The 127,743-nt window shown below is 41.5% G+C and overlaps 1 protein-coding gene across 2 annotated transcripts; it reads right to left on the reverse strand.

Annotated features, from left to right (window-relative positions):
- Positions 1 to 16,440: 16,440 nt before the first annotated feature.
- DCTN1 (dynactin subunit 1) lies at positions 16,441 to 66,972 on the reverse strand. Of its 2 annotated transcripts, XM_075855480.1 has the most exons (27): positions 66,552 to 66,972; positions 60,549 to 60,569; positions 56,722 to 56,907; positions 56,441 to 56,638; positions 56,164 to 56,368; positions 54,015 to 54,093; positions 53,779 to 53,938; positions 53,543 to 53,647; positions 51,373 to 51,564; positions 51,177 to 51,293; positions 50,945 to 51,097; positions 50,553 to 50,713; positions 43,475 to 43,643; positions 43,048 to 43,116; positions 35,070 to 35,132; positions 32,597 to 32,746; positions 23,229 to 23,390; positions 23,002 to 23,133; positions 22,803 to 22,931; positions 22,111 to 22,253; positions 21,806 to 21,972; positions 21,662 to 21,676; positions 20,556 to 20,689; positions 19,164 to 19,347; positions 19,012 to 19,085; positions 18,157 to 18,246; positions 16,441 to 17,933 (listed from the first exon to the last, which is right to left on the reverse strand). In XM_075855480.1, the coding sequence occupies exons 1-27, from the start codon at positions 66,576 to 66,578 to the stop codon at positions 17,796 to 17,798; spliced, it is 3,423 nt and encodes a 1,140-aa protein (XP_075711595.1). In that variant the 5' UTR covers positions 66,579 to 66,972; the 3' UTR covers positions 16,441 to 17,795. The 2 variants fall into 2 exon arrangements, with proteins under 2 accessions (XP_075711595.1, XP_075711603.1); XM_075855488.1 differs by lacking the exon at positions 21,662 to 21,676.
- Between the last annotated feature and the right edge of the window lie 60,771 nt (positions 66,973 to 127,743).

Genomic DNA, 127,743 nt, shown 5'->3' on the forward strand with positions numbered 1-127,743 from the left:
TTGCAAAAGTACAACTGGGCGTGTTTAAAAGTAAAAGTCCAACTGGGCGTGTATTATGTGCGTACATCGGGGCGTGTTTACTTCTTTTACTAGCTGGGCGTTCTGACGAGAAGTATCATCCACTTCTCTTCACAACGCCCAGCTTCTGGCAGTGCAGACACACAGCGTCACTCACAGGTCCTGCATCGTGTCGGCCACATCGGCACCAGAGGCTACAGTCCATGTAGCTACTTACCTGCAAACGCCGATGCTGCTGCAGAATCAACTGTAGCCTCTGGTGCCGATGTGGCCGACACGATGCAGGACCTGGGGCAGGAAGTGAGTGACGTCACAGCGTGATCTCTCGAGAACACGGCTGTGTCTGCACTGCCAGAAGCTGGGTGTTAACGAACAGAAGTGGATGATGCTGATTCGTCAGCATCATACACTCCCATTCCTAACGCCCAGCTAGTAAAAGAAGTAAAAACGCCCCGATGTACGCACATAATAGACGCCCAGATGTACTTTTACTGTAAACACGCCCACTTGGAGTTTTACTGTAAACACGCCCACTTGGACTTTTGCAAGCCTCATTTGCATAAATACAAAAATGGTCATAACTTGGCCAAAAATGCTTGTTTTTTAAAAATAAGAACGTTACTGTAATCTACATTGCAGCGCCGATCACATGCAATAGCAGATAGGGGTTGCAAAATCTGGTGACAGAGCCTCTTTAAATACTCTGTTCTACGGCAAGAACCTGCTTCTTCCACTATGCAATTCTCAGTCTATAACCCCCATCCACCTATGATCAGCACACTCCTCTCCTGACAAAGTTCTGAAAAACTGAAATACTCTGTGCTGCTGCATCCCCCTCGTGTCTTAGACGTGATGTGACTAATAATTCGCGGTCAGATGTAGTGTGTGGTTTTGATTACTGAGAATAGAACCTTCATTGTTTTCACATAATTACTACATAGAAATATTTTTCTTCCTAAGAAATGTTCACAGTCCAGTAAACAACTTCACGAGCGCAGCAGCCCGGGAAGACCTCGAGTATATCTGACACCTATATAAACTGACCCGTGTACATCTAGACCACCATGAGTGACCACTGAATCACCAGAACTGGCCTGTCTACATCCAGATCACCATGGATGACCACTGAATGACATGAACTGACCCCTGTACATCTAGATGACCATGGATGACGACTGAAACACCAGAATTGACCCGTCTACATCCAGATCACCATGGATGACCACTGAAACACCAGAACAGACCTGTGTAGATCTAGATCACCATGGATGACCACTGAATAACCAGAACTGACCCGTCTACCTCTAGATCAACATGGATGACCACTGAAACACCAGAACTGACCCGTCCACATCTGGATGACCACTGAATGACCAGAACTGACCAGTCTACATCTGGATCACCATGGATGAACACTGAATCACCAGAACTGACCAGTCTACATCTGGATCACCATGGATGACCACTGAATAACCAGAACTGACCCGTCTACATCTGGATCACCATGGATGACCACTGAATCACCAGAACTGACCCGTGTACATCTAGTTCCCCATGGATGACCACTAAATCACCAAAACTGACCCGTCTACATCTAGATCACAATGGATGACCACTGAATAAACAGAACTGACCCGTCCACGTCTAGATCATCATGGATGACCACTGAATGACCAGAACTGACCCGTGTACATCTAGATCACCATGGACGATCACTGAATCACCAGAACTGATCCGTCTACATCCAGATCACCATGGATGACCACTGAAACACCAGAACAGACCTGTGTAGATTTAGATCACCATGTATGACCACTGAATCACCAGAACTGACCCGTCTACATCTAGATCACCATGGATGACCAGTGACTGACTGGAACTGACTTGTCTACATGTGAATCTCTAGAGATCACCACTGAATGACCAGAACTGACCCTTGTACATGTGAATCTCTAGAGATGACCACTGAATTAGCAGAACTGACCCATCTACATCCATATCACCATGGATGACCACTAAATCGCCAGAACTGACCCGTCTACTACCAGATCACCATGGATGACCACTGAATCACCAAAACTGACCCGTCTACATCTGGATCACAATGGATGAGCACTGAATAACCAGAACTGACCCGTCCACGTCTAGATCACCATGGATGACCACTGAATGACCAGAACTGACCAGTCTACATCCAGATCACCATGGATGAACACTGAATCACGAGAACTGACCAGTCTACATCTGGATCACCATGGATGACCACTGAATAACATGAACTGACCCGTCTACATCCAGATCACCATGGATGACCACTGAAACACCAGAACTGACCTGTCTACATCTAGATCACCATGGATGAACACTGAATCACCAGAACTGACCAGTCTACATCTGGATCACCATGGATGACCACTGAATCACCAGAACTGACCCGTCTACATCTGGATCACCATGGATGACCACTGAATAACATGAACTGACCCGTCTACATCCAGATCACCATGGATGACCACTGAAACACCAGAACTGACCTGTCTACATCTGGATCACCATGGATGAACACTGAATCACCAGAACTGACCAGTCTACATCTGGATCACCATGGATGACCACTGAATAACATGAACTGACCCGTCTACATCCAGATCACCATGGATGACCACTGAATCACCAGAGCTGACCCGTCTACATCATCATGGATGACCACTGAATGACCAGAACTGACCCATGTACATGTAGATCACCATGGATGACCACTGAATCACCAGAACTGGCCTGTCTACATCCAGATCACCATGGATGACCACTGAAACACCAGAACTGACCCGTCTACATCCAGATCACCATGGATGACCACTGAAACACCAGAACAGACCTGTGTAGATCTAGATCACCATGGATGACCACCGAATAACCAGAACTGACCCGTCTACCTCTAGATCAGCATGGATGACCACTGAATCACCAGAACTGACCCGTCTACATCTAGATCACCATGGATGACCAGTGACTGACCGGAACTGACTTGTCTACATGTGAATCTCTAGAGATGACCACTGAATGACAAGAACTGACCCTTGTACATGTGAATCTCTAGAGATGACCACTGAATTACCAGAACTGACCCATCTACATCCATATCACCATGGATGACCACTGAATCACCAAAACTGACCCGTCCACATCTGGATCACCATGGATGACCACTGAATAACCAGAACTGACCCGTCCACGTCTAGATCACCAGGGATGACCACTGAATGACCATAACTGACCTGTCTACATCTGGATCACCATGGATGACCACTGAATAACCAGAACTGACCAGTCTACATCTGGATCACCATGGATGACCACTGAATAACCAGAACTGACCCGTCTACATCTGGATCACCATGGATGACCACTGAATCACCAGAACTGACCCGTGTACATCTAGTTCCCCATGGATGACCACTAAATCACCAAAACTGACCCGTCTACATCCAGATCACCATGGATGACCACTGAAACACCAGAACAGACCTGTGTAGATCTAGATCACCATGGATGACCACTGAATAACCAGAACTGACCCGTCGACCTCTAGATCACCATGGATGACCACTGAATAACCAGAACTGACCCATCTACATCCAGATCACCATGGATGACCACTGACTCACCAGAACTGACCCGTCTACATCTAGATCACCATGGATGACCAGTGACTGACTGGAACTGACTTGTCTACATGTGAATCTCTAGAGATCACCACTGAATGACCAGAACTGACCCTTGTACATGTGAATCTCTAGAGATGACCACTAAATAACCAGAACTGACCCGTGTACATCTAGTTCCCCATGGATGACCACTAAATCACCAAAACTGACCTGTCTACATCTAGATCACAATGGATGAGCACTGAATAACCAGAACTGACCCGTCCACGTCTAGATCACCATGGATGACCACTGAAAGGTCAGTTCTGGTCATTCAGTGGTCATCCATGGTGATCTAGACGTGCACGGGTCAGTTCTGGTCAGTCTGCATCTAGATTACTATGGATGACCACTGAATAACCAGAACTGACCCGTCTACATCTAGATCACCATGGATGACCACTGAATAACCAGAACTGACCCGTCTACATCCAGATCACCATGGATGACCACTGAAACACCAGAACGGACCTGTCTGCATCTAGATCACCATGGATGACCACTGAATCACCAGAACTGACCTGTCTACATCTAGATTACCATGGATGACCACTGAATAACCAGAAATGACCCGTCTACATCCGGATCACCATGGATGACCACTGAATCACCAAAACTGAGCCGTCTACATCTGGATCACCATGAATGACCACTGAATAACCAGAACTGACCCGTCTACATCTGGATCACCATGAATGACCACTGAATAACCAGAACTGACCCGTCTACATCTGGATCACCATGGATGACAACTGAATAACCAGAACTGACCAGTGTACATCTGGACCACCATGGATGACCACTGAATCACCAAAACTGACCAGTGTAAATGTGAATCTCTAGAGATGACCATTGAATCACCAGAATTGACCCATCTACATCCATATCACCATGGATGACCACTAAATCGCGAGAACTGACCCATTTACATCCATATCACCATGGATGACCACTAAATCGCCAGAACTGACCCGTCTACATCTAGATCACCATGGATGACCACTGAATCACCAAAACTGACGCGTCTAAATCTGGATTACCATGGCTGACCACTGAATCACCAGAACTGACCCGTCTACATCTGGATCACCATGGATGACCACTGAATAACCAGAACTGACCCGTCCACGTCTAGATCACCATGGATGACCACTGAATCACCAGAACTGACCAGAGTACATCCAGATCATCATGGATGACCACTGAATGACCAGAACTGACCCGTGTACATCTAGATCACCATGGATGAACACTGAATCACCAAAACTGACCAGTCTACATCTAGATCACCATGGATGAACACTGAATGACCAGAACTGACCCGTGTACATCTAGATCACCATGGATGAACACTGAATCACCAGAACTGACTTGTGTACATCTAGATCACCATGGATGACCACTGAATCACCAAAACTGACCCGTCTACATCTAGATCACCATGGATGACCACTGAATGACCAGAACTGACCCGTGTACATCTAGATCACCATGGATGACCACTGAATGACCAGAACGGACCCGTGTACATCTAGATCACCATGGATGAACACTGAATGAACCGAACTGACCAGTTTACATCTAGATCACCATGGATGATCACTGAATAACCAGAACTGACCCGTCTACATCTGGATCACCATGGATGACCACTGAATGACCAGAACTGACCCGTCTACATCTGGATCACCGTGGATGACCACTGATTAACAAGAACTGACCCGTCTACATCCAGATCACCATGGATGACCACTGAATGAACCGAACTGACCATTGTACATCTAGATCACCATGGATGATCACTGAATAACCAGAAATTACCTGTCTACATCTAGATCACCATGGATGACCACTGAATCACCGGAACTGACCCATTTACATCCAGATCACCATGGATGACCACTGAATCACCAAAACTGACCCGTCTACATCTGGATCATCATGGATGACCACTGAATAACCAGAACTGACCAGAGTACATCTAGATCACCATGGATAATCACTGAATCACCAGAACTGACCCGTCTACATCTAGATCACCATGGATGACCACTGAATCACCAGAACTGGCCCGTCTACATCTAGATCACCATGGATGACCACTGAATAACCAGAACTGACTCGTCTACATCTAGATCACCATGGATGACCACTGAATAACCAGAACTGACCTGTCTACATCTAGATCACCATGGATGACCACTGAATCACCAGAACTGGCCTGTCTACATCTAGATCACCATGGACGATCACTGAATCACCAGAACTGACCCATCTACATCCAGATCACCATCTAGATCACCTTTAAATCCTTTACTTTCTTAGTATTTTGCTCTGAGTTACAGCTGAAGATTTACCACAACAGAATCAGGAGCTAATTCTGACCTTAATTTGTAAAATGTTTAGCTTCCCATTGTACCACATCCTCCCCAGTTACATCCAAAGCACCCCCCACCACTAGAGCAGAGATATTATAAGACAATCTGCAGGGACAATATGCTGCTGAGCTGTGTATCTCATCCTATCATGTGTGATACTGTCTGCTGACCCGCTGTATCTAATCCTATCATGTGTGATACGGTCTGCTGAGCCACTGTATCTCATCCTATCATGTGTGATACTGTCTGCTGACCCGCTGTATCTCATCCTATCATGTGTGATACTGTCTGCTGAGCCACTGTATCTCATCCTATCATGTGTGATACTGTCTGCTGAGCTGTGTATCTAATCCTATCATGTGTGATACTGTCTGCTGAGCTGTGTATCTCATCCTATCATGTGTGATACTGTCTGCTGACCCGCTGTATCTAATCCTATCATGTGTGATACGGTCTGCTGAGCCACTGTATCTCATCCTATCATGTGTGATACTGTCTGCTGACCCGCTGTATCTCATCCTATCATGTGTGATACTGTCTGCTGAGCCACTGTATCTCATCCTATCATGTGTGATACTGTCTGCTGACCCGCTGTATCTAATCCTATCATGTGTGATACTGTCTGCTGACCTGCTGTATCTCATCCTATCATGTGTGATACTGTCTGCTGAGCCACTGTATCTAATCCCATTATATGTGATACTGTCTGCTGAGCTGTGTATCTAATCCTATGATGTGTGATACTGTCTGCTGAGCCACTGTATCTAATCCTATCATGTGTGATACTGTCTGCTGAGCTGTGTATCTAATCCTATCCTGTGTGATACTGTCTGCTGAGCTGTGCATCTAATCCTATCATGTGTGATACTGTCTGCTGAGCTGTGTATCTAATCCTACTATGTGTGATACTGTCTGCTGAATCTAATCCTATCATGTGTGATACTGTCTGCTGAGCTGTGTATCTAATCCTACTGTGTGATACTGTCTGCTGAGCTGCTCTATCTAATCCTATCCACTGTGATACTGTCTGCTGAGCTGTGTATCTAATCCTATCATGTGTGATACTGTCTGCTGAGCTGTGTATCTAATCCTATCATGTGTGATACTGTCTGTTGAGCTGTGTATCTAATCCTATCATGTGTGATACTGTCTGCTGAGCTGTGTATCTAATCCTATCATGTGTGATACTGTCTGCTGAGCTGTGTATCTAATCCTACTATGTGTGATACGGTCTGCTGAGCTGCTGTATCTAATCCTATCATGTGTGATACTGTCTGCTGAGCTGTGTATCTAATCCTATCATGTGTGATACTGTCTGCTGAGCTGCTGTATCTAATCCTATCATGTGTGAGACTGTCTGCTGAGCTGTGTATCTAATCCTATCATGTGTGATACTGTCTGCTGAGCTGTGTATCTAATCCTACTGTGTGATACTGTCTGCTGAGCTGCTGTATCTAATCCTATCCTCTGTGATACTGTCTGCTGAGCTGTGTATCTAATCCTATCATGTGTGATTCTGTCTGATAAGCGGTGTATCTAAGCCTATCATGCGTGATACTGTCTGCTGTGCTGTGTATCTAATCCTATCATGTGATATTGTCTGCTGAGCTGTGTATCTAATCCTACCATGTGTGATACTGTCTGCTGAGCTGTGTATCTAATCCTACCATGTGTGATACTGTCTGCTGAGCTGTGAATCTAATCCTATCATGTGTGATACTGTCTGCTGAGCTGTGTATCTAATCCTATCATGTGTGATACTGTCTGCTGAGCTGTGTATCTAATCCTATCATGTGTGATACAGTCTGCTGAGCTGTGTATCTAATCCTATCATGTGTGATACTGTCTGCTGAGCCGCTGTATCTAATGCTATCATGTGTGATACTATCTGCTGAGCCGCTGTATCTAATCCTATCATGTGTGATACTGTCTGCTGAGCTGTGTATCTAATCCTATCGTGTAATACTATCTACTGAGATGTGTATCTAATCCTATCCTGTGTGATACTGTCTGCTGAGCTGTGTATCTAATCCTCTCATGTTTGATACCGTCTGCTTAGCCGTGTATGTAATCCTATCTTGTGTGATACTGTCTGCTGAGCTGCGTATCTAATCCTACTATGTGTGATACTGTCTGCTGAGCTGTGTATCCAATCCTCTCATGTGTGATTGTCTGATAAGCGGTGTATCTAAGCCTATCATGTGTGATACTGTCTGCTGAGCTGTGTATCAAATCCTCTCATGTGTGATAGTCTGCTTAGCTGTGTATCTAATCCTCTCATGTATTATACTGTCTGCTGAGCTGTGTATCTAATCCTACCATGTGTGATACTGTCTACTGAGCTGTGTATCTAATCCTATAATGTATGATACGGTCTGCTGAGCTGAGTTTCTTATCCTATCATGTGTGATAATGTCCGCTGATCCACTGTATCTAATCCTATCCTATGTGATACTGTCTGCTGAGCTACTGTATCTAATCATGTGTGATACTGTCTGCTGAATCTAAGCCGATGATTATGATACTGTTGATCCTGGCTGCTGTATCTAAGCCTTTCGTGTGATACTGTCTGCTGAGCTGTGTATCTAATCCTACCATGTGTGATACTGTCTGCTGAGCTGTGTATCTAATCCTACCATGTGTGATACTGTCTGCATAGCTGTGTATCTAATCCTACCATGTGTGATACTGTCTGCTGAGCTTTGTATCTAATCCTATTATGTGTGATACTGTCTGCTGAGCTGTGTATCTAATCCTACCATGTGTGATACTGTCTACTGAGCTGTGTATCTAATCCTATAATGTATGATACGGTCTGCTGAGCTGAGTTTCTTATCCTATCATGTGTGATAATGTCCGCTGATCCACTGTATCTAATCCTATCCTATGTGATACTGTCTGCTGAGCTACTGTATCTAATCATGTGTGATACTGTCTGCTGAATCTAAGCCGATGATTATGATACTGTTGATCCTGGCTGCTGTATCTAAGCCTTTCGTGTGATACTGTCTGCTGAGCTGTGTATCTAATCCTACCATGTGTGATACTGTCTGCTGAGCTGTGTATCTAATCCTACCATGTGTGATACTGTCTGCATAGCTGTGTATCTAATCCTACCATGTGTGATACTGTCTGCTGAGCTTTGTATCTAATCCTATCATGTGTGATACTGTCTGCTGAGCTTTGTATCTAATCCCACCATGTGTGATACGGTCTGCTGTGTATCTAATCCTATTATGTGTGATACTGTCTGCTGAGCTGTGTATCTAATCCTATCATGTGTGATACTGTCTGCTGAGCTGTGTATCTAATCCTATCATGTGTTATACTGTCTGCTGAGCTGTGTATCTAATCCTATCATGTGTGATACTGTATCTAATCCTATCATGTGTGATACTGTCTGCTGAGCTGTGTATCTAATCCTATCATGTGTTATACTGTCTGCTGAGCTGTGTATCTAATCCTATCATGTGTGATACAGTCTGCTGAGTTGTGTATCTAATCCTATCATGTGTGATACTGTCTGCTGAGCTGTGTATCTAATCCTATCATGTGTTATACGGTCTGCTGAGCTGTGTATCTAAACCTATTATATGTGAGCTTTTCTGCTAATCTGTGTATCTAATCCTATCATGTCAGATTGTCTGCTGAGCTCCAGCACTGGAAAGGGGACAAGTAATTGTGGTACTATCTACAGGGGACATTATCTAAAAGGGGGCTGTGTGGCACTATTTACAGGGTGCACTGAGTGGGGCATTATCTGGAGGGGTCAGTGTGTGGCACTATCTACAGGGGGCAGTGTGTGGCACTATCTACAGGGAGTGGTTATTGGCACTATCTAGAGGGGGCACTATCTAGAGCGGGCAGTGTGTGGCACTATCTACAGGGGGCAATGTGTGGCACTATCTAGAGGGGGCACTATCTACAGGGGGCACTATCTAGTGGAGGCAGTGTGTGGCACTCTACAGGGGCGGTTATTGGCACTATTTCGAGCGGGCAGTGTGTGGCACTATCTACAAGGGGCAATGTGTGGCACTATTTAGAGGGGACAGTGTGTGGCACTCTACAGGGGGCGGTTATTGGCACTATCTAGTGGGGGCACTAACTAGAGGGGGAGGTTATTGGCACTATCTAGTGGGGGCACTAACTAGAGGGGGCAGTGTGTGGCACTATCTAGAGGGGCAGTGTGGCACTATCTAGAGGGGCAGTGTGTGGCACTATCTAGAGGGGGGCACTATCTAGAGGGGGCAGTGTGTGGCACTATCTAGAGGGGGCCACTATCTAGAGGGGGCAGTGTGTGGCACTATCTAGAGGGGGCCACTATCTAGAGGGGGCAGTGTGTGGCACTATGTACAGGGGGCGGTTATTGGCACTATCTAGAGGGGGCAGTGTGTGGCACTATCTACAGGGGGCAGTGTGTGGCACTATCTAGAGGGGGCAGTGTGTGTCACTATCTAGAGGGGGCAGTGTGTGGCACTATCTAGAGGGGCAGTGTGTGGCACTATCTAGAGGGGCAGTGTGTGGCACTATCTACAGGGGGCAGTGTGTGGCATTATCTACAGGGGGCAGTGTGTGGCACTATCTAGAGGGGGCCACTATCTAGAGGGGCAGTGTGTGGCACTATCTACAGGGGGCAGTGTGTGGCACTATCTAGAGGGGGCCACTATCTAGAGGGGGCAGTGTGTGGCACTATCTAGAGGGGGCCACTATCTAGAGGGGGCAGTGTGTGGCACTATCTACATGGGGCAGTGTGTGGCACTATCTACAGGGGGGGCAGTGTGTGGCACTATCTACAGGGGGCGGTTATTGGCGCACTATCTAGTGGGGGCAGTGTGTGGCACTATCTAGTGGGGGCAGTGTGTGGCACTATCTACAGGGGCACTGTGTGGTACTATCTATGCTGCTATTTACGCTACGAGCAGTTATATTAGAGCTTGTAATATAAGGGCTCGGCTGGTGGGCACACACAGACCAATACTCGTAGTGTAAAAACCTGAGGGTTGCGGGAATGAGGCAAAAATAACTTCGTTTTGAATGTCTGCGTATCCTGCGTTCTGCGCTGAGCACAGACTGGATCTATTAGGAGCAGATTGCATCTTGGAATAGATTATCAGGTTACACAGAAGTACAAATGTGTCACTTCCTCTCACAGATACTTGGCTCCGGTTTCAGACCCTGTCCCCTCCCCCCACGTCTTAAAAAAGGAATAAATGAGAAAAAAAGGATGATGTCACATTTACTCCCGCCGTCATTTCTGGACAATTCCCACAAAAAAAAAAAAAAAAACCTCCAGCGTCCTGTCAGCGGAACATAATGCCCACCACAGGGCCCGGCCAGAAGGTGCGCAGAGCTGCTCTCCAGACTCCTCCCTCTTATCCAGACTCCTCCCTCTTATTCAGACTCCTCCCCTCAGTCCATGTCCAGCAGTTCCCAGATCACCTTTTTCGCACTGGGGGTTTTGTTTTTTGTAGTTTATAATCATTCTATGCTTGGTGTAATAGAAATCAGCTCTACATATACTGCCCTCCTGCCGAGCTTGTGCTTCTATACACAGCAGCCAATCAGAGCTGCAGTGTAAAGCATGAGGGCAGCTCAACCGGAGTCACTGTTCATAGCTCTGCCATAAAGGAGCAGAGCTGCCATGTAAAGCATGGAGGAGTAGAGCAGCAGCCTGCCCCTCTAATAAGACAGGAGGAAGATTTCAGACTACCTCTGACTGCAATAGACAATGCAGCTCAACCGCAGTCACTGATCATAGCTGAGCACTAGTGGAGCAGAGCTAAAAAGCAGCCGACAGTGATCGCAATACCCAAAATGTAACGATTGCCCCCATTTACTCCACAGCGCCCCCCTCCCACAGTGCACAGCTAATGATTTACCACCCCCTCATCCTTTTCCTCTTTGTCTTGTGTATAGGCTGAATCTACAAGATTTCTCATATAACCTTCAATACTTTACAGAAGACATTCCTGTGCAGCGGGGGGAGGCCGTCTGTAGGGCAGCGGGGGGAGGCCGTCTGTAGGGCAGCGGGGGGAGGCCGTCTGTAGGGCAGCGGGGGGAGGCCGTCTGTAGGGCAGCGGGGGGAGGCCGTCTGTAGGGCAGCGGGGGGAGGCCGTCTGTAGGGCAGCGGGGGGAGGCCGTCTGTAGGGCAGCGGGGGGAGGCCGTCTGTAGGGCAGCGGGGGGAGGCCGTCTGTAGGGCAGCGGGGGAGGCCGTCTGTAGCGCAGCGGGGGAGGGCGTCTGTAGCGCAGCGGTGGAGGCCCTCTGTAGGGCAGCGGGGGAGGCCCTCTGTAGGGCAGCGGGGGGAGGCCCTCTGTAGGGCAGCGGGGGGAGGCCCCCTGTAGGGCAGCGGGGGGAGGCCCCCTGTAGGGCAGCGGGGGGAGGCCCCCTGTAGGGCAGCGGGGGGAGGCCCCCTGTAGGGCAGCGGGGGGGGGGCCCCTGTAGGGCAGCGGGGGGAGGCCCCCTGTAGGGCAGCGGGGGAGGCCGTCTGTAGGGCAGCGGGGGAGGCCGTCTGTAGCGCAGCGGGGGAGGCCGTCTGTAGCGCAGCGGGGGAGGCCGTCTGTAGCGCAGCGGGGGAGGCCGTCTGTAGCGCAGCGGGGGAGGCCGTCTGTAGCGCAGCGGGGGAGGCCGTCTGTAGCGCAGCGGGGGAGGGCGTCTGTAGCGCAGCGGGGGAGGGCGTCTGTAGCGCAGCGGGGGAGGGCGTCTGTAGCGCAGCGGGGGAGGGCGTCTGTAGGGCAGCGGGGGAGGGCGTCTGTAGCGCAGCGGGGGAGGGCGTCTGTAGCGCAGCGGGGGAGGGCGTCTGTAGGGCAGCGGGGGAGGGCGTCTGTAGGGCAGCGGGGGAGGGCGTCTGTAGGGCAGCGGGGGAGGGCGTCTGTAGGGCAGCGTGGGAGGCCATCTTTAGCGCAGCGGGGGAGGCCGGCTGTAGCGCAGCGGGGGAGGCCGTCTGTAGCGCAGCGGGGGAGGGCGTCTGTAGCGCAGCGGGGGAGGGCGTCTGTAGCGCAGCGGATAGAACTTCCTGTGATGACGTCTGTACATGTAGCTATGTAAATGGTGGTCACCCAGTCAGACTACAGTGATTGCTAAGCAACCGAAACCTCTCCAGAACACAAGCACTGGCGAGGGAGAGGCAGCGTTGTGTATGACGTCACCACAGTGGAGTTATCTCCTCCAGGACAAGCAGTGACATCAGACGTGACCTGTATGATGAATAATTGTGGAGAACGCCCCATTGGCACCTGCCCATTACTGGTGCCCCCACCATGCCAACCCTGTCCATGCCCACCGTCTGGGCCCAGCATACACGCATTCCGAGTAAAACGGATTATGCCCGACACCAGAATAGAGCGCACACCCTATAGAATCCGTCATGTCCCACCCTTAGGCCTCATGCACACGACCGTATTTTTTCCCACCCGTAAATACTGGCGTAAATACGGGTCCGGTGTCACACGTATTCCACCCGTTTTGCACCAGTATTTACGAACCCATGCCCGTAAATATGGGCCCGGTGTCACCCGTATTCCACCCGTATTTACGAGCACGTTTTTGGCGGCAAAATAGCACTGCACTAATCGGCAGCCCCTTCTCTCTATCAGTGCAGGATAGAGAGAAGGGACAGCCTTTTCTGTAATAAAAGATAAAGAAATTCATACTTACCCGGCCGTTGTCTTGGTGACGCGTCCCTCTCTTCACATCCAGCCCGACCTCCCTGGATGACGCGGCAGTCCATGTGACCGCTGCAGCCTGTGATTGACCTGTGATTGGCTGCAGCGGTCACATGGCCTGAAACGTCATCCAGGACGTCGGGCCGGATGTCGAGAGGGACGCGTCACCAAGGCAACGGGCGGGAGACCGGACTGGAGGAAGCAGGAAGTTCTCGGTAAGTATGAACGTCTTTTATTTTTATTTTTTATACTGATCGGTAGTCACTGTCCAGGGTGCTGAGTTACTGCCGATCAGTTAACTCTTTCAGCTCCCTGGACAGTGACTATTTACTGACGTCGCTTAGCAACGCTGCCGTAATGACGGGTGCACACATGTAGCCACCCGTCATTACGAGAGCTCCATAGACTTCTATGGACTGTCCGTGCCGTTATTACGGCCTGAAATAGGACATGTTCTATCTTTTTCAACGGCACGGGCACCTTCCCGTGAGAAAACGGGAAGGCACCCATCGCCAATAGAAGTCTATGAGCCCGTTATTAGACAGAACAGATTTTCCGTGTTCATCTTCCAATAGTCTCTATAAATCCTTTTCATAACTAGTCTCATACTGACCCTGAGTGACATCTTGCCTTAGTCACATCCAGAGCTGCATTCACAATTCTGCAGGAGTAGAAATCTCCTCGGTTGTTCAGTTTACGTACAGAATCTTTACAGCAATGGGGAGGAGCTCGGGTATTCCTGGTGGGTGACAAATTTTATTGGCTACCTGCAGAATTGTGAGTGCAGCAGTGGAGGTGACTGGAGGATATAACCCAGGATCACTACACATGAAGCGGAGCGTCGCGTACAAAATAGTTTACGACTGTTCCCTTTGCGGCTTTGATTGTTGATTATTTTGTGTCTGACTTTAGGCTGCCGGCCCGACTCTGGGGTCATTTATTAAGAGGCGCACACCTCAATGAATGTGGCGCATCTCTGGACGTCCAATTTCTGGCGTAAATTCTAGTAAATACCAGGCCGTTTTTTTTTTTTTTTTAAAAGGTGCCTAAAATTTTTGCGCAAATTGCGACTTTTCTGCGTATTGCCCCCATGATCCTTGAGGTGATGAAACGCGTTGTGCGACTAGTAGACGAGAGATGCCACAAAACTACGGCTCTTCTGGTAACTGGTGAAGACTCGGCACAGTGTACAACATTTCTGTATAAGGCCTCATGGTACGGACGTAAAGCACAAGTCGCGGCCCGACCGCCGGTATAATCCCCAGAAATAGCGCCATAGATCCCGCTCTTAGTTTGGGTCATTAATCGCAGCAGTCGGGCCAGAATTTACAGTATGTGATTTTTTTTAATGTATTTTCTTTTCTCCGCAGCGGCAAAAACCTTCTGAAAATCTGCGCCAAATCAAAGACTATTTTGTGCGGACTTTTGACTGGAAGTCTCTGCGGGATCGGCTTTGCTGCAGTTTCTGCCCGTGTGAACACGCCCTAAGCCGGCTCTTCTCTCCTTGTAAGATTTATATTTCTTCCAAAAAATGTCAGATTATCTGATGGGAAGGAAACCCAACTATTTAAAGGGCCGGCGTCGTCTGTAGTATAAGAAAAAGTTTTTCAGCTTTTAATAAACTTTGTGTTGCAATTTCAATACCTCTCCTTGCGGTCAGTGAATCAAACTATTCATGGTTTAGACCCAGAGGTTGAAAACCGCTCCTGCTCACACAGCTGATGGGTTTGTTCCAATGTAAGGTAAGAGTTGTAAGACTGAATGTTTATTTTGCTGCACAACATTTTTATTTACAACCAGGGGCGGAGAAGCTGTACAGAGCAAATACTGCAATCCCATCCGCAGTTTGTTACAATGTATCAGCGCAGGTAAAATGTATCCGCCTGATTGCTGGTGGACTCGTCTCCGTGTCTGACGTGATTGGCTCTTGTGAGGAGAGGAAACCATTTGCTTCTTTCCTGCGCACAGGTAAATATTTAGTTCTGGAATCTTTCCACCGTCCGCTCCTTCTCAGAGGCGGCTGGCGGAGCTGTCAGGCGCTGGCGGGGATCCTCGCTGGCTGCACATTCTGCTTACTCACACTGAAGAGCATCTCCGCTACAATACACACCTCTCCAGCAGGAGGCGCTACCAACCCAGCTTTACCAGACTCCAGATAGGTATGGGGCGGGGGGGTTATGGAGCTCTACTCCCAAAAAAACATTTATTATGATGTGTGGTAAAGTCGGGTGACCTCCCCCAAAGGCAGTGACATAGGATTTACATGTCGACTATCACTCTGGAAAGCTGGGTGACAACCAGTACGGCTGCTATTACGGCTCCCAATGGGGCTGAAACCCAACTTTCCCAGAATCCTCACCGACAATTTGTTCTAGATATGTAGAGTTAAAGCCCCACATTGCTGTATAACTGCGAAGATTTCACGTTCAGGAGTCTGGGAGAGCTGGGTGACAACCACAACGCCGGCTATTACAGCATCCACAGACGCCGCCACCCAGCTTTCCAAGATGACTGGGAATGAAGAGGAGGTTTATCACTGGTGAGGAGTCTGGGAAAGCTGGGTGGCCGCCCCTGTGGGAGTTGAATCATCACCCAGCTTTCCCAGAAACAGAAATAATTACTGAAGACGCCGCGTGGAGAACTTGGGGAAGCAGAAACGTGACAGGAGGCGCAGTGAGAGCTCATCGTTTATTCACCAGTATAATGGATACAGCGGAGGAGAAGCTTCACCCAGGAAAGCTGCGCCAGTACAAGCAGGGGGCGGGGCACAAGCTGACCCCGCCCTACCGGAAAACACTTGTCATGTGATTGGAGGAGAGCAGTGGTCACATGAGAGAACAGACGTAGAAAGGCACTTTAAGAAGAACCGAAAAATGCAGAATGTTTAAGATGTTTGATACAATTGTTGCAGATAAGGGAACGCTGCATGGAATTAAAAGGGGCACTCCACCTTCAGCTGACTCCGCCCACTAGGTAGAAGCCGAACTCCCCGGTCTCCTGTGGATACGTCCAGACAGCAGAACTCTACTTACAGCATCTGCTCCATCCATGGAGTTTGCCTCCTTCCTTATAGGTGGAGAAGCCCTTTAAGGGGAGTCTCCGGCTAGATACTGAAAATGTCGGTTGGTTGAAGTTTTCCGTGAGCTCCTAAACCCGAAGATCTAATGTGACCATCGGCCGGGAGTCCACGATATAAACCACGCTGCACCCCGCTTCCCCGTGAGCTCTCTGCACTGACAGGAAGTGCTTCTAAGGACTCCTCCCAGCTATGCTGATTGGCTGAGAGAGCTCACATTTTGGCTAACCCTTAAGGAACAGGAAGTGCTACTAATAATTCCTCCGCGCTCTGCTGATTGGCTGAGACTGTTCCTTGCAGGGTGTGGGAGTGTCTTAGCCTATGGGCGGGGCTTCAGTACTTTGTCTAACAGAACGGACTGGTCTCAGATTTGCATATCTTACAATGGAGGACCGGTGAGTTTATATTTGAGGGGTGGGATGTTATTAAAAACACCAACCACAATGGCATATTTTGTATCTGGAGTTCCCCTTTAAGGTCACATAGGTGACCGGGCGGGATCACTGCTATGACGAAGTGCCTACGTGAAGTATAAGTGGCATGGTTACAACAGAGCATGCTGGGAGATCTGTAATCTGAAGCAAGTAACGAGACTCTTTAGTGTTTAACTTCTAGCGCCCCCTTGTGTTTACTTGCACAACTCGGCCATGATGAAGGTCGTACGGGACTGTGTTAATATCCCAAAGAGAAGACAGACGGGAACAGAGAGGCTTGTACATGGAGGGAATAGCGGAAGCCGGGCATCATCCAGCGACTTACCCCCCAGGGCCGCCATACAACGTCCACATAACAGGTTTAGCCACTGGGGGGGGGGACTTAGAATGTTTCGGGGCGCAGTTCTTGAATGTGATGTAAAGCATCCCATAAATAGTAAGTAAATGGAGTGACCGGCACTAGGACGGCGGGAGATGGACACAGGGGACACCGCGGGGGACGCTGACCTCACGACCTCCTCAGCAGATCAGCCGCTCGTGTAGATGGTGCAGCTGCTCGGGGGTTAAGACCAGCCGGTGGATTTGCCCCTGACCCGGCTGGCAGGGGAGGGTCACCTTACCGATGAACACGGTGTCTTCTCTCTTTTCCTCTTTGGCCTGGAGGAAAGAAAACAAAAATATATGTGAACCCTCATGGGGTGTCAATATGACGGGGTCACAGGGCTCCTGATTTATGGGGTGATGGTGCCGAGGGGCTCAGAGCAGCAGTCACATGTCCATGCAGCTCCATGCAACGTGTGCACATATAGTCCTATAGGACATCCAGGGTCAGGATTATTACATAACTGGGGGGACACTGGTCCCTGATCACGCTGCTCACCTTTATGAAGTCTGATGATGGGAACGTAGCAAAATCTGTTGGGACGTTTGCACCGGGGAACTGGGAAACTGTCTCCTTCAAGACTTCATCCTATCAACGAGAGAGAATAAAAAAAAAACTGGTGTGAGCGGTACAGCCACAAATTGTGTCATAGCCACGATGACATCACACTGATGTCATCCAGAGCAGGAGATTCTAGCAGTGTGATGTCATCCAGAGCAGGAGATTCTAGCAGTGTGATGTCATCCAGAGCAGGAGATTCTAGCAGTGTGATGTCATCCAGAGCAGGAGATTCTAGCAGTGTGATGTCATCCAGAGCAGGAGATTATAGCACACTGCTAGAATCTCCTGCTCTGGATGACATCACACTGCTATAGTCTCCTGCTCTGGATGACATCACACTGCTAGAATCTCCTGCTCTGGATGACATCACACTGCTATAGTCTCCTGCTCTGGATGACATCACACTGCTAGAATCTCCTGCTCTGGATGACATCACACTGCTAGAATCTCCTGCTCTGGATGACATCACACTGCTAGAATCTCCTGCTCTGGATGACATCACACTGCTATAGTCTCCTGCTCTGGATGACATCACACTGCTATGGATGACATCACACTGCTAGAATCTCCTGCTATGGATGACATCACACTGCTAGAATCTCCTGCTCTGGATGACATCACACTGCTAGAATCTCCTGCTCTGGATGACATCACACCGCTATAATCTCCTGCTCTGGATGACATCACACTGCTATAATATCCTGCTCTGGATGACATCACACTGCTATTATCTCTTGGTCCAGATGAGATCACACTCAGCAGGATGACATCACATTGATAGTTGACACCCACCTTCAGTTTGTCGATCGTGTCGCTCAGAGACTGTAGTCGGGCGGTCTGCTCCAGGAGCTGGGTGGCTGGGTTACCTGTGTGTGGATATGTAAACACATGGATAGGGCTCTATGACACCCCAGAGAACCTTCCCCTCCCCCAGCAGCACTTACCACCCTTCTTGTGTGTAACGTCCACCACTTTGGAGTTGGCGCTCATCTGTTGCAGGGTGTCCAGCAGCTGACTGGTCTTGCGGTACAGTGTGCCGGACATGGCCTCCTGCCGGTCCTTTGGAAGGGTCAGTTTGGGGATGTTGAGTGGAGGAAGCATAGACAGCTCCTCCTTCATGTGTTTAGCCTGCGGGAGGACACGCAGCAATTATAAAGCTATCACAGGATAATGACATTAATCCAGACTCTTCTGCCCAGTCATACGCTGTCCTATAAAAGGATCCGGGTATCTGGGAAAGCTGGGTGACTATCATTACCGTGGTCATAACGGCTTCCACAAGGGTTGTCACCCAGCTGTCCTTGTCTCCTGAATGACAAGTAGGCGTAATCATGCAGTAACACTTCCCACACACATACCCCAGAAAGCAGGCTTGCCATTCAGGGCTCGAGAAAAGCAGGATAAGCATCCCCTGGGGAGCGTAATGTGTAAAAGTCAATAGTCTGACTGCTGCGTGACATTGTGTAAAGCTACGCTGGAGAAGCCTCTGATGATGCAGAGACGAGCGGCTGATACAGAGACGAGCGGCTGATACAGAGACGAGCGGCTGCCCGGGGCTGGGATCACCGGACCCAGCAGTGATAAGACGACATCCACAGTCAAGAGAATCGGACAAGTCCTGCTTCATGCTGCTGCTTTCTGAGAGATAAGCGGCGCTGGAGAAGTGTCCCACAGCCATCATATATTTGAGGGGCTACTATATGTTCTTTACAGGGTGCCCGAGTTTTGAGGAGTTCTGTAAGATCCAGCAGAGACCTCATCGGGGGGGGGGGGGGGGGGGGCATTCGGTGGAAGCCTTTGAGCGCTGGATCATTGTTTATTCTGTTCTGTCTGCACCCCAACTTGTGGTCCTCTCTGGGGCCCGGACCAAATCTGCCAGTGACACATTGCTAGACTCAGTAATCGCGGGTGGTGGGGGGGTCACTTCATATCTCGGGCGGTGTACCCCCTAGAACCGTGAGAGATCACCAGCTGAAAACAGTCAGGAATGGAAGCTGCATAACATATCCCATCCCCGACTGCGTCTTTTACTGGTGATATCTCCGGCTGCGTCACATATAAAGCTGCGATCCTGGTGCCGTATGAAAGATTAGAATCTCAGCTGTCATGCGGCACCAGAACCAGACATGTGGATACTTGCGGTTCCCCCCTTCCCTCCAGCTTCAGTCCCTCACACGAAGCCGCATTTAGACTCAGCACCCTTGCCTTAGTAACCGTGAGTGCACAAGGAGCCCCCTAGTGGCAGGTTTTCAAACAGGTTTTTTTGAGTGGAAAACACGGTTACGGGAAGGATCCTTGGGACGCCGTGCGTTGCGAGTCACATGCTCCGCTCTCACCTTTAGCCGGTTGTTCTCGTGTTTCAGGTGCTTCATGGAGAGGCGCAGGGTGTCGATCTGCTGGAGCAGCAGGGGGGAATCTTTGACTTGAACTGGGCCGGAGCCATTGAGCAGGGACTGGTTGGCTGGAACACCTGGTACAGGAGAGGAACAGTCAGAGGGTAGGAAGGAAACCATCAGGAGGGGGCAGGGCTGCACATGTTTGACTCCTGGGACCACCCCCGACTGCACAGGATGGATAGACTCTGCAGGGGTGCTGCATGCGGAACACGACGGAATGAACAATAATACACATTATATGGCGCCGCTGCTCGTCAGGTCTACAGAAAACATGGAGAAACTTTACTTAGACAATGTTTTATACTCCAGTCACACCCTATGCTGCACCACATGTAAAATATAGCATCTGCTGCTGCTTGTGAGTTACATTGCTCCAATCACATCCAAAGATGCAATACATTCAAATTACAGTCTTTATATTGATTTTGGGTTATTTTGTTTTTTGCACTCCAGTCACATTCAAAGCTGCAGTACACTTATTCTACACTGATTTTATTACATCAGGTCAAAACAGCAATCACATCCAAAGTTGCAGCACAAACAAAAGACTACTGGTTGCTGCTTTGAATGTGTCTGGAGTTGATGTATATTCCGCAGGCAGTCATGTGATGATTACAGATGATCGCACGCATTAGATATCGGTCAGCTGATCTCACGACAATCCAATGTGTGCGCAGACCCTCCCCCAACACCCTGAGGGGAGACGAGGTCACACGTCTAATATGGTTTAATCGGGGAGATAAGCGGAGCCAGGAGTCAGACAACCGCTTATCTCCATCTTCAGTTGTAATAAGATGCACGGTGCTGATTTGTGAATGTTGCTCTGAATAGAACTGGAGTAGGGGGGGATTAATGCAGCTCTGGATGTGACAGGAGTAAGAGATTTGTAAATGCAGCTGTGGATGTATCTGGAGTATAAGGCACAATGTAAAGTAATCAGTGTATTGGATTTGCTGATGGGAGACCCCTGAACCCTCCTTGATCCGCAGGGGGATGGGATGTGATGATGCATGCAGCCGGGGGGGGCGTTGCGTGCAGTACTATACCTCTCTGCTCTTCCTCTATCGGGTGTACAGAGAAGAGAGAGCGGCGCAGGAAGAGGTCAGCCGGGCGACAGAGGGAGAGAGAGGGCGATCATTAAGAAAATAAATCACCCACCATCCCCTCCCCCACAGCGTATCATCACTTACCTCCAGCAATACCGGACACGATAGACCCCACGCCGGACGATGGGGATCCGCGCAGGCCCTCGATGGTGCGCTTGGATTGGTTGTTCAGCCGCTGGCGGAGCTCCGCCTTCTCCGACTCCAGCTGGTCAATGTCGGCCTGTAGAGCGTCCATCGTCTCCTCAAACTCCCTGTACAGGACATTATGTGTCAGCGGGCAGGAGCACTCCCATCATCCGCAGCTGAAGATACTATTCAGCAACACGGCCGCCAGGCAGCAGTACGGGCGACGTGTCACTGCCGGGTGATGGGGCACTGGTCACACTTACTTCTCCTTCTTCTTCAGCACCGTCTGCGTCTCCTCCTGCTTTGTCTGGATCTTCTCCACTCGGTCGTCGGCTTCTTTTGAGGCGCTGTCCAATTTTTTCTCCAGAAGACTCAGCCGCACGTTGGCTTCACTCAGCTCCTCGCCCTGAGAACGGAAACATGGAAAAGAGAGAACAATTGTGGGAGATGTAGTGTTTCCTGCTGCTGCACAGCATTGTGGGAGATGTAGTGTTTCCTGCTGCTGCACAGCATTGTGGGAGATGTAGTGTTTCCTGCTGCTGCACAGCATTGTGGAAGATGTAGTGTTTCCTGCTGCTGCACAGCATTGTGGGAGATGTAGTGTTTCCTGCTGCTGCGCAGCATTGTGGGAGATGTAGTGTTTCCTGCTGCTGCACAGCATTGTGGGAGATGCAGTGTTTCCTGCTGCTGCACAGCATTGTGGGAGATGTAGTGTTTCCTGCTGCTGCACAGCATTGTGGGAGATGTAGTGTTTCCTGCTGCTGCACAGCATTGTGGGAGATGTAGTGTTTCCTGCTGCTGCATAGCATTGTGGGAGATGTAGCGTTTCCTGCTGCATAGCATTGTGGGAGATGTAGTGTTACCTGGTGCTGCATAGCATTGTGGGAGATGTAGCGTTTCCTGCTGCATAGCATTGTGGGAGATGTAGTGTCACCTGGTGCCGTCCAGCACTCACCTTTATCTTCAGAGACTTCTTCACCTCTTTAATGACCGTCTCCCGGTCTTCTAACTTTAAGCCTAATCCCTCAGCATCGGTAATCTCGTCTCGCAGGGCGGCTGCTCGCTGCTCTACAGGAGGAGGAGACTGGAAAGAGACGGACAGGTTACAGGGAGCCGCCCCCGTGATAAGCCCCTCCCCCTCAGTGACTGCGCACCTTGCTCTGAGGCTTCTCGGCGTCGTATTCGCCTTCCTGCATGGCGGTGGCCATCTTGTTCATGGTGGCGATCAGGATGGCGCAGGACTGGCGGAGGCACTCGTAGGGGTTGCTGCCTTGTGTGCCATAAATCTACAGGACGAGGAAGAAGACATCAGTGTTCTGTACAACAACGCTCAATAAAGTTATTCTTGTTACAACAGTGGTCACCCGGATCTCACCCGCACCTGCTCTGTAGCTTTAAAGGCCACGTCCTCCAGTTTAACAGCCTGCAGCCCTTCATTCTCTCCGAGAGGGGCGATCATCTGCGCCCCTGCGGCCGCCACCTCCTGGAAGACCGCCACCACCCACCGCAGATGCTTACGGCAGTCTAAGAGAGTCTCAGAGACCTGCGAGACATAAAAGAGACCGGAATGATGAGGATCATACTGCGAGACCTACAGAAAGGGTCATCAGTAAGAGCAGTCACACTATGGACCCTCTACTGTAAGAGCAGTCACACTGTGGACCCTCTACTGTAAGAGCAGTCACACTGTGGACCCTCTACTGTAAGAGCAGTCACACTGTGGACCCTCTACTGTAAGAGCAGTCACACTATGGACCCTCTACTGTAAGAGCAGTCACACTATGGACCCTCTACTGTAAGAGCAGTCACACTATGGACCCTCTACTGTAAGAGCAGTCACACTATGGACCCTCTACTGTAAGAGCAGTCACACTATGGACCCTCTACTGTAAGAGCAGTCACACTATGGACCCTCTACTGTAAGAGCAGTCACACTATGGAACCTCTACTGTAAGATCAGTCACACTATGGAACCTCTACTGTAAGAGCAGTCACACTATGGAACCTCTACTGTAAGAGCAGTCACACTATGGACCCTCTACTGTAAGAGCAGTCACACTATGGAACCTCTACTGTAAGAGCAGCCACACTATGGAACCTCTACTGTAAGAGCAGTCACACTATGGAACCTCTACTGTAAGAGCAGTCACACTATGGAGCCTCTACTGTAAGAGCAGTCACACTATGGAACCTCTACTGTAAGAGCAGTCACACTATGGAACCTCTACTGTAAGAGCAGTCACACTATGGAGCCTCTACTGTAAGATCAGTCACACTATGGAACCCTCTACTGTAAGATCAGTCACACTATGGACCCTCTACTGTAAGAGCAGTCACACTATGGAACCTCTACTGTAAGAGCAGTCACACTATGGAACCTCTACTGTAAGAGCAGTCACACTATGGAACCTCTACTGTAAGAGCAGTCACACTATGGAACCTCTACTGTAAGAGCAGTCACACTATGGAGCCTCTACTGTAAGAGCAGTCACACTATGGAGCCTCTACTGTAAGAGCAGTCACACTATGGAGCCTCTACTGTAAGAGCAGTCACACTATGGAGCCTCTACTGTAAGAGCAGTCACACTATGGAGCCTCTACTGTAAGAGCAGTCACACTATGGAGCCTCTACTGTAAGAGCAGTCACACTATGGAACCTCTACTGTAAGAGCAGTCACACTATGGAACCTCTACTGTAAGAGCAGTCACACTATGGAACCTCTACTGTAAGAGCAGGCACACTATGGAACCTCTACTGTAAGAGCAGGCACACTATGGAACCTCTACTGTAAGAGCAGGCACACTATGGAACCTCTACTGTAAGAGCAGGCACACTATGGAGCCACTACTGTAAGAGCAGTCACACTATGGAACCTCTACTGTAAGATCTGTCACACTATGGAGCCTCTACTGTAAGAGCGGTCACACTATGGAGCCTCTACTGTAAGAGCGGTCACACTATGGAACCTCTACTGTAAGATCAGTCAGACTATGGAACCTCTACTGTAAGATCAGCCACACTATGGAGCCTCTACTGTAAGATCAGTCACACTATGGAACCTCTACTGTAAGATCAGTCACACTATGGAGCCTCTACTGTAAGATCAGTCACACTATGGAACCTCTACTGTAAGATCAGTCACACTATGGAGCCTCTACTGTAAGAGCAGCCACACTATGGAACCTCTACTGTAAGAGCAGCCACACTATGGAACCTCTACTGTAAGAGCAGTCACACTATGGAACCTCTACTGTAAGAGCAGTCACACTATGGAGCCTCTACTGTAAGAGCAGCCACACTATGGAACCTCTACTGTAAGAGCAGTCACACTATGGAACCTCTACTGTAAGAGCAGTCACACTATGGACCCTCTACTGTAAGATCAGTCACACTATGGACCCTCTACTGTAAGATCAGTCACACTATGGAGCCTCTACTGTAAGAGCAGTCACACTATGGAACCTCTACTGTAAGAGCAGTCACACTATGGAGTCTCTACTGTAAGAGCAGTCACACTATGGAACCTCTACTGTAAGAGCAGTCACACTATGGAGCCTCTACTGTAAGAGCGGTCACACTATGGAACCTCTACTGTAAGAGCGGTCACACTGTGGACCCACTACTGTAAGAGCAGTCACACTATGGAACCTCTACTGTAAGATCAGTCACACTATGAAGCCTCTACTGTAAGAGCAGTCACACTATAGAACCTCTAATGTAAGAGCAGTCACACTATGGAGCCTCTACTGTAAGAGCAGTCACACTATGGAACCTCTACTGTAAGAGCAGTCACACTATGGAGCCTCTACTGTAAGAGCAGTCACACTATGGAACCTCTACTGTAAGAGCAGTCACACAATGGAACCTCTACTGTAAGAGCAGTCACACAATGGAACCTCTACTGTAAGATCAGTCACACTATGGACCCTCTACTGTAAGATCAGTCACACTATGGAACCTCTACTGTAAGAGCAGCCACACTATGGAACCTCTACTGTAAGAGCAGTCACACTATGGAACCTCTACTGTAAGATCAGTCACACTATGGAGCCACTACTGTAAGAGCAGCCACACTATGGAACCTCTACTGTAAGATCAGTCACACTATGGAACCTCTACTGTAAGATCAGTCACACTATGGAGCCACTACTGTAAGATCAGTCACACTATGGAACCTCTACTGTAAGATCAGTCACACTATGGAGCCTCTACTGTAAGAGCAGTCACACTATGGAACCTCTACTGTAAGAGCAGTCACTCTATGGAACCTCTACTGTAAGAGCAGTCACACTATGGAGCCTCTACTGTAAGATCAGTCACACTATGGAACCTCTACTGTAAGAGCAGTCACACTATGGAACCTCTACTGTAAGAGAAGTCACACTATGGAGCCTCTACTGTAAGAGCAGTCACACTATGGAGCCTCTACTGTAAGAGCAGTCACACTATGGAGCCTCTACTGTAAGAGCAGTCACACTATGGAACCTCTACTGTAAGAGCAGTCACGCTATGGAACCTCTACTGTAAGAGCAGTCACGCTATGGAACCTCTACTGTAAGAGCAGTCACACTATGGAACCTCTACTGTAAGAGCAGTCACACTATGGAACGCTCTACTGTAAGAGCAGTCACACTATGGAACCTCTACTGTAAGAGAAGTCACATTATGGAACCTCTACTGTAAGAGCAGTCACGCTATGGAACCTCTACTGTAAGAGCAGTCACACTATGGAACCCTCTACTGTAAGAGCAGTCACACTATGGAACCTCTACTGTAAGAGCAGTCACACTATGGAACCTCTACTGTAAGATCAGTCACACTATGGAGCCACTACTGTAAGAACAGTCACACTATGGAGCCTCTACTGTAAGAGCAGTCACACTATGGAACCTCTACTGTAAGAACAGTCACACTATGGAACCCTCTACTGTAAGAGCAGTCACACTATGGAACCTCTACTGTAAGAGCAGTCACACTATGGAACCTCTACTGTAAGAGCGGTCACACTATGGAACCTCTACTGTAAGAGCGGTCACACTATGGAACCTCTACTGTAAGAGCAGTCACACTATGGAGCCTCTACTGTAAGATCAGTCACACTATGGACCCTCTACTGTAAGATCGGTCACACTATGGACCCTCTACTGTAAGATCGGTCACACTATGGAACGCTCTACTGTAAGAGCAGTCACACTATGGAACCTCTACTGTAAGAGAAGTCACATTATGGAACCTCTACTGTAAGAGCAGTCACACTATGGAACCCTCTACTGTAAGAGCAGTCACACTATGGACCCTCTACTGTAAGAGAAGTCACACTATGGAACCTCTACTGTAAGATCGGTCACACTATGGAACGCTCTACTGTAAGAGCAGTCACACTATGGAACCTCTACTGTAAGAGCAGTCACGCTATGGAACCTCTACTGTAAGAGCAGTCACACTATGGAACCCTCTACTGTAAGAGCAGTCACACTATGGACCCTCTACTGTAAGAGAAGTCACACTATGGAACCTCTACTGTCAGAGCAGTCACACTATGGAACCTCTACTGTAAGAGCAGTCACACTATGGAACCTCTACTGTAAGATCAGTCACACTATGGAGCCACTACTGTAAGAACAGTCACACTATGGAGCCACTACTGTAAGAACAGTCACACTATGGAGCCTCTACTGTAAGATCAGTCACACTATGGAACCTCTACTGTAAGAGCAGTCACACTATGGAACCTCTACTGTAAGATCAGTCACACTATGGAGCCACTACTGTAAGAACAGTCACACTATGGAGCCACTACTGTAAGAACAGTCACACTATGGAGCCTCTACTGTAAGAGCAGTCACACTATGGAACCCTCTACTGTAAGAGCAGTCACACTATGGAACCTCTACTGTAAGAGCAGTCACACTATGGAACCTCTACTGTAAGAGCGGTCACACTATGGAACCTCTACTGTAAGAGCAGTCACACTATGGAACCTCTACTGTAAGATCAGTCACACTATGGAGCCACTACTGTAAGAACAGTCACACTATGGAACCTCTACTGTAAGAGCAGGCACACTATGGAACCTCTACTGTAAGAGCAGGCACACTATGGAGCCTCTACTGTAAGAGCAGTCACACTATGGAGCCTCTACTGTAAGAGCAGTCACACTATGGAGCCTCTACTGTAAGAGCAGTCACACTATGGAACCTCTACTGTAAGAGCAGTCACACTATGGAACCTCTACTGTAAGAGCAGTCACACTATGGAACCTCTACTGTAAGAGCAGGCACACTATGGAACCTCTACTGTAAGAGCAGGCACACTATGGAACCTCTACTGTAAGAGCAGGCACACTATGGAACCTCTACTGTAAGAGCAGGCACACTATGGAGCCACTACTGTAAGAGCAGTCACACTATGGAACCTCTACTGTAAGATCTGTCACACTATGGAGCCTCTACTGTAAGAGCGGTCACACTATGGAGCCTCTACTGTAAGAGCAGTCACACTATGGAACCTCTACTGTAAGATCAGTCAGACTATGGAACCTCTACTGTAAGATCAGCCACACTATGGAGCCTCTACTGTAAGATCAGTCACACTATGGAACCTCTACTGTAAGATCAGTCACACTATGGAGCCTCTACTGTAAGATCAGTCACACTATGGAACCTCTACTGTAAGATCAGTCACACTATGGAGCCTCTACTGTAAGAGCAGCCACACTATGGAACCTCTACTGTAAGAGCAGCCACACTATGGAACCTCTACTGTAAGAGCAGTCACACTATGGAACCTCTACTGTAAGAGCAGTCACACTATGGAGCCTCTACTGTAAGAGCAGCCACACTATGGAACCTCTACTGTAAGAGCAGTCACACTATGGAACCTCTACTGTAAGAGCAGTCACACTATGGACCCTCTACTGTAAGATCAGTCACACTATGGACCCTCTACTGTAAGATCAGTCACACTATGGAGCCTCTACTGTAAGAGCAGTCACACTATGGAACCTCTACTGTAAGAGCAGTCACACTATGGAGTCTCTACTGTAAGAGCAGTCACACTATGGAACCTCTACTGTAAGAGCAGTCACACTATGGAGCCTCTACTGTAAGAGCGGTCACACTATGGAACCTCTACTGTAAGAGCGGTCACACTGTGGACCCACTACTGTAAGAGCAGTCACACTATGGAACCTCTACTGTAAGATCAGTCACACTATGAAGCCTCTACTGTAAGAGCAGTCACACTATAGAACCTCTAATGTAAGAGCAGTCACACTATGGAGCCTCTACTGTAAGAGCAGTCACACTATGGAACCTCTACTGTAAGAGCAGTCACACTATGGAGCCTCTACTGTAAGAGCAGTCACACTATGGAACCTCTACTGTAAGAGCAGTCACACAATGGAACCTCTACTGTAAGAGCAGTCACACAATGGAACCTCTACTGTAAGATCAGTCACACTATGGACCCTCTACTGTAAGATCAGTCACACTATGGAACCTCTACTGTAAGAGCAGCCACACTATGGAACCTCTACTGTAAGAGCAGTCACACTATGGAACCTCTACTGTAAGATCAGTCACACTATGGAGCCACTACTGTAAGAGCAGCCACACTATGGAACCTCTACTGTAAGATCAGTCACACTATGGAACCTCTACTGTAAGATCAGTCACACTATGGAGCCACTACTGTAAGATCAGTCACACTATGGAACCTCTACTGTAAGATCAGTCACACTATGGAGCCTCTACTGTAAGAGCAGTCACACTATGGAACCTCTACTGTAAGAGCAGTCACTCTATGGAACCTCTACTGTAAGAGCAGTCACACTATGGAGCCTCTACTGTAAGATCAGTCACACTATGGAACCTCTACTGTAAGAGCAGTCACACTATGGAACCTCTACTGTAAGAGAAGTCACACTATGGAGCCTCTACTGTAAGAGCAGTCACACTATGGAGCCTCTACTGTAAGAGCAGTCACACTATGGAGCCTCTACTGTAAGAGCAGTCACACTATGGAACCTCTACTGTAAGAGCAGTCACGCTATGGAACCTCTACTGTAAGAGCAGTCACGCTATGGAACCTCTACTGTAAGAGCAGTCACACTATGGAACCTCTACTGTAAGAGCAGTCACACTATGGAACGCTCTACTGTAAGAGCAGTCACACTATGGAACCTCTACTGTAAGAGAAGTCACATTATGGAACCTCTACTGTAAGAGCAGTCACGCTATGGAACCTCTACTGTAAGAGCAGTCACACTATGGAACCCTCTACTGTAAGAGCAGTCACACTATGGAACCTCTACTGTAAGAGCAGTCACACTATGGAACCTCTACTGTAAGATCAGTCACACTATGGAGCCACTACTGTAAGAACAGTCACACTATGGAGCCTCTACTGTAAGAGCAGTCACACTATGGAACCTCTACTGTAAGAACAGTCACACTATGGAACCCTCTACTGTAAGAGCAGTCACACTATGGAACCTCTACTGTAAGAGCAGTCACACTATGGAACCTCTACTGTAAGAGCGGTCACACTATGGAACCTCTACTGTAAGAGCGGTCACACTATGGAACCTCTACTGTAAGAGCAGTCACACTATGGAGCCTCTACTGTAAGATCAGTCACACTATGGACCCTCTACTGTAAGATCGGTCACACTATGGACCCTCTACTGTAAGATCGGTCACACTATGGAACGCTCTACTGTAAGAGCAGTCACACTATGGAACCTCTACTGTAAGAGAAGTCACATTATGGAACCTCTACTGTAAGAGCAGTCACACTATGGAACCCTCTACTGTAAGAGCAGTCACACTATGGACCCTCTACTGTAAGAGAAGTCACACTATGGAACCTCTACTGTAAGATCGGTCACACTATGGAACGCTCTACTGTAAGAGCAGTCACACTATGGAACCTCTACTGTAAGAGCAGTCACGCTATGGAACCTCTACTGTAAGAGCAGTCACACTATGGAACCCTCTACTGTAAGAGCAGTCACACTATGGACCCTCTACTGTAAGAGAAGTCACACTATGGAACCTCTACTGTCAGAGCAGTCACACTATGGAACCTCTACTGTAAGAGCAGTCACACTATGGAACCTCTACTGTAAGATCAGTCACACTATGGAGCCACTACTGTAAGAACAGTCACACTATGGAGCCACTACTGTAAGAACAGTCACACTATGGAGCCTCTACTGTAAGATCAGTCACACTATGGAACCTCTACTGTAAGAGCAGTCACACTATGGAACCTCTACTGTAAGATCAGTCACACTATGGAGCCACTACTGTAAGAACAGTCACACTATGGAGCCACTACTGTAAGAACAGTCACACTATGGAGCCTCTACTGTAAGAGCAGTCACACTATGGAACCCTCTACTGTAAGAGCAGTCACACTATGGAACCTCTACTGTAAGAGCAGTCACACTATGGAACCTCTACTGTAAGAGCGGTCACACTATGGAACCTCTACTGTAAGAGCAGTCACACTATGGAACCTCTACTGTAAGATCAGTCACACTATGGAGCCACTACTGTAAGAACAGTCACACTATGGAACCTCTACTGTAAGAGCAGGCACACTATGGAACCTCTACTGTAAGAGCAGGCACACTATGGAACCTCTACTGTAAGAGCAGTCACACTATGGAACCTCTACTGTAAGAGAAGTCACACTATGGAGCCACTACTGTAAGAACAGTCACACTATGGAACCCTCTACTGTAAGAGCAGTCACACTATGGAACCTCTACTGTAAGAGCAGTCACACTATGGAACCTCTACTGTAAGAGCGGTCACACTATGGAACCTCTACTGTAAGAGCAGTCACACTATGGAACCTCTACTGTAAGAGCAGTCACACTATGGAACCTCTACTGTAAGAGCGGTCACACTATGGAACCTCTACTGTAAGAGCAGTCACAATATGGACCCTCTACTGTAAGATCAGTCACACTATGGACCCTCTACTGTAAGATCAGTCACACTATGGACCCTCTACTGTAAGATCGGTCACACTATGGAACCTCTACTGTAAGAGCAGTCACACTATGGAGCCTCTACTGTAAGAGCAGTCACACTATGGAACCTCTACTGTAAGTGCAGTCACACTATGGAACCTCTACTGTAAGATCAGTCACACTATGGACCCTCTACTGTAAGATCAGTCACACTATGGAACCTCTACTGTAAGAGCAGTCACACTATGGAACCTCTACTGTAAGAGCAGTCACACTATGGAACCTCTACTGTAAGAGCAGTCACACTATGGAACCTCTACTGTAAGAGCAGTCACACTATGGAACCTCTACTGTAAGAGCAGTCACACTATGGAGCCTCTACTGTAAGATCAGTCACACTATGGAACCTCTACTGTAAGAGCAGTCACACTATGGAATCTCTACTGTAAGAGCAGTCACACTATGGAGCCTCTACTGTAAGATCAGTCACACTATGGAACCTCTACTGTAAGAGCAGTCACACTATGGAACCTCTACTGTAAGAGCAGTCACACTATGGAACCTCTACTGTAAGAGCAGTCACACTATGGAACCTCTACTGTAAGAGCAGTCACACTATGGAACCTCTACTGTAAGAGCAGTCACACTATGGAACCTCTACAGGACTCCTGCACTCCCGCATCTATCGGACATTTAGGTTTTATCCTGTGAATATGACATAAATGTCCATGGTAGGAGAACCCCTTTAACTGACTGTATTCACCTGCTGACCAAAGCTGAGGGCTGCTGGTATCCCGGCCGCCTCCGTGCCAGGCATCCTGCGCCGTATCTTCTTGCAGAACTGGCGGATGTCGCTGCAGGACGTCTCCATGTCCTTCAAGAGGATGGCGAAGTCTGATGCCTCTTGTGCAAGCTGACACATGGGAAACAACAGAAGGAAAGTTAAAGCAAAGTGGTGGTTGTATTGGTGGTGGTAACTAGTGTAGTGGTAATGGTGGCAGTACCAGTGGGTATAGTAGCAGGGGGTATAGTAGTAGCTGTGTAGAGGTAGGTATAATAATAGCAGAAGTTATGGTAAATAGAAGGGTGATGGGAGTAGGGGTGATGGGAGTAGAGGTGATGGGTGGAGTGGCGATGGGTGGAGTGGTGATGGGTGGAGTGGTGATGGGAGGAGTGGTGATGGGAGGAGTGGTGATGGGTGTAGTGATGATGGGTGGAGTGGTGATGGGTGGAGTGGTGATGGGTGGAGTGGTGATGGGTGGAGTGGTGATGGGTGGAGTGGTGATGGGTGGAGTGGTGATGGGTGGAGTGGTGATGGGTGGAGTGGTGATGGGTGGAGTGGTGATGGGTGGAGTGGTGATGGGTGGAGTGGTGATGGGTGGAGTGGTGATGGGTGGAGTGGTGATGGGTGGAGTGGTGATGGGTGGAGTGGTGATGGGAGTAGGGGTGATGGGAGTAGGGGTGATGGGTGCAGTGGTGATGGGTGCAGTGGTGATGGGTGCAGTGGTGATGGGTGTAGTGGTGATGGGTGTAGTGATGATGGGAGTAGTGATGATGGGTGCAGTGGTGATGGGTGCAGTGATGATGGGTGTAGTGGTGATGGTGGTGTCAGTAGTTGTGGTGGCAGCTGTAGTACCAGTGCTGGAGGGTAAGTGGGTGCTGGGTATGGTAATGGGGACATAAGTAATAAAACCTCTTTGGGGTCTTTCTTCTCATTATTTCATTGCCCTGATGTACTTCACAATACTGGACATTATATAGAGGAAAAGGGATGCGGAAAAGAGAAACGCGGGCAAGAAGTGGAGGTACTCGATGTCTATTAATAGATCGGCAGTGGTAATTGTGGGGTACCATAGAGGGATAGGGTGAGCGGTCCCCATTGGAAGGTATACAAAGCTTTATAGAAAATGCCACATGGTGGAGGGGGCGCCGGCAGCGCTCGCTGGAAAACATTCTCTCTCTTTTACATGGAGCTGGAACGTGGCCGTGATTAGTGGCACAGGGACCGGAGAGCCAGCGCTGCTGTATTAGAGCTTCTCCTATTACGTTGTATTCCCAGCAGACCTGTCAGCGTCCGCCCAGATTTCAGGCAATGATCACAGTGAGAAATTATGGAGAAGCAAAGCAGAACTCCAGCAGTGATGAGTCGCTCCCACTCCTGAAGCGCGTCAGGCAGAAATCACAGCATCTCCGCGGTGGTATCGGAGGAGATCGGTTACGTGTTACCGCTCTCTCCCCACACGATCGCTGCGTGCAGATCATCAGCTGCGGTATATGCACCCGGCATACATGGCGCCGGCTTCCACGGAGCAGCGTAACTTCTCACTAGTCTGGTGTGATTACCCCGAGGTGCAAACGCTGAGAATTAAGAACAACTAGGCAAATACAGCCACGAGCGAGTATCACTATCCCTCGATGAGGCTGACCCTGACCCACAGCCCGAATTGTCCCGACGCGCGTTTCGCTGATGTCATCCCCTTTCCCCAATATAATGGGGACAGAAGTAATAGTAGTGGGGGGAATATAGAGGTAATGGTGGCCGCTCGACTAGTACTGGTGGTGGATATAGTGATAATGGTGGTAGTAGTGTACACTATATAATGATGGTGGTAGTAGTGTACACTATATAACGAGGGTGGTAGTAGTAGTAGTGTACACTATATAATGAGGGTGGTAGTAGTAGTGTACACTATATAATGATGGTGGTGGTAGTAGTAGTAGTGTACACTATATAACGAGGGTGGTAGTAGTAGTAGTGTACACTATATAATGAGGGTGGTAGTAGTAGTGTACACTATATAATGATGGTGGTGGTAGTGATGGTAGATATAGTGGTTGTATTGGTGTATATAGTGATGATGGTGGTAGTAGTAGTGTACACTATATAATGATGGTGGTGGTGGTGGTAGTAGTAGTGTACACTATATAATGATGGTGGTGGTAGTGATGGTAGATATAGTGGTTGTATTGATGTATGGAGAGATGGTGGTGGTAGTAGTAGTGTACACTATATAATGAGGGTGGTAGTAGTGATGGTAGATATAGTGGTTGTATTGGTGTATGTAGGGATAGTGGTGGTAGTAGTAGTAGTAGTAATCGACTAGTGGTAACATTAGACCATCAAAGCCGCGTGTCCTGTATTATGACACTAGATGGGAATCCTCTGTGCGCCGGTGATTGTTACTACATAGATTTACTTCCTGTTCTGATTGTTTGGGGGCAGTGGGGTGACTCACATGTAGGAAGGCGCGAAGTCTGCTCACTTCTACCCCCATACAGTCCAGAGCGCTCTGTGTGAACTGCAGGAGAGAAGAGAGAGATTATATCACACCCTGGACCGAGAAGACGTCACCCGGCAGTCATAATATACCACACACACAGGACATCACCCCGCAGTCATAATATACCACACACACAGCACATCACCCCGCAGTCATAATATACCACACACACAGCACATCACCCCGCAGTCATAATATACCACACACAGGACATCACCCGCAGTCATAATATACCACACACACAGGACGTCACCCCGCAGTCATAATATACCACACACAGGACATCACCCGCAGTCATAATATACCACACACACAGGACATCACCCCGCAGTCATAATATACCACACACACAGGACATCACCCGCAGTCATAATATACCACACACACACAGGACGTCACCCCGCAGTCATAATATACCACACACAGGACATCACCCGCAGTCATAATATACCACAGACAGGACATCACCCGCAGTCATAATATACCACACACACAGGACATCACCCGCAGTCATAATATACCACACACACAGGACGTCACCCGCAGTCATAATATACCACACACACAGGACGTCACCCCGCAGTCATAATATACCACACACACAGGACGTCACCCGCAGTCATAATATACCACACACACAGGACGTCACCCCGCAGTCATAATATACCACACACACAGGACGTCACCCGCAGTCATAATATACCACACACAGGACATCACCCGCAGTCATAATATACCACACACACAGGACATCACCCGCAGCCATAATATACCACACACACAGGACATCACCCGCAGCCATAATATACCACACACACAGGACATCACCCGCAGTCATAATATACCACACACACAGGACATCACCCGCAGTCATAATATACCACACACAGGACATCACCCGCAGTCATAATATACCACACACACAGGACATCACCCGCAGTCATAATATACCACACACACAGGACATCACCCCGCAGTCATAATATACCACACACACACAGGACATCACCCGCAGTCATAATATACCACACACAGGACATCACCCGCAGTCATAATATACCACACACACAGGACGTCACCCCGCAGTCATAATATACCACACACACAGGACGTCACCCGCAGTCATAATATACCACACACAGGACATCACCCGCAGTCATAATATACCACACACACAGGACATCACCCGCAGCCATAATATACCACACACACAGGACATCACCCGCAGCCATAATATACCACACACACAGGACATCACCCGCAGTCATAATATACCACACACACAGGACATCACCCGCAGTCATAATATACCACACACAGGACATCACCCGCAGTCATAATATACCACACACACAGGACATCACCCGCAGTCATAATATACCACACACACAGGACATCACCCCGCAGTCATAATATACCACACACACACAGGACATCACCCGCAGTCATAATATACCACACACAGGACATCACCCGCAGTCATAATATACCACACACACAGGACATCACCCCGCAGTCATAATATACCACACACAGGACATCACCCGCAGTCATAATATACCACACACACACAGGACATCACCCGCAGCCATAATATACCACACACACAGGACATCACCCGCAGCCATAATATACCACACACACAGGACATCACCCGCAGCCATAATATACCACACACACAGGACATCACCCGCAGTCATAATATACCACACACACAGGACATCACCCGCAGTCATAATATACCACACACACAGGACATCACCCGCAGTCATAATATACCACACACACACAGGACATCACCCGCAGTCATAATATACCACACACACAGGACATCACCCGCAGTCATAATATACCACACACACAGGACATCACCCGCAGTCATAATATACCACACACACAGGACATCACCCGCAGTCATAATATACCACACACACAGGACATCACCCGCAGTCATAATATACCACACACACAGGACATCACCCCGCAGTCATAATATACCACACACACAGGACATCACCCGCAGTCATAATATACCACACACACAGGACATCACCCGCAGTCATAATATACCACACACACAGGACATCACCCGCAGTCATAATATACCACACACAGGACATCACCCCGCAGTCATAATATACCACACACACAGGACATCACCCGCAGTCATAATATACCACACACAGGACATCACCCGCAGTCATAATATACCACACACACAGGACATCACCCGCAGTCATAATATACCACACACAGGACATCACCCGCAGTCATAATATACCACACACACAGGACATCACCCCGCAGTCATAATATACCACACACACAGGACATCACCCGCAGTCATAATATACCACACACACACAGGACATCACCCGCAGTCATAATATACCACACACACAGGACATCACCCCGCAGTCATAATATACCACACACAGGACATCACCCGCAGTCATAATATACCACACACAGGACATCACCCGCAGTCATAATATACCACACACACACAGGACATCACCCGCAGTCATAATATACCACACACACAGGACATCACCCCGCAGTCATAATATACCACACACACACAGGACATCACCCGCAGTCATAATATACCACACACACACAGGACATCACCCGCAGTCATAATATACCACACACAGGACATCACCCGCAGTCATAATATACCACACACACAGGACATCACCCCGCAGTCATAATATACCACACACAGGACATCACCCGCAGTCATAATATACCACACACAGGACATCACCCGCAGTCATAATATACCACACACACAGGACGTCACCCGGCAGTCATAATATACCACACACACAGGACATCACCCGCAGTCATAATATACCACACACACAGGACATCACCCGCAGTCATAATATACCACACACACAGGACATCACCCGCAGTCATAATATACCACACACACAGGACATCACCCGCAGTCATAATATACCACACACACAGGACATCACCCGCAGTCATAATATACCACACACACAGGACATCACCCGCAGTCATAATATACCACACACAGGACATCACCCCGCAGTCATAATATACCACACACACAGGACATCACCCCGCAGTCATAATATACCACACACACAGGACATCACCCCGCAGTCATAATATACCACACACACAGGACATCACCCGCAGTCATAATATACCACACACACAGGACATCACCCGCAGTCATAATATACCACACACAGGACATCACCCGCAGTCATAATATACCACACACAGGACATCACCCCGCAGTCATAATATACCACACACACAGGACATCACCCGCAGTCATAATATACCACACACACAGGACATCACCCGCAGTCATAATATACCACACACACAGGACATCACCCTGCAGTCATAATATACCACACACAGGACATCACCCCGCAGTCATAATATACCACACACACAGGACATCACCCGCAGTCATAATATACCACACACACAGGACGTCACCCCGCAGTCATAATATACCACACACACAGGACGTCACCCGCAGTCATAATATACCACACACAGGACATCACCCGCAGTCATAATATACCACACACACAGGACGTCACCCGCAGTCATAATATACCACACACACAGGACATCACCCGCAGTCATAATATACCACACACACACAGGACATCACCCGCAGTCATAATATACCACACACACAGGACATCACCCGCAGTCATAATATACCACACACACAGGACATCACCCGCAGTCATAATATACCACACACACAGGACATCACCCCGCAGTCATAATATACCACACACACAGGACATCACCCGCAGTCATAATATACCACACACACAGGACATCACCCGCAGTCATAATATACCACACACACAGGACATCACCCGCAGTCATAATATACCACACACACAGGACATCACCCCGCAGTCATAATATACCACACACACAGGACATCACCCGCAGTCATAATATACCACACACACAGGACATCACCCGCAGTCATAATATACCACACACAGGACATCACCCGCAGTCATAATATACCACACACAGGACATCACCCGCAGTCATAATATACCACACACACAGGACATCACCCGCAGTCATAATATACCACACACACAGGACATCACCCGCAGTCATAATATACCACACACACACAGGACATCACCCGCAGTCATAATATACCACACACACAGGACATCACCCGCAGTCATAATATACCACACACACAGGACGTCACCCCGCAGTCATAATATACCACACACAGGACATCACCCCGCAGTCATAATATACCACACACACAGGACATCACCCGCAGTCATAATATACCACACACAGGACATCACCCCGCAGTCATAATATACCACACACACAGGACATCACCCGCAGTCATAATATACCACACACACAGGACATCACCCGCAGCCATAATATACCACACACACAGGACATCACCCGCAGTCATAATATACCACACACACACAGGACATCACCCGCAGTCATAATATACCACACACACAGGACATCACCCTGCAGTCATAATATACCACACACACAGGACATCACCCGCAGCCATAATATACCACACACACAGGACATCACCCGCAGTCATAATATACCACACACACAGGACATCACCCGCAGTCATAATATACCACACACACACAGGACATCACCCGCAGTCATAATATACCACACACAGGACATCACCCGCAGTCATAATATACCACACACACAGGACATCACCCCGCAGTCATAATATACCACACACAGGACATCACCCGCAGTCATAATATACCACACACACAGGACATCACCCGCAGTCATAATATACCACACACACAGGACATCACCCCGCAGTCATAATATACCACACACACAGGACATCACCCGCAGTCATAATATACCACACACACAGGACATCACCCGCAGTCATAATATACCACACACACAGGACATCACCCGCAGTCATAATATACCACACACACAGGCCATCACCCGCAGTCATAATATACCACACACAGGACATCACCCGCAGTCATAATATACCACACACACAGGACATCACCCGCAGTCATAATATACCACACACACAGGACATCACCCCGCAGTCATAATATACCACACACACAGGACATCACCCGCAGTCATAATATACCACACACACAGGACATCACCCGCAGTCATAATATACCACACACAGGACATCACCCCGCAGTCATAATATACCACACACACAGGACATCACCCGCAGTCATAATATACCACACACACACAGGACATCACCCCGCAGTCATAATATACCACACACACAGGACATCACCCCGCAGCCATAATATACCACACACACAGGACATCACCCGCAGTCATAATATACCACACACACAGGACATCACCCGCAGTCATAATATACCACACACACAGGACATCACCCGCAGTCATAATATACCACACACACACAGGACATCACCCCGCAGTCATAATATACCACACACACAGGACATCACCCGCAGTCATAATATACCACACACACAGGACATCACCCCGCAGTCATAATATACCACACACAGGACATCACCCCGCAGTCATAATATACCACACACACAGGACATCACCCTGCAGTCATAATATACCACACACACAGGACATCACCCGCAGTCATAATATACCACACACAGGACATCACCCGCAGTCATAATATACCACACACAGGACATCACCCGCAGTCATAATATACCACACACAGGACATCACCCGCAGTCATAATATACCACACACACAGGACGTCACCCGCAGTCATAATATACCACACACACAGGACATCACCCGCAGTCATAATATACCACACACACAGGACATCACCCGCAGTCATAATATACCACACACAGGACATCACCCGCAGTCATAATATACCACACACAGGACATCACCCGCAGTCATAATATACCACACACAGGACATCACCCGCAGTCATAATATACCACACACACAGGACATCACCTGCAGTCATAATATACCACACACACAGGACATCACCCGCAGTCATAATATACCACACACACAGGACATCACCCCGCAGTCATAATATACCACACACACAGGACATCACCCCGCAGTCATAATATACCACACACAGGACATCACCCGCAGTCATAATATACCACACACAGGACATCACCCGCAGTCATAATATACCACACACACAGGACATCACCCCGCAGTCATAATATACCACACACACAGGACATCACCCCGCAGTCATAATATACCACACACACAGGACATCACCCGCAGTCATAATATACCACACACAGGACATCACCCCGCAGTCATAATATACCACACACACAGGACATCACCCGCAGTCATAATATACCACACACACAGGACATCACCCGCAGCCATAATATACCACACACACAGGACATCACCCGCAGTCATAATATACCACACACACACAGGACATCACCCGCAGTCATAATATACCACACACACAGGACATCACCCTGCAGTCATAATATACCACACACACAGGACATCACCCTGCAGTCATAATATACCACACACACAGGACATCACCCCGCAGTCATAATATACCACACACACAGGACATCACCCGCAGTCATAATATACCACACACACAGGCCATCACCCGCAGTCATAATATACCACACACACAGGACATCACCCGCAGTCATAATATACCACACACACAGGACATCACCCGCAGTCATAATATACCACACACACAGGACATCACCCGCAGCCATAATATACCACACACACAGGACATCACCCCGCAGTCATAATATACCACACACACAGGACATCACCCCGCAGCCATAATATACCACACACACAGGACATCACCCGCAGCCATAATATACCACACACACAGGACATCACCCCGCAGTCATAATATACCACACACACAGGACATCACCCGCAGTCATAATATACCACACACACACAGGACATCACCCGCAGTCATAATATACCACACACACAGGACATCACCCGCAGCCATAATATACCACACACACAGGACATCACCCGCAGTCATAATATACCACACACACAGGACATCACCCCGCAGTCATAATATACCACACACACAGGACATCACCCGCAGTCATAATATACCACACACACAGGACATCACCCGCAGTCATAATATACCACACAGGACATCACCCGCAGTCATAATATACCACACACACAGGACGTCACCCCGCAGTCATAATATACCACACACAGGACATCACCCGCAGTCATAATATACCACACACACAGGACATCACCCGCAGTCATAATATACCACACACAGGACATCACCCGCAGTCATAATATACCACACACAGGACATCACCCGCAGTCATAATATACCACACACACAGGACATCACCCGCAGTCATAATATACCACACACACAGGACGTCACCCGCAGTCATAATATACCACACACACAGGACATCACCCGCAGTCATAATATACCACACACAGGACATCACCCGCAGTCATAATATACCACACACAGGACATCACCCCGCAGTCATAATATACCACACACACAGGACATCACCCCGCAGTCATAATATACCACACACAGGACATCACCCGCAGTCATAATATACCACACACAGGACATCACCCGCAGTCATAATATACCACACACACAGGACATCACCCGCAGTCATAATATACCACACACACAGGACGTCACCCCGCAGTCATAATATACCACACACACAGGACATCACCCCGCAGTCATAATATACCACACACACAGGACATCACCCGCAGCCATAATATACCACACACAGGACATCACCCCGCAGTCATAATATACCACACACAGGACAGAGGGTGGATTTTATGCTGCGATCCTCAGAATCCCTCAGTTCGGGGCAGATGATGGATGGTTTACCTTGATGTGGTCGGACAGCTGCATGGTGCAGTCCTCGGGCTGGTCAGCCAGGTGTATGCTGTACAAGTGCTGCCAAGAAGAAGAATCATACTAAGAATAAAGAAGCTGCTCAGATGAAGGTCTTCCAGCCCTGCAGGGGAAGGATCTGTCATTACGGGGAGACGCTTTGCTCCAATGCAATCACTAAACAGGCTCAGCTGTCAGGTACGTTAGTAGGGGGGGGGGGCTCTTGCATTACCACATAAGGAATATATTTTGCTCTGACAGTGGTGAAGAGTGGTACTGCAAGTAGCAGACACATTGCTAGTGACTTGTGAGGAAGTTCTTTACTCATCAATAATAAGTCTATAATGTTATATGTACGAGCGTCGCCCGTACAAAATAAATCCCCGCCCTGAACACGACACAGTGTAACGACTCCTCATACCTGGTAATACTTAATGGCCTTGGTCAGGGGCTCCACGTTGACGGTCTCATCCAGCTGATCCTTGTGCAGCAATTCGATGAGGAAGTCCAGGGATCGCTCGTGCACGCTCATCTCCGGGTACAGCATCCCCACCTTCTTGTAAATCTCCACGCTGCATTTATTAAGAGCCCTGGGGACAAAACCCTAATATCAACCAAATGTACCAGCTGCCGAGACTGCACCAAAACCCACGATGACTACGATCGTATGCAACACACGCAGAGCTCAGGAGCAGCTGCTCCAGATCAGCACTAGAGGAGAGACACTACTGGTCCCAGCAATCACCGCCTGCTCCGTGTGGAAACCGTAGGACATCACTCCTGTGCACACTGGAACAGAACTCCAGCACTACATAGAGATTACAGTGAGAAACGACATCCCAAAACTCCACCCCGACACCTAGTGGTAATATATAACGTAGTTTCTAGCTAAGACTGCAGAAAGCAGACTGCGCCCGATAAACTGCGTCTTACTGTACTCAAGAAAATTATAATGCCACTACACCAGGACAAAAACCCAATTGGAGGAAAAGCTCACTGGATCTCACCGTTTGGGCACCATTTTAGAGTTTACATTACATTACTTATCCTGTACTGATCCTGATTTACATCCTGTATTATACTCCAGAGCTGCACTCACTATTCTGCTGGTAGAGTCACTGTGTACATACATTACTTATCCTGTACTGATCCTGAGTTACATCCTGTATTATACTCCAGAGCTGCACTCACTATTCTGCAGGTGGAGTCACTGTGTACATACATTACATTACTTATCCTGTACTGATCCTGAGTTATATCCTGTATTATACTCCAGAGCTGCTCTCACTATTCTGCAGGTGGAGTCACTGTGTACATACATTACATTACTTATCCTGTACTGATCCTGATTTACATCATGTATTATACTCCAGAGCTGCACTCACTATTCTGCTGGTGGAGTCACTGTGTACATACATTACATTACTTATCCTGTACTGATCCTGAGTTATATCCTGTATTATACTCCAGAGCTGCACTCACTATTCTGCTGGTGGAGTCACTGTGTACATACATTACTTATCCTGTACTGATCCTGAGTTACATCCTGTATTATACTCCAGAGCTGCACTCACTATTCTGCTGGTGGAGTCACTGTGTGCATACATTACATTACTTATCCTGTACTGCTCCTGAGTTACATCCTGTATTATACTCCAGAGCTGCACTCACTATTCTGCTGGTGGAGTCACTGTGTACATACATTACATTACTTATCCTGTACTGATCCTGAGTTATATCCTGTATTATACTCCAGAGCTGCACTCACTATTCTGCTGGTGGAGTCACTGTGTACATACATTACATTACTTATCCTGTACTGATCCTGAGTTACATCCTGTATTATACTCCAGAGCTGCACTCACTATTCTGCTGGTGGAGTCACTGTGTACATACATTACATTACTTATCCTGTACTGATCCGGAGTTATATCCTGTATTATACTCCAGAGCTGCACTCACTATTCTGCTGGTGGAGTCACTGTGTACATACATTACATTACTTATCCTGTACTGCTCCTGAGTTACATCCTGTATTATACTCCAGAGCTGCACTCACTATTCTGCTGGTGGAGTCACTGTGTACATACATTACTTATCCTGTACTGCTCCTGAGTTACATCCTGTATTATACTCCAGAGCTGCACTCACTATTCTGCTGGTGGAGTCACTGTGTACATACATTACATTACTTATCCTGTACTGATCCGGAGTTATATCCTGTATTATACTCCAGAGCTGCACTCACTATTCTGCTGGTGGAGTCACTGTGTACATACATTACATTACTTATCCTGTACTGATCCTGAGTTATATCCTGTATTATACTCCAGAGCTGCACTCACTATTCTGCTGGTGGAGTCACTGTGTACATACATTACTTATCCTGTACTGATCCTGCGTTACATCCTATATTATACTCCAGAGCTACACTCACTATTCTGCTGGTGGAGTCACTGTGTACATACATTACTTATCCTGTACTGCTCCTGAGTTACATCCTGTATTATACTCCAGAGCTGCACTCACTATTCTGCTGGTGGAGTCACTGTGTACATACATTACATTACTTATCCTGTACAGATCCTGAGTTACATCCTGAATTATACTCCAGAGCTGCACTCACTATTCTGCTGGTGGGGTCACTGTGTACATACATTACATTACTTATGCTGTACTGATCCTGAGTTATATCCTGTATTATACTCCAGAGCTGCACTCACTATTCTGCTGGTGGAGTCACTGTGTACATACATTACTTATCCTGTACTGATCCTGCGTTACATCCTATATTATACTCCAGAGCTACACTCACTATTCTGCTGGTGGAGTCACTGTGTACATACATTACATTACTTATCCTGTACAGATCCTGAGTTACATCCTGAATTATACTCCAGAGCTGCACTCACTATTCTGCTGGTGGAGTCACTGTGTACATACATTACATTACTTATCCTGTACAGATCCTGAGTTACATCCTGAATTATACTCCAGAGCTGCACTCACTATTCTGCTGGTGGGGTCACTGTGTACATACATTACATTACTTATGCTGTACTCATCCTGAGTTATATCCTGTATTATACTCCGGAGCTGCACTCACTATTATGCTGGTGGAGTCACTGTGTACATACATTACATTACTTATCCTGTACTGATCCGGAGTTATATCCTGTATTATACTCTAGAGCTGCACTCACTATTCTGCTGGTGTAGTCACTGTGTATATACATTACATTACTTATCCTGTACTGATCCGGAGTTATATCCTGTATTATACTCCAGAGCTGCACTCACTATTCTGCTGGTGGAGTCACTGTGTATATACATTACATTACTTATCCTGTACTGATCCGGAGTTACATCCTGAATTATACTCCAGAGCTGCACTCACTATTCTGCTGGTGGGGTCACTGTGTACATACATTACATTACTTATGCTGTACTCATCCTGAGTTATATCCTGTATTATACTCCGGAGCTGCACTCACTATTCTGCTGGTGGAGTCACTGTGTATATACATTACATTACTTATCCTGTACTGATCCGGAGTTATATCCTGTATTATACTCTAGAGCTGCACTCACTATTCTGCTGGTGGAGTCACTGTGTATATACATTACATTACTTATCCTGTACTGATCCGGAGTTATATCCTGTATTATACTCCAGAGCTGCACTCACTATTCTGCTGGTGGAGTCACTGTGTATATACATTACATTACTTATCCTGTACTGATCCGGAGTTATATCCTGTATTATACTCTAGAGCTGCACTCACTATTCTGCTGGTGTAGTCACTGTGTATATACATTACATTACTTATCCTGTACTGATCCGGAGTTATATCCTGTATTATACTCTAGAGCTGCACTCACTATTCTGCTGGTGTAGTCACTGTGTATATACATTACATTACTTATCCTGTACTGATCCGGAGTTATATCCTGTATTATACTCCAGAGCTGCACTCACTATTCTGCTGGTGGAGTCACTGTGTACATACATTACTTATCCTGTACTGATCCCGAGTTATATACTGTATTATACTCCAGAGCTGCACTCATTATTATGCTGGTGGAGTCACTGTATACATACATTACATTACTTATCCTGTACTGATCCTGAGTTACATCCTGTATTATACTCCAGAGCTGCACTCACTATTCTGCTGGTGGGTGGAGTCACTGTGTACATACATTACATTATATACCCTGTACTGATCCTGAGTTACATCCTGTATTATACTCCAGAGCTGCACTCACTATTCTGCTGGTGGAGTCACTGTGTACATACATTACTTTACTTATACTGTACTGATCCTGAGTTACATCCTGTATTATACTCCAGAGCTGCACTCACTATTCTGCTGGTGGAGTCACTGTGTACATACGTTACATTACTTATCCTGTACTGATCCTGAGTTATATCCTGTATTATACTCCAGAGCTGCACTCACTATTCTGCTGGTGGGTGGAGTCACTGTGTACATACATGACATTACTTATCCTGTACTGATCCGGAGTTACATCCTGTATTATACTCCAGAGCTGTGCTCACTATTCTGCTGGTGGAGTCACTGTGTACATACATTACATTACTTATCCTGTACAGATCCTGAGTTACATCCTGAATTATACTCCAGAGCTGCACTCACTATTCTGCTGGTGGGGTCACTGTGTACATACATTACATTACTTATGCTGTACTCATCCTGAGTTATATCCTGTATTATACTCCGGAGCTGCACTCACTATTATGCTGGTGGAGTCACTGTGTACATACATTACATTACTTATCCTGTACTGATCCGGAGTTATATCCTGTATTATACTCTAGAGCTGCACTCACTATTCTGCTGGTGTAGTCACTGTGTATATACATTACATTACTTATCCTGTACTGATCCGGAGTTATATCCTGTATTATACTCCAGAGCTGCACTCACTATTCTGCTGGTGGAGTCACTGTGTATATACATTACATTACTTATCCTGTACTGATCCGGAGTTACATCCTGAATTATACTCCAGAGCTGCACTCACTATTCTGCTGGTGGGGTCACTGTGTACATACATTACATTACTTATGCTGTACTCATCCTGAGTTATATCCTGTATTATACTCCGGAGCTGCACTCACTATTCTGCTGGTGGAGTCACTGTGTATATACATTACATTACTTATCCTGTACTGATCCGGAGTTATATCCTGTATTATACTCTAGAGCTGCACTCACTATTCTGCTGGTGGAGTCACTGTGTATATACATTACATTACTTATCCTGTACTGATCCGGAGTTATATCCTGTATTATACTCCAGAGCTGCACTCACTATTCTGCTGGTGGAGTCACTGTGTATATACATTACATTACTTATCCTGTACTGATCCGGAGTTATATCCTGTATTATACTCTAGAGCTGCACTCACTATTCTGCTGGTGTAGTCACTGTGTATATACATTACATTACTTATCCTGTACTGATCCGGAGTTATATCCTGTATTATACTCTAGAGCTGCACTCACTATTCTGCTGGTGTAGTCACTGTGTATATACATTACATTACTTATCCTGTACTGATCCGGAGTTATATCCTGTATTATACTCCAGAGCTGCACTCACTATTCTGCTGGTGGAGTCACTGTGTACATACATTACTTATCCTGTACTGATCCCGAGTTATATACTGTATTATACTCCAGAGCTGCACTCATTATTATGCTGGTGGAGTCACTGTATACATACATTACATTACTTATCCTGTACTGATCCTGAGTTACATCCTGTATTATACTCCAGAGCTGCACTCACTATTCTGCTGGTGGGTGGAGTCACTGTGTACATACATTACATTATATACCCTGTACTGATCCTGAGTTACATCCTGTATTATACTCCAGAGCTGCACTCACTATTCTGCTGGTGGAGTCACTGTGTACATACATTACTTTACTTATACTGTACTGATCCTGAGTTACATCCTGTATTATACTCCAGAGCTGCACTCACTATTCTGCTGGTGGAGTCACTGTGTACATACGTTACATTACTTATCCTGTACTGATCCTGAGTTATATCCTGTATTATACTCCAGAGCTGCACTCACTATTCTGCTGGTGGGTGGAGTCACTGTGTACATACATGACATTACTTATCCTGTACTGATCCGGAGTTACATCCTGTATTATACTCCAGAGCTGTGCTCACTATTCTGCTGGTCGAGTCACTGTGTACATACATTACATTACTTATCCTGCACTGATCCTGAGTTACATCCTGTATTATACTCCAGAGCTGCACTCACTATTCTGCTGGTGGAGTCACTGTGTACATACATTACTTATCCTGTACTGATCCTACGTTACATCCTATATTATACTCCAGAGCTACACTCACTATTCTGCTGGTGGAGTCACTGTGTACATACATTACATTACTTATCCTGTACAGATCCTGAGTTACATCCTGTATTATACTCCAGAGCTGCACTCACTATTCTGCTGGTGGGGTCACTGTGTACATACATTACATTACTTATGCTGTACTCATCCTGAGTTATATCCTGTATTATACTCCAGAGCTGCACTAACTTACTTATCCTGTACTGATCCGGAGTTACATCATGTATTATACTCCAGAGCTGCACTCACTATTCTGCTGGTGGAGTCACTGTGTACATACATTGCATTACTTATCCTGTACTGATCCTGAGTTACATCCTGTATTATACTCCAGAGCTGCACTCACTATTCTGCTGGTGGAGTCACTGTGTACATACATTACTTATCCTACACTGATCCTGAGTTACATCCTGTATTATACTCCAGAGCTGCACTGACTATTCTGCTGGTGGAGTCACTGTGTACATACATTACATTACTTATCCTGTACTGATCCCGAGTTACATCCTGTATTATACTCCAGAGCTGCCCTCACTATTCTGCTGGTGGAGTGACTGTGTACATACATTACACTACTTATCCTGTACTGATCCTGAGTTACATCCTGTATTATACTCCAGAGCTGCACTCACTATTCTGCTGGTGGAGTCACTGTGTACATACATTACTTATCCTGTACTGATCCTGAGTTACATCCTGTATTATACTCCAGAGCTGCACTCACTATTCTGATGGTGAAGTCACTGTGTACATACATTACTTATCCTGTACTGATCCGGAGTTACATCCTGTATTATTCTGCAGAGCTACACTCACTATTCTGCTGGTGGAGTCACTGTATACATACATTACATTACTTATCCTGTATTATACTCCAGAGCTGCACTCTCTGTATTCCCTGGGTATTCATTAGAACAAGATCTATGCAGACACTGATTTGAATTATACGGAGCAGCTCCACGGGTAGGAGTGTGCCTGTCCCACAAGCTTGCTGACTGTGTCCAGCAGAATAGTGAATGCAGCACTGGAGTATAGCTGTATAATGGTGCTCAGAAGTAGACGCAGGGTTGTGATGTGGCCTCCACTTACTGCTCGTATTTGTGTAGTGTGGCCTGCAGCAGGCTGAGAGAATACACCAGACCACCGGCAAAGCTCATCTGTTCCCCCACAGCTCCTCTCATGCCAGTCTTCTCTTCATTGGCCTCTGACAGCTCAAACTTGTCCTGGGCCTGCTTACTGATGAGCTCCGCCTGAGGGAAACACCGGCACATTAATATCCCTGTATGAAGACGTTGTACAGTACAATCAAGTTCTGAGAAATCTGGGTGACAACCAATATGGCTGCATAACCATTCCCCCAGGGGTCATCACCCAGCTTTCCTAGGCTCCTGAACGGCACGTTGCTCTAGTCATGCAGTTACACATCCTTGTCTCCTGCATAACTAAGCAGATGAGGCCTGGGAATGCTGAATCCGCCTGACCTTGCAGATGAGTCTTGGGATGAGCAACAGCACCAGGATGCAGTCGTGGTCTCCTCCGTGGCGCAGGAAGCTGTCCGGCATGAAGGACGTGAGCAGGGAGACATGGCGGTTGGCTTGGTTGACCTCCATCTTCCGCAGCTCCATCTCGATGGCCTGAAAGGAGAAGAATATTAAGTGTGGTCGTCTTACAAACCCCCCAGATTCTGGACGAGCTCCGGTATCATTCTCGCACCTTCGCATGGGCCTTCGTCTCAGCAAACTTGATCTTGAAGTCGAACATCTCAGGTGACGGCTGCTGCTCCTTCTCCACGGAGGCCTCCTGCTGGTTGTGGAGCTCGCGGTTCATTTCCTGCAGTATATGAAGCACACGTGTTGTAGCGTACGCTCCTCAATGAGTGTGCAGCCTCCGTGTACATTCATTGCCTCACCTGCAGGTGAGCGGTCAGGTCCCGGTACTTCTTGATGGTCTGCTGGTAGTCCGCCACCGTCTCCTGAGCGGCCTCCACGCGCTTCTCAGCCTCCCGTACTCGGGCGATGGCCATGTCCAGCTGCTCACGTAACTCCAGCTCTGTCTCGCGGGCGTTCTCTTGCAGCTCGTCGTTCATCTCATTGATGGCTTCCTGGAAAGGGGAAGATTGGAAGGGATGAGATTTCTGCAGCGCTGGGTGGTCCCCAGGACATCGCCTCATACACAGAAGTTTATGTTGGAGCAACTCAGAAGAAAATTTGAGGGAACTGCTCAACTAACAATCCCCACAATGTGTTAATACTAGAACGGTCCTTCATGACAAAACACAGAACAGAGCTCTACACTAACCACCAGGGGACATATAGAAGGACAGAGCTCTACACTAACCACCAGGGAATATATAGGACAGAGCTCTACACTAACCACCAGGGGACATATAGAAGGACAGAGCTCTACACTAACCACCAGGGAATATATAGAAGGACAGAGCTCTACACTAACCACCAGGGAATATATAGAAGGACAGAGCTCTACACTAACCACCAGGGAATATATAGAAGAGACCGAGCTCTACACTAACCACCAGGGAATATATAGAAGAGACCGAGCTCTACACTAACCACCAGGGAATATATAGAAGGACAGAGCTCTACACTAACCACCAGGGAATATATAGAAGAGACCGAGCTCTACACTAACCACCAGGGGACATATAGAAGGACAGAGCTCTACACTAACCACCAGGGGACATATAGAAGGACAGAGCTCTACACTAACCACCAGGGAATATATAGAAGAGACCGAGCTCTACACTAACCACCAGGGAATATATAGAAGGACAGAGCTCTACACTAACCACCAGGGAATATATAGAAGGACAGAGCTCTACACTAACCACCAGGGGACATATAGAAGGACAGAGCTCTACACTAACCACCAGGGAATATATAGAAGGACAGAGCTCTACACTAACCACCAGGGAATATATAGAAGGACAGAGCTCTACACTAACCACCAGGGAATATATAGGACAGAGCTCTACACTAACCACCAGGGGACATATAGAAGGACAGAGCTCTACACTAACCACCAGGGAATATATAGAAGAGACCGAGCTCTACACCAACCACCAGGGAATATATAGAAGGACAGAGATCTACACCAACCACCAGGGAATATATAGAAGGACAGAGCTCTACACTAACCACCAGGGAATATATAGAAGGACAGAGCTCTACACTAACCACCAGGGGACATATAGAAGGACAGAGCTCTACACTAACCACCAGGGAATATATAGAAGGACAGAGCTCTACACTAACCACCAGGGAATATATAGAAGGACAGAGCTCTACACTAACCACCAGGGAATATATAGGACAGAGCTCTACACTAAACACCAGGGGACATATAGAAGGACAGAGCTCTACACTAACCACCAGGGAATATATAGAAGAGACCGAGCTCTACACCAACCACCAGGGAATATATAGAAGGACAGAGCTCTACACTAACCACCAGGGGGCAAATAGAAGGACAGAGCTCTACACTAACCACCAGGGGACATATAGAAGGACAGAGCTCTACACTAACCACCAGGGGGCAAATAGAAGGACAGAGCTCTACACTAACCACCAGGGGACAAATAGAAGGACAGAGCTCTACACTAACCACCAGGGGACATATAGAAGGACAGAGCTCTACACTAACCACCAGGGGACATATAGAAGGACAGATCTCTACACTAACCACCAGGGAATATATAGAAGGACAGAGCTCTACACTAACCACCAGGGGACATATAGAAGGACAGAGCTATACACTAACCACCAGGGAATATATAGAAGGACAGAGCTCTACACTACCCACCAGGGAATATATAGAAGAGACAGAGCTCTACACTAACCACCAGGGAATATATAGAAGAGACCGAGCTCTACACTAACCTCCAGGGAATATATAGAAGAGACCGAGCTCTACACTAACCTCCAGGGAATATATAGAAGAACAGAGCTCTACACTAACCTCCAGGGAATATATAGAAGAGACAGAGCTGGAAATGGATTGGAGAGAGCAGCACACTTAAGAATCAAGCATGACTGGTACTATGTGAATTGCTACTTTCATACCAGGTCAGTGACAGTCTCACGCAGTTCTCGGACTTTCTCCTCCAGGTCCAGATTTCTTTCGGCCAGTGTTTCCACCATTTCTTCAGCTCCCAGAGCAGCGTCCACCTAAACATGGCAAAACATCATCATCATCTCAGTCATACGTGTGGAATGGTCAAATAAAAAAGGCAATCAGTACATAAGAGAGTTACTGATCAGTCGAGAGCGTATGGGAGAACAGGACAGGCAAATCTGACCTGTTCCTTTAGCTCATCAATAGTCTTTTCCATCTGTGACGCTTCGTCCTGCAGCTTCTCCTTCTGCTGGCGCAGACTCTCCAGCTCCGTGTTCTTCTTCTCCAGCTGCTTCTGCACCCGGACATGTTCCTGCTTCTCCGAGGCGGACAGATCCCTCATCCTAGAGGAATGGGGCACGGCTTAGGTTTTCTGCCTGATGGATGACTAGGTGTATAGAGCGCAGGGGGTGCCCTTACCTGACCAGAGCTTCCTTCAGTCTGCCGTTCTGTTCCTCCAACTGCTTCACCTGGTAACTGGACGCTGCTCCGTCAGACCCTATAGATATAGGAAACAGGACGATGGATAAGCAGTCATTCCGTAAAGACAAGCAGAGTCTATAGTGGATCAATCACACAGATCCCACTAACCCAAGGGATCTATCAGATGTCCCAACGACCCTAACCGAGAGGGTGGCACCCACTCAGCACACCCTAGAAGGGAACCAGTCACGATGAACGGGCAGTCTGGTCTGCGGGCCGTATGATCGGCAGGAGGAGCAGATTAATATAATATCACTGCCAGCTCCGGGCTCGAGAGTCCACTGGGCGGTCCTACTCCATGTGTCAATCATTTCTTTATGTACATTTACAAGAAAGGCTGTCAATCAATTGTGGAGACCGCCCACTGGACTCTCTAGCCCACAGCAGTGATTTATATGAATAAAGGACCGGTTACCCTGAATATTCTCCCATAAAACTAAAGATCAATCTCAGCTCCACCTGCTCAAAAACATCAGTCTACATGGTCAACAAGAGCCGATCGGGGGAGCCCAGGAGTCTGCAGTCATAATAGTATACACTCCACCATGCCCTGGTCTACACTCCACCATGCCCTGGTCAACACTCCACCATGCCCTGGTCAACACTCCACCATGCCCTGGTCAACACTCCACCATGCCCTGGTCAACACTCCACCATGCCCTGGTCAACACTCCACCATGCCCTGGTCAACACTCCACCATGCCCTGGTCAACACTCCACCATGCCCTGGTCAACACTCCACCATGCCCTGGTCAACACTCCACCATGCCCTGGTCAACACTCCACCATGCCCTGGTCAACACTCCACCATGCCCTGGTCAACACTCCACCATGCCCTGGTCAACACTCCACCATGCCCTGGTCAACACTCCACCATGCCCTGGTCAACACTCCACCATGCCCTGGTCAACACTCCACCATGCCCTGGTCAACACTCCACCATGCCCTGGTCAACACTCCACCATGCCCTGGTCAACACTCCACCATGCCCTGGTCAACACTCCACCATGCCCTGGTCAACACTCCACCATGCCCTGTACAACACTCCACCATGCCCTGTACAACACTCCACCATGCCCTGTACAACACTCCACCATGCCCTGTACAACACTCCACCATGCCCTGTACAACACTCCACCATGCCCTGTACAACACTCCACCATGCCCTGTACAACACTCCACCATGCCCTGTACAACACTCCACCATGCCCTGTACAACACTCCACCATGCCCTGTACAACACTCCACCATGCCCTGTACAACACTCCACCATGCCCTGTACAACACTCCACCATGCCCTGTACAACACTCCACCATGCCCTGTACAACACTCCACCATGCCCTGTACAACACTCCACCATGCCCTGTACAACACTCCACCATGCCCTGTACAACACTCCACCATGCCCTGTACAACACTCCACCATGCCCTGTACAACACTCCACCATGCCCTGTACAACACTCCACCATGCCCTGTACAACACTCCACCATGCCCTGTACAACACTCCACCATGCCCTGATATACACTCCACCATGCCCTGATATACACTCCACCATGCCCTGATATACACTCCACCCCCTGTACAACACTCCACCATGTCCTGATATACACTCCACCCCCTGTACATTACTCCACCATGTCCTGGTATACACTCCACCCCCTGTACATTACTCCACCATGTCCTGATATACACTCCACCCAATGTACAACAATCCACCATGTCCTGATATACACTCCACCCCCTGTACATTACTCCACCATGTCCTGATATACACTCCACCCCACCCCACTCCACCCACTCTACATTACTCCACCCACCGGACATTACTCCACCCACCGGACATTACTCCACCCACCGGACATTACTCCACCCACCGGACATTACTCCACCCACCGGACATTACTCCACCCACCGGACATTACTCCACCCACCGGACATTACTCCACCCACCGGACATTACTCCACCCACCGGACATTACTCCACCCACCGGACATTACTCCACCCACCATGTCCTGGTATACACTCCACCCCCTGTACATTACTCCACCCCCTGTACATTACTCCACCATGTCCTGAACTACCTTTCTCTTCAATCTCATGTTTAAGAATCTCCAGGTCCATAGTCAGCTCCTCCACCTTTTCCTTCAATGTCTCCACTTCCTGCTGTAAGGACTCCGCTCGCTCCTCAGCCATCTCCTTGTCCAGTGTGGCCATCTCTATAGCATCGGCGGTGTCCGCCATCTCCTCCATGTAACGCTCCTGCGCCTCCAGAGCTTCCTTGGCTTCCTGTGTGGAGAAGAACACATGAGGGTCTGCGGGTCTACTGGTCTGCGGGTCTCTCCTGCACGGGGCACCCACCTTCTTGGCCTCCTTGAGTTGGCGCTGGACGTCGGCCTGCTGCTCCTGCATCTTACTCCGCCACTCCTGCAGCTGCTCCAGTTGGAGTTTGGATTTCTCCAGCTCCTTCAGCTTGGCCTTGTCCTCGGCTCTCTTCATCTTCAGAGTCTCCAGTTTTTCCTCCAGATCTTTGACCTGAGCCCTCAGGTTCTCCTCTTCCTACAGAGACAGGAATCATGAAGTCCAGGGTGTAGGAGACCCCTAGATCCGGGTCTTGTGCTGGGACCCCTGGAAGTCATTACCTTGGAGGGCCCTGGGGCAGGCAGCGGGGCCACTGGAGAGGTCAGGGAGGGTGAAGGGATGATGGGAGCCGCCAGAGGGGTCTGGGCCGGAGTGCTTGGCTCGCTGCTGCTGATCTCTCCACATGACGCTGATCCGGAGGCCCCGGCTGTACCGCTGGAGGCAGCAGAGCTGGACGGGCGGGTGGGCTGTAAGACAGACATTATATATGGATATACACAATTTATACCAGGCCCGGCACCACCGGGGGGCCCTACAGTGTGATACTGCGCTGTGTCCAAAGTGGCCGTCCATGCCGCAGTATGAACAGGGCCGTAAAGGGAAAACACCACTTTGGCGCAGTCACAACATTCTGCAGATTGCGTCTACACAGAACGGCGGGCGCACGGCTAGACTCATTAAAAAGGACGTTTTATTCTCCGCTCAGACAGAAAGCGAAGTTCAGAACTCTGCTGGTCTGAGGAGCAATGCATTGTGGGAGCTCGTGAGACAGAGCGGCTCTGCGAAAGATCCAAGGCAGAACAGCAGACATTTTACCTTCGCTTTGGATGTGAACAGAGAATAAAACATTTAGTACAAGAGAAGGATTTACCCGTCACTCAACGTCTGCCGCAGGTTTCACCGCAATCAGCAAGACACGGCCCCGGGCTGCATGCCGGTCCAGCGGCCGCAAATAAATCATATCATTTATAGACTCGGTCTTTCCCTTCCTCACCATGTTCAACAGCTCTGCTTGCTGACAATGCAATGGAAACATTTGTGTTTACACGCAGAGGCTGTCAACCTGCAGTAACCTGTTCACAGAGCAGAAAAACAATACATTTCCCACTTTACTGACAGAAAGCAGAGATCTTGAAAGTAGTGAGGAATAGAAACAAAGTGGATTATTAAAGGACAGAACTTTTATTATTTAGACACGTCTGGACTGCGGCCCTTTCACTACTAATATATATATATATATATACACACATTATATCCATAACCCCTCCCCCTCACATACAGCCGAGCCCCTGTATACACTGTAATAATCATATTCAGCTCTATGGCAGATGCGGCGGGTCTCTGCAGGAAATCCAGCACAGCACAGACTGATGTAGCAGAGCTGAATCTGTTATTGACCGGTTCTGTTGTGCACTTTGATTACTCTGCATACGTTTTCTTAGATCAATCTGATGCTACAGATTCGCACCACGAGTTGTGCCATACGACATATTCAGCCCCGCTATACTGGTATAGCTTAGATACAGATGAGGGCAGTGATGGGGCCTCCTCGCTCACTGCAGACGCGGATGACGGCTCAAGTGTGTATATATGAAGGTCTTCACAGAGGAGTGACGTACGCTGGACGAGACACGCCATGTAACGGTGCAGAGCCGTGGACTACAGAATGTCACATCATACGGACACCACAGAGGTGACTGACCACATACATAATGACTATTCCCACCACAGCGGTTCTTTTACTATAGCTCCATGTAGCAGAGTCACCGCAGGATCAGGACTGTGCACAGGACAGGTCACACGCTCGTATAGTGACATCTCTCAGATGAGCCAAAGACAGAACAACACGCCACTAACGACACAAAATACAGAAATAACCACAATGTGAAAGTATATGTAGTATATACAGTCCACGTGTGATGCAGTGTGTGTGTATACAGTCCACGTGTGATGCAGTGTGTGTGTATACAGTCCACGTGTGATGCAGTGTGTGTATATACAGTCCACGTGTGATGCAGTGTGTGTATATACACAGTCCACGTGTGATGCAGTGTGTGTATATACACAGTCCACGTGTGATGCAGTGTGTGTACATACACAGTCCACGTGTGATGCAGTACATACACAGTCCACGTGTGATGCAGTACATACACAGTCCACGTGTGATGCAGTACATACACAGTCCACGTGTGATGCAGTACATACACAGTCCACGTGTGATGCAGTACATACACAGTCCACGTGTGATGCAGTACATACACAGTCCACGTGTGATGCAGTACATACACAGTCCACGTGTGATGCAGTACATACACAGTCCACGTGTGATGCAGTACATACACAGTCCACGTGTGATGCAGTACATACACAGTCCACGTGTGATGCAGTACATACACAGTCCACGTGTGATGCAGTACATACACAGTCCACGTGTGATGCAGTACATACACAGTCCACGTGTGATGCAGTACATACACAGTCCACGTGTGATGCAGTACATACACAGTCCACGTGTGATGCAGTACATACACAGTCCACGTGTGATGCAGTACATACACAGTCCACGTGTGATGCAGTACATACACAGTCCACGTGTGATGCAGTACATACACAGTCCACGTGTGATGCAGTACATACACAGTCCACGTGTGATGCAGTACATACACAGTCCACGTGTGATGCAGTACATACACAGTCCACGTGTGATGCAGTACATACACAGTCCACGTGTGATGCAGTACATACACAGTCCACGTGTGATGCAGTACATACACAGTCCACGTGTGATGCAGTACATACACAGTCCACGTGTGATGCAGTACATACACAGTCCACGTGTGATGCAGTACATACACAGTCCACGTGTGATGCAGTACATACACAGTCCACGTGTGATGCAGTACATACACAGTCCACGTGTGATGCAGTACATACACAGTCCACGTGTGATGCAGTACATACACAGTCCACGTGTGATGCAGTACATACACAGTCCACGTGTGATGCAGTACATACACAGTCCACGTGTGATGCAGTACATACACAGTCCACGTGTGATGCAGTACATACACAGTCCACGTGTGATGCAGTACATACACAGTCCACGTGTGATGCAGTACATACAGTCCACGTGTGATGCAGTACATACACAGTCCACGTGTGATGCAGTACATACACAGTCCACGTGTGATGCAGTACATACACAGTCCACGTGTGATGCAGTACGTACACAGTCCACGTGTGATGCAGTACGTACACAGTCCACGTGTGATGCAGTACGTACACAGTCCACGTGTGATGCAGTACGTACACAGTCCACGTGTGATGCAGTACGTACACAGTCCACGTGTGATGCAGTACGTACACAGTCCACGTGTGATGCAGTACGTACACAGTCCACGTGTGATGCAGTACGTACACAGTCCACGTGTGATGCAGTACGTACACAGTCCACGTGTGATGCAGTACGTACACAGTCCACGTGTGATGCAGTACGTACACAGTCCACGTGTGATGCAGTACATACACAGTCCACGTGTGATGCAGTACATACACAGTCCACGTGTGATGCAGTACATACACAGTCCACGTGTGATGCAGTACATACACAGTCCACGTGTGATGCAGTACATACACAGTCCACGTGTGATGCAGTACATACACAGTCCACGTGTGATGCAGTACATACACAGTCCACGTGTGATGCAGTACATACACAGTCCACGTGTGATGCAGTACATACACAGTCCACGTGTGATGCAGTACATACACAGTCCACGTGTGATGCAGTACATACACAGTCCACGTGTGATGCAGTACATACACAGTCCACGTGTGATGCAGTACATACACAGTCCACGTGTGATGCAGTACATACACAGTCCACATGTGATGCAGTACATACACAGTCCACGTGTGATGCAGTACATACACAGTCCACGTGTGATGCAGTACATACACAGTCCACGTGTGATGCAGTACATACACAGTCCACGTGTGATGCACAGGACAACTCAAAATAATAATAATCACCACCATGCCCCCCCCCCCCCACATAACAGGATGGTCACCATACACAGACACTGGTGCGCGGATATCGTGCGCTCACCTTGGTGCGGCGGGTGGTGATCTGTGGAGAAGTGGCAGGAAGAGACAGACAGACAGGAGAAGCGTCAGCAGCCAGGGGGGGAAAAAGACAGCGAGACAGACAGTTATTAGTGACATCCAGGAGCAACTCATCATGTCTCATACTACAGTCACACCCAAAGCTGCTGCTCCATACTGTATATACTCCAGTCACATCCAGAGCTGCTGCTCCATACTGTATATACTCCAGTCACATCCAGAGCTGCTGCTCCATACCGTACATACTCCAGTCACATCCAGAGCTGCTGCTCCATACCGTACATACTCCAGTCACACCCAGAGCTGCTGCTCCATACTGTATATACTCCAGTCACACCCAGAGCTGCTGCTCCATACCGTATATACTCCAGTCACACCCAGAGCTGCTGCTCCATACCGTATATACTCCAGTCACACCCAGAGCTGCTGCTCCATACTATATATAATCCAATCACACCCAGAGCTGCTGCTCCACACTGTATATACTCCAGTCACACCCAGAGCTGCTGCTCCATACTATATATTCCTTAGTCACATTTAGAGCTGCCCCATACTGTATATACTCCGGCCACACCCAGAGCTGCTGCTCCATAAGTTATATGCCTTGGTCACATTTAGAGCTGCTCCATACTGTATATAATCCAGTCACATCCAGAGCTGCTGCACCATTCTGCTGCTACGTATGTCAGACTCCAGTCATCATTTCCCTGCTACATTATGTTATATACTCTGGTCACAACCAAAGCTACATTCCAAACTCTGCTGCTTTCCAGCTGTTTCTCAGGATGTAGAAACATTTTACTGGTGTCCCCTGCTGGGTGAGTGCAGCAGAGGGAAGAGCGATCTGTCATCTAAACTGCGAGGATTGTGCAGCTCTGGAACGGACTGGAGGATGACATGATGTAACAGCAGAATTATAATGCAGCTTTGGATCTGACTGGAGTATAAGACAAAATTTAGCAGTAGAATTGTAAGTGCGGGTCTGGATGTGACTGGAGTGTTTGCATAGTGACTTGGCGTTCTATGGGGATATACATGGAGATTCTAGTGCTGCCCTCTACTGGTCATGCTATGCATGTCTTCCCACCAGACAGTGGATGGATGTGCCAAGCGGGCAGGTCACAGTTGGCTGCGCTCTCTGCTGGCATGTGGGGGTACTCAGAGACCTCATTCACAGGCTGCATTGTTAGGTGTAGAGTCGTCCGGCCCGGATAGTCCTTACAATGCTCGGCCCCGTCCCCCCCAGATAGTCCTTACAATGCTCGTCATCGTCCCCCCCCAGATAAGTCCTTACAATGTCCCCCCCCCCAGATAAGTCCTTACAATGTCCCCCCCCCAGATAGTCCTTACAAGACTGTCCCCCACAGATAGTCCTTACAAGACTGTCCCCCACAGATAGTCCTTACAAGACTGTCCCCCACAGATAGTCCTTACAAGACTGTCCCCCACAGATAGTCCTTACAAGACTGTCCCCCACAGATAGTCCTTACAAGACTGTCCCCCACAGATAGTCCTTACAAGACTGTCCCCCACAGATAGTCCTTACAAGACTGTCCCCCACAGATAGTCCTTACAAGACTGTCCCCCAGATAGTCCTTACAAGACTGTCCCCCACAGATAGTCCTTACAAGACTGTCCCCCACAGATAGTCCTTACAAGACTGTCCCCCACAGATAGTCCTTACAAGACTGTCCCCCACAGATAGTCCTTACAAGACTGTCCCCCACAGATAGTCCTTACAAGACTGTCCCCCACAGATAGTCCTTACAAGACTGTCCCCCACAGATAGTCCTTACAAGACTGTCCCCCACAGATAGTCCTTACAAGACTGTCCCCCAGATAGTCCTTACAAGACTGTCCCCCACAGATAGTCCTTACAAGACTGTCCCCCACAGATAGTCCTTACAAGACTCCCCCATAGATAGTCCTTACAAGACTCCCCCATAGATAGTCCTTACAAGACTCCCCCATAGATAGTCCTTACAAGACTCCCCCATAGATAGTCCTTACAATAATCCCCCTCGGGATAGTCCTTACAATACTCTGTCCCCCCCAGCATAGTCCTTACAATACTCTCCCCCCAGACAGTCCCTACAATACTCCCCCCCCCAGATAGTCCTTCCTTACAATACTCTGCCCCCCCAGCATAGTCCTTACAATACTCTGCCCCCCCCAGCATAGTCCTTACAATACTCTGCCCCCCAGCATAGTCCTTACAATACTCTGCCCCCCAGCATAGTCCTTACAATACTCTGCCCCCAGCATAGTCCTTACAATACTCTGCCCCCCCAGCATAGTCCTTACAATACTCTGCCCCCCCAGCATAGTCCTTACAATACTCTGCCCCCCCAGCATAGTCCTTAAAATACTTTGCCCCCCCAGCATAGTCGTTACAATACTCCCCCCCAGCATAGTCCTTAAAAATACTCTGCCCCCAGCATAGTCCTTACAATACTCTGCCCCCCCGCATAGTCCTTACAATACTCCCCCCAGCCAGTCCCTACAATACTCCCCCCCGGATAGTCCTTCCTTATAATACTCTGCCCCCCCCCCAGCATAGTCCTTACAATACTCTGCCCCCCCCCCGCATAGTCCTTACAATACTCCCCCCCCCCCAGACAGTGCCTACAATACTCCCCCCCCCCCGGATAGTCCTTCCTTACAATACTTTGCCCCCCCCCAGAATAGTCCTTACAATACTCTGTCCCCCCAGCATAGTCCTTACAATACTCCCCCCCAGACAGTCCCTACAATACTCCCCCCCCCGGATAGTCCTTCCTTACAATACTCTGCCCCCCCCCAGCATAGTCCTTACAATACTCTGCCCCCCCCAGCATAGTCCTTACAATACTCTGCCCCCCCCGCATAGTCCTTACAATACTCCCCCCCCCAGACAGTCCCTACAATACTCCCCCCCCGGATAGTCCTTCCTTACAATACTCTGCCCCCCCAGCATAGTCCTTACAATACTCTGCCCCCTCAGCATAGTCCTTACAATACTCTGCCCCCTCAGCATAGTCCTTACAATACTCTGCCCCCCCAGCATAGTCCTTACAATACTCTGCCCCCCCAGCATAGTCCTTACAATACTCTGCCCCCCAGCATAGTCCTTACAATACTCTGCCCCCCCAGCATAGTCCTTACAATACTCTGCCCCCCCAGCATAGTCCTTACAATACTCTGCCCCCCCAGCATAGTCCTTACAATACTCTGCCCCCTCAGCATAGTCCTTACAATACTCTGCCCCCCCCAGCATAGTCCTTACAATACTCTGCCCCCCCAGCATAGTCCTTACAATACTCTGCCCCCCCAGCATAGTCCTTACAATACTCTGCCCCCTCAGCATAGTCCTTACAATACTCTGCCCCCTCAGCATAGTCCTTACAATACTCTGCCCCCCCAGCATAGTCCTTACAATACTCTGCCCCCCCAGCATAGTCCTTACAATACTCCCCCCCCCCCAGCATAGTCCTTACAACGCTCCAGGAGGAGGAAGGGTTCTTATAATATCCGCAGCTGAGGAACCCCGAGCTCAGATTACGGCCGCCGCTCCCCTCAATAATCTGCAGCCTCCGGTATAAGGGATTGACACTCCTGACATCAGTCCACAGCGAGAAGCGGGGAATATCCCCAGAGATCAGCCAGGAGCGGTGTATATGGGGGTCCGGGACAGCCGGGTAACTCCACAATACAAGGCATCAATCACCATCATCATCCTCCTCATTACCACCACCACCACCACCACCACCACCACCACCACCACCACCCATCATCCTCCTCCATCATCATCATCCTCATTACCACCACCATCATCATCCTCCTCCTCATTACCACCACCATCATCATCCTCCTCATTACCACCACCACCATCATCCTCCTCATTACCACCACCACCATCCTCCTCATTACCACCACCACCATCATCATCCTCCTCCTCATTACCACCACCATCCTCCTCCTCCTCATTACCACCATCATCCTCCTCCTCATTACCACCACCATCATCATCATCCTGCTCATTACCGCCACCATCATCCTCCTCATTACCACCACCACCACCATCATCATCATCATCCTCCTCATTATTACCACCACCACCACCACCACCACCACCATCATCCTCCTCATTACCACCACCATCATCATCCTCCTCCTCATTACCACCACCATCATCATCCTCCTCCTCATTACCACCACCACCATCATCATCCTCCTCCTCATTACCACCACCACCATCATCATCCTCCTCCTCATTACCACCACCACCATCATCATCCTCCTCATTACCACCACCACCACCATCACCCTCCTCATTACCACCACCATCATCTTCCTCATTACCACCACCATCATCCTCCTCATTACCACCACCATCATCATCCTCATTACCACCACCATCATCATCCTCATTACCACCACCATCATCATCCTCCTCCTCCTCATTACCACCACCACCATCATCCTCCTCATTACCACCACCACCACCATCATCCTCCTCCTCATTACCACCATCATCCTCCTCCTCATTACCACCACCATCATCCTCCTCATTACCACCACCACCACCATAATCCTCCTCATTACCACCACCACCATAATCCTCCTCATTACCACCACCACCATCATCCTCCTCGTCATTACCACCACCACCATCATCCTCCTCCTCCTCCTCATTACCACCACCACCACCATCATCCTCCTCCTCCTCATTACCACCACCACCATCCTTCAATTCATCAACACCACTACCATTATCTTCCTCACCACCACGCTCATCATCCTAACTAGTAGTGGTCTCTGACCCCCCAGTGGAGGACATCAGATATTAGTAGACCAGATCCCTTCACTGCTGGACAGCCGGGCCCCTCCCCCACTGCTGAAGCGTTGTGTTACAATGTATCATTTAATTTGCAATCCCCCTCCCCCCCCCCGCTGATAAAGTGTAATCACCGTATAATCAAGTTCTGCAACTTTCTAATAAACTCTGCACTTCCCTTCCGCACAATTATCTCTCAAGATCTCTGCTGGTTGTCACAGTGGATCATTTACATGCAGAGGCTACTTGTCACAGCTGAGGGTTTGTTACAATTGTATCCAATCTAGACAATCCTCTGTGAGCTGAACAGCCGGGACTCCAGACTGATACATCAGCAGCATAAATCATGACAGATTGTTACAATGTATCGGTGGAGTTCAGCTCACAGAGGATTGCCTTGACTGATTCACTGTAACAAACCCTCAGCTGTTAGAAGAATTAGGTCAGCATGGGTCTTGATGCAAATGTTCCCATTCACTGACAGCAAGCAGAGCAAATGGAAATTGATACATCGAGTCTATTAGAAAGTTGCAGAAGTTTTCATTGTACAATGATGAAGCTTTATTTACAGGAGACATTTATAATGGACAATATAACGGTACGGGGGGGGGGCTCCTATATCTGATGACCTCCCCCGACAGTGCGCAGTACAGGGGTCACTAGTGTAGCGTGCACCCCACAACCCCAGGAGACCACACATTGTAGAGCCACGTCCTGATGATATACAGAGGAGAGCTGCCCGGGCCCCGGAGGTCTCACAGAGGATGCCCACCCAGCTCTCCCGTACCCCTGAACGTCCACGCTGCCTCCTCATATAATAATACCCCCGAATAACTCGGTAGATTATCCGGTCAGGACTCTAAAAAGCCGGGTGACAATCCACTTGGGAATCCTGAACTCTCATCTGACCGGATCCTATAAAGCTACGTCCTCCCTGCCATTCAGCCCGATCACCCAGCTTTCCCAGGAACAGATCGGACTAGTAAACATGGAGCCGGGCCAGAGCAGGGCACCCCGTGTCATGTTACATAGGGTGGGCACACAAGTACTGGCACCCCCAATCTGGGCCCAGGCCGCAGCTCCTCAGTATTAGATCATGCAACACAAGACAGCGGGTGAGGAGGGCAGGGGAGCGGGTAAGGAGGGTGAGGCGGGCAGGGGAGCGGGTACCTTCCTGGTCGTCGGTGCCTGCTTCATGGTCACACAAGGGCAAGGCGAGGAATAAAGAGAAGAAAAGTGTTAAGACATGAAATCACGAGACCGCAGCCGGAGACGCAGCTTTCCCACAATCACTTGCAAATGGCGGCAGCGAGCTGCACGGAGGAGGTCATAGATCCAGCGCTCCCCCCTGCCAGTCACAGCCGGGATTCTCCATGCCACCACCACCCCTCCTCCAGAGATGGAGCAACACCGAAGGGGAATATGGAAAGATGGCGTCCCGGCCGGCGCTGCTGCTCCGTGTAACCACCGCCCCGTGTACGGATTACATCATCAGCCGAGGAGACGAGGGGCCGCTCCGATCCCGGGAAGATCTTCTACACGGCTTAATGGCTCAGATGCTTCCCATATCCAAGCAAAGGGGGAGGGGAGGGGGAGAAGGAGGCGGCGAGACACAAAGGAGGAGCGGCCGTAACCCGGCAACCGAGCAGCATCAGGAGCCCTCGGGAATTAATCCCTGGACCACTTCTCCGCCGGGCGTCACATGACTGCCAGCCCCAGGCACTGAGGGGTTAACACCGGCAATGCCATAATCCTAATACACCAGCTCATTGCTGGCACTGGAGAGAAGTCGCCGGCAGCGCCGCGAGCAGAACCGTCCCATAATATTAAAGTGCGTCCCATAAAAAGCTGCGGAGGCGACAAAGCGGAAATCTACAACGGGGAAACATCCAATAAAACCAGAAAACCGTACGAAGCGCTCGCAATGATGGTCAGTACAGGCGCCTGGCACTACACCCGTCACTGCTCCGTGCCCGCTCATCATCCAATATATAAACGTAACCGGCGCGGGCGCTGCAGTAGAACGCCCCGTCCACACCACGTCTGTCGTGTACGCAGGATAATCTCCCATCGTGTATGTGAAACGCCGGCTGTGACGATGACAAACCGCGTTACCCGTCACCATAGATTATAATGTTATACGGTAAACGGATACGTCGTGACCCGGGGACGGCGAGAGTCGATGACTACACAATAAACGGACGACATTACAGTCTATGATGCCGCTATTACACATCCGTTTAACGTATCCGTCGCCCTTAGACTATAATGTGTCCGTTAAACGTATGCAGTACATCATGAAGAGCCATGTAAAAGACAAGGACGTCTGTGTTAACCCTTTACCTGCGACGCATTGCAGTAAGATACGTCACCCGTAGCCTCCCATGTTATAAGATCATATACTGCGCTGTTACATTGTATACAGGATTACGTTGTACGGAACAGTGCGGGCTGCGACGCTATTCCATGCGTCAAAAAAAATATAGACGTAATCCGGCCCGACGGAGGCCAAAAAGGACATTAATGGAGCCCCTGATGTCACTGTCCATATATGGACAGTTATGTCAGAGGCAGCCCCAGAGCCAAAGCCCCTAGAATGCAGATACTATTGAGAGTGGCGTCGCTACCGCTGTAGCAGCTGTAGTGGCTGCTAGCGAGGCCATTGGACATAGGGGGGGGCTCGTGACGGCCGGCGGCATGTGCCCCCTTTATGCCGCAGGCCCCGTAGCAGCTGCTATAGCCGTTATTACGTTGTTTCTAGACAGGGGCTCCCACCAGAAGCAGAATCCCGTCGGCAACGGACTAGCCGGGGATTCCACTCCTGGAGAAGCCATGACGGCAGAATCAAATATCCAGCGGCCGAGTGGGCCCCCCCGAAGGGTAGTGGTCCCGGGCCCTTGCCCGGGTGCAGACGCCGACTCTGCCAGTGACTTGCATATGTGCTACAGAGCATCCGGCACTGTGTGATACCCCAAGAAGAGATCAGCCCGTTATTAGTCGCTGATGTCAGCCAACAACCCGCCTGTACCCCAGTGATCTGCTTTTGCCATTTTCTCTCATTTGCTTTCAGCCAAAAACGACCACAATTTTGTGTAAAAACAACAAAGTCACCCGCTCGGCTCTGCCTTCAGACGACACGCACTCGAGAATACATTTTGCTTCCTGTCTATGTTCAGCTGAAGCACAAGTATTAACCCTTCACCACCTGCAGCCCTGTGCACAAGGCAGTGCGCTCTCTCCTCCTCCTCCTCCTCGCTGCGGGAAATGTGAGGGTTAATTTGACGTACAGAGAAGCGACCAAGAGCGTGAACAAAAGTCATTTGCAAAGAAATGAGCTCAGAAATTCAGTATAATCCGGGCCCGACCAAAACCTTTATTTAAAGGGCCAGTAACCCACAGAGTATGCTGCTTATAATAGTACTGGAAGTGAAATATAAGATATAAGAGGAGCGGCTGATATCAGTCACACATATGATGTAATGTCTCTGGAGGATATAATAGTGCTGGAGTGATATAAGAGGAGCGGCTGATATCAGTCACACATATGATGTAATGTCTCTGGAGGATATAATAGTGCTGGAGTGATATAAGAGGAGCGGCTGATATCAGTCACATATATGATGTAATGTCTCTGGAGGATATAATAGTACTGGAGTGATATAAGAGGAGCGGCTGATATCAGTCACACATATGATGTAATGTCTCTGGAGGATATAATAGTGCTGGAGTGTTATAGGAGGAGCGGCTGATATCAGTTACACATATGATGTAATGTCTCTGGAGGATATAATAGTACTGGAGTGATATAAGAGGAGCGGCTGATATCAGTCACACATATGATGTAATGTCTCTGGAGGATATAATAGTACTGGAGTGATATAAGAGGAGTGGCTGATATCAGTCACATATGATGTAATGTCTCTGGAGGATATAATAGTACTGGAGTGATATAAGAGGAGCGGCTGATATCAGTCACATATGATGTAATGTCTCTGGAGGATATAATAGTGCTGGAGTGATATAAGAGGAGCGGCTGATATCAGTCACATATGATGTAATGTCTCTGGAGGATATAATAGTGCTGGAGTGATATAAGAGGAGCAGCTGATATCAGTCACATATGATGTAATGTCTCTGGAGGATATAATAGTGCTGGAGTGATATAAGAGGAGCGGCTGATATCAGTCACACATATGATGTAATGTCTCTGGAGGATATAATATTGCTGGAGTGTTATAAGAGGAGCGGCTGATATCAGTCACACATATGATGTAATGTCTCTGGAGGATATAATAGTACTGGAGTGATATAAGAGGAGCGGCTGATATCAGTCACACATATGATGTAATGTCTCTGGAGGATATAATAGTACTGGAGTGTTATAGGAGGAGCGGCTGATATCAGTCACATATGATGTAATGTCTCTGGAGGATATAATAGTACTGGAGTGATATAAGAGGAGCGGCTGATATCAGTCACATATGATGTAATGTCTCTGGAGGATATAATAGTACTGGAGTGATATAAGTGGAGCGGCTGATATCAGTCACACATATGATGTAATGTCTGGAGGATATAATAGTACTGGAGTGTTATAAGAGGAGCGGCTGATATCAGTCACATATGATGTAATGTCTCTGGAGGATATAATAGTGCTGGAGTGATATAAGTGGAGCGGCTGATATCAGTCACACATATGATGTAATGTCTCTGGAGGATATAATAGTACTGGAGTGATATAAGAGGAGCGGCTGATATCAGTCACATATGATGTAATGTCTCTGGAGGATATAATAGTACTGGAGTGATATAAGAGGAGCTGCTGATATCAGTCACACATATGATGTAATGTCTCTGGAGGATATAATAGTGCTGGAGTGATATAAGAGGAGCGGCTGATATCAGTCACACATATGATGTAATGTCTCTGGAGGATATAATAGTGCTGGAGTGATATAAGAGGAGCGGCTGATATCAGTCACACATATGATGTAATGTCTCTGGAGGATATAATAGTACTGGAGTGATATAAGAGGAGCGGCTGATATCAGTCACATATGATGTAATGTCTCTGGAGGATATAATAGTACTGGATTGTTATAAGAGGAGCGGCTGATATCAGTCACACATATGATGTAATGTCTCTGGAGGATATAATAGTGCTGGAGTGATATAAGAGGAGCGGCTGATATCAGTCACATATGATGTAATGTCTCTGGAGGATATAATATTGCTGGAGTGTTATAAGAGGAGCGGCTGATATCAGTCACACATATGATGTAATGTCTCTGGAGGATATAATAGTACTGGAGTGATATAAGAGGAGCGGCTGATATCAGTCACACATATGATGTAATGTCTCTGGAGGATATAATAGTACTGGAGTGTTATAGGAGGAGCAGCTGATATCAGTCACAAATGATGTAATGTCTCTGGAGGATATAATAGTACTGGATTGTTATAAGAGGAGCGGCTGATATCAGTCACACATATGATGTAATGTCTCTGGAGGATATAATAGTGCTGGAGTGATATAAGAGGAGCGGCTGATATCAGTCACACATATGATGTAATGTCTCTGGATGATATAATAGTACTGGAGTGTTATAGGAGGAGCGGCTGATATCAGTCACATATGATGTAATGTCTCTGGAGGATATAATAGTACTGGAGTGATATAAGAGGAGCGGCTGATATCAGTCACATATGATGTAATGTCTCTGGAGGATATAATAGTACTGGAGTGATATAAGTGGAGCGGCTGATATCAGTCACACATATGATGTAATGTCTGGAGGATATAATAGTACTGGAGTGTTATAAGAGGAGCGGCTGATATCAGTCACATATGATGCAATGTCTCTGGAGGATATAATAGTGCTGGAGTGATATAAGTGGAGCGGCTGATATCAGTCACACATATGATGTAATGTCTCTGGAGGATATAATAGTACTGGAGTGATATAAGAGGAGCGGCTGATATCAGTCACATATGATGTAATGTCTCTGGAGGATATAATAGTACTGGAGTGATATAAGAGGAGCTGCTGATATCAGTCACACATATGATGTAATGTCTCTGGAGGATATAATAGTGCTGGAGTGATATAAGAGGAGCGGCTGATATCAGTCACACATATGATGTAATGTCTCTGGAGGATATAATAGTGCTGGAGTGATATAAGAGGAGCGGCTGATATCAGTCACATATGATGTAATGTCTCTGGAGGATATAATACTGCTGGAGTGTTATAAGAGGAGCGGCTGATATCAGTCACATATGATGTAATGTCTCTGGAGGATATAATAGTACTGGAGTGATATAAGAGGAGCTGCTGATATCAGTCACACATATGATGTAATGTCTCTGGAGGATATAATAGTGCTGGAGTGATATAAGAGGAGCGGCTGATATCAGTCACACATATGATGTAATGTCTCTGGAGGATATAATAGTACTGGAGTGATATAAGAGGAGCGGCTGATATCAGTCACACATATGATGTAATGTCTCTGGAGGATATAATAGTGCTGGAGTGTTATAGGAGGAGCGGCTGATATCAGTTACACATATGATGTAATGTCTCTGGAGGATATAATAGTGCTGGAGTGATATAAGAGGAGCAGCTGATATCAGTCACATATGATGTAATGTCTCTGGAGGATATAATAGTGCTGGAGTGATATAAGAGGAGCGGCTGATATCAGTCACACATATGATGTAATGTCTCTGGAGGATATAATAGTGCTGGAGTGATATAAGAGGAGCGGCTGATATCAGTCACATATGATGTAATGTCTCTGGAGGATATAATATTGCTGGAGTGTTATAAGAGGAGCGGCTGATATCAGTCACACATATGATGTAATGTCTCTGGAGGATATAATAGTACTGGAGTGATATAAGAGGAGCGGCTGATATCAGTCACACATGATGTAATGTCTCTGGAGGATATAATAGTGCTGGAGTGATATAAGAGGAGCGGCTGATATCAGTCACACATATGATGTAATGTCTCTGGAGGATATAATAGTACTGGAGTGATATAAGAGGAGCGGCTGATATCAGTCACATATGATGTAATGTCTCTGGAGGATATAATAGTGCTGGAGTGATATAAGAGGAGCGGCTGATATCAGTCACACATATGATGTAATGTCTCTGGAGGATATAATAGTACTGGAGTGATATAAGAGGAGCGGCTGATATCAGTCACATATGATGTAATGTCTCTGGAGGATATAATAGTGCTGGAGTGTTATAGGAGGAGCGGCTGATATCAGTCACACATATGATGTAGTGTCTCTGGAGGATATAATAGTACTGGAGTGATATAAGAGGAGCGGCTGATATCAGTCACACATATGATGTAATGTCTCTGGAGGATATAACAGTGCTGGAGTGATATAAGAGGAGCGGCTGATATCAGTCACATATAATGTAATGTCTCTGGAGGATATAATAGTGCTGGAGTGTTATAAGAGGAGCGGCTGATATCAGTCACATATATGATGTAATGTCTCTGGAGGATATAATAGTACTGGAGTGATATAAGAGGAGCGGCTGATATCAGTCACATATGATCTAATGTCTCTGGAGGATATAATAGTACTGGAGTGATATAAGAGGAGCGGCTGATATCAGTCACATATATGATGTAATGTCTCTGGAGAATATAATAGTACTGGAGTGATATAAGAGGAGCGGCTGATATCAGTCACATATGATGTAATGTCTCTGGAGGATATAATAGTACTGGAGTGATATAAGAGGAGCGGCTGATATCAGTCACATATATGATGTAATGTCTCTGGAGGATATAATAGTGCTGGAGTGATATAAGAGGAGCGGCTGATATCAGTCACACATATAATGTAATGTATCTGGAGGATATAATAGTACTGGAGTGATATAAGAGGAGCGGCTGATATCAGTCACACATATGATGTAATGTCTGGAGGATATAATAGTACTGGAGTGTTATAAGAGGAGCGGCTGATATCAGTCACACATATGATGTAATGTCTCTGGAGGATATAATAGTACTGGAGTGATATAAGAGGAGCGGCTGATATCAGTCACACATATGATGTAATGTCTGGAGGATATAATAGTACTGGAGTGATATAAGAGGAGCGGCTGATATCAGTCACATATGATGTAATGTCTCTGGAGGATATAATAGTGCTGGAGTGATATAAGAGGAGCGGCTGATATCAGTCACATATATGATGTAATGTCTCTGGAGGATATAATAGTGCTGGAGTGATATAAGAGGAGCGGCTGATATCAGTCACACATATGATGTAATGTCTCTGGAGGATATAATAGTGCTGGAGTGATATAAGAGGAGCGGCTGATATCAGTCACATATGATGTAATGTCTCTGGAGGATATAATAGTACTGGAGTGTTATAAGAGGAGCGGCTGATATCAGTCACACATATGATGTAATGTCTCTGGAGGATATAATAGTACTGGAGTGATATAAGAGGAGCGGCTGATATCAGTCACACATATGATGTAATGTCTCTGGAGGATATAATAGTACTGGAGTGTTATAAGAGGAGCGGCTGATATCAGTCACACATATGATGTAATGTCTCTGGAGGATATAATAGTACTGGAGTGATATAAGAGGAGCGGCTGATACCAGTCACATATGATGTAATGTTTCTGGAGGATATAATAGTGCTGGAGTGATATAAGAGGAGCGGCTGATATCAGTCACACATATGATGTAATGTCTCTGGAGGATATAATAGTGCTGGAGTGATATAAGAGGAGCGGCTGATATCAGTCACATATATGATGTAATGTCTCTGGAGGATATAATAGTACTGGAGTGATATAAGAGGAGCGGCTGATATCAGTCACACATATGATGTAATGTCTCTGGAGGATATAATAGTGCTGGAGTGTTATAGGAGGAGCGGCTGATATCAGTTACACATATGATGTAATGTCTCTGGAGGATATAATAGTACTGGAGTGATATAAGAGGAGCGGCTGATATCAGTCACACATATGATGTAATGTCTCTGGAGGATATAATAGTACTGGAGTGATATAAGAGGAGTGGCTGATATCAGTCACATATGATGTAATGTCTCTGGAGGATATAATAGTACTGGAGTGATATAAGAGGAGCGGCTGATATCAGTCACATATGATGTAATGTCTCTGGAGGATATAATAGTGCTGGAGTGATATAAGAGGAGCGGCTGATATCAGTCACATATGATGTAATGTCTCTGGAGGATATAATAGTGCTGGAGTGATATAAGAGGAGCAGCTGATATCAGTCACATATGATGTAATGTCTCTGGAGGATATAATAGTGCTGGAGTGATATAAGAGGAGCGGCTGATATCAGTCACACATATGATGTAATGTCTCTGGAGGATATAATATTGCTGGAGTGTTATAAGAGGAGCGGCTGATATCAGTCACACATATGATGTAATGTCTCTGGAGGATATAATAGTACTGGAGTGATATAAGAGGAGCGGCTGATATCAGTCACACATATGATGTAATGTCTCTGGAGGATATAATAGTACTGGAGTGTTATAGGAGGAGCGGCTGATATCAGTCACATATGATGTAATGTCTCTGGAGGATATAATAGTACTGGAGTGATATAAGAGGAGCGGCTGATATCAGTCACATATGATGTAATGTCTCTGGAGGATATAATAGTACTGGAGTGATATAAGTGGAGCGGCTGATATCAGTCACACATATGATGTAATGTCTGGAGGATATAATAGTACTGGAGTGTTATAAGAGGAGCGGCTGATATCAGTCACATATGATGTAATGTCTCTGGAGGATATAATAGTGCTGGAGTGATATAAGTGGAGCGGCTGATATCAGTCACACATATGATGTAATGTCTCTGGAGGATATAATAGTACTGGAGTGATATAAGAGGAGCGGCTGATATCAGTCACATATGATGTAATGTCTCTGGAGGATATAATAGTACTGGAGTGATATAAGAGGAGCTGCTGATATCAGTCACACATATGATGTAATGTCTCTGGAGGATATAATAGTGCTGGAGTGATATAAGAGGAGCGGCTGATATCAGTCACACATATGATGTAATGTCTCTGGAGGATATAATAGTGCTGGAGTGATATAAGAGGAGCGGCTGATATCAGTCACACATATGATGTAATGTCTCTGGAGGATATAATAGTACTGGAGTGATATAAGAGGAGCGGCTGATATCAGTCACATATGATGTAATGTCTCTGGAGGATATAATAGTACTGGATTGTTATAAGAGGAGCGGCTGATATCAGTCACACATATGATGTAATGTCTCTGGAGGATATAATAGTGCTGGAGTGATATAAGAGGAGCGGCTGATATCAGTCACATATGATGTAATGTCTCTGGAGGATATAATATTGCTGGAGTGTTATAAGAGGAGCGGCTGATATCAGTCACACATATGATGTAATGTCTCTGGAGGATATAATAGTACTGGAGTGATATAAGAGGAGCGGCTGATATCAGTCACACATATGATGTAATGTCTCTGGAGGATATAATAGTACTGGAGTGTTATAGGAGGAGCAGCTGATATCAGTCACAAATGATGTAATGTCTCTGGAGGATATAATAGTACTGGATTGTTATAAGAGGAGCGGCTGATATCAGTCACACATATGATGTAATGTCTCTGGAGGATATAATAGTGCTGGAGTGATATAAGAGGAGCGGCTGATATCAGTCACACATATGATGTAATGTCTCTGGATGATATAATAGTACTGGAGTGTTATAGGAGGAGCGGCTGATATCAGTCACACATATGATGTAATGTCTCTGGAGGATATAATAGTACTGGAGTGATATAAGAGGAGCGGCTGATATCAGTCACACATATGATGTAATGTCTCTGGAGGATATAATAGTGCTGGAGTGTTATAGGAGGAGCGGCTGATATCAGTTACACATATGATGTAATGTCTCTGGAGGATATAATAGTGCTGGAGTGATATAAGAGGAGCAGCTGATATCAGTCACATATGATGTAATGTCTCTGGAGGATATAATAGTGCTGGAGTGATATAAGAGGAGCGGCTGATATCAGTCACACATATGATGTAATGTCTCTGGAGGATATAATAGTGCTGGAGTGATATAAGAGGAGCGGCTGATATCAGTCACATATGATGTAATGTCTCTGGAGGATATAATATTGCTGGAGTGTTATAAGAGGAGCGGCTGATATCAGTCACACATATGATGTAATGTCTCTGGAGGATATAATAGTACTGGAGTGATATAAGAGGAGCGGCTGATATCAGTCACACATGATGTAATGTCTCTGGAGGATATAATAGTGCTGGAGTGTTATAAGAGGAGCGGCTGATATCAGTCACACATATGATGTAATGTCTCTGGAGGATATAATAGTACTGGAGTGATATAAGAGGAGCGGCTGATATCAGTCACATATGATGTAATGTCTCTGGAGGATATAATAGTGCTGGAGTGTTATAGGAGGAGCGGCTGATATCAGTCACACATATGATGTAGTGTCTCTGGAGGATATAATAGTACTGGAGTGATATAAGAGGAGCGGCTGATATCAGTCACACATATGATGTAATGTCTCTGGAGGATATAACAGTGCTGGAGTGATATAAGAGGAGCGGCTGATATCAGTCACATATAATGTAATGTCTCTGGAGGATATAATAGTGCTGGAGTGTTATAAGAGGAGCGGCTGATATCAGTCACATATATGATGTAATGTCTCTGGAGGATATAATAGTACTGGAGTGATATAAGAGGAGCGGCTGATATCAGTCACATATGATCTAATGTCTCTGGAGGATATAATAGTACTGGAGTGATATAAGAGGAGCGGCTGATATCAGTCACATATATGATGTAATGTCTCTGGAGAATATAATAGTACTGGAGTGATATAAGAGGAGCGGCTGATATCAGTCACATATGATGTAATGTCTCTGGAGGATATAATAGTGCTGGAGTGATATAAGAGGAGCGGCTGATATCAGTCACACATATAATGTAATGTATCTGGAGGATATAATAGTACTGGAGTGATATAAGAGGAGCGGCTGATATCAGTCACACATATGATGTAATGTCTGGAGGATATAATAGTACTGGAGTGTTATAAGAGGAGCGGCTGATATCAGTCACACATATGATGTAATGTCTCTGGAGGATATAATAGTACTGGAGTGATATAAGAGGAGCGGCTGATATCAGTCACACATATGATGTAATGTCTGGAGGATATAATAGTACTGGAGTGATATAAGAGGAGCGGCTGATATCAGTCACATATGATGTAATGTCTCTGGAGGATATAATAGTGCTGGAGTGATATAAGAGGAGCCGCTGATATCAGTCACATATGATGTAATGTCTCTGGAGGATATAATAGTACTGGAGTGTTATAAGAGGAGCGGCTGATATCAGTCACACATGATGTAATGTCTCTGGAGGATATAATAGTACTGGAGTGATATAAGAGGAGCGGCTGATATCAGTCACATATATGATGTAATGTCTCTGGAGGATATAATAGTGCTGGAGTGATATAAGAGGAGCGGCTGATATCAGTCACACATATGATGTAATGTCTCTGGAGGATATAATAGTGCTGGAGTGATATAAGAGGAGCGGCTGATATCAGTCACATATGATGTAATGTCTCTGGAGGATATAATAGTACTGGAGTGTTATAAGAGGAGCGGCTGATATCAGTCACACATATGATGTAATGTCTCTGGAGGATATAATAGTACTGGAGTGATATAAGAGGAGCGGCTGATATCAGTCACACATATGATGTAATGTCTCTGGAGGATATAATAGTACTGGAGTGTTATAAGAGGAGCGGCTGATATCAGTCACACATATGATGTAATGTCTCTGGAGGATATAATAGTACTGGAGTGATATAAGAGGAGCGGCTGATACCAGTCACATATGATGTAATGTTTCTGGAGGATATAATAGTGCTGGAGTGATATAAGAGGAGCGGCTGATATCAGTCACACATATGATGTAATGTCTCTGGAGGATATAATAGTACTGGAGTGTTATAAGAGGAGCGGCTGATATCAGTCACATATATGATGTATTGTCTCTGGAGGATATAATAGTGCTGGAGTGATATAAGAGGAGCGGCTGATATCAGTCATATATGATGTAATGTCTCTGGAGGATATAATAGTGCTGGAGTGTTATAAGAGGAGCGGCTGATATCAGTCACACATATGATGTAATGTCTGGAGGATATAATAGTACTGGAGTGATATAAGAGGAGCGGCTGATATCAGTCACACATATGATGTAATGTCTCTGGAGGATATAATAGTACTGGAGTGATATAAGAGGAGCGGCTGATATCAGTCACACATATGATGTAATGTCTCTGGAGGATATAATAGTACTGGAGTGTTATAGGAGGAGCGGCTGATATCAGTCACATATGATGTAATGTCTCTGGGGGATATAATAGTACTGGAGTGATATAAGAGGAGCGGCTGATATCAGTCACACATATGATGTAATGTCTCTGGAGGATATAATAGTACTGGAGTGATATAAGAGGAGCGGCTGATATCAGTCACACATATGATGTAATGTCTCTGGGGGATATAATAGTACTGGACTGATATAAGAGGAGCGGCTGATATCAGTCACATATGATGTAATGTCTCTGGAGGATATAATAGTACTGGAGTGATATAAGACGAGCGGCTGATATCAGTCACATATGATGTAATGTCTCTGGAGGATATATTAGTACTGGAGTGATATAAGAGGAGCGGCTGATATCAGTCACACATATGATGTAATGTCTCTGGAGGATATAATAGTGCTGGAGTGATATAAGAGGAGTGGCTGATATCAGTCACACATATGATGTAATGTCTCTGGAGGATATAATAGTACTGGAGTGTTATAGGAGGAGCGGCTGATATCAGTCACACATATATGATGTAATGTCTCTGGAGGATATAATAGTACTGGAGTGATATAAGAGAAGCGGCTGATATCAGTCACACATATGATGTAATGTCTCTGGGGGATATAATAGTACTGGACTGATATAAGAGGAGCGGCTGATATCAGTCACATATGATGTAATGTCTCTGGAGGATATAATAGTACTGGAGTGATATAAGACGAGCGGCTGATATCAGTCACATATGATGTAATGTCTCTGGAGGATATATTAGTACTGGAGTGATATAAGAGGAGCGGCTGATATCAGTCACACATATGATGTAATGTCTCTGGAGGATATAATAGTACTGGAGTGATATAAGACGAGCGGCTGATATCAGTCACATATGATGTAATGTCTCTGGAGGATATATTAGTACTGGAGTGATATAAGAGGAGCGGCTGATATCAGTCACACATATGATGTAATGTCTCTGGAGGATATAATAGTACTGGAGTGTTATAGGAGGAGCGGCTGATATCAGTCACATATGATGTAATGTCTCTGGAGGATATAATAGTGCTGGAGTGATATAAGAGGAGCGGCTGATATCAGTCACACATATGATGTAATGTCTCTGGAGGATATAATAGTACTGGAGTGATATAAGAGGAGCGGCTGATATCAGTCACACATATATGATGTAATGTCTCTGGAGGATATAATAGTACTGGAGTGATATAAGAGGAGCGGCTGATATCAGTCACATATGATGTAATGTCTCTGGAGGATATAATAGTACTGGAGTGATATAAGAGGAGCGGCTGATATCAGTCACACATATGATGTAATGTCTCTGGAGGATATAATAGTACTGGAGTGTTATAGGAGGAGCGGCTGATATCAGTCACACATATATGATGTAATGTCTCTGGAGGATATAATAGTACTGGAGTGTTATAGGAGGAGCGGCTGATATCAGTCACATATGATGTAATGTCTCTGGAGGATATAATAGTACTGGAGTGATATAAGAGGAGTGGCTGATATCAGTCACACATATGATGTAATGTCTCTGGAGGATATAATAGTACTGGAGTGATATAAGAGGTGCGGCTGATATCAGTCACATATGATGTAATGTCTCTGGAGGATATAATAGTACTGGAGTGATATAAGAGGAGCGGCTGATATCAGTCACACATATGATGTAATGTCTCTGGAGGATATAATAGTACTGGAGTGATATAAGAGGAGCGGCTGATATCAGTCACACATATGATGTAATGTCTCTGGAGGATATAATAGTGCTGGAGTGATATAAGAGGAGCAGCTGATATCAGTCACACATATGATGTAATGTCTCTGGAGGATATAATAGTACTGGAGTGTTATAGGAGGAGCGGCTGATATCAGACACATAAGATAATGATAAATATCTCAGACCTGCAGAGATGTGATGTAAAGTAGTCACTGAGGAACAGTCCGCCTGTAACGAGTCTGATAAGGCCGATAACAGGGAGCAATAGATTGTATCCATCTACAATTTATCTGCACAGCACAAGGAGACGGACTGTGGGTTTCGTGGCGCTGCTGTAGAGGATTAGAACGGAGCATCTGTTCCCAGGAGTGCAGGGGTTAATGGTGTCACACCACATGGGATTAGTGGCAAACAGGGGAGCAGATGGCGAGTGACGTCGCCCCCTGTGGGAGATATAATAGTCAGGCACATTACACCGGTGACGGCCATCAGTGCGCGCTGCGGGACCGCGAGGAGCATTCAGCAATGTAACGAGAGACTGCGACGAAATGACCGATGAAAACGTGTCCCCCCCCCCCCCCCCCCGCACAGCCAATGAATGGGATACAACGCATTCACCATGGAGGGGAGCACGGAGGGGGAGGGGCAAGATCAAATTTTACTGCCTGGCAAAGGACGGTTTTCTTCAGAGTGAATTATGACAAAACTGCTCCAGGACCCGTAGTGCCCTCCCCCGAGGTAATGTGTCCGGCAGCAGTATTATGTGGGCACTATCTGGTGGTAAGATGTACAGTACAGCGGCATTATCTGGGCACTGACACCATTCAGTATCTGCATAACACGGCCATACAGCGCAGGAGCGGCAACGCTGCACTGACGGGTCAATAACATACGAAGGTCTTCACTGCGTGACATGTGGCAGGTAAAAGGTGGTCACTGTACTGCTGTAATATAAGGGCACCGCGTGGCAGCGTTACATGGGCAGAAAGATAGGATTATGGTTTTACCCTACTGCAGCAGTCTATGGGCACCACGTGGCAGCGTTAGACGGGCACCGCACGGCAGCGTTAGACGGGCACCGCACGGCAGCGTTAGACGGGCACCGCACGGCAGCGTTAGACGGGCACCGCACGGCAGCGTTAGACGGGCACCCCACGGCAGGGTTAGACGGGCACCCCACGGCAGGGTTAGGCGGGCACCCCACGGCAGGGTTAGGCGGGCACCCCACGGCAGGGTTAGGCGGGCACCGCACGGCAGCGTTAGGCGGGCACCGCACGGCAGCGTTAGATGGGCACACTTTTCACTATGATTTAGCAGTGTTACTCTTTAATGAGATCTCAGACATAAACATTGGGATACAATGAGGATCATCTGACTGGCAGAAAACTCTGGGCAGGCGGGCAGGAGGATGTGGGGAGTTGTGATCTCCACTTGCTTATTTTACTTTCCTGCGCCTATTCAGGTGACGTCACGCGATGTGCTCCGGTGAGACGTGACGTCAGAGAATCAGGACCAGAAGAAGCTAGAAGAGATCAGTCCACGTGGACAATCACTCCCATCATGTACAGTGATTGCTGCTGCAAGTTTCCAGTCATGTCACATAAATAAACTGGACCTAGAGTCACTGTAGTTACGTCTCTGAGCTGAACGCAGCAGCAACCTCTCCCGTGCTGAGGATTTGTTACAGTGTATGGGTGGAGGTGACATGACAGGTTTAGACATAGAAAGTACCGCAATATTCCGGGGCAATGACTGCGATTTATGACCTGATCTCTGTTACTAACAATCACGGGCCGCCAGTAACGATGGCTGGTCGCGTCTTCCTCTGATCCGGCACGTGACACAAGGGGATGTGCAGCGAGGGCTCAGGAAGGAGTCCGGGACTCCCAGGAGAGGAGGATAATGGAATGACCGCAGATCAATGAGGACCGGGGGCAGCTTCATCTATAACAATGCCTGCACAGCTGTCAAACTCTGACTAAGGGTCCTCAGCAGCACAGAGAAATTCAGGACAGGACTGTGCTAATCTCGTGGGAGGTCACAGACGGAGATATACAAAGTGGAAGGACCAAAATCCACAGCAGCACAGAGAAACACAGGAGAGGTCATAGACTGAGAGTTACATAGTGGAAGTAGCAGTGACCTCCAGCAGTACAGAGTGTTTAAGTACAGGAGTGTGCTAATCTTGGGGCAGGTCACAAGTGACAGGGACACAAGTAATATGTCTGGATGATACAATACATTGAACTGATAATAAAGGTCCCGGGTGAGGGACTGGCTAGGTCGGGGGTCACAGTCGGGCATTATATACGGAGTGCTGCAATCTATATACATACAATCAGCTGATGAATATGAGGCGATCACCACGTCCGGGGCTCCTCTACTCCATAAGATAAACCATAGAGGTGACTGCAGATTATATATACACACAGCCAATATGTAATAACCGCTCATCATACACAGACACATTATCATACAACATGCAATATATCATGAGGAAAGTCCCAATCACTTATTACAGGATGCACCTCCACATGACCGCCCACAGCACCGGCAAAACACGTCCAAAGCACCGAGCGCAGCACAAGAACTGATTATTATATAGACTGTAGCTGGAGGTGATACTATGTATATTACTATGTAGTGATTATTATATAGACTGTAGCTGGAGAGGATACTATGTATATTACTATGTAGTGATTATTATATAGACTGTAGCTGGAGATGATACTATGTATATTACTATGTAGTGATTATTATATAGACTGTAGCTGGAGGTGATACCATGTATATTACTATGTAGTGATTATTATATAGACTGTAGCTGGAGATGATACTATGTATATTACTATGTAGTGATTATTATATAGACTGTAGCTGGAGATGATACTATGTATATTACTATGTAGTGATTATTATATAGACTGTAGCTGGAGATGATACTATGTATATTACTATGTAGTGATTATTATATAGACTGTAGCTGGAGGTGATACTATGTATATTACTATGTAGTGATTATTATATAGACTGTAGCTGGAGAGGATACTATGTATATTACTATGTAGTGATTATTATATAGACTGTAGCTGGGGATGATACTATGTATATTACTATGTAGTGATTATTATATAGACTGTAGCTGGAGGTGATACTATGTATATTACTATGTAGTGATTATTATATAGACTGTAGCTGGAGGTGATACTATGTATATTACTATGTAGTGATTATTATATAGACTGTAGCTGGAGATGATACTATGTATATTACTATGTAGTGATTATTATATAGACTGTAGCTGGAGAGGATACTATGTATATTACTATGTAGTGATTATTATATAGACTGTAGCTGGAGGTGATACTATGTATATTACTATGTAGTGATTATTATATAGACTGTAGCTGGAGAGGATACTATGTATATTACTATGTAGTGATTATTATATAGACTGTAGCTGGAGATGATACTATGTATATTACTATGTAGTGATTATTATATAGACTGTAGCTGGAGGTGATACTATGTATATTACTATGTAGTGATTATTATATAGACTGTAGCTGGAGAGGATACTATGTATATTACTATGTAGTGATTATTATATAGACTGTAGCTGGAGGTGATACTATGTATATTACTATGTAGTGATTATTATATAGACTGTAGCTGGAGGTGATACTATGTATATTACTATGTAGTGATTATTATATAGACTGTAGCTGGAGATGATACTATGTATATTACTATGTAGTGATTATTATATAGACTGTAGCTGGAGATGATACTATGTATATTACTATGTAGTGATTATTATATAGACTGTAGCTGGAGGTGATACTATGTATATTACTATGTAGTGATTATTATATAGACTGTAGCTGGAGGTGATACTATGTATATTACTATGTAGTGATTATTATATACACTGTAGCTGGAGAGGATACTATGTATATTACTATGTAGTGATTATATAGACTGTAGCTGGAGGTGATACTATGTATATTACTATGTAGTGATTATTATATAGACTGTAGCTGGGGGTGATACTATGTATATTACTATGTAGTGATTATTATATAGACTGTAGCTGGAGGTGATACTATGTATATTACTATGTAGTGATTATTATATAGACTGTAGCTGGAGATGATACTATGTATATTACTATGTAGTGATTATTATATAGACTGTAGCTGGAGGTGATACTATGTATATTACTATGTAGTGATTATTATATAGACTGTAGCTGGAGGTGATACTATGTATATTACTATGTAGTGATTATTATATAGACTGTAGCTGGAGATGATACTATGTATATTACTATGTAGTGATTATTATATAGACTGTAGCTGGAGGTGATACTATGTATATTACTATGTAGTGATTATTATATAGACTGTAGCTGGAGATGATACTATGTATATTACTATGTAGTGATTATTATATAGACTGTAGCTGGAGATGATACTATGTATATTACTATGTAGTGATTATTATATAGTCTGTAGCTGGAGATGATACTATGTATATTACTATGTAGTGATTATTATATAGACTGTAGCTGGAGGGGATACTATGTATATTACTATGCAGTGATTATTATATAGACTGTAGCTGGAGATGATACTATGTATATTACTATGTAGTGATTATTATATAGACTGTAGCTGGAGAGGATACTATGTATATTACTATGTAGTGATTATTATATAGACTGTAGCTGGAGATGATACTATGTATATTACTATGTAGTGATTATTATATAGACTGTAGCTGGAGATGATACTATGTATATTACTATGTAGTGATTATTATATAGTCTGTAGCTGGAGGTGATACTATGTATATTACTATGTAGTGATTATTATATAGACTGTAGCTGGAGAGGATACTATCTATATTACTATGTAGTGATTATTATATAGACTGTAGCTGGAGATGATACTATGTATATTACTATGTAGTGATTATTATATAGACTGGGGATGATACTATGTATATTACTATGTAGTGATTATTATATAGACTGTAGCTGGAGAGGATACTATGTATATTACTATGCAGTGATTATTATATAGACTGTAGCTGGAGAGGATACTATGTATATTACTATGCAGTGATTATTATATAGACTGTAGCTGGGGGTGATACTATGTATATTACTATGTAGTGATTATTATATAGACTGTAGCTGGAGATGATACTATGTATATTACTATGTAGTGATTATTATATAGACTGTAGCTGGAGATGATACTATGTATATTACTATGTAGTGATTATTATATAGACTGTAGCTGGAGATGATACTATGTATATTACTATGTAGTGATTATTATATAGACTGTAGCTGGAGATGATACTATGTATATTACTATGTAGTGATTATTATATAGACTGTAGCTGGAGAGGATACTATGTATATTACTATGTAGTGATTATTATATAGACTGTAGCTGGAGAGGATACTATGTATATTACTATGTAGTGATTATTATATAGACTGTAGCTGGAGGTGATACTATGTATATTACTATGTAGTGATTATTATATAGACTGTAGCTGGAGGTGATACTATGTATATTACTATGTAGTGATTATTATATAGACTGTAGCTGGAGGTGATACTATGTATATTACTATGTAGTGATTATTATATAGACTAGCTGGAGAGGATACTATGTATATTACTATGTAGTGATTATTATATAGACTGTAGCTGGGGATGATACTATGTATATTACTATGTAGTGATTATTATATAGACTGTAGCTGGAGATGATACTATGTATATTACTATGTAGTGATTATTATATAGACTGTAGCTGGAGGTGATACTATGTATATTACTATGTAGTGATTATTATATAGACTGTAGCTGGGGATGATACTATGTATATTACTATGTAGTGATTATTATATAGACTGTAGCTGGAGGTGATACTATGTATATTACTATGTAGTGATTATTATATAGACTGTAGCTGGAGATGATACTATGTATATTACTATGTAGTGATTATTATATAGACTGTAGCTGGAGATGATACTATGTATATTACTATGTAGTGATTATTATATAGACTGTAGCTGGAGAGGATACTATGTATATTACTATGTAGTGATTATTATATAGACTGTAGCTGGAGGTGATACTATGTATATTACTATGTAGTGATTATTATATAGACTGTAGCTGGGGATGATACTATGTATATTACTATGTAGTGATTATTATATAGACTGTAGCTGGAGATGATACTATGTATATTACTATGTAGTGATTATTATATAGACTGTAGCTGGAGATGATACTATGTATATTACTATGTAGTGATTATTATATAGACTGTAGCTGGGGATGATACTATGTATATTACTATGTAGTGATTATTATATAGACTGTAGCTGGAGAGGATACTATGTAGTGATTATTATATAGACTGTAGCTGGAGGTGATACTATGTATATTACTATGTAGTGATTATTATATAGACTGTAGCTGGAGATGATACTATGTATATTACTATGTAGTGATTATTATATAGACTGTAGCTGGGGATGATACTATGTATATTACTATGTAGTGATTATTATATAGACTGTAGCTGGAGAGGATACTATGTAGTGATTATTATATAGACTGTAGCTGGAGGTGATACTATGTATATTACTATGTAGTGATTATTATATAGACTGTAGCTGGAGAGGATACTATGTATATTACTATGTAGTGATTATTATATAGACTGTAGCTGGGGATGATACTATGTATATTACTATGTAGTGATTATTATATAGACTGTAGCTGGAGGTGATACTATGTATATTACTATGTAGTGATTATTATATAGACTGTAGCTGGAGAGGATACTATGTATATTACTATGTAGTGATTATTATATAGACTGTAGCTGGAGAGGATACTATGTATATTACTATGTAGTGATTATTATATAGACTGTAGCTGGAGGTGATACTATGTATATTACTATGTAGTGATTATTATATAGACTGTAGCTGGAGAGGATACTATGTATATTACTATGTAGTGATTATTATATAGACTGTAGCTGGAGAGGATACTATGTATATTACTATGTAGTGATTATTATATAGACTGTAGCTGGAGGTGATACTATGTATATTACTATGTAGTGATTATTATATAGACTGTAGCTGGAGATGATACTATGTATATTACTATGTAGTGATTATTATATAGACTGTAGCTGGAGATGATACTATGTATATTACTATGTAGTGATTATTATATAGACTGTAGCTGGAGATGATACTATGTATATTACTATGTAGTGATTATTATATAGACTGTAGCTGGAGATGATACTATGTATATTACTATGTAGTGATTATTATATAGACTGTAGCTGGAGGTGATACTATGTATATTACTATGTAGTGATTATTATATAGACTGTAGCTGGAGATGATACTATGTATATTACTATGTAGTGATTATTATATAGACTGTAGCTGGGGATGATACTATGTATATTACTATGTAGTGATGATTATATAGACTGTAGCTGGAGATGATACTATGTATATTACTATGTAGTGATTATTATATAGACTGTAGCTGGAGGTGATACTATGTATATTACTATGTAGTGATTATTATATAGACTGTAGCTGGAGAGGATACTATGTATATTACTATGTAGTGATTATTATATAGACTGTAGCTGGAGATAATACTATGTATATTACTATGTAGTGATTATTATATAGACTGTAGCTGGAGATGATACTATGTATATTACTATGTAGTGATTATTATATAGACTGTAGCTGGAGATGATACTATGTATATTACTATGTAGTGATTATTATATACACTGTAGCTGGAGATGATACTATGTATATTACTATGTAGTGATTATTATATAGACTGTAGCTGGGGATGATACTATGTATATTACTATGTAGTGATTATTATATAGACTGTAGCTGGAGATGATACTATGTATATTACTATGTAGTGATTATTATATAGACTGTAGCTGGAGATGATACTATGTATATTACTATGTAGTGATTATTATATAGACTGTAGCTGGAGAGGATACTATGTATATTACTATGTAGTGATTATTATATAGACTGTAGCTGGAGGTGATACTATGTATATTACTATGTAGTGATTATTATATAGACTGTAGCTGGGGGTGATACTATGTATATTACTATGTAGTGATTATTATATAGACTGTAGCTGGAGGTGATACTATGTATATTACTATGTAGTGATTATTATATAGACTGTAGCTGGAGATGATACTATGTATATTACTATGTAGTGATTATATATAGGCTGTAGCTGGGGATGATACTATTTATATTACTATGTAGTGATTATTATATAGACTGTAGCTGGAGGTGATACTATGTATATTACTATGTAGTGATTATTATATAGACTGTAGCTGGAGAGGATACTATGTATATTACTATGTAGTGATTATTATATAGACTGTAGCTGGAGATGATACTATGTATATTACTATGTAGTGATTATTATATAGACTGTAGCTGGAGATGATACTATGTATATTACTATGTAGTGATTATTATATAGACTGTAGCTGGAGATGATACTATTTATATTACTATGTAGTGATTATTATATAGACTGTAGCTGGAGATGATACTATGTATATTACTATGTAGTGATTATTATATATACTGTAGCTGGAGATGATACTATGTATATTACTATGTAGTGATTATTATATAGACTGTAGCTGGGGGTGATACTATGTATATTACTATGTAGTGATTATTATATAGACTGTAGCTGGAGGTGATACTATGTATATTACTATGTAGTGATTATTATATAGACTGTAGCTGGAGATGATACTATGTATATTACTATGTAGTGATGATTATATATACTGTAGCTGGAGATGATACTATGTATATTACTATGTAGTGATTATTATATAGACTGTAGCTGGGGGTGATACTATGTATATTACTATGTAGTGATTATTATATAGACTGTAGCTGGAGGTGATACTATGTATATTACTATGTAGTGATTATTATATAGACTGTAGCTGGAGAGGATACTATGTATATTACTATGTAGTGATTATTATATAGACTGTAGCTTGAGAGGATACTATGTATATTACTATGTAGTGATTATTATATAGACTGTAGCTGGAGAGGATACTATGTATATTACTATGTAGTGATTATTATATAGACTGTAGCTGGGGGTGATACTATGTATATTACTATGTAGTGATTATTATATAGACTGTAGCTGGAGATGATACTATGTATATTACTATGTAGTGATTATTATATAGACTGTAGCTGGGGATGATACTATGTATATTACTATGTAGTGATTATTATATAGACTGTAGCTGGAGATGATACTATGTATATTACTATGTAGTGATTATTATATAGACTGTAGCTGGAGGTGATACTATGTATATTACTATGTAGTGATTATTATATAGACTGTAGCTGGGGGTGATACTATGTATATTACTATGTAGTGATTATTATATAGACTGTAGCTGGGGATGATACTATGTATATTACTATGTAGTGATTATTATATAGACTGTAGCTGGAGGTGATACTATGTATATTACTATGTAGTGATTATTATATAGACTGTAGCTGGAGGTGATACTATGTATATTACTATGTAGTGATTATTATATAGACTGTAGCTGGAGGTGATACTATGTATATTACTATGTAGTGATTATTATATAGACTGTAGCTGGAGGTGATACTATGTATATTACTATGTAGTGATTATTATATAGACTGTAGCTGGAGGTGATACTATGTATATTACTATGTAGTGATTATTATATAGACTGTAGCTGGAGGTGATACTATGTATATTACTATGTAGTGATTATTATATAGACTGTAGCTGGAGATGATACTATGTATATTACTATGTAGTGATTATTATATAGACTGTAGCTGGAGATGATACTATGTATATTACTATGTAGTGATTATTATATAGACTGTAGCTGGAGAGGATACTATGTATATTACTATGTAGTGATTATTATATAGACTGTAGCTGGAGGTGATACTATGTATATTTCTATGTAGTGATTATTATATAGGCTGTAGCTGGAGATGATACTATGTATATTACTATGTAGTGATTATTATATAGACTGTAGCTGGAAATGATACTATGTATATTACTATGTAGTGATTATTATATAGACTGTAGCTGGAGATGATACTATGTATATTACTATGTAGTGATTATTATATAGACTGTAGCTGGGGATGATACTATGTATATTACTATGTAGTGATTATTATATAGACTGTAGCTGGAGGTGATACTATGTATATTACTATGTAGTGATTATTATATAGACTGTAGCTGGAGAGGATACTATGTATATTACTATGTAGTGATTATTATATAGACTGTAGCTGGAGGTGATACTATGTATATTACTATGTAGTGATTATTATATAGACTGTAGCTGGAGGTGATACTATGTATATTACTATGTAGTGATTATTATATAGACTGTAGCTGGGGGTGATACTATGTATATTACTATGTAGTGATTATTATATAGACTGTAGCTGGGGATGATACTATGTATATTACTATGTAGTGATTATTATATAGACTGTAGCTGGAGGTGATACTATGTATATTACTATGTAGTGATTATTATATAGACTGTAGCTGGAGATGATACTATGTATATTACTATGTAGTGATTATTATATAGACTGTAGCTGAAGATGATACTATGTATATTACTATGTAGTGATTATTATATAGACTGTAGCTGGGGGTGATACTATGTATATTACTATGTAGTGATTATTATATAGACTGTAGCTGGAGGTGATACTATGTATATTACTATGTAGTGATTATTATATAGACTGTAGCTGGGGGTGATACTATGTATATTACTATGTAGTGATTATTATATAGACTGTAGCTGAAGATGATACTATGTATATTACTATGTAGTGATTATTATATAGACTGTAGCTGGAGATGATACTATGTATATTACTATGTAGTGATTATTATATAGACTGTAGCTGAAGATGATACTATGTATATTACTATGTAGTGATTATTATATAGACTGTAGCTGGGGGTGATACTATGTATATTACTATGTAGTGATTATTATATAGACTGTAGCTGGAGGTGATACTATGTATATTACTATGTAGTGATTATTATATAGACTGTAGCTGGGGGTGATACTATGTATATTACTATGTAGTGATTATTATATAGACTGTAGCTGGAGGTGATACTATGTATATTACTATGTAGTGATTATTATATAGACTGTAGCTGGAGGTGATACTATGTATATTACTATGTAGTGATTATTATATAGACTGTAGCTGGAGGTGATACTATGTATATTACTATGTAGTGATTATTATATAGACTGTAGCTGGAGGCGATACTATGTATATTACTATGTAGTGATTATTATATAGACTGTAGCTGGAGGTGATACTATGTATATTACTATGTAGTGATTATTATATAGACTGTAGCTGGGGATGATACTATGTATATTACTATGTAGTGATTATTATATAGACTGTAGCTGGAGATGATACTATGTATATTACTATGTAGTGATTATTATATAGACTGTAGCTGGAGGTGATACTATGTATATTACTATGTAGTGATTATTATATAGACTGTAGCTGGAGATGATACTATGTATATTACTATGTAGTGATTATTATATAGACTGTAGCTGGAGGTGATACTATGTATATTACTATGTAGTGATTATTATATAGACTGTAGCTGGAGAGGATACTATGTATATTACTATGTAGTGATTATTATATAGACTGTAGCTGGAGATGATACTATGTATATTACTATGTAGTGATTATTATATAGACTGTAGCTGGAGAGGATACTATGTATATTACTATGTAGTGATTATTATATAGACTGTAGCTGGAGGTGATACTATGTATATTACTATGTAGTGATTATTATATAGACTGTAGCTGGAGGTGATACTATGTATATTACTATGTAGTGATTATTATATAGACTGTAGCTGGAGGTGATACTATGTATATTACTATGTAGTGATTATTATATAGACTGTAGCTGGAGGTGATACTATGTATATTACTATGTAGTGATTATTATATAGACTGTAGCTGGAGATGATACTATGTATATTACTATGTAGTGATTATTATATAGACTGTAGCTGGAGAGGATACTATGTATATTACTATGTAGTGATTATTATATAGACTGTAGCTGGAGGTGATACTATGTATATTACTATGTAGTGATTATTATATAGACTGTAGCTGGAGATGATACTATGTATATTACTATGTAGTGATTATTATATAGACTGTAGCTGGAGAGGATACTATGTATATTACTATGTAGTGATTATTATATAGACTGGAGATGATACTATGTATATTACTATGTAGTGATTATTATATAGACTGTAGCTGGAGATGATACTATGTATATTACTATGTAGTGATTATTATATAGACTGTAGCTGGAGAGGATACTATGTATATTACTATGTAGTGATTATTATATAGACTGTAGCTGGAGGTGATACTATGTATATTACTATGTAGTGATTATTATATAGACTGTAGCTGGAGGTGATACTATGTATATTACTATGTAGTGATTATTATATAGACTGTAGCTGGAGGTGATACTATGTATATTACTATGTAGTGATTATTATATAGACTGTAGCTGGAGGTGATACTATGTATATTACTATGTAGTGATTATTATATAGGCTGTAGCTGGAGATGATACTATGTATATTACTATGTAGTGATTATTATATAGACTGTAGCTGGGGATGATACTATGTATATTACTATGTAGTGATTATTATATAGACTGTAGCTGGAGGTGATACTATGTATATTACTATGTAGTGATTATTATATAGACTGTAGCTGGAGATGATACTATGTATATTACTATGTAGTGATTATTATATAGACTGTAGCTGGGGATGATACTATGTATATTACTATGTAGTGATTATTATATAGACTGTAGCTGGAGGTGATACTATGTATATTACTATGTAGTGATTATTATATAGACTGTAGCTGGGGATGATACTATGTATATTACTATGTAGTGATTATTATATAGACTGTAGCTGGGGATGATACTATGTATATTACTATGTAGTGATTATTATATAGACTGTAGCTGGAGGTGATACTATGTATATTACTATGTAGTGATTATTATATAGACTGTAGCTGGAGGTGATACTATGTATATTACTATGTAGTGATTATTATATAGACTGTAGCTGGAGGTGATACTATGTATATTACTATGTAGTGATTATTATATAGACTGTAGCTGGGGATGATACTATGTATATTACTATGTAGTGATTATTATATAGACTGTAGCTGGAGGTGATACTATGTATATTACTATGTAGTGATTATATAGACTGTAGCTGGAGATGATACTATGTATATTACTATGTAGTGATTATTATATAGACTGTAGCTGGGGATGATACTATGTATATTACTATGTAGTGATTATTATATAGACTGTAGCTGGAGATGATACTATGTATATTACTATGTAGTGATTATTATATAGACTGTAGCTGGAGAGGATACTATGTATATTACTATGTAGTGATTATTATATAGACTGTAGCTGGAGATGATACTATGTATATTACTATGTAGTGATTATTATATAGACTGTAGCTGGAGGTGATACTATGTATATTACTATGTAGTGATTATTATATAGACTGTAGCTGGAGGTGATACTATGTATATTACTATGTAGTGATTATTATATAGACTGTAGCTGGAGAGGATACTATGTATATTACTATGTAGTGATTATTATATAGACTGTAGCTGGAGGTGATACTATGTATATTACTATGTAGTGATTATTATATAGACTGTAGCTGGAGATGATACTATGTATATTACTATGTAGTGATTATTATATAGACTGTAGCTGGAGGTGATACTATGTATATTACTATGTAGTGATTATTATATAGACTGTAGCTGGAGAGGATACTATGTATATTACTATGTAGTGATTATTATATAGACTGTAGCTGGAGATGATACTATGTATATTACTATGTAGTGATTATTATATAGACTGTAGCTGGAGAGGATACTATGTATATTACTATGTAGTGATTATTATATAGACTGTAGCTGGAGGTGATACTATGTATATTACTATGTAGTGATTATTATATAGACTGTAGCTGGGGGTGATACTATGTATATTACTATGTAGTGATTATTATATAGACTGTAGCTGGAGGTGATACTATGTATATTACTATGTAGTGATTATTATATAGACTGTAGCTGGAGGTGATACTATGTATATTACTATGTAGTGATTATTATATAGACTGTAGCTGGAGGTGATACTATGTATATTACTATGTAGTGATTATTATATAGACTGTAGCTGGGGGTGATACTATGTATATTACTATGTAGTGATTATTATATAGACTGTAGCTGGAGGTGATACTATGTATATTACTATGTAGTGATTATTATATAGACTGTAGCTGGAGGTGATACTATGTATATTACTATGTAGTGATTATTATATAGACTGTAGCTGGAGGTGATACTATGTATATTACTATGTAGTGATTATTATATAGACTGTAGCTGGAGGTGATACTATGTATATTACTATGTAGTGATTATTATATAGACTGTAGCTGGAGGTGATACTATGTATATTACTATGTAGTGATTATTATCTAGTCTGTAGCTGGAGGTGATACTATGTATATTACTATGTAGTGATTATTATATAGACTGTAGCTGGAGGTGATACTATGTATATTACTATGTAGTGATTATTATATAGACTGTAGCTGGAGATGATACTATGTATATTACTATGTAGTGATTATTATATAGACTGTAGCTGGAGGTGATACTATGTATATTACTATGTAGTGATTATTATCTAGTCTGTAGCTGGAGGTGATACTATGTATATTACTATGTAGTGATTATTATATAGACTGTAGCTGGAGGTGATACTATGTATATTACTATGTAGTGATTATTATATAGACTGTAGCTGGAGGTGATACTATGTATATTACTATGTAGTGATTATTATATAGACTGTAGCTGGAGGTGATACTATGTATATTACTATGTAGTGATTATTATATAGACTGTAGCTGGAGGTGATACTATGTATATTACTATGTAGTGATTATTATATAGACTGTAGCTGGGGATGATACTATGTATATTACTATGTAGTGATTATTATATAGACTGTAGCTGGAGGTGATACTATGTATATTACTATGTAGTGATTATTATATAGACTGTAGCTGGAGGTGATACTATGTATATTACTATGTAGTGATTATTATATAGACTGTAGCTGGGGATGATACTATGTATATTACTATGTAGTGATTATTATATAGACTGTAGCTGGGGATGATACTATGTATATTACTATGTAGTGATTATTATATAGACTGTAGCTGGAGATGATACTATGTATATTACTATGTAGTGATTATTATATAGACTGTAGCTGGGGATGATACTATGTATATTACTATGTAGTGATTATTATATAGACTGTAGCTGGAGAGGATACTATGTATATTACTATGTAGTGATTATTATATAGACTGTAGCTGGAGATGATACTATGTATATTACTATGTAGTGATTATTATATAGACTGTAGCTGGGGATGATACTATGTATATTACTATGTAGTGATTATTATATAGACTGTAGCTGGAGGTGATACTATGTATATTACTATGTAGTGATTATTATATAGACTGTAGCTGGAGGTGATACTATGTATATTACTATGTAGTGATTATTATATAGACTGTAGCTGGAGATGATACTATGTATATTACTATGTAGTGATTATTATATAGACTGTAGCTGGAGGTGATACTATGTATATTACTATGTAGTGATTATTATATAGACTGTAGCTGGAGGTGATACTATGTATATTACTATGTAGTGATTATTATATAGACTGTAGCTGGAGATGATACTATGTATATTACTATGTAGTGATTATTATATAGACTGTAGCTGGAGATGATACTATGTATATTACTATGTAGTGATTATTATATAGACTGTAGCTGGAGATGATACTATGTATATTACTATGTAGTGATTATTATATAGACTGTAGCTGGAGGTGATACTATGTATATTACTATGTAGTGATTATTATATAGACTGTAGCTGGAGGTGATACTATGTATATTACTATGTAGTGATTATTATATAGACTGTAGCTGGAGGTGATACTATGTATATTACTATGTAGTGATTATTATATAGACTGTAGCTGGAGGTGATACTATGTATATTACTATGTAGTGATTATTATATAGTCTGTAGCTGGAGAGGATACTATGTATATTACTATGTAGTGATTATTATATAGACTGTAGCTGGAGAGGATACTATGTATATTACTATGTAGTGATTATTATATAGTCTGTAGCTGGAGAGGATACTATGTATATTACTATGTAGTGATTATTATATAGACTGTAGCTGGGGGTGATACTATGTATATTACTATGTAGTGATTATTATATAGACTGTAGCTGGGGGTGATACTATGTATATTACTATGTAGTGATTATATAGACTGTAGCTGGAGATGATACTATGTATATTACTATGTAGTGATTATTATATAGACTGTAGCTGGAGATGATACTATGTATATTACTATGTAGTGATTATTATATAGACTGTAGCTGGAGGTGATACTATGTATATTACTATGTAGTGATTATTATATAGACTGTAGCTGGAGGTGATACTATGTATATTACTATGTAGTGATTATTATATAGACTGTAGCTGGAGAGGATACTATGTATATTACTATGTAGTGATTATTATATAGACTGTAGCTGGAGGTGATACTATGTATATTACTATGTAGTGATTATTATATAGACTGTAGCTGGAGAGGATACTATGTATATTACTATGTAGTGATTATTATATAGACTGTAGCTGGGGGTGATACTATGTATATTACTATGTAGTGATTATTATATAGACTGTAGCTGGAGGTGATACTATGTATATTACTATGTAGTGATTATTATATAGACTGTAGCTGGAGGTGATACTATGTATATTACTATGTAGTGATTATTATATAGACTGTAGCTGGAGGTGATACTATGTATATTACTATGTAGTGATTATTATATAGACTGTAGCTGGGGGTGATACTATGTATATTACTATGTAGTGATTATTATATAGACTGTAGCTGGAGGTGATACTATGTATATTACTATGTAGTGATTATTATATAGACTGTAGCTGGAGGTGATACTATGTATATTACTATGTAGTGATTATTATATAGACTGTAGCTGGAGGTGATACTATGTATATTACTATGTAGTGATTATTATATAGACTGTAGCTGGAGGTGATACTATGTATATTACTATGTAGTGATTATTATATAGACTGTAGCTGGAGGTGATACTATGTATATTACTATGTAGTGATTATTATCTAGTCTGTAGCTGGAGGTGATACTATGTATATTACTATGTAGTGATTATTATATAGACTGTAGCTGGAGGTGATACTATGTATATTACTATGTAGTGATTATTATATAGACTGTAGCTGGAGATGATACTATGTATATTACTATGTAGTGATTATTATATAGACTGTAGCTGGAGGTGATACTATGTATATTACTATGTAGTGATTATTATCTAGTCTGTAGCTGGAGGTGATACTATGTATATTACTATGTAGTGATTATTATATAGACTGTAGCTGGAGGTGATACTATGTATATTACTATGTAGTGATTATTATATAGACTGTAGCTGGAGGTGATACTATGTATATTACTATGTAGTGATTATTATATAGACTGTAGCTGGAGGTGATACTATGTATATTACTATGTAGTGATTATTATATAGACTGTAGCTGGAGGTGATACTATGTATATTACTATGTAGTGATTATTATATAGACTGTAGCTGGGGATGATACTATGTATATTACTATGTAGTGATTATTATATAGACTGTAGCTGGAGATGATACTATGTATATTACTATGTAGTGATTATTATATAGACTGTAGCTGGAGATGATACTATGTATATTACTATGTAGTGATTATTATATAGACTGTAGCTGGAGGTGATACTATGTATATTACTATGTAGTGATTATTATATAGACTGTAGCTGGAGGTGATACTATGTATATTACTATGTAGTGATTATTATATAGACTGTAGCTGGAGAGGATACTATGTATATTACTATGTAGTGATTATTATATAGACTGTAGCTGGAGGTGATACTATGTATATTACTATGTAGTGATTATTATATAGACTGTAGCTGGAGATGATACTATGTATATTACTATGTAGTGATTATTATATAGACTGTAGCTGGGGGTGATACTATGTATATTACTATGTAGTGATTATTATATAGACTGTAGCTGGAGAGGATACTATGTATATTACTATGTAGTGATTATTATATAGTCTGTAGCTGGAGAGGATACTATGTATATTACTATGTAGTGATTATTATATAGACTGTAGCTGGAGGTGATACTATGTATATTACTATGTAGTGATTATTATATAGACTGTAGCTGGAGGTGATACTATGTATATTACTATGTAGTGATTATTATATAGACTGTAGCTGGGGATGATACTATGTATATTACTATGTAGTGATTATTATATAGACTGTAGCTGGAGAGGATACTATGTATATTACTATGTAGTGATTATTATATAGACTGTAGCTGGAGGTGATACTATGTATATTACTATGTAGTGATTATTATATAGACTGTAGCTGGAGAGGATACTATGTATATTACTATGTAGTGATTATTATATAGACTGTAGCTGGAGGTGATACTATGTATATTACTATGTAGTGATTATTATATAGACTGTAGCTGGAGATGATACTATGTATATTACTATGTAGTGATGATTATATAGACTGTAGCTGGGGATGATACTATGTATATTACTATGTAGTGATTATTATATAGACTGTAGCTGGAGGTGATACTATGTATATTACTATGTAGTGATTATTATATAGACTGTAGCTGGAGGTGATACTATGTATATTACTATGTAGTGATTATTATATAGACTGTAGCTGGAGATGATACTATGTATATTACTATGTAGTGATTATTATATAGACTGTAGCTGGGGATGATACTATGTATATTACTATGTAGTGATTATTATATAGACTGTAGCTGGAGATGATACTATGTATATTACTATGTAGTGATTATTATATAGACTGTAGCTGGAGGTGATACTATGTATATTACTATGTAGTGATTATTATATAGACTGTAGCTGGAGAGGATACTATGTATATTACTATGTAGTGATTATTATATAGACTGTAGCTGGAGAGGATACTATGTATATTACTATGTAGTGATTATTATATAGACTGTAGCTGGAGATGATACTATGTATATTACTATGTAGTGATTATTATATAGACTGTAGCTGGAGGTGATACTATGTATATTACTATGTAGTGATTATTATATAGACTGTAGCTGGAGATGATACTATGTATATTACTATGTAGTGATTATTATATAGACTGTAGCTGGAGATGATACTATGTATATTACTATGTAGTGATTATTATATAGACTGTAGCTGGAGAGGATACTATGTATATTACTATGTAGTGATTATTATATAGACTGTAGCTGGAGAGGATACTATGTATATTACTATGTAGTGATTATTATATAGACTGTAGCTGGGGGTGATACTATGTATATTACTATGCAGTGATTATTATATAGACTGTAGCTGGAGGTGATACTATGTATATTACTATGTAGTGATTATTATATAGACTGTAGCTGGAGATGATACTATGTATATTACTATGTAGTGATTATTATATAGACTGTAGCTGGAGATGATACTATGTATATTACTATGTAGTGATTATTATATAGACTGTAGCTGGAGATGATACTATGTATATTACTATGTAGTGATTATTATATAGACTGTAGCTGGAGATGATACTATGTATATTACTATGTAGTGATTATTATATAGACTGTAGCTGGAGGTGATACTATGTATATTACGATGTAGTGATTATTATATAGACTGTAGCTGGAGGTGATACTATGTATATTACTATGTAGTGATTATTATATAGACTGTAGCTGGAGATGATACTATGTATATTACTATGTAGTGATTATTATATAGACTGTAGCTGGAGATGATACTATGTATATTACTATGCAGTGATTATTATATAGACTGTAGCTGGAGGTGATACTATGTATATTACTATGTAGTGATTATTATATAGACTGTAGCTGGAGATGATACTATGTATATTACTATGTAGTGATTATTATATAGACTGTAGCTGGAGATGATACTATGTATATTACTATGTAGTGATTATTATATAGACTGTAGCTGGAGATGATACTATGTATATTACTATGTAGTGATTATTATATAGACTGTAGCTGGAGAGGATACTATGTATATTACTATGTAGTGATTATTATATAGACTGTAGCTGGAGGTGATACTATGTATATTACTATGTAGTGATTATTATATAGACTGTAGCTGGAGATGATACTATGTATATTACTATGTAGTGATTATTATATAGACTGTAGCTGGGGATGATACTATGTATATTACTATGTAGTGATTATTATATAGACTGTAGCTGGGGATGATACTATGTATATTACTATGTAGTGATTATTATATAGACTGTAGCTGGAGGTGATACTATGTATATTACTATGTAGTGATTATTATATAGACTGTAGCTGGAGATGATACTATGTATATTACTATGTAGTGATTATTATATAGACTGTAGCTGGAGGTGATACTATGTATATTACTATGTAGTGATTATTATATAGACTGTAGCTGGAGGTGATACTATGTATATTACTATGTAGTGATTATTATATAGACTGTAGCTGGAGATGATACTATGTATATTACTATGTAGTGAATATTATATAGACTGTAGCTGGAGAGGATACTATGTATATTACTATGTAGTGATTATTATATAGACTGTAGCTGGAGGTGATACTATGTATATTACTATGTAGTGATTATTATATAGACTGTAGCTGGGGGTGATACTATGTATATTACTATGTAGTGATTATTATATAGACTGTAGCTGGAGGTGATACTATGTATATTACTATGTAGTGATTATTATATAGACTGTAGCTGGAGAGGATACTATGTATATTACTATGTAGTGATTATTATATAGACTGTAGCTGGAGATGATACTATGTATATTACTATGTAGTGATTATTATATAGACTGTAGCTGGAGGTGATACTATGTATATTACTATGTAGTGATTATTATATAGACTGTAGCTGGAGGTGATACTATGTATATTACTATGTAGTGATTATTATATAGACTGTAGCTGGAGATGATACTATGTATATTACTATGTAGTGATTATTATATAGACTGTAGCTGGAGAGGATACTATGTATATTACTATGTAGTGATTATTATATAGACTGTAGCTGGAGGTGATACTATGTATATTACTATGTAGTGATTATTATATAGACTGTAGCTGGGGGTGATACTATGTATATTACTATGTAGTGATTATTATATAGACTGTAGCTGGAGATGATACTATGTATATTACTATGTAGTGATTATTATATAGACTGTAGCTGGAGATGATACTATGTATATTACTATGTAGTGATTATTATATAGACTGTAGCTGGAGATGATACTATGTATATTACTATGTAGTGATTATTATATAGACTGTAGCTGGAGGTGATACTATGTATATTACTATGTAGTGATTATTATATAGACTGTAGCTGGAGATGATACTATGTATATTACTATGTAGTGATTATTATATAGACTGTAGCTGGAGGTGATACTATGTATATTACTATGTAGTGATTATTATATAGACTGTAGCTGGAGGTGATACTATGTATATTACTATGTAGTGATTATTATATAGACTGTAGCTGGAGATGATACTATGTATATTACTATGTAGTGATTATTATATAGACTGTAGCTGGAGGTGATACTATGTATATTACTATGTAGTGATTATTATATAGACTGTAGCTGGGGATGATACTATGTATATTACTATGTAGTGATTATTATATAGACTGTAGCTGGAGAGGATACTATGTATATTACTATGTAGTGATTATTATATAGACTGTAGCTGGAGATGATACTATGTATATTACTATGTAGTGATTATTATATAGACTGTAGCTGGAGGTGATACTATGTATATTACTATGTAGTGATTATTATATAGACTGTAGCTGGGGGTGATACTATGTATATTACTATGTAGTGATTATTATATAGACTGTAGCTGGAGGTGATACTATGTATATTACTATGTAGTGATTATTATATAGACTGTAGCTGGAGGTGATACTATGTATATTACTATGTAGTGATTATTATATAGACTGTAGCTGGAGATGATACTATGTATATTACTATGTAGTGATTATTATATAGACTGTAGCTGGAGGTGATACTATGTATATTACTATGTAGTGATTATTATATAGACTGTAGCTGGAGGTGATACTATGTATATTACTATGTAGTGATTATTATATAGACTGTAGCTGGAGATGATACTATGTATATTACTATGTAGTGATTATTATATAGACTGTAGCTGGAGAGGATACTATGTATATTACTATGTAGTGATTATTATATAGACTGTAGCTGGAGGTGATACTATGTATATTACTATGTAGTGATTATTATATAGACTGTAGCTGGGGGTGATACTATGTATATTACTATGTAGTGATTATTATATAGACTGTAGCTGGAGGTGATACTATGTATATTACTATGTAGTGATTATTATATAGACTGTAGCTGGAGGTGATACTATGTATATTACTATGTAGTGATTATTATATAGACTGTAGCTGGAGATGATACTATGTATATTACTATGTAGTGATTATTATATAGACTGTAGCTGGAGGTGATACTATGTATATTACTATGTAGTGATTATTATATAGACTGTAGCTGGAGATGATACTATGTATATTACTATGTAGTGATTATTATATAGACTGTAGCTGGAGAGGATACTATGTATATTACTATGTAGTGATTATTATATAGACTGTAGCTGGAGATGATACTATGTATATTACTATGTAGTGATTATTATATAGACTGTAGCTGGAGATGATACTATGTATATTACTATGTAGTGATTATTATATAGACTGTAGCTGGAGAGGATACTATGTATATTACTATGTAGTGATTATTATATAGACTGTAGCTGGAGGTGATACTATGTATATTACTATGTAGTGATTATTATATAGACTGTAGCTGGAGAGGATACTATGTATATTACTATGTAGTGATTATTATATAGACTGTAGCTGGAGGTGATACTATGTATATTACTATGTAGTGATTATTATATAGACTGTAGCTGGAGGTGATACTATGTATATTACTATGTAGTGATTATTATATAGACTGTAGCTGGAGATGATACTATGTATATTACTATGTAGTGATTATTATATAGACTGTAGCTGGAGATGATACTATGTATATTACTATGTAGTGATTATTATATAGACTGTAGCTGGAGGTGATACTATGTATATTACTATGTAGTGATTATTATATAGACTGTAGCTGGAGGTGATACTATGTATATTACTATGTAGTGATTATTATATAGACTGTAGCTGGAGGTGATACTATGTATATTTCTATGTAGTGATTATTATATAGACTGTAGCTGGGGATGATACTATGTATATTACTATGTAGTGATTATTATATAGACTGTAGCTGGAGATGATACTATGTATATTACTATGTAGTGATTATTATATAGACTGTAGCTGGGGGTGATACTATGTATATTACTATGTAGTGATTATTATATAGACTGTAGCTGGAGAGGATACTATGTATATTACTATGTAGTGATTATTATATAGACTGTAGCTGGAGATGATACTATGTATATTACTATGTAGTGATTATTATATAGACTGTAGCTGGAGAGGATACTATGTATATTACTATGTAGTGATTATTATATAGACTGTAGCTGGAGATGATACTATGTATATTACTATGTAGTGATTATTATATAGACTGTAGCTGGAGAGGATACTATGTATGTTACTATGTAGTGATTATTATATAGACTGTAGCTGGAGGTGATACTATGTATATTACTATGTAGTGATTATTATATAGACTGTAGCTGGAGGTGATACTATGTATATTACTATGTAGTGATTATTATATAGACTGTAGCTGGAGGTGATACTATGTATATTACTATGTAGTGATTATTATATAGACTGTAGCTGGAGATGATACTATGTATATTACTATGTAGTGATTATTATATAGACTGTAGCTGGAGATGATACTATGTATATTACTATGTAGTGATTATTATATAGACTGTAGCTGGAGAGGATACTATGTATATTACTATGTAGTGATTATTATATAGACTGTAGCTGGAGAGGATACTATGTATATTACTATGTAGTGATTATTATATAGACTGTAGCTGGAGGTGATACTATGTATATTACTATGTAGTGATTATTATATAGACTGTAGCTGGGGGTGATACTATGTATATTACTATGTAGTGATTATTATATAGACTGTAGCTGGAGATGATACTATGTATATTACTATGTAGTGATTATTATATAGACTGCAGCTGGAGGTGATACTATGTATATTACTATGTAGTGATTATTATATAGACTGTAGCTGGAGGTGATACTATGTATATTACTATGTAGTGATTATTATATAGACTGTAGCTGGAGATGATACTATGTATATTACTATGCAGTGATTATTATATAGACTGTAGCTGGAGATGATACTATGTATATTACTATGTAGTGATTATTATATAGACTGTAGCTGGGGATGATACTATGTATATTACTATGTAGTGATTATTATATAGACTGTAGCTGGAGGTGATACTATGTATATTACTATGTAGTGATTATTATATAGACTGTAGCTGGAGAGGATACTATGTATATTACTATGTAGTGATTATTATATAGACTGTAGCTGGAGGTGATACTATGTATATTACTATGTAGTGATTATTATATAGTCTGTAGCTGGAGAGGATACTATGTATATTACTATGTAGTGATTATTATATAGACTGTAGCTGGGGATGATACTATGTATATTACTATGTAGTGATTATTATATAGACTGTAGCTGGGGATGATACTATGTATATTACTATGTAGTGATTATTATATAGACTGTAGCTGGAGGTGATACTATGTATATTACTATGTAGTGATTATTATATAGACTGTAGCTGGAGATGATACTATGTATATTACTATGTAGTGATTATTATATAGACTGTAGCTGGAGAGGATACTATGTATATTACTATGTAGTGATTATTATATAGACTGTAGCTGGAGATGATACTATGTATATTACTATGTAGTGATTATTATATAGACTGTAGCTGGAGGTGATACTATGTAGTGATTATTATATAGACTGTAGCTGGAGATGATACTATGTATATTACTATGTAGTGATTATTATATAGACTGTAGCTGGAGATGATACTATGTATATTACTATGTAGTGATTATTATATAGACTGTAGCTGGGGATGATACTATGTATATTACTATGTAGTGATTATTATATAGACTGTAGCTGGAGGTGATACTATGTATATTACTATGTAGTGATTATTATATAGACTGTAGCTGGAGGTGATACTATGTATATTACTATGTAGTGATTATTATATAGACTGTAGCTGGAGATGATACTATGTATATTACTATGTAGTGATTATTATATAGACTGTAGCTGGAGGTGATACTATGTATATTACTATGTAGTGATTATTATATATACTGTAGCTGGAGGTGATACTATGTATATTACTATGTAGTGATTATTATATAGACTGTAGCTGGAGATGATACTATGTATATTACTATGTAGTGATTATTATATAGACTGTAGCTGGGGGTGATACTATGTATATTACTATGTAGTGATTATTATATAGACTGTAGCTGGAGATGATACTATGTATATTACTATGTAGTGATTATTATATAGACTGTAGCTGGAGGTGATACTATGTATATTACTATGTAGTGATTATTATATAGACTGTAGCTGGAGGTGATACTATGTATATTACTATGTAGTGATTATTATATAGACTGTAGCTGGAGATGATACTATGTATATTACTATGTAGTGATTATTATATAGACTGTAGCTGGAGATGATACTATGTATATTACTATGTAGTGATTAGTATATAGACTGTAGCTGGAGATGATACTATGTATATTACTATGTAGTGATTATTATATGGACTGTAGCTGGAGATGATACTATGTATATTACTATGTAGTGATTATTATATAGACTGTAGCTGGAGGTGATACTATGTATATTACTATGTAGTGATTATTATATAGACTGTAGCTGGAGGTGATACTATGTATATTACTATGTAGTGATTATTATATAGACTGTAGCTGGGGATGATACTATGTATATTACTATGTAGTGATTATTATATAGACTGTAGCTGGAGGTGATACTATGTATATTACTATGTAGTGATTATTATATAGACTGTAGCTGGAGATGATACTATGTATATTACTATGTAGTGATTATTATATAGACTGTAGCTGGGGATGATACTATGTATATTACTATGTAGTGATTATTATATAGACTGTAGCTGGAGGTGATACTATGTATATTACTATGTAGTGATTATTATATAGACTGTAGCTGGAGGTGATACTATGTATATTACTATGTAGTGATTATTATATAGACTGTAGCTGGAGATGATACTATGTATATTACTATGTAGTGATTATTATATAGACTGTAGCTGGAGGTGATACTATGTATATTACTATGTAGTGATTATTATATAGACTGTAGCTGGAGGTGATACTATGTATATTACTATGTAGTGATTATTATATAGACTGTAGCTGGAGGTGATACTATGTATATTACTATGTAGTGATTATTATATAGACTGTAGCTGGAGGTGATACTATGTATATTACTATGTAGTGATTATTATATAGACTGTAGCTGGAGATGACACTATGTATATTACTATGTAGTGATTATTATATAGACTGTAGCTGGAGAGGATACTATGTATATTACTATGTAGTGATTATTATATAGACTGTAGCTGGAGAGGATACTATGTATATTACTATGTAGTGATTATTATATAGACTGTAGCTGGAGATGATACTATGTATATTACTATGTAGTGATTATTATATAGACTGTAGCTGGAGAGGATACTATGTATATTACTATGTAGTGATTATTATATAGACTGTAGCTGGAGAGGATACTATGTATATTACTATGTAGTGATTATTATATAGACTGTAGCTGGAGATGATACTATGTATATTACTATGTAGTGATTATTATATAGACTGTAGCTGGAGATGATACTATGTATATTACTATGTAGTGATTATTATATAGACTGTAGCTGGAGGTGATACTATGTATATTACTATGTAGTGATTATTATATAGACTGTAGCTGGAGATGATACTATGTATATTACTATGTAGTGATTATTATATAGACTGTAGCTGGAGGTGATACTATGTATATTACTATGTAGTGATTATTATATAGACTGTAGCTGGAGATGATACTATGTATATTACTATGTAGTGATTATTATATAGACTGTAGCTGGAGATGATACTATGTATATTACTATGTAGTGATTATTATATAGACTGTAGCTGGAGGTGATACTATGTATATTACTATGCAGTGATTATTATATAGACTGTAGCTGGAGATGATACTATGTATATTACTATGTAGTGATTATTATATAGACTGTAGCTGGGGATGATACTATGTATATTACTATGTAGTGATTATTATATAGACTGTAGCTGGGGATGATACTATGTATATTACTATGTAGTGATTATTATATAGACTGTAGCTGGAGGTGATACTATGTATATTACTATGTAGTGATTATTATATAGACTGTAGCTGGAGGTGATACTATGTATATTACTATGTAGTGATTATTATATAGACTGTAGCTGGAGAGGATACTATGTATATTACTATGTAGTGATTATTATATAGACTGTAGCTGGAGGTGATACTATGTATATTACTATGTAGTGATTATTATATAGACTGTAGCTGGAGGTGATACTATGTATATTACTATGTAGTGATTATTATATAGACTGTAGCTGGAGATGATACTATGTATATTACTATGTAGTGATTATTATATAGACTGTAGCTGGAGGTGATACTATGTATATTACTATGTAGTGATTATTATATAGACTGTAGCTGGAGGTGATACTATGTATATTACTATGTAGTGATTATTATATAGACTGTAGCTGGGGATGATACTATGTATATTACTATGTAGTGATTATTATATAGACTGTAGCTGGAGGTGATACTATGTATATTACTATGTAGTGATTATTATATAGTCTGTAGCTGGAGGTGATACTATGTATATTACTATGTAGTGATTATTATATAGTCTGTAGCTGGAGGTGATACTATGTATATTACTATGTAGTGATTATTATATAGTCTGTAGCTGGGGGTGATACTATGTATATTACTATGTAGTGATTATATAGACTGTAGCTGGAGGTGATACTATGTATATTACTATGTAGTGATTATTATATAGACTGTAGCTGGAGATGATACTATGTATATTACTATGTAGTGATTATTATATAGACTGTAGCTGGAGATGATACTATGTATATTACTATGTAGTGATTATTATATAGACTGTAGCTGGAGGTGATACTATGTATATTACTATGTAGTGATTATTATATAGACTGTAGCTGGAGATGATACTATGTATATTACTATGTAGTGATTATTATATAGACTGTAGCTGGAGGTGATACTATGTATATTACTATGTAGTGATTATTATATAGACTGTAGCTGGAGGTGATACTATGTATATTACTATGTAGTGATTATTATATAGACTGTAGCTGGGGATGATACTATGTATATTACTATGTAGTGATTATTATATAGACTGTAGCTGGAGGTGATACTATGTATATTACTATGTAGTGATTATTATATAGTCTGTAGCTGGAGGTGATACTATGTATATTACTATGTAGTGATTATTATATAGTCTGTAGCTGGAGGTGATACTATGTATATTACTATGTAGTGATTATTATATAGTCTGTAGCTGGGGGTGATACTATGTATATTACTATGTAGTGATTATATAGACTGTAGCTGGAGGTGATACTATGTATATTACTATGTAGTGATTATTATATAGACTGTAGCTGGAGATGATACTATGTATATTACTATGTAGTGATTATTATATAGACTGTAGCTGGAGATGATACTATGTATATTACTATGTAGTGATTATTATATAGACTGTAGCTGGAGATGATACTATGTATATTACTATGTAGTGATTATTATATAGACTGTAGCTGGGGTGATACTATGTATATTACTATGTAGTGATTATTATATAGACTGTAGCTGGAGGTGATACTATGTATATTACTATGTAGTGATTATTATATAGTCTGTAGCTGGAGGTGATACTATGTATATTACTATGTAGTGATTATTATATAGACTGTAGCTGGAGGTGATACTATGTATATTACTATGTAGTGATTATTATATAGACTGTAGCTGGAGGTGATACTATGTATATTACTATGTAGTGATTATTATATAGACTGTAGCTGGAGGTGATACTATGTATATTACTATGTAGTGATTATTATATAGACTGTAGCTGGAGGTGATACTATGTATATTACTATGTAGTGATTATTATATAGACTGTAGCTGGAGGTGATACTATGTATATTACTATGTAGTGATTATTATATAGACTGTAGCTGGAGAGGATACTATGTATATTACTATGTAGTGATTATTATATAGACTGTAGCTGGAGCTGATACTATGTATATTACTATGTAGTGATTATTATATAGACTGTAGCTGGGGGTGATACGATGTATATTACTATGTAGTGATTATTATATAGACTGTAGCTGGAGGTGATACTATGTATATTACTATGTAGTGATTATTATATAGACTGTAGCTGGAGGTGATACTATGTATATTACTATGTAGTGATTATTATATAGACTGTAGCTGGAGAGGATACTATGTATATTACTATGTAGTGATTATTATATAGACTGTAGCTGGAGATGATACTATGTATATTACTATGTAGTGATTATTATATAGACTGTAGCTGGGGATGATACTATGTATATTACTATGTAGTGATTATTATATAGACTGTAGCTGGAGGTGATACTATGTATATTACTATGTAGTGATTATTATATAGACTGTAGCTGGGGATGATACTATGTATATTACTATGTAGTGATTATTATATAGACTGTAGCTGGAGGTGATACTATGTATATTACTATGTAGTGATTATTATATAGACTGTAGCTGGAGATGATACTATGTATATTACTATGTAGTGATTATTATATAGACTGTAGCTGGAGGTGATACTATGTATATTACTATGTAGTGATTATTATATAGACTGTAGCTGGAGATGATACTATGTATATTACTATGTAGTGATTATTATATAGACTGTAGCTGGAGATGATACTATGTATATTACTATGTAGTGATTATTATATAGACTGTAGCTGGAGATGATACTATGTATATTACTATGTAGTGATTATTATATAGACTGTAGCTGGAGATGATACTATGTATATTACTATGTAGTGATTATTATATAGACTGTAGCTGGAGATGATACTATGTATATTACTATGTAGTGATTATTATATAGACTGTAGCTGGAGGTGATACTATGTATATTACTATGTAGTGATTATTATATAGACTGTAGCTGGAGATGATACTATGTATATTACTATGTAGTGATTATTATATAGACTGTAGCTGGAGATGATACTATGTATATTACTATGTAGTGATTATTATATAGACTGTAGCTGGAGATGATACTATGTATATTACTATGTAGTGATTATTATATAGACTGTAGCTGGAGGTGATACTATGTATATTACTATGTAGTGATTATTATATAGACTGTAGCTGGAGAGGATACTATGTATATTACTATGTAGTGATTATTATATAGACTGTAGCTGGAGAGGATACTATGTATATTACTATGTAGTGATTATTATATAGACTGTAGCTGGAGGTGATACTATGTATATTACTATGTAGTGATTATTATATAGACTGTAGCTGGAGGTGATACTATGTATATTACTATGTAGTGATTATTATATAGACTGTAGCTGGGGATGATACTATGTATATTACTATGTAGTGATTATTATATAGACTGTAGCTGGAGGTGATACTATGTATATTACTATGTAGTGATTATTATATAGACTGTAGCTGGAGGTGATACTATGTATATTACTATGTAGTGATTATTATATAGACTGTAGCTGGAGGTGATACTATGTATATTACTATGTAGTGATTATTATATAGACTGTAGCTGGAGAGGATACTATATATATTACTATGTAGTGATTATTATATAGACTGTAGCTGGAGGTGATACTATGTATATTACTATGTAGTGATTATTATATAGACTGTAGCTGGAGGTGATACTATGTATATTACTATGTAGTGATTATTATATAGACTGTAGCTGGAGAGGATACTATGTATATTACTATGTAGTGATTATTATATAGACTGTAGCTGGAGGTGATACTATGTATATTACTATGTAGTGATTATTATATAGACTGTAGCTGGAGGTGATACTATGTATATTACTATGTAGTGATTATTATATAGACTGTAGCTGGAGAGGATACTATGTATATTACTATGTAGTGATTATTATATAGACTGTAGCTGGAGAGGATACTATGTATATTACTATGTAGTGATTATTATATAGACTGTAGCTGGAGGTGATACTATGTATATTACTATGTAGTGATTATTATATAGACTGTAGCTGGAGATGATACTATGTATATTACTATGTAGTGATTATTATATAGACTGTAGCTGGAGGTGATACTATGTATATTACTATGTAGTGATTATTATATAGACTGTAGCTGGAGATGATACTATGTATATTACTATTTAGTGATTATTATATAGACTGTAGCTGGAGATGATACTATGTATATTACTATGTAGTGATTATTATATAGACTGTAGCTGGAGGTGATACTATGTATATTACTATGTAGTGATTATTATATAGACTGTAGCTGGAGGTGATACTATGTATATTACTATGTAGTGATTATTATATAGACTGTAGCTGGAGATGATACTATGTATATTACTATGTAGTGATTATTATATAGACTGTAGCTGGAGATGATACTATGTATATTACTATGTAGTGATTATTATATAGACTGTAGCTGGAGATGATACTATGTATATTACTATGTAGTGATTATTATATAGACTGTAGCTGGAGGTGATACTATGTATATTACTATGTAGTGATTATTATATAGACTGTAGCTGGAGATGATACTATGTATATTACTATGCAGTGATTATTATATAGACTGTAGCTGGAGGTGATACTATGTATATTACTATGTAGTGATTATTATATAGACTGTAGCTGGAGGTGATACTATGTATATTACTATGTAGTGATTATTATATAGACTGTAGCTGGAGATGATACTATGTAGTGATTATTATATAGACTGTAGCTGGGGGTGATACTATGTATATTACTATGTAGTGATTATTATATAGACTGTAGCTGGAGATGATACTATGTAGTGATTATTATATAGTCTGTAGCTGGGGATGATACTATGTATATTACTATGTAGTGATTATTATATAGACTGTAGCTGGAGAGGATACTATGTATATTACTATGTAGTGATTATTATATAGTCTGTAGCTGGGGATGATACTATGTATATTACTATGTAGTGATTATTATATAGACTGTAGCTGGAGGTGATACTATGTATATTACTATGTAGTGATTATTATATAGACTGTAGCTGGGGGTGATACTATGTATATTACTATGTAGTGATTATTATATAGACTGTAGCTGGAGGTGATACTATGTATATTACTATGTAGTGATTATTATATAGACTGTAGCTGGAGGTGATACCATGTATATTACTATGTAGTGATTATTATATAGTCTGTAGCTGGAGATGATACTATGTATATTACTATGTAGTGATTATTATATAGACTGTAGCTGGAGGGGATACTATGTATATTACTATGTAGTGATTATTATATAGACTGTAGCTGGAGGTGATACTATGTATATTACTATGTAGTGATTATTATATAGACTGTAGCTGGAGAGGATACTATGTATATTACTATGTAGTGATTATTATATAGACTGTAGCTGGAGATGATACTATGTATATTACTATGTAGTGATTATTATATAGACTGTAGCTGGAGAGGATACTATGTATATTACTATGTAGTGATTATTATATAGACTGTAGCTGGGGATGATACTATGTATATTACTATGTAGTGATTATTATATAGACTGTAGCTGGAGAGGATACTATGTATATTACTATGTAGTGATTATTATATAGACTGTAGCTGGAGGTGATACTATGTATATTACTATGTAGTGATTATTATATAGACTGTAGCTGGAGATGATACTATGTATATTACTATGTAGTGATTATTATATAGACTGTAGCTGGAGGTGATACTATGTATATTACTATGTAGTGATTATTATATAGACTGTAGCTGGAGATGATACTATGTATATTACTATGTAGTGATTATTATATAGACTGTAGCTGGAGGTGATACTATGTATATTACTATGTAGTGATTATTATATAGACTGTAGCTGGAGGTGATACTATGTATATTACTATGTAGTGATTATTATATAGACTGTAGCTGGAGAGGATACTATGTATATTACTATGTAGTGATTATTATATAGACTGTAGCTGGGGATGATACTATGTATATTACTATGTAGTGATGATTATATAGACTGTAGCTGGGGGTGATACTATGTATATTACTATGTAGTGATTATTATATAGACTGTAGCTGGAGATGATACTATGTATATTACTATGTAGTGATTATTATATAGTCTGTAGCTGGAGGTGATACTATGTATATTACTATGTAGTGATTATTATATAGACTGTAGCTGGAGATGATACTATGTATATTACTATGTAGTGATTATTATATAGACTGTAGCTGGAGGTGATACTATGTATATTACTATGTAGTGATTATTATATAGACTGTAGCTGGAGGTGATACTATGTATATTACTATGTAGTGATTATTATATAGACTGTAGCTGGAGATGATACTATGTATATTACTATGTAGTGATTATTATATAGACTGTAGCTGGAGATGATACTATGTATATTACTATGTAGTGATTATTATATAGACTGTAGCTGGAGATGATACTATGTATATTACTATGTAGTGATTATTATATAGACTGTAGCTGGAGGTGATACTATGTATATTACTATGTAGTGATTATTATATAGACTGTAGCTGGGGATGATATATTGTATATTACTATGTAGTGATTATTATATAGACTGTAGCTGGAGAGGATACTATGTATATTACTATGTAGTGATTATTATATAGACTGTAGCTGGAGGTGATACTATGTATATTACTATGTAGTGATTATTATATAGACTGTAGCTGGAGATGATACTATGTATATTACTATGTAGTGATTATTATATAGACTGTAGCTGGAGAGGATACTATGTATATTACTATGTAGTGATTATTATATAGACTGTAGCTGGAGGAGATACTATGTATATTACTATGTAGTGATTATTATATAGACTGTAGCTGGAGGTGATACTATGTATATTACTATGTAGTGATTATTATATAGACTGTAGCTGGAGATGATACTATGTATATTACTATGTAGTGATTATTATATAGACTGTAGCTGGAGGTGATACTATGTATATTACTATGTAGTGATTATTATATAGACTGTAGCTGGGGATGATACTATGTATATTACTATGTAGTGATTATTATATAGACTGTAGCTGGAGAGGATACTATGTATATTACTATGTAGTGATTATTATATAGACTGTAGCTGGAGGTGATACTATGTATATTACTATGTAGTGATTATTATATAGACTGTAGCTGGAGAGGATACTATGTATATTACTATGTAGTGATTATTATATAGACTGTAGCTGGAGAGGATACTATGTATATTACTATGTAGTGATTATTATATAGACTGTAGCTGGAGATGATACTATGTATATTACTATGTAGTGATTATTATATAGACTGTAGCTGGAGAGGATACTATGTATATTACTATGTAGTGATTATTATATAGACTGTAGCTGGAGGTGATACTATGTATATTACTATGTAGTGATTATTATATAGACTGTAGCTGGGGGTGATACTATGTATATTACTATGTAGTGATTATTATATAGACTGTAGCTGGAGATGATACTATGTATATTACTATGTAGTGATTATTATATAGACTGTAGCTGGAGAGGATACTATGTATATTACTATGTAGTGATTATTATATAGACTGTAGCTGGAGATGATACTATGTATATTACTATGTAGTGATTATTATATAGACTGTAGCTGGGGGTGATACTATGTATATTACTATGTAGTGATTATTATATAGACTGTAGCTGGAGATGATACTATGTATATTACTATGTAGTGATTATTATATAGACTGTAGCTGGAGATGATACTATGTATATTACTATGTAGTGATTATTATATAGACTGTAGCTGGAGGTGATACTATGTATATTACTATGTAGTGATTATTATATAGACTGTAGCTGGAGGTGATACTATGTATATTACTATGTAGTGATTATTATATAGACTGTAGCTGGAGATGATACTATGTATATTACTATGTAGTGATTATTATATAGACTGTAGCTGGAGATGATACTATGTATATTACTATGTAGTGATTATTATATAGACTGTAGCTGGAGAGGATACTATGTATATTACTATGTAGTGATTATTATATAGACTGTAGCTGGAGATGATACTATGTATATTACTATGTAGTGATTATTATATAGACTGTAGCTGGAGGTGATACTATGTATATTACTATGTAGTGATTATTATATAGTCTGTAGCTGGGGGTGATACTATGTATATTACTATGTAGTGATTATTATATAGACTGTAGCTGGGGGTGATACTATGTATATTACTATGTAGTGATTATTATATAGACTGTAGCTGGAGGTGATACTATGTATATTACTATGTAGTGATTATTATATAGACTGTAGCTGGAGATGATACTATGTATATTACTATGTAGTGATTATTATATAGACTGTAGCTGGAGAGGATACTATGTATATTACTATGTAGTGATTATTATATAGACTGTAGCTGGAGGTGATACTATGTATATTACTATGTAGTGATTATTATATAGACTGTAGCTGGAGGTGATACTATGTATATTACTATGTAGTGATTATTATATAGACTGTAGCTGGGGGTGATACTATGTATATTACTATGTAGTGATTATTATATAGACTGTAGCTGGGGGTGATACTATGTATATTACTATGTAGTGATTATTATATAGACTGTAGCTGGAGATGATACTATGTATATTACTATGTAGTGATTATTATATAGACTGTAGCTGGAGAGGATACTATGTATATTACTATGTAGTGATTATTATATAGACTGTAGCTGGAGGTGATACTATGTATATTACTATGTAGTGATTATTATATAGACTGTAGCTGGAGGTGATACTATGTATATTACTATGTAGTGATTATTATATAGACTGTAGCTGGAGATGATACTATGTATATTACTATGTAGTGATTATATAGACTGTAGCTGGAGATGATACTATGTATATTACTATGTAGTGATTATTATATAGACTGTAGCTGGAGATGATACTATGTATATTACTATGTAGTGATTATATAGACTGTAGCTGGAGGTGATACTATGTATATTACTATGTAGTGATTATTATATAGACTGTAGCTGGAGGTGATACTATGTATATTACCAGTGGCGGATTATCATATGGGCGATTCGGGCGGCCGCCCGGGGCCCGAGGCTCCCAGGGGGCCCATGGCAGCCCGAACCGCACATCATCTTGCAAAGTTACTTATTCAGCGCGCTAGCGCTGCTAACTAACGAAGATGAGGGGAGGAGCAGGGAATTGGCCGGGAAAGGGGTAGGACACGCCTCCCTGACAAGTGCGGGCCGCCGCCATTGAGTAACAGAACAGCGAGGGACGGCTGTTCTGTTACTCCGAATCTGCAAGACGGTCGGTCACCGGCGCTGAGGTCAGTACAGCAGGCTTATCCTCCTTCCCAACTGGTTCCCGACCGCTGGCTGTATTTTTACGGCCAGCGGTCAGGGACGGGTCCTTAAAACCCGAGCCATAGACTTTCTACGGCTCGGGTTTTAACTTGCTGCCCGCGCGATCGGGTCTCCGGCTGTCAGTGACTGCCGGGGACCCTGAGGAAAAGACAGAAGCAGCTTTCGCTGCTTCTGTCTTCTCCGATGTCTTCTTACACAGCGTTCAATGAACGCTGTGTATAGGAATAGAGACAGCAGCAGCGGCGCTGTCTCTATTCCTCCCGGTGATCATGTGACTGTTCACATGATCGCCGGGTGCCGTTAGTGGCAGGCTGCTGCTGGGTCTAACTAGACCCAGCACAGCCCTATTAGTGACAATCGTCACTATGAGAGGGCTGATTTCCCCTGTAACTGGGGCTGCTGTGCAGCTCCAGTTACAGGGGAAAAACATGGTGTAAAAGAAAGAAAAAATATATATAAAGTTCCCCAAAGGTCTTTTTTGACCTTTGAGGAACAGACCACAGTAATAAAAAAATAGGAAAGTAAAGTGCAAAAAAAATGAAATAATAAATACACATAAAATACCCACCCCAATAAAAACCGTCCGTCCCCCCCGCCAATCATTGTTGTAACGCAAGCGCTGACCCAATTACCCTAATATAGACATGTAATATATTAACATTTACGGTAAACAATGACGATTACAAATAAAAGGTCTATTTTAGGGTAAAACTATGTTATTACCCAAAAAAATAGCTGAAACGTAAAAAAGCTTATTTTTTTACTATTATTTTTAAACTTTATGAATAAAAATTCTAAAATAGCAAAAAAGGTGTGTATAAAAACGCTAAAAAAAAAGAAACCTGCATTGTCTACGGAAAAAACGTCGCAAAAATCACGTCGTTTTTATTTCTTTTTTATAAAAATGTGTGTTTGGTGCAACTTTGTAATTACGTTTTATTAAAAAATATTTTCACTTTTTGAGATACAGCTGCTTTGTATCCTGTATCCATCAGGTCAGCAGGACTGACGGGATCAGTGAAACGGGCCCTGCGCTAAATTATAATCTTCGATGTGATAGATTTGAGGTGGATCCTGCGTGTCACTGATCCTGTCAGTCCTGCTGACCTGACGGATACAGGATACAAAGCAGCTGTATCTCAAAAAGTGAAAATATTTTTTAATAAAACGTAATTACAAAGTTGCACCAAACACACATTTTTATAAAAAATAAATAAAAACGACGTGATTTTTGCGACGTTTTTTCCGTAGACAATGCAGGGTTCGTTTTTTATCGTTTTTATACACACCTTTTTTGCTATTTTACAATTTTTATTCATAAAGTTTATCTATATGGGGCTGTGTGTAACGCTCTCTACGGGGAGGATGTGTGATATATAGAGGGGGCTGTGTATGGCGATATCTATGGGGGTGTGTAATATCTACAGGGGCTGTGTGTATGGTGTTTTACAGTGTGTGGTATTATATTCAGGCGCGCAGTGTTTGGTGCTATTATATTTAGGGGTACAGTATGTGGCACCATGATAACTTTATTTTCGTTTATAGGTGTGGAAATGTTGGAAAAGTGAGGAGACGTCTGAGTGGCAAATTCTGCAGAAATGAGTCATGGCCAGGAGAAGTCGTCATGAGCGCTGGACCGGATGGTGAAGAAAAGAGGAAAAAAACTACTAGAATCTGAGACGTCGTCACCTGTGAGTCACTAGATTTATAGAGAATCTGTCACCTCTCCTGACATGTTTATTATAGGAATCCTTGTATTTCACAAAAAGTCTTTCTGCAGTCCAGGACTGATAGACAATTCCCCTTGTCAGGAGGTTGTGTCCCTGCACAGTGTGATACTGTCAGTATGTAGGGACACAGCCCTGTGACAAGGGAAATCGTAACACTGTTAATGCTTGCCCAAAAAAGTAGTGTCAAAAATAGTTACGGCGCGGCAGGGCGGCGGTGAGGAAGGGGGGCCCAAGTTTGGTTAACAGCCCAGGGCCCATGGTCTACTTAATCCGCCACTGTATATTACTATGTAGTGATTATTATATAGACTGTAGCTGGGGATGATACTATGTATATTACTATGTAGTGATTATTATATAGACTGTAGCTGGAGATGATACTATGTATATTACTATGTAGTGATTATTATATAGACTGTAGCTGGAGGTGATACTATGTATATTACTATGTAGTGATTATTATATAGACTGTAGCTGGAGATGATACTATGTATATTACTATGTAGTGATTATTATATAGACTGTAGCTGGAGGTGATACTATGTATATTACTATGTAGTGATTATTATATAGACTGTAGCTGGGGATGATACTATGTATATTACTATGTAGTGATTATTATATAGACTGTAGCTGGAGATGATACTATGTATATTACTATGTAGTGATTATTATATAGACTGTAGCTGGAGGTGATACTATGTATATTACTATGTAGTGATTATTATATAGACTGTAGCTGGAGAGGATACTATGTATATTACTATGCAGTGATTATTATATAGACTGTAGCTGGAGATGATACTATGTATATTACTATGTAGTGATTATTATATAGACTGTAGCTGGAGGTGATACTATGTATATTACTATGTAGTGATTATTATATAGACTGTAGCTGGAGATGATACTATGTATATTACTATGTAGTGATTATTATATAGACTGTAGCTGGAGAGGATACTATGTATATTACTATGTAGTGATTATTATATAGACTGTAGCTGGAGGTGATACTATGTATATTACTATGTAGTGATTATTATATAGACTGTAGCTGGAGAGGATACTATGTATATTACTATGTAGTGATTATTATATAGACTGTAGCTGGAGGTGATACTATGTAGATTACTATGTAGTGATTATTATATAGACTGTAGCTGGAGAGGATACTATGTAGATTACTATGTAGTGATTATTATATAGACTGTAGCTGGAGAGGATACTATGTATATTACTATGTAGTGATTATTATATAGACTGTAGCTGGGGATGATACTATGTATATTACTATGTAGTGATTATTATATAGACTGTAGCTGGAGAGGATACTATGTATATTACTATGTAGTGATTATTATATAGACTGTAGCTGGGGGTGATACTATGTATATTACTATGCAGTGATTATTATATAGACTGTAGCTGGGGGTGATACTATGTATATTACTATGTAGTGATTATATAGACTGTAGCTGGGGATGATACTATGTATATTACTATGTAGTGATTATTATATAGACTGTAGCTGGAGGTGATACTATGTATATTACTATGTAGTGATTATTATATAGACTGTAGCTGGGGATGATACTATGTATATTACTATGTAGTGATTATTATATAGACTGTAGCTGGAGATGATACTATGTATATTACTATGTAGTGATTATTATATAGACTGTAGCTGGAGAGGATACTATGTATATTACTATGTAGTGATTATTATATAGACTGTAGCTGGAGGTGATACTATGTATATTACTATGTAGTGATTATTATATAGACTGTAGCTGGAGATGATACTATGTATATTACTATGTAGTGATTATTATATAGACTGTAGCTGGAGATGATACTATGTATATTACTATGTAGTGATTATTATATAGACTGTAGCTGGAGGTGATACTATGTATATTACTATGTAGTGATTATTATATAGACTGTAGCTGGAGATGATACTATGTATATTACTATGTAGTGATTATTATATAGACTGTAGCTGGAGATGATACTATGTATATTACTATGTAGTGATTATTATATAGACTGTAGCTGGAGATGATACTATGTATATTACTATGTAGTGATTATTATATAGACTGTAGCTGGAGATGATACTATGTATATTACTATGTAGTGATTATTATATAGACTGTAGCTGGAGGTGATACTATGTATATTACTATGTAGTGATTATTATATAGACTGTAGCTGGAGGTGATACTATGTATATTACTATGTAGTGATTATTATATAGACTGTAGCTGGAGGTGATACTATGTAGTGATTATTATATAGACTGTAGCTGGAGGTGATACTATGTATATTACTATGTAGTGATTATATAGACTGTAGCTGGGGGTGATACTATGTATATTACTATGTAGTGATTATTATATAGACTGTAGCTGGAGGTGATACTATGTATATTACTATGTAGTGATTATTATATAGACTGTAGCTGGAGGTGATACTATGTATATTACTATGTAGTGATTATTATATAGACTGTAGCTGGAGAGGATACTATGTATATTACTATGTAGTGATTATTATATAGACTGTAGCTGGAGATGATACTATGTATATTACTATGTAGTGATTATTATATAGACTGTAGCTGGAGAGGATACTATGTATATTACTATGTAGTGATTATTATATAGACTGTAGCTGGAGGTGATACTATGTATATTACTATGTAGTGATTATTATATAGACTGTAGCTGGAGGTGATACTATGTATATTACTATGTAGTGATTATTATATAGACTGTAGCTGGAGAGGATACTATGTATATTACTATGTAGTGATTATTATATAGACTGTAGCTGGAGGTGATACTATGTATATTACTATGTAGTGATTATTATATAGACTGTAGCTGGAGGTGATACTATGTATATTACTATGTAGTGATTATTATATAGACTGTAGCTGGAGAGGATACTATGTATATTACTATGTAGTGATTATTATATAGACTGTAGCTGGAGGTGATACTATGTATATTACTATGTAGTGATTATTATATAGACTGTAGCTGGAGATGATACTATGTATATTACTATGTAGTGATTATTATATAGTCTGTAGCTGGAGGTGATACTATGTATATTACTATGTAGTGATTATTATATAGACTGTAGCTGGAGATGATACTATGTATATTACTATGTAGTGATTATTATATAGACTGTAGCTGGAGGTGATACTATGTATATTACTATGTAGTGATTATTATATAGACTGTAGCTGGAGGTGATACTATGTATATTACTATGTAGTGATTATTATATAGACTGTAGCTGGAGGTGATACTATGTATATTACTATGTAGTGATTATTATATAGACTGTAGCTGGAGGTGATACTATGTATATTACTATGTAGTGATTATTATATAGACTGTAGCTGGAGATGATACTATGTATATTACTATGTAGTGATTATTATATAGACTGTAGCTGGAGGTGATACTATGTATATTACTATGTAGTGATTATTATATAGACTGTAGCTGGAGATGATACTATGTATATTACTATGTAGTGATTATTATATAGACTGTAGCTGGGGATGATACTATGTATATTACTATGTAGTGATTATTATATAGACTGTAGCTGGAGAGGATACTATGTATATTACTATGTAGTGATTATTATATAGACTGTAGCTGGAGGTGATACTATGTATATTACTATGTAGTGATTATTATATAGACTGTAGCTGGAGAGGATACTATGTATATTACTATGTAGTGATTATTATATGGACTGTAGCTGGAGAGGATACTATGTATATTACTATGTAGTGATTATTATATAGACTGTAGCTGGAGATGATACTATGTATATTACTATGTAGTGATTATATAGACTGTAGCTGGAGATGATACTATGTATATTACTATGTAGTGATTATTATATAGACTGTAGCTGGAGATGATACTATGTATATTACTATGTAGTGATTATTATATAGACTGTAGCTGGAGATGATACTATGTATATTACTATGTAGTGATTATTATATAGACTGTAGCTGGAGATGATACTATGTATATTACTATGTAGTGATTATTATATAGACTGTAGCTGGAGGTGATACTATGTATATTACTATGTAGTGATTATTATATAGACTGTAGCTGGGGGTGATACTATGTATATTACTATGTAGTGATTATTATATAGACTGTAGCTGGAGGTGATACTATGTATATTACTATGTAGTGATTATTATATAGACTGTAGCTGGAGATGATACTATGTATATTACTATGTAGTGATTATTATATAGACTGTAGCTGGAGGTGATACTATGTATATTACTATGTAGTGATTATTATATAGACTGTAGCTGGAGATGATACTATGTATATTACTATGTAGTGATTATTATATAGACTGTAGCTGGGGGTGATACTATGTATATTACTATGTAGTGATTATTATATAGACTGTAGCTGGAGGTGATACTATGTATATTACTATGTAGTGATTATTATATAGACTGTAGCTGGAGGTGATACTATGTATATTACTATGTAGTGATTATTATATAGACTGTAGCTGGAGAGGATACTATGTATATTACTATGTAGTGATTATTATATAGACTGTAGCTGGAGATGATACTATGTATATTACTATGTAGTGATTATTATATAGACTGTAGCTGGAGAGGATACTATGTATATTACTATGTAGTGATTATTATATAGACTGTAGCTGGAGATGATACTATGTATATTACTATGTAGTGATTATTATATAGACTGTAGCTGGAGATGATACTATGTATATTACTATGTAGTGATTATTATATAGCCTGTAGCTGGAGAGGATACTATGTATATTACTATGTAGTGATTATTATATAGACTGTAGCTGGAGGTGATACTATGTATATTACTATGTAGTGATTATTATATAGACTGTAGCTGGAGATGATACTATGTATATTACTATGTAGTGATTATTATATAGACTGTAGCTGGAGATGATACTATGTATATTACTATGTAGTGATTATTATATAGACTGTAGCTGGAGATGATACTATGTATATTACTATGTAGTGATTATTATATAGACTGTAGCTGGAGATGATACTATGTATATTACTATGTAGTGATTATTATATAGACTGTAGCTGGAGAGGATACTATGTATATTACTATGTAGTGATTATTATATAGACTGTAGCTGGGGGTGATACTATGTATATTACTATGTAGTGATTATTATATAGACTGTAGCTGGAGGTGATACTATGTATATTACTATGTAGTGATTATTATATAGTCTGTAGCTGGGGGTGATACTATGTATATTACTATGTAGTGATTATTATATAGACTGTAGCTGGAGAGGATACTATGTATATTACTATGTAGTGATTATTATATAGACTGTAGCTGGAGGTGATACTATGTATATTACTATGTAGTGATTATTATATAGACTGTAGCTGGAGGTGATACTATGTATATTACTACGTAGTGATTATTATATAGACTGTAGCTGGAGATGATACTATGTATATTACTATGTAGTGATTATTATATAGACTGTAGCTGGGGATGATACTATGTATATTACTATGTAGTGATTATTATATAGACTGTAGCTGGAGAGGATACTATGTATATTACTATGTAGTGATTATTATATAGACTGTAGCTGGAGGTGATACTATGTATATTACTATGTAGTGATTATTATATAGACTGTAGCTGGGGATGATACTATGTATATTACTATGTAATGATTATTATATAGACTGTAGCTGGGGGTGATACTATGTATATTACTATGTAGTGATTATTATATAGACTGTAGCTGGAGATGATACTATGTATATTACTATGCAGTGATTATTATATAGACTGTAGCTGGAGGTGATACTATGTATATTACTATGTAGTGATTATTATATAGACTGTAGCTGGAGATGATACTATGTATATTACTATGTAGTGATTATTATATAGACTGTAGCTGGAGAGGATACTATGTATATTACTATGTAGTGATTATTATATAGACTGTAGCTGGAGGTGATACTATGTATATTACTATGTAGTGATTATTATATAGACTGTAGCTGGGGGTGATACTATGTATATTACTATGTAGTGATTATTATATAGACTGTAGCTGGAGAGGATACTATGTATATTACTATGTAGTGATTATTATATAGACTGTAGCTGGAGATGATACTATGTATATTACTATGTAGTGATTATTATATAGACTGTAGCTGGGGGTGATACTATGTATATTACTATGTAGTGATTATTATATAGACTGTAGCTGGAGGTGATACTATGTATATTACTATGTAGTGATTATTATATAGACTGTAGCTGGAGGTGATACTATGTATATTACTATGTAGTGATTATTATATAGACTGTAGCTGGAGGTGATACTATGTATATTACTATGTAGTGATTATTATATAGACTGTAGCTGGAGGTGATACTATGTATATTACTATGTAGTGATTATTATATAGACTGTAGCTGGAGGTGATACTATGTATATTACTATGTAGTGATTATTATATAGACTGTAGCTGGAGAGGATACTATGTATATTACTATGTAGTGATTATTATATAGACTGTAGCTGGAGAGGATACTATGTATATTACTATGTAGTGATTATTATATAGACTGTAGCTGGGGGTGATACTATGTATATTACTATGTAGTGATTATATAGACTGTAGCTGGAGATGATACTATGTATATTACTATGTAGTGATTATTATATAGACTGTAGCTGGAGATGATACTATGTATATTACTATGTAGTGATTATTATATAGTCTGTAGCTGGAGGTGATACTATGTATATTACTATGTAGTGATTATTATATAGACTGTAGCTGGAGATGATACTATGTATATTACTATGTAGTGATTATTATATAGACTGTAGCTGGAGAGGATACTATGTATATTACTATGTAGTGATTATTATATAGACTGTAGCTGGAGAGGATACTATGTATATTACTATGTAGTGATTATTATATAGACTGTAGCTGGAGGTGATACTATGTATATTACTATGTAGTGATTATTATATAGACTGTAGCTGGAGAGGATACTATGTATATTACTATGTAGTGATTATTATATAGACTGGGGATGATACTATGTATATTACTATGTAGTGATTATTATATAGACTGTAGCTGGAGGTGATACTATGTATATTACTATGTAGTGATTATTATATAGACTGTAGCTGGGGATGATACTATGTATATTACTATGTAGTGATTATTATATAGACTGTAGCTGGGGATGATACTATGTATATTACTATGTAGTGATTATTATATAGACTGTAGCTGGAGAGGATACTATGTATATTACTATGTAGTGATTATTATATAGACTGTAGCTGGAGGTGATACTATGTATATTACTATGTAGTGATTATTATATAGACTGTAGCTGGAGGTGATACTATGTATATTACTATGTAGTGATTATTATATAGACTGTAGCTGGAGGTGATACTATGTATATTACTA

The sequence above is a fragment of the Rhinoderma darwinii genome, chromosome 1 (assembly GCF_050947455.1).
Source record: "Rhinoderma darwinii isolate aRhiDar2 chromosome 1, aRhiDar2.hap1, whole genome shotgun sequence".
NCBI classification, from domain to species: Eukaryota; Metazoa; Chordata; class Amphibia; order Anura; family Rhinodermatidae; genus Rhinoderma; species Rhinoderma darwinii.

Coding starts and splice junctions, on each gene's coding strand:
- DCTN1 (XM_075855480.1), bottom strand. CDS start 66,578: ATGAAGCAGGCACCGACGACCAGGAAG. Junction 53,648..53,778: donor TTGATGAGCTAAAGGAACAG/GTCAGATTTGCC, acceptor TGCCATGTTTAG/GTGGACGCTGCTCTGGGAGC. Junction 43,644..50,552: donor ACACTACACAAATACGAGCA/GTAAGTGGAGGC, acceptor TTTTGTCCCCAG/GGCTCTTAATAAATGCAGCG.